The sequence below is a fragment of the Ranitomeya variabilis genome, chromosome 2 (assembly GCF_051348905.1).
Source record: "Ranitomeya variabilis isolate aRanVar5 chromosome 2, aRanVar5.hap1, whole genome shotgun sequence".
Taxonomy (NCBI): domain Eukaryota; kingdom Metazoa; phylum Chordata; class Amphibia; order Anura; family Dendrobatidae; genus Ranitomeya; species Ranitomeya variabilis.
The window spans coordinates 630032646-630176824 of NC_135233.1; positions in this window are offsets into that span (position 1 = coordinate 630032646).

Consider the following 144179-nt stretch of genomic DNA (forward strand, 5'->3'; position numbering starts at 1 on the left):
CCCGCCGAGCGGAATTATGATGTTGGGAATCGGGAGCTTTTGGCCATGAAGTGGGCTTTTGAGGAGTGGCGTCATTGGCTTGAGGGGGCTAGACATCAGGTGGTGGTATTGACTGACCACAAAAATCTAATTTATCTTGAGTCCGCCAGACGCCTGAATCCTAGACAGGCGCGCTGGTTGTTGTTTTTCTCTCGGTTTAATTTTGTGGTGTCCTACCTGCCGGGTTCTAAGAATGTTAAGGCGGATGCCCTTTCTAGGAGTTTTGAGCCTGACTCCCCTGGTAACTCTGAACCTACAGGTATCCTTAAGGATGGAGTGATATTGTCTGCCGTTTCTCCAGACCTGCGGCGGGCCTTGCAGGAGTTTCAGGCGGATAGACCTGATCGTTGCCCACCTGGTAGACTGTTTGTTCCTGATGATTGGACCAGTAGAGTCATTTCTGAGGTTCATTCTTCTGCGTTGACAGGTCATCCTGGAATCTTTGGTACCAGGGATTTGGTGGCAAGGTCCTTCTGGTGGCCTTCCCTGTCTCGAGATGTGCGAGGCTTTGTGCAGTCTTGTGACGTTTGTGCTCGGGCCAAGCCTTGTTGTTCTCGGGCTAGTGGATTGTTGTTGCCCTTGCCTATCCCGAAGAGGCCCTGGACGCACATCTCGATGGATTTTATTTCGGATCTTCCTGTTTCTCAGAAGATGTCTGTCATCTGGGTGGTGTGTGACCGTTTCTCTAAGATGGTCCATTTGGTTCCCCTGCCTAAGTTGCCTTCTTCTTCCGAGTTGGTTCCTCTGTTTTTTCAAAATGTGGTCCGTTTGCATGGTATTCCGGAGAATATCGTTTCTGACAGAGGAACCCAATTCGTGTCTAGATTTTGGCGAGCATTCTGTGCTAGGATGGGCATAGATTTGTCTTTCTCGTCTGCTTTCCATCCTCAGACTAATGGCCAGACCGAGCGGACGAATCAGACCTTGGAGACATATTTGAGGTGTTTTGTGTCTGCAGATCAGGATGATTGGGTTGCTTTTTTGCCTTTAGCGGAGTTTGCCCTCAATAATCGGGCCAGCTCTGCCACCTTGGTGTCTCCTTTTTTCTGTAATTCGGGGTTTCATCCTCGATTTTCTTCTGGTCAGGTGGAATCTTCGGATTGTCCTGGAGTGGATGCTGTGGTGGAGAGGTTGCATCAGATTTGGGGGCAGGTAGTGGACAATTTGAAGTTGTCCCAGGAGAAGACTCAGCTTTTTGCCAACCGCCGGCGTCGGGTTGGTCCTCGGCTTTGTGTTGGGGACTTGGTGTGGTTGTCTTCTCGTTTTGTCCCTATGAGGGTTTCTTCTCCTAAGTTTAAGCCTTGGTTCATCGGCCCGTACAAGATATTGGAGATTCTTAACCCTGTGTCCTTCCGTTTGGACCTCCCTGCATCTTTTTCTATTCATAATGTTTTTCATCGGTCATTGTTGCGCAGGTATGAGGTACCGGTTGTGCCTTCCGTTGAGCCTCCTGCTCCGGTGTTGGTTGAGGGCGAGTTGGAGTACGTTGTGGAAAAAATCTTGGACTCCCGTGTTTCCAGACGGAAACTCCAGTATCTGGTCAAATGGAAGGGATACGGTCAGGAGGATAATTCTTGGGTGACTGCCTCTGATGTTCATGCCTCCGATCTGGTCCGTGCCTTTCATAGGGCTCATCCTGATCGCCCTGGTGGTTCTGGTGAGGGTTCGGTGCCCCCTCCTTGAGGGGGGGTACTGTTGTGAAATTGGATTTTGGGCTCCCCCGGTGGCCACTGGTGGAATTGAACTGGTGTTCATCATCCCCTCTGTTCACCTGTTTCCATCAGGATGTGGGAGTCGCTATTTAACCTTGCTCCTCTGTCACTTCCATGCCGGTCAACATTGTAATCAGAAGCCTTTCTGTGCATGTTCCTGCTGCTAGACAACTCCCAGCTAAGTTGGACTTTAGTCCTCGTTTGTTTTTGCATTTTGTTCCAGTTCACTGCTGTAGTTTCGTTTCTGTGTCTGGAAAGCTCTTGTGATCTGAAATGCCACTCTGATGTTATGAGTTAATACTAGAGTCTTAAAGTAATTTCAGGATGGTATTTTGATAGGGTTTTCAGCTGACCATGAAAGTGCCCTTTCTGTCTTCCTGCTATCTAGTAAGCGGACCTCAATTTTGCTAAACCTATTTTCATACTACGTTTGTCATTTCATCTAAAATCACCGCCAATATATGTGGGGGCCTCTGTCTGCCTATCGGGGAAACTTCTCTAGAGGTGAGCCAGGACTATATTTTCCTCTGCCAGGATTAGTTAGTCCTCCGGCCGGCGCTGGGCGTCTAGGGATAAAAAACGTAGGCAACGCTACCCGGCTACTGTTAGTTGTGCGGCAGGTTTAGTTCATGGTCAGTTTAGTTTCCATCCTTCCAAGAGCTAGTACTTATGTTTGCTGGGCTATGTTCTCTTGCCATTGAGAACCATAACAGCAGGGCTTTCAAGTCAGAAAAAATAGTACATAGTAAATATAGGTAAACTGACTGAACAGCAATCTAGTCTGAACTGGTGCATAACCAAAAAAGTCTTACATAGCAAATAGATCAATGGCTGCACTCAACTGTACTTAAGCAAGGAAATGTGCGATACATGAAATGTGAATAGCTTAATGGCTTGTGAAATCTATGAAAAAACACATGAGATGCTTAGCACAAGATTTGGCCAAAAAATGTGAGCCCATCCACCAAACGTCAAGGTAATCAGATCGGATGGGTACCTGACCTGACTGCCTAGTGTGAACACTTACCTATGGCTAATAACATGGTAAAGCCTGCATTTATAGGAAGGTCAGAACCAACTGTGTTTGGATGTAATTAAAATCACAGCATGGTGAAGGGCGGGGCGTTCAAGTCAGAAAAAATAGTACATAGTAAATATAGGTGAACTGACTGAATAGCAATCTAGTCTGAACTGGTGCATAACCAAAAAAGTCTTACATAGCAAATAGATCAATGGCTGCACTCAACTGTACTTAAGCAAGGAAATGTGCGATACATGAAATGTGAATAGCTTAATGGCTTGTGAAATCTATGAAAAAACACATGAGACGCTTAGCACAAGATTTGGCCAAAAAATGTGAGCCCATCCACCAAACATCAAGGTAATCTCAGATCGGATGGGTACCTGACCTGACTGCCTAGTGTGAACATTTACCTATGGCTAATAACATGGTATAGCCTGCATTTATAGGATAGTCAGAACCAACTGTGTTTGGATGTAATTAAAATCACAGCATGGTGAAGGGCGGGGCGTTCAATTCAGAAAAAATAGTACATAGTAAATATAGGTAAACTGACTGAACAGCAATCTAGTCTGAACTGGTGCATAACCAAAAAAGTCTTACATAGCAAATAGATGTATCGCACATTTCCTTGCTTAAGTACAGTTGAGTGCAGCCATTGATCTATTTGCTATGTAAGACTTTTTTGGTTATGCACCAGTTCAGACTAGATTGCTGTTCAGTCAGTTTACCTATATTTACTATGGTTATTCCTGTTACCAATTTTAAACTGCATTTAGCCTACTTACTTATTTGGGCCTACTCACTGTGTCAGCCACTCCTTACTGTTGTCCTCCGCTGAACAAAGCAATGCCGCCAGTTTAGTCCTGTTACCAATTTTGAACTGCATTTAGCCTACTTACTTATTTGGGCCTACTCACTGTGTCATCCACTCCTTACAGTTGTCCTCCGCTGAACAAAGCAATGCCATCTGTTTAGTCCTGTTACCACATTTGAACTGCATTTAGCCCACTTAATTATTTGGCCCTATATCTGTGTTTCCTCCTCATCCTGCCCATTGCCCAGCCACTGCTAGATGAGTCTGCTGGTACATTGACCCAGACCACTACATTCCCCTTGCACTCTACACAGCCAGAATCTGACCCTGCTGAAAGTCAGGTTCCCCTTCCCGCATACTATACCACCTTACACGGGGACAAAGAGGAAGGTGCAGATGAAAGTGCAGGTTCCTTCATCAGGTGGGGGGGCATACTCGTTGGCGACGTCACTGGCACAGGGCCCCTCATAGTACGCAAAAGTGTCTCTGCCGGTGGGAGGCGTCACCCACCAACAAACACACCGCCGTAGTATGAGGGGCCCTGTGCCAGTGCCAATGCCAATGAGTGGGCCCCCACTGCTTGCTCAGGATCAAAGCACTTGCAAAGTTGAAATACTTACCTCTCCCTGCTCCACCGCCGTGACGTATTCCGCGTTTCCTGGGCCCATGAAAAACTTGAGCCAGCCCTACCCCCCCCCACAACTTTAGCCAAATGACTCCCAGTTTTCAATGCCTAACTATTATTATAAAGTAAATTAAGATTCAGTAATAAGAATTGATGTTTTTGGCATTAAAATGGGCACTGTAGGTGTTTTCCTGTCCTCCACTCACTGCCGACTTTGATTCCCCATTGACTTGCATTGGGTTTCATGTTTCAGTTGGCCCCCGACTTTACGCAATAATCGGCCGATTTCACCCGACCCGACTTTTGACAAAGTCAAACCCGACTCGATCCGAAAAAAGTAAAAGTCGCTCAACTCTAATTGTGAAGTGGTTTTGCATGAACCCATCCAGTATGTGTGTTGAAAGGCTTATTGGGGTGCATATGAATTGGTAGAAGGGCAGGCCTTGCATTAAATGCAACATTTTTTCAGGAGGCCCTCCTGGACATCTTATGAAAGGGGTATTGTGGTGCGTTGTAATTCCTGGCAGCCCATCCACTCACAGCATAGGCTACAACAGTTTATGAGACCCACTGTTTAATAATGGCCCTTTGAGAAGATTAATGCCGCCTGATGCAACATTAAAAATAGGCTCTGTGACTTTAAAAGTCCCTCCTTCATAAATGAAACAAGATGGGTCTGCTTATGTTTCATGCACCACATGGCCAGCTAGGGGTGTTAAATGTTACAATGACATTTCCCAGTGAATGCATTTGTAGTGGTTGAAAGCAATGTTAAAGGTGAAAAATGCTTCAAAAACACTGCGTCTGAACTAAGCCCAAGTGAGGGAGGAACATTTTGGTCTCGGGTTAATAATTTGGCCTTACAAGCAAGTCATTAACCTGCAAAGGATGTACCTTAACATATTTCCCAGCAAAATCAGTTTTTGTTTTGTTTTAGTGTGTTAATTGTTGCATCGGGAAAAATGGCATGAATCTTGGAAAAAAATGTTTACAGCTGTGAACTAGGAGTCAGGAATGTTTCCAGGGGTGATCCCCATGATATCCCTGTGTCATTTGACCAGTGTTTCCATCATTTTCAGACACTTTTAGACCTTAAAAGGACCCTTGGGGGGATCGCGGTAAAAATACTCCCATAAGTCCCATAAGTCTCCCATAGACTTATATTGGGCTTGTTGCTCGGGTCGAGTACTTGAGTATTCCAATCTGCTTGACCCGAGCAACGAGCACACGAGCATTTTAGTGTTCGCTCATCACTAGTCTTTTCTTTAGTTACTTTGTGCTATGGGCCTCTGCTGTTATCTGTATCTTGTATATGTTTTATGTTTAAATTGTTTTTATGTTGTTTTTATTTATTTTTATATTTTCTACATTTTTCTAGGTCAATCCACTCATGTTCTGAGGGTTTTCCTGCTTGACTTACTTGCTGGGGTTCGACTTTGCGGTCAGTGATTAGGTGATGGAGCCTTTTGGACCTGCACTAAGGAAAGATTCATAATGTTTATGATTCTGTATGGACGTATTTAATGGGATATTTGGAAATCCCCATAGATTAAGTGAGTATTTAATTTTATTAAATTGATATCTTAAAATCTTTTTTCAATGTTTGAATTTTCCACACTTATGGCTACTTTTGTATCCAATTTACTTTCACTTATCTTCCAATCATTTTTCCCATATATTAATTTTTATTTTATTTGTATAATTTTTTTCATATAGCATTTCTTTATTATTTTAACATATATCACTCACTGTATTCTCCTTTGTATAATTTTTACTTTATTATACTTCCACACACATCTATTTTTCACATTATACCTCAATATACATATTTAATAGCACATAAATACCACTCCCCTTTAAATAACAATCTAATCCCTTTATATTTATTTTTCACAATACCCCACAATCTATACATATTCTTATGTTGTTCATCCACCTGGCCTCATACCTTGATTGTTCATATATTAATATCCATATATATTGCATATAATTTAATTTCCTTCAATAAAGAAGCTGCGTTGCCCCTCTTCTCAATCCCGTTTTAGTCCTGCTTGGTTTGAGGTGCTCTGGACTAATATATTTATTCTGTTTGATGTATTTAATAAAAAAATATGATTGATTAAAATAATTTGTAACTTTGTTCTGCTTCTTGCACTTATAGAGATAATTTGTGATATTAATTTCAAAGCTGTAAATGCTGGCCCAGACCATGTCTCATGCATGGCCCATACCTGACTGCTGTACCATTATAACATTTCTACTTTTCCAGGTGTCTGCTCCTACTTTTTAGAAATGTTTGGAGTCTCCTTCATGTTTGTTGCCTGAATTTGGCAGGGCTCTCAGAGCACCAGGCCTACACCCGTCACTCATCCACCTGGTACTGATCAAATGTTTAACCCCTCTCTGACCTTAGATGTACTATCCCGCCGAGGTGACCTGGGCCTATCTGACCTTCGACGGGATAGTACATCATAGCAATCGGCCGCGCTCACGGGGGGAGCGCGGCTGATCGAGGCCGGGTGTCAGCTGACTATCACAGCTGACATCCGGCACTATGTGCCAGGAGCGGTCACGGACCGCCCATGACACATTAACCCCAGCACACTGCGATCAAACGTGATCGCAGTGTTCCGGCGGTATAGGGAAGTATCGCACAGGGAGGGGGCTTCCCTGAGACCCTTGGAGGATCGCGTTGCTCCGAGGGTCTCCTACCTTCTTCTCCCTGCAGGCCCCGGATCCAAAATGGCCACAGGGCTGTATCTGGGTCCTGCAGGGACGTGGCTTCCCACTGCCTGCTCAGAGCAGGCGCCGGCAAGCCTGCAGGAGTGCACATCAGATCGCTGATTTGACAAAGTGCACAGCAAAGTGTCAGATCAGCGAAAAAAAAAGCAAAAAAAAAATAATTTAAATGTGTGTAAAAAAAAAAAAAAAAATCCTAATTAAATTGAAAAAATATATATATATTGTTCCAATAAATACATTCCTTTATCTAAAAAAAACAAACAAACAAACAATAAAAGTACACATATTTAGTATCGCCGCGTCCATAACGATCTAACATATAAAACTGTCCCACTAGTTAACCCCTTCAGTGAACACCGTAAAAAAAAAAGGCAAAAAGCAACGCTTTATTATCATACCGGCTTACAAAAAGAGGAATAGCACGCGATCAAAAAGACGGATATAAATAAGCATGGTACCGCTGAAAACGTCGTCTTGTCCCGCAAAAAATGAGCTGCCATACAGTGTCATCAGCAAAAAAATAAAAAAGTTATAGTCCTCAGAATAAAGCGATGCAAAAATAATTATTTTTTCTATAAAATAGTTTTTATCGTATAAAAGCGCCAAAATATAAAACAATGATATAAATGAGGTATCGCTGTAATCGTACTGACCCGAAGAATAAAACTGCTTTATCCATTTTACCAAACACGGAACGGTATAAACGCCCCCCCCCCAAAAGAAATTCATGAATAGCTGTTTTTTGGTCATACTGCCTCACAAAAATCGGAATAAAAAGTGATCAAAAAATGTCACATGCCCGAAAATGTTATCAATAAAAACTTCAACTCATCCCATCAAAAAACAAGACCTCACATGACTCTGTGGACCAAAATATGGAAAAATGATTGCTCTCAAAATGTGGTAATGCAAAAAAATATTTTTTGCAATAAAAAGCGTCTTTTAGTGTGTGACAGCTGCCAATCATAAAAATCCGCTAAAAAACCCGCTATAAAAGTAAATAAAACCCCCTTCATCACCCCCTTAGTTAGGGAAAAATAAAAAAATTAAAAAAATGTATTTATTTCCATTTTCCCATTAGGGTTAGGGCTAGGGTTGGGGCTAGGTTTGGGGCTAGGGTTAGGGTTAGGGTTAGGGCTAGGGTTAGGATTAGGGCTAGGGTTAGGGTTAGGGTTGGGGCTAGGGTTAGGGTCTGGATTACATTTACGGTTGGGATTATGGTTAGGGGTGTGTCAGGGTTAGGGGTGTGGTTAGGGTTATGGTTGGGATTAGGGTTAGGGGTGTGTTGGAGTTAGGGGTGTGGTTAGGGTTGGGGTTAGGGGTATGGTTGGGATTAGGGGTGTGTTTGGGTTAGGGTTTCAGTTAGAATTGGGGGTTTCCACTGTTTAGGCACATCAGGGCTCTCCAAATGCGACATGGCATCCAATCTCAATTCCAGCCAATTCTGCATTGAAAAAGTAAAACAGTGCTCCTTCCCTTCTGAGCTCTCCAGTGCGCCCAAACAGGGTTTTACCCCAACATATGGGGTATCAGCGTACTCAGGACAAATTGGACAACAACGTCTGGGGTCCAATTTCTCTTGTTACCCTTGGGAAAATAAAAATTTGGGGGGCTAAAAAAAATTTTTGTGGGACAAAATTATTTTTGATTTTCACAACTCTGCGTTATAAACTGTAGTGAAATACTTGGGATTTCAAAGTTCTCACAACACATCTAGATAAGTTCCTTGGGGGTCTAGATTCCAATATGTGGTCACTTGTGGGGGGTTTCTACTGTTTAGGAACATCAGGGGCTCTGCAACTGCAATGTCACGCCTGCAGACCATTCCATCTAAGTCTGCATTCCAAATGGCGCTCCTTCCCTTCCGAGCTCTGCCATGCGCCCAAACGGTGGTTCCCCCCAAATATGGGGTATCAGCGTACTCATGACAAATTGGACAGCAAATCTTGAGGATCAATTTCTCCTGTTACCCTTGGGAAAATACAAAACTGGGTGTTAAACATGATTTTTGTGGAAAAAAAAAGGATTTTTTATTTTCACGGCTCTGCCTTATTAACTGCAGTGAAACACTTGGGGGTTCAAAGTTCTCACAACACATCTAGATAAGATCCTTAGGGGGTCTACTTTCCAAAAAGGTGTCACTTGTGGGGGGTTTCAATGTTTAGGCACATCAGGGGCTCTCCAAACGCAACATGGCGTCCCATCTCAATTTAAGCCAATTTTGCATTGAAAAGTCAAACGGTGCTCCTTCCCTTCCGAGCTCTGCCGTGCACCCAAACAGTGGTTTACCCCCACATATGGGGTATCCGGGAACTCAGGACAAATTGTACAACAACTTTTGGGGTCCATTTTCTCCTGTTACCCTTGGTAAAATAAATCAAATTGGAGCTGAATTAAATTTTTTGTGGAAAAAAGTTACATGTTCATTTTTTTTAAACATTCCAAAAATTCCTGTGAAACACCTGAAAGGTTAATAAACTTCTTGAATGTGGTTTTGAGCACCTTTAGGAGTGCAGTATTTAGAATTGTGTCACACTTGGGTATTTTCTATCATATAGACCCCTCAAAATGACTTCAAATGTGATGTGGTCCCTTAAAAAAATGGTGTTGTAAAAATGAGAAATTGCTGGTCAATTTTAACCCTTACAACTCCCTAACAAAAACAAATTTTGGTTCCAAAGTTGTGCTGATGTAAAGTAGACATGTGGGAAATGTTACTTACTAAGTATTTTGTGTGAGATATCTCTGATTTAAGGGCATAACAATTCAAAGTTGGAAAATTGCAAAAGTTTCTAAATTTTCGCCAAATTTCCATTTTTTTCACAAATAAATGAAGGTAATATCAAAGAAATTTTACCACTATCATGAAGTACAATATGTCTCGAGAAAAAAATGTCAGAATCATCGGGATCCGTTGAAGCGTTCCAGAGTTATAACCTCATAAAGGGACAGTGGTCAGAAATGTAAAAATTGGCCCGGTCATTAACGTGCAAACCACCCTTGGGGGTAAAGGGGTTAAGCTAGAAATGCTAGTCCAAGTTTGCTGTGCAATTATACTTTTTGTATGCTTGGTGAATTGATGCCACTTTTCCTGGTGTCTGTCCGTAATTTAAGCTGCTTTGGTAGCTTTTGTGCCCCCCTGAAGTGTTCTCTGTGCCTTTTGGTTTTGCCTCCTATTGAATTTAATGGAGTTCAGATAAGTTCGGCCAACATCGGGAAGTTGACTTAGCTGAGTCGAATCAAACCTTAAAAGGCTTGATCATCTCTAGTTCAAAGTTTTGTTGGTGTACTAAAACTGTACCCAAAATTTACCTTGATCCCGAATCCCTTTGAAAACATTAGGGAGCAGAACATTGCAGCTATAAATTATCTCTCTCTCCTCACGGACTTCCCCCAGAACCCCATACATTGAAATGGACTTTTGGGAGAAATCTATGTTTGAATTTTAGCACCAGACACTAAGGCTGCCGTCACACTAGCAGTATTTGGTCAGCATTTTACATCAGTATTTGTAAGCCAAAACCAGGAGTGGAACAATTATAGGAAAAGTATAATAGAAACATACGCACAACTTCTGCATTTATCACCCACTTCTGGTTTTGGCTTACAAATACTGATGTAAAATACTGACCAAATACTGCTGCTGTGACGGCAGTCTAAGTGTCCACAATGAATCCTGAACATTTAAGTTTGGGTTCAATCATCTCTACTCATGAGCAAAAAAGTTTGAGTTCTACCCTATCATATTTGTGTCCTTCACTGTCCTACACATTACTCATACATTTGATATTTCTTAGATTATTGAGAAATAGCTATCATTTACAATCAAGTTATGATTATAACAATTGTGTGACAAATTGAAAGCTCTTATTCAGCACAATAAGGACAATATTTTCATCAATAACTCATCAAAGAGCAAACATGTTTCAAATTGAATTTGGTAATCTCATAATAAGAATAAAAAGGCAATTCTCAAGCAAGAATCCACATACAACATAACTAATGTGACACGATAATGTAGTAGAAGATTAGTTTGCCTTGTAAACATGCCATTTGTATATAAAGCAAAAATAAAGATTCTTCATTTGTTGCAGATTCTAACAGTAAAAATAAAAACTAATTGAATGTGTATATAGCATTAATAAAGTCTGCATGATGCAATGTAATTTTTATATCTTTACTTTTGACTGGGTTTTTGTACTTAAGTGCTAAATTTCAGAAAGGTAAACTCATTTTTTGAATAACTGCTGGTTTTATTCATGTATTCTGAAAGGGAAATTAAATATGACTGCATAATAGAAGCCATGCTGGTATTATTATTATTAGCAAATTACTGAAATGTAGTTTCTGGCTATAGGTATTTCAATTGTATTCACATGATTTTGCCATTAAATGTATTTGCTGCACTGCTGAGCTTGATACTACATTCATGCCGTGACAAGAGCAAAATTGCAAAAAGTCTGCAATTTTTAAAATGCTGTGGATAATTTTGACATTTGTAGCTGAACTTAATATTTACAGTACATTGTTATTTCTCAGTCTTTTTACTGCTCACTGAAATTACTGAATCTAACAGCTTATGCTATTCTCCACCTTTATTTCCTTTCAATGCATCCACTAAAATTACTGTGTTATTTCCCTTCTCTTTTATTTTATATGAAAGTGGAACTTCAACAGGTAATGTTCTGCTAGGAATAAAAACACTATTCTTTCATGTTTTCTCCTCAGATGCTCTCTACTATTTACATAGTGATTTAGAAATGATAATGTATAAGTTAAGTATGGTAATTATAATAACACTTATTATGTATGCAATTTTAGTTTTTCAAAATAATGCATTTTATATTATCTCATGTAAAATAATTTGAGGACATGGCTAAGAAATGTAACTGATTTATCATTATTTCAGAGGTAGTAAAGTCATGTCTTGTCTTGTGAAAATGTTGCACTCAAAATGAAGAGGTTTTTGCAGGTGCAGATTACAAGCGTGTTTCGTCTATACTACATGTTTAATTAAGTTATTTTTATAAAAATGCTGCAAAAATGCCACAAAACATTTATGGCATTTATGCAGTGATTTTTCACTTTTACAATACTTTCTATGGATGAAAAAATGCTGCAAAAATGCTGAAAGAATCGACATGTTACATTTAAAAAAAAATTCAGAAGTTCTTAAATTCAGTTTGGAAAAATCAAACAGGTGTGTATAAGATTTCTGGTACTGTAAATAGAAGCTTTTACTTTGCTTAAAAAAGCTGCAAAAATACTTCAGAAACGCTGCATGTGAATATAGGCTGAAAAGACCACACGTGACGTTTGAAAAATCTTTAACCCATGAGGGTATGTTTCCACGTTCAGGAAACGCTGCATTTTTGACGCTGCGTTGAGCCGCAGCGTCAAAAACGCAGCGTCCAGATGTTACAGAATAGTGGAGGGGATTTAATGAAATCCCATCTCCACTATGCAGTAAAAGACGCATGCGGCATACCCGCGAAAACGCACATGCGGTGCGTCTTTTAAGAACGCAGCATGTCCTTGCATTGCTGAAACAACGCAAGGACAACGCAGGTGACCTGCCTGTGACCTCAGGTGCAGATTTGGTCAGGATTTTACCTGCATAAAATCCTGACCAAATCCTGAGGCAATCGTGAACATGGACACATTATGGTCTGAGATATTTTTGGCCTTACAGACTTAGGCTAGATACATTAGCATTTATGTGTGCAGCGTATCATCTGCATGCGCAAACACATGCCAAAATGCATGAAAACGCATGTTTATGAAGCATTTTTTATCCGCATTACCTTCCGCATGATGGCAAAAAAAACACTGCATGTGAATGCGTTTTTGCATGCTTTTACGTTGTTTATGCGCATGCGTACGATCTTTCCCAATTGGCGTGGCTAATGGGATTTCTACATATTGACCCTGCACAGATGAAATCCTCTTCTTTTGATGCTGTATCCTGCTGCAAGATGGATCTTAGTGTGGAGAGCCTCAATCTGAATCTGGATTTATCATTGAAATTGGCCTTTGCTGTGGCTTGTGAGGAAGAAAGGAGAAGAGAAAGATGGAGAAAACGTATTTGTCGCTACTGGCAACACCCCATTGTTGAAGTCAGAGAGAGCCGTGGAGCCTAACATTTATTGTACACCAAGCATCGTGAAAACCCACAAACGTTTTTTGAATACATGAGGAGGTCTGATCAGAGCTTCGATGAAGTGCTGCATAGTGTGCGAGGATCCATCACCAGGCAGGACACACAACTACATAGAGCAATTTCTGCTGAGGAACATGTGTTGGTGACCATAAGGTATGTAATTCTGAAAAAGAAACACCTGTAATTAATATTCTTGTTATAAAAGCCATGTACTGTTTTTTTTTTGCCCCAATTTCTTTTCTACAGCTTCCTTGCTACCGGCGAGATTTTAACCCCTTAATCCCATGTGACTTACTATCCCGTCGAGGTGACCTGGGACTTAATTCCCAGTGACTGGATAGTATGTCATATGTAGTGTTGAGCGATACCTTCCGATATCCAAAAGTATCGGTATCGGATTGGATTGGCCGATATTCAAAAAATATCGGATATCGCCGATATCGATACCCAATACCAATGCAAGTCAATGGGACCAAAATATCGGAATTAAAAAAAACCCCTTTCTTTCCTTGTAGGTTCATTCTACATGAAGGAAAACAGCTAAGAATAATGTAGGATGTATTGGGGGAGGTGGAGGAGACATTAAAGGCATAGAGGTTTAGCCCAATCAAATGGAATAGCAGGAATTAAGTTTTTTTTTAAGACGTTCGGCGTTACAAAGATATTGATGTTTCACTAATTCCATGCTCTGGGATTCATGGCCTTGCGCAGTAAATATCTTCGCCTCTCACACATGTCCTTCTGCCTGCTTCAGACTGTGCGGCTTCAGCTGATCCCTAATCACATGCCACGGCCGTGAAGCCGCACAGTCTGAAGAAGGCGGAAGGAGATGAGTGAGAGGCGAAGATATGCACCGCGCATGCCCATGAATCCCAGCCCCACAGTGAGAATAAATAAGACACTGCGGGGCGTCATCTCGGACAGGGCGGCCGCACAGGCGCAGCCAGCCTGACAACAAATGATGTCAGCAGACGGGAAGCGCTAACTGCGCATGGCCAAGGGATAACATAACAGTGCAGGCTCCGGGACAGATTCAAACAACGCTGAGGAGGCGGCACACAGCGCCAAGGGGGTTGCTGCGTGTCATTACGAAGGAAAGTCACAACTCAGGGATGGTTTAACGATATCAGGGGACACATTTTCTATGTGTTTAGTTCTGCGCGTGCAAGGAGAATAACTAAATGAGCCACCTTGTCAAAATGCAGCATTAGTGCTGCACAAGGTGACTCTTCTAGTTACTAACGCCTGGGGGGACAGGTTCCCTTTAATTTGTGTTGTAGTGTCAGCGTGGCGGTCGCAGGACACATTGCCGGATACACAGCTGGGGATCAGCTGACGTTACTGAAACCCAACAACACGACAGCAAGTGTTGACTGTGCAAACAGCACTTCCGGGCAGCAACTGGCGGTGTTGGAGCCCAGGGTCAGCATGAGGAGCAGAGTGTAGGCCGAAGCCTGCACTTGAGGCAGTTTAACATCTGTTGGAGTGTCAGCGTGGCGGTCGCAGGACACATTGCTGGATCCACAGCAGGGGAGCAGATGACGTTACTGAAACCCAATAACAGAGGAGCAACTGTTGGCTGTGCAAACAGCACTTCCAAGCAGCAACTAGCGGTGTTGGAGCCCAGGGTCAGCAGGAGGAGCAGAGTGTAGGCCAAAGCCTGCACTCGAGGCAGTTTAATATCTGTTGTTTGTCAGCATGGCGGTCGCAGGACACATTGCCGGATACACAGCTGGGGATCAGCTGACGTTACTGAAACCCAATAACAGAGGAGCAACTGTTGACTGTGCAGACAGCACTTCCGAGCACCAACTGGCGGTGTTAGAGCCCAGGGAATGCAGGAGGAGCAGATTGTAGGCTAAAGCCGTCATTCCTACCCCCTTGGCGCCATGCGCCGCCTCCTCAGCGTTGCTTGAATCTGTCCCAGAGCCTGCGCTGTTATGTTATCCCTTGGCCATGCGCAGTTAGCACTGCCCGTCTTCTGACATCATTTGTTGTCAGGCTGGATGCGCCTGTGTGGCCGTGCTGCCCGAGATCCCGCCACGCAGTGTCGTCTAATGTAATCACACTGCGGGCCTGGGATCCATGGGCATGCGCAGTGCATATCTTCGCCTCTCACTCACCTCCTTATGGCTTCTTCAGACTGTGCGGCATCATGGCTGTGGCATGCTATTAGGGATCAGCTGACGGAGCACAGTCTGAAGAAGGTGGAGGGAGATGAGTGAGAGCCTGAGGTGAAGATATGCACTGCGCATGCCCATGGATCCCAGGCCCGCAGTATGATTAAATCAGAAGAGACTGCGAGGCGGGATCTCGGGCAGCGCAGCCGCACAGGCGCAGGAAGCCTGACAACAAATGATGTCAGAAGATGGGCAGCGCTAACTGCACATGACCAAGGGATAACATAACAGCGCAGGCTCCGGGACAGATTCAAACAACGCCGAGGAGGTGGCGCCCGGCGCCAAGGGGGCAGGAATGACGGCAGTGTTGCGTCCCATTACGAAGGAAAGTCCCACCTCCGGGACGGTTTCACGGTGTGAGGGGACACATTTTATAAGTGTTAAGTTCAGCGTGTGCAAGGAGCAAAAATAAAAGAGCTACCTTTTCCTTGGGCAGCATTACTGCTGCACAAGGTGGCTCTTTCAGTAATAAACGCCTGGGGGGGACAGGTTCCCTTAAATTTCAGTTGTTGTGTCAGCGTGGCCGTCGCAGGACACATTGCCAGATACACAGCTGGGGATCAGCTGACGTTACTGAAACCCAATAACACTGGGTCATGTGTTTTGACTGTGCAGACGGCACTTCTGAGCATCAACTGGTGGTGTTAGAGCCCAGGGATTACAGTTCAGGTGGTAGAAACATGAACGCAACAGGAGACATGGATACTGTTGCCAACCAATTATTTAATCTGGAAGAGGAGTGGCAAATTCCTGCGAGATCCAGGCCTTGTTAATTTTCAGAAAAGTAAGCCGGTCAACGTTATCGGAGGATAACACAGCACTAAAGACATGCTCCGATAATACACTAGCAGCAGGGCAAGCCAGCACCTCCAATGCATACTGGCTTAGCTCTGGCCATGTATCCAGCTTAGAGACCCAAAACTTGAAAGGGGAAGAGCTGTCTGGGAGCACAGTAAGAGGGCAAGACATGTAGTCTGTCATCATCTGACGGAAACGTTGCCTCCTTCTGACTGGAGCCGCCTGTGATGGTGTAGACATTTGTGGCGGGCACACAAAACTGTGCCACAGTTGGGCCATACTGGTCTTGCCTTGTGCTGAGGCACTGCTTCTGCTCCCTCTTTGTGCAGAGCTTCCTCCACTGCCTCGACGCACTGACCTGCTTTGTAAAGCACTAGCAGCACTGCTCTCAGTTGGACTGGAGAAGATGATGGAATTCACCAGTGTGTCTTGGTACTCCCGCATTTTACGCTCCCGGTTCAATGGTGTTATGAGGCTTTGTAAGTTGTCCTGGTAGCGAGGATCTAGGAGGGTGTACACCCAATAATCAGCCGTGTTGAGAATGTGGGCGATGTGGCGGTCGTTTCTCAGGCACTGCAGCATGTAATCAACTATGTGCTGCTGACTGCCAACTGGCCAAGAAACGCTGTCCTCTGCTTGAGGCGTGATCTCTGCCTGCTCTGCATCACCCCGCCCTTGCTCTACACACTGACTACTGGAGAATTGTGTAACTCCCTCCTCTGGACCGATTTCTTCCTCCTCCATTGACTCATCCTCATCCTCCTCACAAAGTGACCCCTGCCTAGGCCTTTGTGAGGAACCACGTAGCGCTGACTGTCCAGAAGCTGATGGAATTGTTGACTCCTCATCCTCCACCTCTTCCACAACATCATCCCTTAGCGCTTGCAGTGTTTAATGAAGAAGGCAGATAAGGGGGACAGTCATGCTGACAAGTGCATCATCTGCACTCGCCATCCACGTGGAATCATCAAAGGAACGCAAAACGTGGCAGACTTCCTTCATAGTGGCCCACTCTGTGGTTGTGAAGTCTGAACGGCGCGCAGTGCGACTTCTTTGCGCCTGATGCAGCTGGTACTCCATTAATGCTTGCTGCTGCTCACACAACCGCTCCAACATATGTAATGTGAATTTCCACCTGGTGGGTAGGTCACATATGATGCGATGTTCCGGAAGGCGGAATCGGCACTGCAGAGCTGCAATGCGCGATCTTGCCATGCTGGAACGCCGCAGGTGAGCACACTCTAGGCGGACCTTGTGCAGCAGTGCATCAAGATCCGGATAGTCCCTCAAAAAACTCTGCACGACCAAGTTGAGCACATGTGCCAGACATGGGATGTGGGTGAGGTTGCCTAGGGCCAGAGCTGCCACCAGATTTCGGCCATTGCCACACACTACCATGCCTGGCTGGAGATTCGCTGGCACAAACCACACGTCGCTCTCTTGCTTGATGGCATTCCAGAGCTCCTGCGCTGTGTGGCTTTGATTCCCCAAAGAAATTAATTTCAAGACAGCCTGTTGACGTTTGGCCACGGCTGTGCTCATGTCGGTCATAACAGGTAAACGTTCACGGGTCCATGTGGAGGTGGACTGCGACGGCTCCTGCAGCGATGATTCTGAGGAACTTGAGTATGAGGAGGAGTCAATGCGTACAGACTGGATTCCTGCAATCCTTGGAGTTGGCAGAACACGTCCTGCGCCACTCGCACGGTCTGTACCCGGCTCAACGACATTAACCCAATGGGCAGTGAGGGAAAGGTATCGCCCCTGTCCATGTTGACTGGTCCACGCATCGGTGGTGATGTGGACCTTGCTACTGATGGCGTTTAGTAGCGCGTTTTTTATGTGTCCCTCCACATGCTTGTGCAGGGCAGGGACGGCTTGCCTGCTGAAATAAAAGCGGCTGGGCACATTGTATTGTGGGACTGCCAATGCCATTAAGTTACGGAAGCTGTCAGTCTCCACCAGCCTGAATGACAGCATTTCAAGGGACAGTAGTTTTGCAATGCCAGCATTCAGAGCCTGTGCTCGGGGGTGGTTTGCCGAGAATGGCCACCTTTTCTCCCATGCCTGTGCTACCGATGGCTGTAGACTGGGCTGGGAGTGTGAGGATGACTAGGAACGTGGTGCTGTGGGTGGAATTGCACTGGGTCTGTGGACAACAGTGCCAGAGGTTCGTCCATGGCGATCCTGTGAGGAAGCTGAACCAGCTGTGTGTGAGCTGGAGGAAGAGGCAACAACACAAGCTGAAAAGGTGGTAGGTGCCGCTGTTGGTTGGCCTAGGTCTTCAGTGTGTTTTTGTAACTCCACCGCGTGCTTGGTCCACACATGTTTCCACATATTTGTGATATTGAGGTTGCTGACACCTTTCCCTCTTTTGACTTTCTGATGACACGCCTTTCATTTGACAAAGCAAATGTCATCTGCAACTGTGTCAAAAAAGGACCAGGCACTGCAAGTCTTGGGAGCGCCCGTTTTGGCTTTTGGAAGAGGCATGCTCCTAACGGGTGCTGAAGTGGAGCCTACAGGAACCGCAGCCTTCTCCCTCCCTCTCCCTCTTTGGCCCATTCGGGGAATCTCTTCCTCAGAGCTGCTCCCACCACCTTCCTGTACCTCATGCCATGATAGGTCAAGGACCTCATCATCTACACTCCCCTCTTCCACCAACTGCTTCTCCGGGGTAGTCTCGTCAGCACAGTACACACCTGAAAGTGGCACCTGAGTCTCATCATCAGATGCGTACTGAGGTGTGCTGACCGGAGGCACTGGCCCACCCGTTTCTTCAGAGTCAGAGAGACAAAGCTGTTGGGCATCACTGCATACTGCCTCTTCTTCCATTTCTCCAATGCTGCTTGGCTGGCCCCCTCTTTCCAAGCCAAGAGATTCAGAGAACAGAAGTAGAGATGGCTTCTGTCCTGGGCTCTCTGACTGCCTGGGCAATTTGGCAGGTGGTGAAGAGACAGATGGGTGCTCTTCAGTGCTCTGTGCCTAAGAGGATGTGGCACTAATTGAAGTTGATGTGTTAGCTGCCATCCATCCGACAATGGATTCAATTTGTTCGTCCCTCAGCAGCAGGGTACAGTGAGCTCCAACAAAGCTGCGCATGAAGGACTGTTCCCTGCTAAAACTGGGGGATGATGAGTCACTGGTGCCCGCAGCAGGCACAGAATCCCTGCATCCTCTCCCTGCTCCACCTCCACACCCACGCCCATGTGCCTTACTCCCTGCCTTCTTCATCTTGGTAGACTGATAAAGATAGGCAGAAAAGTACTAAGGGCTTAGTGTGCTTATTCCTGAACAGCTGCTAACAGGTATAAGGAACACTAATTTTATCAAGTGTGGACTAGACTTTAATATGAGCTAATGTGGCCTACACAACTCTAAAGTGGAGTGTTTGGTGAACTTTATAAACTCTTTGTTTTTTCCGCAGAACAGACTACAGAGCGAGCTGCACTCACACACAAACTGTGCAGACAGCCGTAAACGACACTGCAAGGGCAAAAAAAGTTCCTCTATGTAATCCTATATAGTGTTTTTCCACAATCTAGCAGGATACGGATGGAAAGCCACTAATAGGATAAATTTGAAAAAAAAGGGCAGCAGGCTGCACTAATTGCAAAAAAGGACAATGGAATGGTATGAGGCAGTGACGCACCCTGAGCTGACTACAACCGGCTGTGGTGGCAGAAAAGACTACAGAGCGAGCTGCACTCACACACAGACCGTACAGACAGCCATAAACGGTGCTGAAAGGCCAAAAAAAGCTCCTCTATGTAATCCTATATAGTGTTTTTCCACAATCTAGCAGGATACGGATGGAAAGCCACTAATAGGATAAATTTGAAAAAAATGTGCAGCAGGCTGCACTAATTGCAAAAAAGGACAATGGATTGAACAGTATGAGGCAGTGACGCACCCTGAGCTGACTACAATCGGCTGTGGCTGCGGACAGACTACAGAGTGAGGTGCACTCACACACACAGAGACCTTGCAGACAGCTGTGAACAGCACTGCAAGGCAAAAGCAAGGTTCTCACACAGCGGTTGCTAAATTAGCCTGGGTAAAGCACAATGAAGCAAATCGCTATCTCTAAACTGGCCCTCAGTCAGAACACAGCATCCTGTCCCTAACTGAATTCACAGCAGAGTGAGCCAAAATGGCGGCGGCGACTTTTATAGTGCATCATGACTTCATTTCAGCAGCCAATCACAGCCATGCCAGTAGTTACATGCCTACCATGCAGAACAGGATGTGGCCACACTTCTAAACATTCCTCATTGGCTGAATTCTGGCTCTGAATTATGGGAACTTCCGATTCCGGTATCCGATATAATGAAAATATCGGAACTCGGTATCGGAATTCCGATACCGCAAATATCGGCCGATACCCGATACTTGCGGTATCGGAATGCTCAACACTAGTCATATGCGATCGGCTGCGCCCACGGGGGGAGTGCGGCCAATCGTGGCCAGGTGTCAGCTGACTATCACAGCTGACATCTGGCACTATGTGCCAAGAGCGGTCACGGACCGCCCTGGCACATTAACCCCCGAAACACTGCAATCAAACATGATCGCTGCATTCTGGCGGTACAGGGAAGCATCGCGCAGGGAGGGGGCTCCCTGCGAGCTTCCCTGAGACCTTCGGTACAAGGCGATGTGCTCACGTTGTACAGAGCGTCTCCTCCCTGCAGGCTCCGGATCCAAAATGGTCCCAGGCCTACATCCGTGTCCTGCAGGGAGGGGGCTTACCTGCGCCTGCTCAGAGCAAGCACTGGGAAGCCTGCAGCCCTGCATGTCAGATCGCTGATCTGACACAGTGCTCTGCAAAGTGTCAGATCAGTGATCTGACCCTATAACATGATGCCCCCTCCTCCCCCCGGGGCAATGTTATAAAGTAAAAAAAAATATTCACATGTGTAAAAAAAAAAAAAATCCTAAATAAAGAAAAAAAAAATATTGCTCCCTTAAATAAATTTCTTTATCTACATAATAAAAAAACAATAAAAGTACACATATTTAGTTCTACCGCGTCCATAACGACCCCACCTATAAAACTGTAACGCTAGTTAAGCCCTTCAGTGAACGCGGTAAAAAAAAACGAGTCAAAAAACAACGCTTTATTATAACACCGCCGAACAAAAAGTGGAATAACACGCGATCAAAAAGACGGATATAAATAAACATGGTACCTCTGAAAACGTCATTTTGTCCAGCAAAAAACGAGCTGCCATACAGCATCATCAGCAAAAAAAATAAAAAAGTTATAGTCCTCAGAATAAAGCGATGCAAAAATAATTATTTTTTCTATAAAATAGTTTTTATCGTATAAAAGCGCCAAAACATAAAAAATATAACTGAGGTATCGCTGTAATCATACTGACCCAAAGAATAAAACTGCTTTATCAATTTTACCAAACGTGGAACAGTTAAATGCCCCCCCAAAAGAAATTCATGAACAGCTGGTTTTTGGTCATTCTGCCACACAAAAATCGGAATAAAAAGTGATCAAAAAATGTCACATACCCGAAAATATTACTAATAAAAACAATAACTCGTCCCGCAAAAAACAAGACCTCACATGACTCTGTGGACCAAAATATGGAAAAAGTATAGCTCTCAAAATGTGGAGACGCAAAAACTATTTTTTGCAATAAAAAGTATCTTTTAGTGTGTGACAGCTCCAAATCATAAAAATCCGATAAAAAAAACGCTATAAATAGTAAATCAAACCCCCCTTCATCACCTCCTTAGTTAGGGAAAAATAATAACATTTAAAAAATGTATTTATTTTCATTTTCTCATTAGGGTTAGGGCTAGGGTTAGGGTTAGGGTTAGGGCTAGGGTTAGGGCTAGGGTTAGGATTAAGGCTAGGGCTAGGGTTAGGTCTAGGGTTAGGGCTAGGGTTAGGGGTAGGGTTAAGCATAGGGTTAGGGCTAGGGTTAGGGTTAGGACTAGGGTTAGGGCTAGGGTTAGGGTTGGGGCTAGGGTTAGGGTTAGGGTTGGGGCTAGGGTTAGGGTTTCAGTTAGGATTGGGGGTTTCCAGTGTTTAGAAACATCAGGGGCTCTCCAAACGCGACATGGCATCCGATCTCAATTCCAGCCAATTCTGCTTTGAAAAAGTAAAACAGTGCTCTTTCCCTTCTGAGCTCTCCCGTGTGCCCAAACAGGGGTTTACCCCTACATATGGGATATCAGCGTACTCAGGACAAATTGGTCAACATGCTTTGGGGTCTAATTTCTCTTGTTACCTTGGGAAAACAAAAATTTGGGGGCTAAAAAACCTTTTTTTGTGGGAAAAAAATTATTTTTATTTTGACGGCTCTGCGTTATAAACTGTAGTGAAACATTTGGGGTTTCAAAGTTCTCACAACACATCTAGATAAGTTCCTTGGGGGGTCTAGCTTCCAATACAGGGTCACTTGTTGGGGGTTTCTACGTTTAGGTACATTAGGGGCTCTGCAAACGCAATGTGATGCCTACAGACTAATCCATCTAAGTCTGCATTCCAAATAGTGCTCCTTCCCATTCGAGCTCTTCCATGCGCCCAAATGGTGGTTCCCCCCACATATGGGGTATCAGCGCACTTAAGACAAATTGGACAACAACTTTTGGGGTCCAATTTCTCTTGTTACCCTACAAAACAGGGGGCTAAAAAGAATTTTTGTGGGAAAAAATAATTTTCATTTTCACGGCTCTGCGTTATAAACTGTAGTGAAACACTTGGGGGTTCAAAGCTCTCACAACACATCTAGATAAGTTTCTTAAGGGGTCTACTTTTCAAAATTGTGTCACTTTGGGGGGGTTTCAATGTTTAGGCACATCAGTGGCTCTCTAAACACAACATGGCATCCCATCTCAATTCCAGTCAATTTTGCATTGAAAAGACAAATGGCGCTCCTTCCATTCTGAGCTCTGTCATGCGCCCAAACAGTGGTTTACCCCCACATATAGGGTATCAGCATACTCAGGACAAATAGAACAACAACTTTCGGGGTCCAATTACTTCTCTTACCCTTGGGAAAATAAAAAATTGGGGGCGAAAAAATCATTTTTGTGAAAAAATATGATTTTTTATTTTTACGGCTCTGCATTATAAACTTCTGTGAAGCACTTGGTGGGTCAAAGTGCTCACCACACATCTAGATAAATTTCTTAGGGGTCTAGTTTCCAAAATGGTGTCACTTGTGGGGGGTTTCAATGTTTAGGCACATCAGGGGCTCTCCAAACGCAACATGGCGTCCCATCTGAATTCCAGTCAATTTTGCGTTGAAAAGTCAAATGGCACTCCTTCACTTCCGAGCTCTGCCATGCACCCAAACAGTGGTTTACCCCCACATATGGGGTAACGGCGTACTCAGGACAAATTGTACAACAACTTTTGGGGTTCATTTTGTCCTGTTGCCCTTGGTAAAATAAAACAAATTGGAGCTGAAATAAATTTTTTGTGTAAAAAAGTTAAATGTTCATTTTTATTTAAACATTCCAAAAATTCCTGTGAAACATCTGAAGGGTTAATAAACTTCTTGAATGTGGTTTTGAGCACCTTGAGGGGTGCAGTTTTTAGAATGGTGTCACACTTGGGTATTTTCTATCATACAGACCCCTCAAAATGACTTCAAATGAGATGTGGTACCTAAAAACAAATGGTGTTGTAAAAATGAGAAATTGCTGGTCAAATTTTAACCCTTATAACTCCCTAACAAAAAAAATTTTGGTTCCAATATTGTGCTGATGTAAAGTAGACATGGGGAAATGTTACTTATTAAGTTTTTTGTGTGACATATCTCTGTGATTTAATTGTATAAAAATTCAAAGTTGGAAAATTGCGAAATTTTCAACATTTTCGCCAAATTTCCATTTTTTCACAAATAAATGCAGGTAATATCAAAGAAATTTTACCACTATCATGAAGTATAATATGTCACGAGAAAACAGTGTCAGAATCACCAGGATCCGTTGAAGCGTTCCAGAGTTATAACCTCATAAACGGACAGTGGTCAGAATTGTAAAAATTGGCCCGGTCATTAACGTGCAAACCACCCTTGGGGGTAAAGGGGTTAATTTTAAAACATCCAGCCATCCTGTTATTTGCATTTTAGTTGACCAATTCAGTAAACAGGCTCATTTTGTTCTGTTATCGGGGTTACCGAATGCTTAAACACTTTCCTGGTTGTTTATCAATTATGCGGTGAAATTGCAAGGAATCCCCTCTGAACATTGTAACTGATAGGGGGGTGAAATTTGTCTCAAAATTCTAGAGAGCATTTTGTAGGAAATTGTTGATTGACTTGTCATTTTCCACTACTTACAACCCTGAAATCAATGGTCGCACAGAAAGGACAAATTAATTATTGGAACAAATTTTAAGGGGTTTTGTTGCTGCTCAGCAAGAGGACTGGACCTCAATTGTACCCCTTGATGACAGTCGGATCAATCAGTCCACTAGAACATCATCTTTTTTTTGCAATTATGGTTTTCATCCCAATTTTGTTGAATATTCTAAGATGAGTTCTGGGTTTCCTGGAGAAGAGGTGGCCATATAGAAACTTGGCGATAATTGGAGGGAAGTTCAAAAGAATATTGTGGCTGCTCAGATTCACCATAAACGGGAAGAAGATAGGAAATGTTTGGAAGGTCCAATCTTTGAAAAAAGGTGAGGTTTTCTTACCTTCCAAAAGTATAAGCTGAAAGTATTATCAGCAAAGTTGGGTCCTAAATTTATTGGACGGTATTAGATTATTGAGGCAGTTAATCAGCTGGCCTTTAGATTAAGACTTCCTCCAACCTTTTGCATCCCAAATGTGTTCCACACACCCTTTTTGAAAGAGTTTGTCCCATCGGTGTTGTCTCCCTCATCTCCACCTTCTCCTGTTTCTGTTGATGGAGATTTGGAGTACAAGGTGCAGAGGATCATGGATTCTCAGAGGTTCTTAAATTCTCTCCAATGTCTCATTGATTGGAGGGGATATGGACCCGAAGTGAGATCCTGGGTTTTGGCTTATTATCAGGGACTTCCATTGTAGGTTTCCTGCGAAACCTTTGGGTCAATTTGCCCCCCATAGAAGAGGAGGTGTTGTCATGAGTCTAATTTTCGGTTTGTCTGTTACCAGTGAGAGATAGTTCAGCTGTCAAAATGCTGAGCTGTCAATTTGTTGAGTGACAGATCAGCCGTTCTATCAGGGCCATTAAGTGAAGGGGAATCCTCCATGTGTCTCCTATTCAAGTGATTACCTGGCTATGTAACTGTTTCTCCACCTCCAATTCATGCCAATTGTAGGTTATCAAGTGATTTGTACTTACTCTGCACTCCATGTTCCTGTACTTCATCTTTGTTGGCCAACCTTGTCAAAGGCAAAGTCCAATCTGTTAGCCTTGCCATTTTGTCTTAATCTGCTTCCTTCTTGGAATTCTGACCTCGGACTGTGACCTTACTACACCGTTGCCTTACCCCTTTGTTCATGATGAGCCTTCCTGGTATTGGATCCCGGACATCTTGACCTCACGGCTTGTCCTTGAGTAGTGACTAGTCTAACAATTTACTCAGAGTTATACATGTTTTCTAATATGTAAATGAGGAGACGCTATCCATAGCCGAGGCTTCAACCTTATCTCACCACAATTAAGAAATCTAACATATGGCAAATTTTGCTCCAACCTGCGGTGAGATCCACCCACACTTATGGGATTTTTTTATCATTATGCTGTCCTACATCTGTCAGCGTACAAATTAAACTATATGGTAAATTGGTGAAAATGTCCGCAATCTAACCACAAGGGAACGCTCATGAATAGTTGATGAGGAAGCATGGTTCCATATTTACATGTGGTTCTATATATTTGCGGGGATGATGATTTTTTTCATTTTCAGTTCTGAAGCCTCACTTATATGCTGCTGCATCTATTGACAGTAAATATGGGGTTTATGATAAGCAAATAATTGATTGATAATTGTTACATGAACTGTGAAGCAAGCCTCCTGATACAATATTAGAGCCTGGAGTCATACAGGCTGTTAGATTCGGTGATTGGATTGCAGGGTAGTGTGTGTACACATGTTGTAACAGATACAGGGCTGCATTTATCATATTAGAGAGGGTATTAGCCCTTATAGAAATTTATCTTGTATGCAACCTTGATCAATAAATTCCTTATACCTGCCCAATCGGGGGCTGTTTCTTCCACTCTGGATCTCTGTAAAGTGGTCTAAAGAGAGACCCTTTTTTACCTCAGTAGAGACTGGCTTTGTCCATCTGATGGTGACATCACTGGTTCAGAGACCAATTAGTGCTGTCAATTGGTTAACGTTGAGTGTTTTTTTTAATTTTTTTGTTAGTCTTCCATTTCTGTGTTGGGTAATAGGGCACTTTTTCTCACTAGGGTTTCCCTTCCCCTTTTTTTGGTATTTTTTCAAGTTTTTAGTACATTTTTAAGGAACTTATTAAAGGTTAAGTTTTACAGAATCCAATTGCTATTTTCAACTTGATTTCTGTTGGATTACTCACCCTGCTTGCTACTAAATTATATATAAAAGAGCACTAAAGACAGGACTCAGATCTGTATGAAAATCTGCCTCCAGAGATTATTTTAAATTAAATAGGGCATTACCCTATGAGACATGTAACTAATATAGAACAGCAGAACTAAACTTTCTTTCATAACAACTTAGAAGCTGCAACTCTCACAGGGCTGCTGTATTGCAACATTGGCTGCCTTTGAGATGGAAACTGATGAATTGAGAGGACACCTGCAGATGCATCAGGTATAATCACAAAATGGTAGAACTCCAGCACTCATGATTGAGAATTTATTAAGAGGAAGATATGATGTGCACACTGTAGAGTTCAGGAAAAGGAGGTGCTGGCTGGACATCCAAGGTCAAATATACAAGAAAAACAGCCGCACACAAGTCTTTGCGTTTGTGTAGAAAGTTTTAGTTGCTTTTATTCATGTGCACAGGCACCACCAAATAATTTTTAAAGAGAAAAAAGGGGGTGATTTGCAGACAACAAGGTAACATTTCGACCAGGCACGGTCTTTTTCAAACCCTCACTTATGTAGGAGGAGTAAATGGGAAAATTAAGAATATAGAAGGAGAGTCCCAGAGAACAGCTCCAAGTAGAGTTCAGGGGTAAGGTGTCCGTCTCATTGGTGATGCAGTCTGCATCTTTGCAGATGAATATTTCATGTGTAAATTATATAGCTTTTTCCCATTTTCTATGGCAGTAATGCATTTTCAATGTTCTAGAGTAGTAATTCTTGGTATATATAGCTGTGCATTAACTTAAGGTCACATTAGTTATTTTTATTATTAAAATATGTATTTAGAATAATTTATAATTGTTAATTTAAGAAGTTATTTTTAAAATGTCCTTTACCGTCACAAATGCTAAATTTAAAAAGTGCTTCCACACTATCTATTAGTAACGGGGTTAAACATAAGCAAAATAAGTCCCTGTCAGTTGCATGACTCTAAGGGATATAGAAAATTAATTTGCAGAGTTTCTATGCAAATTTCACAATTAAACCTTAACTCATTTTCCTTTGGGACTGAAAAGGATTAGTGAGAAATAGAAGCTTTGATGGGATTAAGCAAAAGAAAAAAAAACAGTTAAGCAAATTTTCTCGCAGAATGGCCTTTAGCACTAGCCCAATTCTGCCCTCCCCAGAAAGCACTACTGAAATCAATGGGAATTAGTTCATATAGTTTCAAGACATTTTTTCAGATCAGTATGTACGAGCAAGCATCTTCAAAGCCATTTTACAGCTTCTGTGTGCAATCAAATAATGAATAAAAAAGAGCCTTGAGTGTGCGGATCTAACTTGTTGTCTAAAGTGCTTCATGGCATTAGGTATAGCTTTCAGCTCTTGACAGTCTCTCTCTTGGGCATATTCCAAACAAATTCAGAGTACAAGAACTGAATTACTTTTAGAAAAGGAAATAACTGATACTGTTGCACAGAGATAATTGTAGATTTTACAAGCATAATATACACTCACTGGCCACTTTATTAGGTACACCTGTCCAACTTCTTGTTAACACTTAATTTCTAATCAGCCAATCACATGGCGGCAACTCAGTGCAGTTAGGCATGTAGACATGGTCCAGACAATCTCCTGCAGTTCAAACCGAGTATCAGTATGGGGAAGAAAGGTGATTTGAGTGCCTTTGAACGTGGCATGGTTGTTGGTGCCAGAAGGGCTGGTCTGAGTATTTCAGAAACTGCTGATCTACTGGGATTTTCACACACAACCATCTCTAGGGTTTACAGAGAATGGTCCGAAAAAGAAAAAAAATCCAGTGAGCGGCAGTTCTGTGGGCGGAAATGCCTTGTTGATGCCAGAGGTCAGAGGAGAATGGGCAGACTGGTTCGAGCTGATAGAAAGGCAACAGTGACTCAAATCGCCACCCGTTACAACCAAGGTAGGCCTAAGAGCATCTCTGAACGCACAGTGCGTCGAACTTTGAGGCAGATGGGCTACAGCAGCAGAAGACCACACCGGGTACCACTCCTTTCAGCTAAGAACAGGAAACTGAGGCTACAATTTGTACAAGCTCATCGAAATTGGACAGTAGAAGATTGGAAAAACGTTGCTTGGTCTGATGAGTCTCGATTTCTGCTGCGACATTCGGATGGTAGGGTCAGAATTTGGCGTAAACAACATGAAAGCATGGATCCATCCTGCCTTGTATGGAGCATCTTTGGGATGTGCAGCCGACAAATCTGCGGCAACTGTGTGATGCCATCATGTCAATATGGACCAAAATCTCTGAGGAATGCTTCCAGCACCTTGTTGAATCTATGCCACGAAGAATTGAGGCAGTTCTGAAGGCAAAAGGGGTCCAACCCGTTACTAGCATGGTGTACCTAATAAAGTGGCCGGTGAGTGTACATTAAAATGTATCAACTCTCAATTTAATTTTTTATATTTACTAGCTAGCACAGTATAAAGATGTTTTTCAGGGTCATATTAAAAATCACTTAGAAATATCCAAACCTGTTTTTTTTTATTAGTTTTTACCAAAAGGACATTTTGCGTTCCATCTCAGTGTTAAAACTGTTATAAAATTACCTAAATGGCAGTTCACTAATACAATCCTAATTTCTTAAAATATTGGGATGCTGTATAAAATAAAAAATAAAAAAAGACTGCAATGATTTGGAAATCTCGCAAAGCTAAATTTTATTCACAATAGAAAATAGAACACGTCAGAAGGTGAAATTTAGACGTTAGACATTTTTCCATTTCATTTGAAAAAAAATTACTCATGTAGAAATTGATGTCAGTAACACACCTCAAAAAAGTTGGGACAGGGCCATGCCTACCATTGTGTAGCAGTCAATCTTCCTTTTATAACAGTGTGTAAATGTCTGGGAATGAGACCAATTGCTGAAGTTTTGAGAGAAGAGTGTTCTTCCATTCTTATCTGATATAGGAATCTTGCTGCTTAACAGTCCTGGGTCTTCTTTGCTGGATTTTCATTTTATAATGTACCATAATGTTTTCTGGAATGTGGGCGGCTAGTTCATTAACCAAACTTTTATTTTGCGAAGCCATGCTGCTGCGATAAATTTTGTATGTGGATTAGCATTGTCTTACTGAAATATGCAAAGTCTTGCTGAAACAGACATCTGAATGGAAGCATATGTTGTAAAATCATCTCTATAATTCTTAGCATTGATACTGACTTTAAAGATGGTAAAGCTGTCCACAGAGTCTACCGCAACCTCTTACCATCAGAGATGCAGGCTTTTGAATTGTATGCTGATAATGTGCTCAACGGCACCTCTTCTCTTAAGTCCACAGGACAAGGTGTCCATAGATTCCTAGAATATCAAAGTTTAATTCATCTGATCAAACAGAAGTTTTCCTTTTTTGCTTCAGCCCATTTTAAATGAGCTTTGTCCTAAATAAGATGGCAGCGCTTCTGGATTGTGTTCACACAGTGGATATAAAAGTCTATACACTCTTGTTAAAATGCCAGGATTTTTTCCATGTAAAAAATATCATACCAAGAAGAATTATTTCAGAACTTCTACCTTTAATGTCTCCCATAATCTGCACAAATTCATTGAGAAACAAGCTGAAATTATTTTATGTCATTCTGTATTATAAAATAATTGAAGTCTTCAAAACAGAGGCTGCGCTGTCTGTGATGGTTTAGTGAATCCTGCATTGAACAGGGGGTTGGATACAATGACCCTTGAGGTCCCTTCCAAATCTAACATTCTATGATAAGGAAGAAAAAATAAATAAAGCTAAAAAAAGTGTTTGCATAAGTCTGAAAATTCTCTTATAATTGGGGATGTGGCTATGTTTAGAATTAGCCAATCATATTTAAACTCACATCAAGTAGTATTCAGAACTAGAGATGAGCGAATATTTCAATGTTCGATTCGGATAACGTTTGCCGAATTTGCAATATTCGCCAAATAATTTTTCAAACATTCGCCGAACATAACTGCAACAACCTCTAGGGCCGTGTGGTACTCGGAACTGGGTCAGACGGTTCGTAAAGGGGTGGTCACGGCAAAAGTGACCCAGTCTGTGGCCCTGGGTGTGCAATTAAAAGGGATGGATGATGGTACGGAATAAAGTCTAAATAGGAAAAGGGGATTGTTCATGAAGCCACCTGTGGTATGCGGCCAGGGATGGCCGACGCTGCTTAAAGGGACCGCTGGGGACGATGGTGATGCAGCTGGGATGGTTCTGCTCCCCACAGCTGGAGTGGGGCCCAAGGGCTACCAGTGCTATCAGTTTTCTAGACTACTATTGTCAGAAAAATTTAAGGATCGTAACACGAGTAGTTGAGTACAAGGAAGTAGAGGCCTGATAGCCTCAGAGGCCTACTGCTACAGGCAACACGCATGAAGGAGACCTAACCAGGAGTCTTCGCATTTCCTAAAATTATTGGCAGACACCACCAAAGTGGCATCAATTTCACCACAGTAGAAATAGTCTAATAGGGACCAACAGGTCTACACCCTGTCTACACCCGATCCAGCAGATTGACACCCAGCTTGGAGGGTTCACATTTTAAAAAATGAGGGCCTGACACCACCGAAGTGGAATAACTTTCACAAGAATAGACATAATATAATTTGGACCAACACGTCTTCCACTACAGCTAACACAGCAGATGTAGACCAACCATGACTGTTCACATTTCCACAAATTTGTGTTAACATCAGCAGCAGCAGCCTCAGAAGCCACAGGGAGAGGCAGATTATCCTCTTGATCTGACAGTTGCTCACCCATCATCTCTTCCTCCTCAATTTGTTCCTTGGATCTTGCACGTTCGATAAGTTTGTCTGTTATAATCACCAGCCCCCCTCGATCGCAGTAATCCACCCTCCCTTGGCATCTGCCTGTGTTTGACAACAGTCTTGAACTTCGAGACAATGTTATCCCTTCCGCAGCCTCCTCTGGTTTCTCCTCTTCTTCTGAGACCACCATCTTCTCACGCAGGCTATTCAAAGTCTGCTCCAGCATGTAAATGACCAGAATAGTGATGCTAATGGCGGCTTGTCCACGCTAACCATCTTAGTAGCCATTTCAAAACTGTGCAGAGGACCTTAATCTGTGCCCACTCTGTAAATGTGGTTTGCACCACCTCCGTACTGCAACCTGTTAACTGGCATGGACAAAGACCTCTGTATCGATGGAAGTCAATGAGCAGAGGAGTGCGAATGGCAGAAATGGGCACACAGCTTACGTGCTTTCTGGAGCAGGTCACCTATGCCAGATTAGTGGCTAAGAAAATACTGTACCAACAGGTGGAGGACGTGAGCCATGTAGGGTGTGTGTTTGAGCTTTCCTCACCATAGGGCCGCCACCAGGTTTGCACCATTATTGGACACAACCTTACCTGGATGCAGGTTCAGCGGAGACAGCCATTGATCAAATTCAGCCTGGAGAGGTGTCTACAACTCTTCCGCTGTATGACTGCGATCTCCAAGGCATATCAATTTTAATACTGCCTGATTGTGGTGAGCCCTGGCTGCCCAGTATGGAGGTTGTGTGGGTTCGCTATGCACTGTTGGAAAACATATCTCCTAAAGGCAGAGGTTGAGGTCACAAGTGGATGCCCTAGAGGAGGCACAAGCAGTGGAGGAAGTGTTAAATGTAGAGGTTTGGCCTGTAAGCCTTGGGGATTCCAAGACATATGGAGCAGCACCTGTCTCCACAGCCACCAGAATCACCCAGTGCCCAGTCAGTGAAATGTAACGCCCTTGGCCATGCTTACTCGTACAAGTGCCTGTGGTGAAATGCACTCTGGGAGACAGAGGTTTTGTCAAGGAATGGGTGATGTGGTCTGCTACATGCTGGAGTTGCGCAGTCACAGCTTTCTTAGAAAAGTAATGGTGACTAGGTGATTGGTTCTGCGAAGGCCAACAGCTTTTGGAAACCGTTCGCATCCACCAGGCGGAAAGGCAGCATTTCCGTGGCCAACAAATTGGAGATGGTGGAGTTCAACCTCTTAGCTTTGTCATGCGTAGGAGAAAATAACCTTTTCAGTGACCACAACTGTGAGACCATGGGCTGGCTGCAGTGCTGTGAGATGACTGAGTATGGTGAACCGGACAAACTACTGGACCGTGAGAGGTGCAGGTGGAGATGTTACTGTGGATTGAGAAACTTGTGGTGTGATCGTTCTCTGAGATCGGTCAAAAACAACAGGCATGTCCGCTCCAATTACAGCTGAAGGCGGTCTCTCAGGCATCGTGACTCGATCAGATAAGTAACCCAAGATTCTGCATTCAAAGACCTGCATCTCAATAGCTGGCATGCTAACAGAGGAGGAGGAAGAAGCAGCAAATGCGATTGATGGGGTGGCGGATGATGGTGGTTGTCTGCTGGTCTGCATTTTTGCACAGTGGGATTCCCACACTAAAGCATGTTGATTGCGCATGTGAAGGTTCATACATGTAGTAATCAAATTATTGCACCTTTTACCTCAACTCAGTTTTTTTTTGCAAAGTTGGCAGATTGTGAGTTGGCTCATCTTTTACAGTGTCAAAAAAGGCCCAGGCTAGGCATCCCTTGCCACCCCTGCAAACTGCAAACCCGCGGACAATGCTGCCACAGTTGTGGCTGAGGATGCATTGTTCGCCGTGGCTGCATCACTAAGTGTCTGTGTTGGACGGCACAACGTAACCTCTTAGTCTTCCTCCTCAGATGACCTGCTCAGCTGTGCCTCTAAGTTCACGCTAACTGGGATCTACTACCTCATCATTATCCTTTTTGTTATCACATTCCTCGCTTTTGGAGTCACCCTCCTCCTCTTATTGCCCTGACAGCACAGTACAGTCCATGTGAGCCTCAGATATCTTAGTTTTATCAGGATCACCTTCCCCCAGGAGTTAACATCTGATGACAAGAGTCAGAATGCTGTTTGGACCGTACTTCTTCCTGCCCCGGATCCAAGCTAAAAAAATTTTGGCCATCGGTGCAGATTTCCTCCTCTTGACTCTACGAAGCTTTTGCATACACTTCTGATGTACATGGCCTAGAGCGTGTGAACAGCTCTTTAGACTCACCCATCTGTGGTTCCATACAGACTGTTGAACATTTGGATAGTTGGACACTGGGAAAGCAAGGGGAATTTGGGTGACACATCTGTGGACTGTACTGGGTGTGATGTTGAGGTGGAGGAAGAGGAGGAGAGGCCACTTGAAGCTGCACTTGCCATCCATTCAACTACATTCTCTTTCTGGGCATCATCGACAAGGAATACGGCTGCGTGCCCGCCAAAAAAAAGATTGTGGCGTAGCCTGTCCAGTAATATAAGTCGTCAGTTGTCTTTGTGTAGGACATGACGCTGCTTCACTAGTGCTTTCACAAACATTATCACCTACCCCACTTACACCTTGAACACTAAGCCTAATTCCCCTTCCACCACGGCCTCACTTTTTCCCAGTCATGTTGCTCAGATAGTGCAGTAAGAGCACAGTATTAACAACCAAAAATTAGATTTTAAACTCTGCACCACCTCTGCAAACAGATGAATCTCAGCGACAGTAAATTCAAAGTTGAAATATGTTGTGCTGTATCGTGTTAGTCACAGAAAAAAGGTGTTTTTTTACCAAGAATCAGGCCTCTATAACACACTGGATGCTAGAAACTATTTTTCAAGTCAGGTCCCATACTACATGACATTAATAACAGAAGAATTTGTCTGTGGCCTATGTATCAGGCCTCTACTGCTTAATTTCACCTCAAACAAATGACAAAGTATGAAACAGCAGGTTGTATAACTTTTTGCAACTGAAAAATTGTTTTTTAATGTGCCTTAGGTGTACAGACAGGTTCATATCACCGCCACAAAATGACTACTTGGGATACAGCAGGCTGTTTCACATTTAGCAACAGAAAAAATGGTTAAGGTGCCTAAGGCCAGGGTCACACATAACATATAACAAATGGTCCGTTTTTCTTGGCCGAGAATCGCAGAAATGTTCCCTGAACAGTGATCCGTATGTCATCCGTGTGCAAAGCGAGGATGCGATTTTCTCACATCTAAGCATCCGTGTGATATCTGTATGGCACCCATATGGTGAGATTTTCTCACCAGCTAGCAAAATGGACATATAATGGATCCTGGGCCAGAAAATCATGAATATATAATGTGTAAGCCTATTTATTGGCTCCACAAGTTCCATCCTACAAGTGAAAAAAATTACATGGTCTCCCGAACAATTTTCTTCACCAGAGAGGGAAAGCCAATGACCGAGGCTGATATTTGTAGCCTGGGAAGGGGTTAATACCCATGGATCTTCCCATGCTATGAATATCAGCCCACAGCTGTATATTTAGCATTTACTGGCCTTTCTAATAGGGGGATCCCCTCCAAAAAAATGACGTGGGGTCCCCTATAATTAATAGCTAGAAAGGCTATGCAGACAATATCCATGAATAAAAAGGCTCACAAAATGACAGCATGACAAGTGCCCAGATTTGCTAAATAGAGATTACTATCTGCTGATCATAGTAGTGGACAAAAAATGACGAAAAAGTCGCTAACTAATCAAGGAGCAAAAGTCTAAAAATATGACCATAAAGTCCAATGTATTAAAATGAAAAAAAATTCTTTAATAAATAGAATACATAGAACAGGTGAGGAAAACTGCACCAAAAATAGTACAAACCACTGTATAAATGCACGACTGCACCGAGAGCACACAGAGCAAGGGAACCATGCCAATCACATTAAAATTACACCTGTAGCAAGAGTTTCCGTTCCCATGATAGGGACTAATTAAGGTAGAAGCTAATTATCATATGTGGATATATCTGCAAATCATCATAGTATAGCTGACAGTAGAGGAAAGGTTTGTTCAAACAATATAAGCTGTGGTTTAGGAAAGCTTCCACCACAGAGGGCCTAATAGATGAATGATGAAATGATGAAACAGGTATTACCTTAAATAAGGTGCAGATATGGGGGCTCCCTGGATCCGTGCGCTCACCCCGACACATGTTTCGGAAGCTCTCCTTCATGGATATTGACCCCCCCTGGCTAAAAATACCAGCACCCAGCCGAACCAGGAAAAGCGCATCTATAAGATGTGCCAATTCTGGCACTTAGCCTCTCTCATCCAACTGCCGTGTAGCAGTGGCATATGGGGTAATAAGGGGTTAAAGTCACCTTGGTATTTAAAGGTGACATTAAGCCCGGTTAATAATGGAGAGGTGTCAGTAAGACACCTATCCATTATTAATCCAATAGTATGAAAGGGATGAAAAAATAAACACACATTAAGAATAAAGTCTTTTAATGAAATAATTAAACCACAGGTTTTCCATCTTTATTACACTCCCAAACCAAGCGAAGCCCTCATTCTCCTCTAAAAAAAATCAAAAATAAAAAAGCAACAATATCCCATACCTGTCTGCCAAATAGTTTACAACCGGGAGTGGTGCTAATGCTGCCACCCTGGCTGTAAACGACTGTGTAATGAATGTAAAGCTACCTGCGCAGCCTCCCTGCCTGACCGGACATGAACTCTATAGCATGGGAATGTTTCTAAACTTTTTCCCACACTGCCGAGTTCACCTCAGGTCAGGCTGTGAGTCTGCACATGTTCAGTGACGTCAGCGGTAGTTGTTAAAGCTGCGCAGCAGCCCTGCCTGACCAGAGGTGAACTTGGCAGCCACACTGGACAAAATGGCGGGCGTAACTACTTGATTTGGGTCTCACTGGTGATCTGTCAGCTGACATTGGGTCAGAGCGAAAACAGCTATGACAGTTTGGCGCCCAACGTGGGGCCGTGTAACCAGCCGCCTATTCGGAATCCGTATGTGGGAGCTGTTATGGACCTGGTGGTTAGGAGCACCCGGAATGACCTGATGAGTAAACTCAAAATCGGGACTAGCTCTGGGAAGTGGGAACTCTGCTGACCGCAAACCCTACTCCTATCACACACACTAGAAATAGCCGTGGAGCGTACCTGACTCTCCCTAGACGCCTCTTCACAGCCTAAGATCTAACTACACCTTAAGATAGAAATAGAAGCCTTACCTTGCCGCAAATTCCCCAAAGGTAAAGGCAGACCCCCACATATATTGACTGTGAGTTAAGAGGAAAGACACAAACACAGGAATGAAACAGGTTTTAGCAAAGGAGGCCAGATTTCACTAAATAGTCAGAGGATAGAAAAGGGAACTTATGCGGTCAGCACAAAAGACTACAAAAAACCACGCAGAGTAAGCAAAAAGACTCCTCACACCGACTCACGGTGTGGAGGTGCCACTCTGCACCCCCAGAGCTTCCAGCTAGCAAGGGAATATCATGATAGCAAGCTGGACTAGAAATTAGCAGTACTAAGAAATATATTCAGGAAGCAGTAACAACAAATGAACTAGCAAGACATAGCTTCTGCTGGAGTAGACAAGTCCTCAGAAAAGTCCAAGAGAGATCTGAACCAATACTGAAACATTGACAGCTGGCATGAAGTAACGATCTGAGTGGAGTTAAATAGGGAAGCCAGCATAGCAATAAACGAGAGCAGCTGATAAAGCCAACCTCAGTGACCAGCAGTTCCGCTCAAAGCCACCAGAGGGAGTCCAAGAGCAGAACAAACCAAAGTATCATTCATGACCACAGGAGGAAGTCCGAGAACGGAATTCACAACAGTACCCCCCCCTTGAGGAGGGGTCACCGAACCCTCACCCGGGCCCCCAGGCCGATCAGGACGAGCCAAATGAAAGGCACGAACTAAATCGGCAGCATGGACATCGGAGGCAACAACCCAGGAATTATCCTCCTGACCATAGCCCTTCCACTTATCCAGGTACTGAAGCTTCCGTCTCGAAATACGAGAATCCAAAATTTTTTCCACCACATACTCCAACTCCCCCTCAACCAACACCGGAGCAGGAGGATCAACGGAGGGAACCATAGGCGCCACGTACCTCCGCAACAACGACCTATGGAACACATTATGGATGGCAAAAGAAGCTGGAAGGACCAAACGAAATGACACAGGGTTGAGAATTTCAGAAATCTTATAAGGACCAATGAAACGAGGCTTAAACTTAGGAGAAGAAACCTTCATAGGAACATAACCAGAAGACAACCAAACCAAATCCCCAACACGAAGGCGGGGACCAACACAACGACGGCGGTTAGCGAAACGTTGAGCCTTCTCCTGGGACAACGTCAGATTGTCCACTACGTGAGTCCAAATTTGCTGCAACCTGTCCACCACGGAATCCACACCAGGACAGTCAGAAGGCTCAACCTGCCCCGAAGAAAAACGAGGATAAAAACCAAAATTGCAAAAAAAAGGCGAAACCAAAGTAGCCGAACTAGCCCGATTATTAAGGGCGAACTCAGCCAATGGCAAGAAGGTCACCCAATCATCCTGATCAGCAGAAACAAAGCATCTCAGATAGGTTTCCAAAGTCTGGTTGGTTCGTTCGGTTTGGCCATTTGTTTGAGGATGGAAAGCCGAAGAAAAAGACAAATCAATGCCCATCTTAGCACAAAAGGACCGCCAAAACCTAGAGACAAACTGGGAACCTCTGTCCGACACAATGTTCTCCGGAATGCCATGCAAACGAACCACATGTTGAAAAAATAATGGCACCAAATCAGAGGAGGAAGGTAATTTAGGCAAAGGTACCAAATGGACCATCTTAGAAAAGCGATCACAAACCACCCAGATGACAGACATCCTTTGAGAGACAGGAAGATCTGAAATATAATCCATGGAAACATGCGTCCAAGGCCTTTTCGGGACTGGCAAGGGCAAAAGCAACCCACTGGCACGAGAACAGCAGGGCTTAGCCCGAGCACAAGTCCCACAGGACTGCACAAAAGAACGCACATCCCGTGACAAGGAAGGCCACCAAAAGGACCTAGCCACCAAATCTCTGGTACCAAAAATCCCAGGATGACCAGCCAACACGAGCAATGAACCTCAGAAATAACTCTGCTAGTCCATCTATCAGGGACAAACAGTTTCTCCGCTGGACAACGGTCAGGTCTATCAGCCTGAAACTCCTGCAGCACCCGCCACAAATCAGGGGAGATGGCAGACAGAATTACCCCCTCTTTGAGAATACCAGCCGGCTCAGGGACTCCCGGAGAATAAGGCACAAAACTCCTAGAAAGGGCATCCGCCTTCACATTCTTAGAACCTGGAAGGTATGAGACCACAAAATCGAAACGGGAGAAAAACAGCGACCATCGAGCCTGTCTAGGATTCAACCACTTGGCAGACTCGAGATAAGTCAGATTTTTGTGATCCGTCAAGACCACCACGCGGTGCTTGGCTGCCTCAAGCCAATGTCGCCACTCCTCGAATGCCCACTTCATAGCTAGCAGCTCCCGATTGCCAACATCATAATTACGCTCAGCAGGCGAAAACTTTCTAGAAAAGAAGGCACATGGCTTCATCACAGAGCCATCAGAACTTCTTTGAGACAAAACAGCCCCTGCTCCAATCTCAGAAGCATCAACCTCGACCTGAAAAGGGAGCGAAACATCTGGCTGACGCAACACAGGGGCCGAAGAAAAACAATGTTTCAGCTCCTGAAAAGCCTCAACGGCCGCAGAGGACCAATTCACCACATCAGCACCCTTCTTGGTCAAATCAGTCAACGGTTTAACCACACTAGAAAAATTAGCGATGAAGCGACGGTAAAAATTAGCAAAGCCCAGGAATTTCTGGAGGCTCTTCACAGATGTAGGTTGAGTCCAATCATAAATGGCCTGAACTTTAACAGGATCCATCTCGATAGTAGAAGGGGAAAAAATGAAGCCCAGAAAGGAAACCTTCTGAACTCCGAAGAGACATTTAGACCCCTTCACAAACAAGGAATTAGCACGAAGGACCTGGAATACCATCCTGACCTGTTTCACATGAGACTCCCAATCATCCGAAAAGACCAAAATATCATCCAAATATACAATCATGAATCTATCCAGATACTTTCGGAAGATGTCATGCATAAAGGACTGAAACACAGATGGAGCATTTGAAAGCCCGAATGGCATTACCAGGTACTCAAAATGGCCCTCGGGTGTTGTGAACTCTGTGTTCAGGCTCCCTCTTGTGGTCACTGGTGGTATGGTGTGACTTTTGCTTTGGGCTCCCCCTGGTGGCTTTGCCTGTTATCCTGCTGGTCTCTGGCTCTCAGCTGGTTCGTTATCCTCTGGGAGGTTCCTATATAGCTCTGTTTTACTTCCACTTGTTGCCGGCTGTCGATGTAATCAGTGCTACTCAGATTCCTTCTGACTACCTTGCTCCCAGTCCATCCAGGATAAGCTAAGTTTTGTTTGCTCATTTTTTGATCAGCAGTGTTTATCATGTTTTCTTGTCCAGCTTGCTAAAATGTGATTCCCTCGCTTGCTGGATGCTCTAGTGGACTGAGTTTCTCCCCACACACCATTAGTTGGTGCGTGGGTCCTTGAAATCTCAGGATGGATATTTTGTAAGGGTTTTTTATTGATCGCATAGACCCCTGCTCTATTTTCTGCTTTCTAGTACTAGTGGGCCTCTTTTGCTGAATCTGATTTCATCCCTACGTATGTGCCTTCTTCTTACTTCACCGTTAATATTTGTTGGGGGCTTCTATATCTTTGGGGATTATTTCTCTGGAGGCAAGCGAGGTCTTTCTTTCTCTTTAGGGGTAGCTAGTTCCTCAGGCTGGCTCGAGACGTCTAGGAATTTTTTAGGCACGTTCACCGGCTACCTCTAGTTGTGTTTGATAGGTTCAGATTTGCGATCAGTCCACTTACCATCTCCCTAGAGCTTGTCCTTAGTTTATTCACTTGCTGGTCTATTCGTGATCCTCAGCCACTAAGGATCATAACAGGAATCCCACCATAACATCCTTAAGGGCTTCAGAAAGACCCTTTCAAAAAATTGCTGCCAGGGCACACTCATTCCATTGAGTAAGCACAGACCACTTTCTAAACTTCTGACAATATATCTCCGCTTCATCCTGACCCTGACAAAAGGCTAGCAAGATTTTCTCTGCCTGATCCACTGAATTTGTCATAAAGCAATCCAAGCGCCAGAAAAAACGCATCTACATTAAGCAATGCAGGATCTCCTGGCGCAAGGGAGAATGCCCAGTCTTGAGGGTCGCCACGCAACAAAGAAATAATAATTTTTACTTGCTGAATGGGGTCACCAGAGGAGCGGGGTTTCAAAGCAAGAAACAGTTTACAATTATTTTTGAAATTCAGAAACTTAGATCTATCCCCAGAAAACAAATCAGGAATTGGAATTTTAGGCTCTAACATCGGATTCTGAACTACATAATCTTGAATGCTTTGTACCCTTGCAGTGAGATGATCCACACAAGAGGACAGACCTTGAATATCCATATCTACACCTGAGTCCTGAACCACCCAGAGATTAAGGGGAAAAGAGAGGCAAAACACACTGCAAAGAAAAAAAAATGGGTTCAGAACTTCTCTTATCCCTCTTTTGAGATGCATTAACACTTTTTGGCCAGCTGTACTGTTATGGACCTGGTGGTTAGGAGCACCCGGAATGACCTGATGAGTAAACTCAAAATCGGGACTAGCTCTGGGAAATGGGAACTCTGCTGACCGCAAACCCTTCTCCTATCACACACACTAGAAATAGCCGTGGAGCGTACCTGACTCTCCCTAGACGCCTCTTCACAGCCTAAGATCTAACTACACCTAAAGATAGAAATAGAAGCCTTACCTTGCCTCAGAGAAATTCCCCAAAGGTAAAGGCAGACCCCCACATATATTGACTGTGAGTTAAGAGGAAAGTCACAAACACAGGAATGAAACAGGTTTTAGCAAAGGAGGCCAGATTTCACAAAATAGTCAGAGGATAGAAAAGGGAACTTATGCGGTCAGCACAAAAGACTACAAAAAACCACACAGAGTAAGCAAAAAGACTCCCCACACCGACTCACGGTGTGGAGGTGCCACTCTGCACCCCCAGAGCTTCCAGCTAGCAAGGGAATATCATGATAGCAAGCTGGACTAGAAATTAGCAGTACTAAGAAATATATTCAGGAAGCAGTAACAACAAATGAACTAGCAAGACTTAGCTTCTGCTGGAGTAGACAGGTCCTCAGAGAAGTCCAAGAGAGATCTGAACCAATACTGAAACATTGACAGCTGGCATGAAGTAACGATCTGAGTGGAGTTAAATAGGGAAGCCAGCATAGCAATAAACGAGAGTAGCTGGTAAAGCCAACCTCAGTGACCAGCAGTTCTGCTCGAAGCCACCAGAGGGAGTCCAAGAGCAGAACTAACCAAAGTACCATTCATGACCACATGAGGAAGTCCGAGAAAGGAATTCACAACAGGGAGCTTCCTGAGAGATTGGACATGCAAACAACAGCTGCAGCAAGGTGAGAAATGTTATTCTTACAATCTGGTTTGCACCTGCAATCTCTCTTCTGGATCTGTCCATACCTCTGGGTAAAAGGCTGTGAATACGGTTCAAAGAATCCACATCACCAGTGAGTTTTGTGTTTTTGTCTGTTTATGTCCGTATGAGAGTTGAATAATAGAGTAATAAGTAGTGTTGAGCGATACCGTCCGATACTTGAAAGTATCGGTATCGGAAAGTATCGGCCGATACCGGCAAAGTATCGGATCCAATCCGATACCGATACCCGATACCAATACAAGTCAATGGGACTCAAGTATCGGACGGTATTCCTGATGGTTCCCAGGGTCTGAAGGAGAGGAAACTCTCCTTCAGACCCTGGGATCCATATAAATGTGTAAAATAAAGAATTAAAATAAAAAATATTGCTATACTCACCTGTCCGACGCAGCCTGGACCTCAGCGAGGGAACCGGCAGCGTTGTTTGTTTAAAATTCGCGCTTTTACTTGGTTACGTGAAGTCCCGGCTTGTGATTGGTCAGGGCGGCCGCTTTTTAAAATACGCGCATGTCCAGCCTCCCATGACGTCACGGCTTGTGATTGGTTAATGGCGGCCATGTTGCCGGGACGCGGACCAATCACAGCAAGCCGTGACGTAATTTCGTCACGGCTTGCTGTGATTGGTCCGCGTCCCGGCAACATGGCGCCGTGACCAATCATAAGCCGGGACGTCACTGGAGGCTGGACACGCGCGCTTTTTAAAATACGCGCATGTCCAGCCTCCCGTGACGTCACGGCTTGTGATTGGTTAATGGCGGCCATGTTGCCGGGACGCGGACCAATCACAGCAAGCCGTGATGTAATTTCGTCACGGCTTGCTGTGATTGGTCCGCGTCCCGGCAACATGGCCGCCCTGACCAATCACAAGCCGGGACTTCACGTAACCAAGTAAAAGCGCGAAATTTAAACAAACAACGCTGCCGGTTCCCTCGCTGAGGTCCAGGCTGCGTCGGAGAGGTGAGTATAGCAATATTTTTTATTTTAATTCTCTCTTTTACACATTATTACATTAATGTTGTTGCGATACCCGATACCCGATACCACAAAAGTATCGGATCTCGGTATCGGAAATTCCGATACAGCAAATATCGGCCGATACCCGATACTTGCAGTATCGGAATGCTCAACACTAGTAATAAGATGATAATTGTGATAATTGTTATCTGTATTATTTGTCAATATCCTATTTGGTTGTGTATTTGTTTAGTGTGTGTAATACAGAGCTGGGATAGGCTCTGTGCAGTGTTGTTATTTTGGTTATTTTGGATTGGCAGTACATTATATGAAGCTGTATTTTGTATAAGGCCGTGGTTTTTGTTGTTTTGCCTGAAAGGGTTTTCAGAGTGTCAGTGGACACTGCTGCAGTTTTATTTATATAGAGTAAGTTTCTCTGTCCTTGGTTTAGTACACGCTGAGAGATTTGTGTTTAAAGCAATAAGTACTGTATGAAATTGAAAGTGAAAAGAACTGTGCCTATTTTAGAGGAAACTTGTAAGTGATTGAAAAGATTGGTAAAAGATTCACCTGCTTCAAATTGAGTGATTGATATAGCAAATTGAGGATCAACAGAGGAGGTAGCCAACTGCACGGCTGATGTAGTATAGGTGGTGTAACCTGCTACAGTCAGTCTATGGCATTAGGTGGTGTAACCTTGCCATCCATGGAGCTGTGCTAGCCAGCTGATTTATCGAGTGGTAGGTGGTGTAACCTGCTTGGTAAAATCCTTTAAGTCCACCGAGTGGTAGGTGGTGTAAGCTGCTTGGTGTTGTTGAGCGGATAAGTTGAAGCCATGGGCAACTTATTCTGTGTGCAGTCAGGGCCCCCAATGGGATCCAAAAACCGCTGTATAGATTGGAAAAAGGAAGCAGTGAAAGATGTAAAACCAATATTGAAAAAGGCAAAAATGCCAGTGAGTGGATGTTTGGTTGTTCAAAAAGGCACAGACAAAGGAGGAAAATAGCAAGTGAATAAATGGCGTCTGAGAGTGTGCAGCAGGACGGAAGTAAGGTGTATTATGAATGTTTTGATGCTTAAAAGTCCGACTATGACTGACACATTACTGCTACCGTTATACCTTTGTATAACCAGAGACCCAGACAAGACAGATGGACTTGTATGATCCGTGCTGCAACCCGACCTAAGAGAATTGCACTGAATCCTGTCCAGACAAGATCACATGTAGTGACATAAGAAGCTGACACAGGATTGTGGTTGGTGGATAGTGGGGACATTAACTTTTGGGAGTAGGCTGACAGTAATCCTTTTGGGAAGGAGCTGTAGACCAGCATGTCATGTCACCCCCAACCGGTCATCTAGTCACCCCCCACCACCAGAGAACCAACCACATCAGGTAGGGTAAGACAGATACAGGAGTATTATCCCTGGAGGCCCTCTGACTAGCTAGCTACGCTAAAACAATTGGCTGACCCTGAGAACCAACCTTTCCCATTTTTCAGATAAAGACAATATGATGGACGTATAAGTGCACCTGGGCAGGCCTAGGGAGTTAGTGAGCACAAAAGCAGGTGACGTACTAGGACGCAAATTAAGACTTTTACAGATGTGACAAAAGGAGAGAGTGTAGAGATGTACTTTGGACGATTACAGCTGAAATAGGAAGACATAGGGTACAGTCCAGTAAACCCACTTGATGTTAAAGTATTGGTAAATACATTCATTGACGGTATGACCAAAAGACCTACGAGACGCAAATACAGAGAGCCAGACCTGAATGGAGAAATGTAGATCCAAAAGACCTGAAGGTTCCTAAAGGAGTTGAACAAACTAGGACAATAAGACGACGTGTCATGTATGCTGGAGTACAAGGAAAACAGTAGAGACATAGTGAGGGACCTAAGGACTTAGAAACAGTAAAGTGCTGAAATTGTGGAGAAAATGGACACTCAGACCAATTTACCACCTCCCTCACCTTCAGACTAGGAAACTGACAACCCAGTGACAAATATGTGCCCTGTTCATGTTCCCTCCGGACCTGGTCCTGCCTTGATGACCACCATACCAATGCCGGGAGGGAAAGAGACAGAATTCTTGATTGACACTGGGGCAGCCGGAACTGTGGTACACAAAGACTTGATAACGCCAGACATGATTACTGACGAGACTGTGGAATGCGAGTGTAGAAGGACAAGCGACTGAAGCCCCTATGACTAAACAAATAAGACTAGAATCACGAGACAGCCAAGAGGTGCTTACAAACTTATTGTTAGTGACAATACCCCTATGAATTTGCTGGGAGCAGAGTTGAGTGCTGGCTAGGCCATCATACAGTACTCTCCTGAGGGTATTACAGTCACAAGTCCCCTTTTCATATAAACACTTGGTGCAGAGGGACGTCAGGGTCTTCCACGTGCACATTATACCACAGGTAAATCATGCCCTATTATAGTTACACTTAAGTCCATTCATTTGCCAGTTTAGTAGTTTCCTTTAGGGTTGAGCGAAACGGGTCGATCATTTTCAAAAGTCGCCGACTTTTGGCTAAGTCGGCGTCTCATGAAACCCGATCCGACCCCTGTGCTTGTCGGCCATGCGGTACGCGACTTTCGCGCCAAAGTCGCGTTTCAATGACGCGAAAAGCGCCATTTCTCAGCCAATGAAGGTGAACGCAGAGTGTGGGCAGCGTGATGACATAGATCCTGGTCCCCACCATCTTAGAGAAGGGCATTGCAGTGATTGGCTTGCTGTCTGCGGCGTCACAGGGGCTATAAAGGGGCGTTCCCGCCGACCGCCATCTTACTGCTGCTGATCTGAGCTTAGGGACAGGTTGCTGCCGCTTCGTCAGAAGCAGGGAGAGCGTTAGGCAGGGTCCACTAACCACCAAACCGCTTGTGCTGCAGCGATTTCCACTGTCCAACACCACCTTCGGTGTGCAGGGACTGTGGAAGCTATTTTTTTTTTTTTTTCCCCTCAGCGCTGTAGCTCATTGGGCTGCCCTAGAAGGCTCCGTGATAGCTGTATTGCTGTGTGTACGCCACTGTGGAAACCAACTGCTTTTTTCAAAGCACATATCCTCTTGTTCCTTCCTTTCTGCACAGCTATCTTTTTTGTTTGTCCACACTTTTTATTTAATTTGTGCATCAGTCCACTCCTATTGCTGCCTGCCATACCTGGCTTACATTACTGCAGGGAGATAGTAATTGTAGGACAGTCCCTGTTTTTTTTTTGTTTTTTTTGTGGGAGATTAAGATTGGCATTTCTGCTACAGTGCCATCCCTGTGTGTGCCATCTCTCACTGAGTGGGCCATAGAAAGCCTATTTATTTTTTCCGTGATTTGTGTTCTAAAATCTACCTCAACACAAAAACACTACATCAATCAGTGGGAGAAAAATATTGGCCTCAGTCAGGGCTTGTGTGCCACTGCTGTGTGTGCTATCTCTCATTCAGTGGGCTATAGAAAGCCTATTTATTTATTTATTTTTTTTCTTATTATTTGGTTTCTAAAGTCTCCCTGAAAAAAAAAAAAAATAAATAAAAAAACAGTGGGAGAGTAATATTGCCCTTTCAGCTTGTGTGCCAGTCTTGACTCCTGGGTGTGCCACCTCTCTCCCTCTCATTCAGTGGGCCATAGAAAGCCTTTTTTTTTTTTTTTTAATATTATTGGGTTTCTAAAGTCTCCCTTAAAAAACAAAAAATACATAAAAAAACAGTGGGAGAGTAATATTGCCCTTTCAGCTTGTGTGCCAGTCTTGACTCCTGGGTGTGCCACCTCTCTCTCTCATTCAGTGGGCCATAGAAAGGCTATTTTTTTTGTTGTTTTTTTTAATATTATTTGGTTTCTAAAGTCTCCCTGAAAAAAAAAAAAAAAACATAAAAAAACAGTGGGAGAGTAATATTGCCCTTTCAGCTTGTGTGCCAGTCTTGACTCCTGGGTGTGCGACCTCTCTCTCATTCAGTGGGCCATAGAAAGCATTTTTTTTTTTTTTTCCTTGATTTGTGTTCTAAAATCTACCTCAACACAAAAACACTACATCAATCAGTGGGAGAAAAATATTGGCCTCAGTCAGGGCTTGTGTGCCACTGCTGTGTGTGCTATCTCTCATTCAGTGGGCTATAGAAAGCCTATTTATTTATTTATTTTTTTTCTTATTATTTGGTTTCTAAAGTCTCCCTGAAAAAAAAAAAAAATAAATAAAAAAACAGTGGGAGAGTAATATTGCCCTTTCAGCTTGTGTGCCAGTCTTGACTCCTGGGTGTGCCACCTCTCTCTCATTCAGTGGGCCATAGAAAGCATTTTTTTTTTTTTTTCCTTGATTTGTGTTCTAAAATCTACCTCAACACAAAAACACTACATCAATCAGTGGGAGAAAAATATTGGCCTCAGTCAGGGCTTGTGTGCCACTGCTGTGTGTGCTATCTCTCATTCAGTGGGCTATAGAAAGCCTATTTATTTATTTATTTTTTTTCTTATTATTTGGTTTCTAAAGTCTCCCTGAAAAAAAAAAAAAAAAAAAAAAAAACAGTGGGAGAGTAATATTGCCCTTTCAGCTTGTGTGCCAGTCTTGACTCCTGGGTGTGCCACCTCTCTCTCTCATTCAGTGGGCCATAGAAAGGCTATTTTTTTTTTTTCTTTTTTTTAATATTATTTGGTTTCTAAAGTCTCCCTGAAAAAAAAAAAAAAAACATAAAAAAACAGTGGGAGAGTAATATTGCCCTTTCAGCTTGTGTGCCAGTCTTGACTCCTGGGTGTGCCACCTCTCTCCCTCTCATTCAGTGGGCCATAGAAAGCCTATTTATTTTTTTAAAAAAATATTATTGGGTTTCTAAAGTCTCCCTTAAAAAACAAAAAATACATAAAAAAACAGTGGGAGAGTAATATTGCCCTTTCAGCTTGTGTGCCAGTCTTGACTCCTGGGTGTGCCACCTCTCTCTCATTCAGTGGGCCATAGAAAGCATTTTTTTTTTTTTCCTTGATTTGTGTTCTAAAATCTACCTCAACACAAAAACACTACATCAATCAGTGGGAGAAAAATATTGGCCTCAGTCAGGGCTTGTGTGCCACTGCTGTGTGTGCTATCTCTCATTCAGTGGGCTATAGAAAGCCTATTTATTTATTTATTTATTTTTTTTCTTATTATTTGGTTTCTAAAGTCTCCCTGAAAAAAAAAAAAATAAATAAAAAAACAGTGGGAGAGTAATATTGCCCTTTCAGCTTGTGTGCCAGTCTTGACTCCTGGGTGTGCCACCTCTCTCCCTCTCATTCAGTGGGCCATAGAAAGCCTTTTTTTTTTTTTTTTTTAAATATTATTGGGTTTCTAAAGTCTCCCTTAAAAAACAAAAAATACATAAAAAAACAGTGGGAGAGTAATATTGCCCTTTCAGCTTGTGTGCCAGTCTTGACTCCTGGGTGTGCCACCTCTCTCTCTCATTCAGTGGGCCATAGAAAGGCTATTTTTTTTTTTGTTTTTTTTTAATATTATTTGGTTTCTAAAGTCTCCCTGAAAAAAAAAAAAAAAAAAACATAAAAAAACAGTGGGAGAGTAATATTGCCCTTTCAGCTTGTGTGCCAGTCTTGACTCCTGGGTGTGCCACCTCTCTCTCATTCAGTGGGCCATAGAAAGCATTTTTTTTTTTTTTTCCTTGATTTGTGTTCTAAAATCTACCTCAACACAAAAACACTACATCAATCAGTAGGAGAAAAATATTGGCCTCAGTCAGGGCTTGTGTGCCACTGCTGTGTGTGCTATCTCTCATTCAGTGGGCTATAGAAAGCCTATTTATTTATTTATTTTTTTTCTTATTATTTGGTTTCTAAAGTCTCCCTGAAAAAAAAATAAATAAATAAAAAAACAGTGGGAGAGTAATATTGCCCTTTCAGCTTGTGTGCCAGTCTTGACTCCTGGGTGTGCCACCTCTCTCCCTCTCATTCAGTGGGCCATAGAAAGCCTTTTTTTTTTTTTTTTTTAAATATTATTGGGTTTCTAAAGTCTCCCTTAAAAAACAAAAAATACATAAAAAAACAGTGGGAGAGTAATATTGCCCTTTCAGCTTGTGTGCCAGTCTTGACTCCTGGGTGTGCCACCTCTCTCTCTCATTCAGTGGGCCATAGAAAGGCTATTTTTTTTTTTGGTTTTTTTAATATTATTTGGTTTCTAAAGTCTCCCTGAAAAAAAAAAAAAAAACATAAAAAAACAGTGGGAGAGTAATATTGCCCTTTCAGCTTGTGTGCCAGTCTTGACTCCTGGGTGTGCCACCTCTCTCCCTCTCATTCAGTGGGCCATAGAAAGCCTATTTATTTTTTTTTTTAAATATTATTGGGTTTCTAAAGTCTCCCTTAAAAAACAAAAAATACATAAAAAAACAGTGGGAGAGTAATATTGCCCTTTCAGCTTGTGTGCCAGTCTTGACTCCTGGGTGTGCCACCTCTCTCTCATTCAGTGGGCCATAGAAAGCATTTTTTTTTTTTGGTTTTTTTAATATTATTTGGTTTCTAAAGTCTCCCTGAAAAAAAAAAAAAAAAAAAAACAGTGGGAGAGTAATATTGCCCTTTCAGCTTGTGTGCCAGTCTTGACTCCTGGGTGTGCCACCTCTCTCTCTCATTCAGTGGGCCATAGAAAGGCTATTTTTTTTTTTGGTTTTTTTAATATTATTTGGTTTCTAAAGTCTCCCTGAAATAAAAAAAAACTTAAAAAAACAGTGGGAGAGTAATATTGCCCTTTCAGCTTGTGCGCCAGTCTTGACTCCTGGGTGTGCCACCTCTCTCTCTCTAATTGTGGGCCATAGAAAGCCTTTTTTTTTTTTTTTTTTAATATTATTTGGTTTCTAAAGTCTCCCTGAGAAAAAAAAATAAATAAATTAGGTGGGAGATTAATATTGACATTAGTGCTTGAGTGACAGTCCTGCGTGTGTGTCATCTCTGTGATTTTGTGCCACAGAAAACAGAGTGTGTAACATTGTGCCTGATTTTCCTTGTGGTCTCACCAACCTGTTAAGGGATATTGAAATCATACTGAAGTTATAGCTCACCGTGTAAGTTGTTTGACAGCAACAAATAAAGTTACTTTGGTTAAGATTTTAAAACAATGAGGAAGTCTGGTGCAAGAGGTCGTCGTGGGCGTTCATTGTCAGCTGGTAATGATGGTAGTGGTAGTGGAGCATCAGGTGGTCGTGGGGATAAAAATATTCCACCTAAGTCTGGAGCTGTGGAGCCAGTTTCGTCGTCAGGCTACACAAGGCCTCGAACGCTCTCTTTTCTGGGAGTAGGAAAACCGCTTTTAAAGGCGGAGCAGCAACAGCAAGTTTTGGCTTACATTGCAGACTCAGCCTCTAGCTCTTTTGCCTCCTCTTCAGAAACTGGTAAATGTAAAAGCAGCGCGTCACTTGTGGATGTTCACGGTCAGGGACAAGTCGCTTCCTTGTCCTCCTCAGCAAAAACTACAACAAGAGAGAAGGATGCAGCAGGCGACACAACGGGTCACTCCATGGAGCTCTTTACACATACCGTCCCTGGCTTAGAAAGTGAAACATTTAACAGGCCATGCCCATTACAAGTAGATTCTGACATGGAGTGCACTGATGCACAGCCACAGCCAGAGTACTATGCTGCTCCTTTGACTCAGACCACCACATTGCCCTCTCAGGGTACAGATCCACAATCAGACCCTGATGAGACTATGTTGCCCCGCCACGAACGCTATACCACCGACCGACACAGTGACACAGACGAAGTTGCACACGAGCTCGAAGAGGAGGTAATAGATGACCCAGTTATTGACCCCGATTGGCAGCCATTGGGGGAACAGGGTGCAGGCGGCAGTAGTTCAGAAGCGGAGGTGGAGGAGGGGCCGCAGCAGGCATCAACATCGCAACAGGTTCCATCTGCCGGGTGTTGTGAATTTGGATTCTGGGCTCCCCCGGTGGCTACTGGTGGAATTGAACTTGTGACATCATCTTCCCTGTTCACCTGTTCTGATTAGATCTGGGTGTCGCTATATAACCTGGCTTCTCTGTTAGATGCTTGCCGGTCAACAATGTTATCAGAAGCCTCTCTGTGCTTGTTCCTGCTCCCAGACATCTACTAGATAAGTTGGACATTCGTCCATGTTTTGTTTTTGTATTTTGGTTCCAGTTCACAGCTGCAGTTTCGTTACTGTGTCTGGAAAGCTCTTGTTGATCAGGAATTGCCACTCTGGTATTATGAGTTAATGCCAGAGTCCTAAAGTAATTTCTGGATGTGTTTTGTTAGGGTTTTCTACTGACCATGAAAGTATGCTTTCTGTCTTCTGCTATCTAGAAAGCGGACCTCAAATTTGCTAAAACTATTTTCCTGCTGCGTTTGTTGTTTCATCTCATATCACCGCCAATATATGTGGGGGGCTTCTGTCTCCTTTTTTTGGGCATTTCTCTAGAGGTGAGTCAGGTCTTATATTTCCCTCTGCTAGCATTATTTAGTTCTCCAGCCGGCGCTGGGCATATAGGGATAAAAAGTAGGACATGCTACCTGGCTACTTCTAGATGATGCGGTAGGTTTAGTTCATGGTCAGTATAGTTACATCTTCCAAGAGCTTGTTCCTATAGAGGCTTATGCTAGTTCTCTGGCCATGGAGATCATGACAGTTTGACCGGCCCACTAAAGGGTTAAAATCCTTGGCTGAGAAAGGAGAGAAATAAGAAGTCTGCTGAGAGTTTTTTTTTTTTTTTTTTTTTTTTCTGTGCTCTTAATTGGATCACTTGCCAGTCTGTCTATGCTGCAGTCTTTCTTTTTTTTCTCTCTCCTTATAATCTTTGAATGGCTTTGTGTTCACCTGTTAATAATGGATCTTCAGAGTGTAACTGCAGGTTTGAATAATCTCACCACGAAAGTACAAAATTTGCAAGATTTTATTATTCATGCTCCGGTATCTGAGCCGAGAATTCCTTTGCCGGAATTCTTCTCAGGGAATAGATCTAGCTTTCAGAATTTTAGAAATAATTGTAAGCTATTTTTGTCCCTGAAATCTCGTTCTGCTGGAGACCCTGCACAGCAGGTTGGGATTGTGATTTCCTTGCTCCGCGGCGACCCTCAAGACTGGGCTTTTGCATTGGCACCAGGGGATCCTGCGTTGCGCAATGTGGATGCGTTTTTTTTGGCCTTGGGCTTGCTGTATGAGGAACCTCATTTGGAACTTCAGGCAGAAAAAACTTTGATGTCCCTATCGCAGGGGCAAGATGAAGCTGAAATTTACTGCCAAAGATTCCGTAAATGGTCTGTGCTTACTCAGTGGAATGAGTGTGCCTTGGCGGCTACTTTCAGAGAGGGTCTCTCTGATGCCATTAAGGATGTTATGGTGGGGTTCCCTGTGCCTGCGGGTCTGAATGAGTCCATGACAATGGCCATTCAGATCGATAGGCGTCTGCGGGAGCGCAAACCAGTGCACCATCTGGCGGTGTCCACTGAGAAGACGCCAGAAAGCATGCAGTGTGATAGAATTCTGTCCAGAAGCGAGCGGCAGAATTTTAGACGGAAAAATGGGTTGTGTTTCTATTGTGGGGATTCTACTCATGTTATATCAGCATGCTCTAAACGTACTAAAAAGCTTGATAAATCTGTTTCCATTGGCACTTTACAGTCTAAATTTATTTTGTCTGTGACCCTGATTTGCTCTTTGTCATCTATTACTACTGACGCCTATATCGACTCTGGCGCCGCTTTGAGTCTTATGGATTGGTCCTTTGCCAATCGTTGTGGGTATGATTTAGAGCCTTTGGAAACTCTTATTCCTCTGAAGGGGATTGACTCCACCCCATTGGCTAATAATAAACCACAATACTGGACACAAGTGACTATGTGTATTAATCCGGATCACCAGGAGACTATTCGTTTTCTAGTGCTGTATAATCTACATGAGGATTTGGTGCTGGGATTGCCATGGCTGCAGTCTCACAACCCAGTCCTTGACTGGAGAGCTATGTCTGTGTTGAGCTGGGGATGTAAGGGGACTCATGGGGACGTACCTTTGGTGTCCATTTCATCATCTATCCCCTCTGAAATCCCTGAGTTCCTGTCTGACTATCGTGACGTCTTTGAAGAACCCAAGCTTGGTTCACTACCTCCGCACCGTGAGTGCGATTGTGCTATAGATTTAATTCCGGGTAGTAAATACCCAAAGGGTCGTTTATTTAATCTGTCTGTGCCTGAACATACTGCTATGCGAGAATATATAAAGGAGTCCTTGGAAAAGGGACATATTCGTCCATCGTCATCTCCCTTAGGAGCCGGTTTTTTCTTTGTGTCAAAAAAAGACGGCTCTTTGAGACCATGTATTGATTATCGGCTTTTGAATAAAATCACGGTTAAATATCAATACCCATTGCCGTTGCTGACTGATTTGTTTGCTCGCATAAAGGGGGCCAAGTGGTTCTCTAAGATTGATCTCCGTGGGGCGTATAATTTGGTGCGGATCAGGCAGGGGGATGAGTGGAAAACCGCATTTAATACGCCCGAGGGCCACTTTGAGTATTTGGTGATGCCTTTTGGTCTTTCTAATGCCCCTTCAGTCTTCCAGTCCTTTATGCATGATATTTTCCGCGATTTTTTGGATAAATTTATGATAGTGTATCTGGATGATATTCTGATTTTTTCGGATGACTGGGACTCTCATGTCCGGCAAGTTAAGAGGGTTTTTCAGGTTTTGCGGTCTAATTCTCTGTGTGTCAAGGGTTCTAAGTGCGTTTTTGGGGTTCAGAGAATTTCCTTTTTGGGATATATTTTTTCTCCCTCTTCCATTGAGATGGATCCTGTCAAGGTTCAAGCTATTTGTGATTGGACGCAGCCCTCTTCTCTTAAAAGTCTTCAGAAATTTTTGGGCTTTGCCAACTTTTATCGTCGATTTATTTCTGGTTTTTCGGATGTCGTTAAGCCATTGACCGATTTGACTAGACAGGGTGCTGATGTTGCTAATTGGTCCCCTGATGCTGTGGAGGCCTTTCAGGAGCTTAAGCGCTGTTTTTCTTCTGCCCCTGTGTTGCGCCGTGATGAGGCCTTGTGCCTTCTTTTCCCGTAAATTTTCGCCCGCTGAGCGGAATTATGATGTTGGGAATCGGGAGCTTTTGGCCATGAAGTGGGCGTTTGAGGAGTGGCGCCATTGGCTCGAGGGGGCCAGACATCAGGTGGTGGTATTGACTGACCACAAAAATTTGATTTATCTTGAGACCGCCAGGCGCCTGAATCCTAGACAGGCGCGCTGGTCATTATTTTTTTCTCGGTTTAATTTTGTGGTATCGTACCTACCAGGTTCTAAGAATGTTAAGGCGGATGCCCTTTCTAGGAGTTTTGAGCCTGATTCACCTGGCAACTCTGACCCCACAGGTATTCTTAAGGAGGGAGTTATCTTGTCAGCCGTTTCTCCAGACCTGCGGCGGGCCTTGCAGGAGTTTCAGGCGGATAGACCGGATCGTTGTCCGCCTGATAGGCTGTTTGTTCCTGATGATTGGACCAGTAAAGTCATCTCTGAGGTGCATTCTTCTGCGTTGGCAGGTCATCCTGGAATTTTTGGTACCAGGGATTTGGTGGCAAGATCCTTCTGGTGGCCTTCCCTGTCACGAGATGTGCGAGGCTTTGTGCAGTCTTGTGACGTTTGTGCTCGGGCCAAGCCTTGTTGTTCTCGGGCTAGTGGATTATTGTTGCCCTTGCCTATTCCTAAGAGGCCTTGGACACACATCTCGATGGATTTTATTTCAGATCTGCCTGTTTCTCAGAAGATGTCTGTCATCTGGGTGGTGTGTGACCGTTTTTCTAAGATGGTTCATTTGGTTCCCCTGCCCAAATTGCCTTCTTCTTCCGAGTTGGTGCCCCTGTTTTTTCAAAATGTTGTTCGTTTGCATGGTATTCCTGAGAATATCGTTTCTGACAGAGGAACCCAATTTGTGTCTAGATTTTGGCGGGCATTTTGTGCTAGGATGGGCATAGATTTGTCTTTTTCGTCTGCTTTTCACCCTCAGACTAATGGCCAGACCGAGCGGACTAATCAGACCCTGGAGACATATCTGAGGTGTTTTGTGTCTGCTGACCAGGATGATTGGGTTGCTTTTTTGCCATTGGCGGAGTTCGCCCTCAATAATCGGGCCAGCTCTGCCACCTTGGTTTCCCCGTTTTTCTGTAATTCGGGGTTCCATCCTCGATTTTCCTCCGGTCAGATGGAATCCTCGGATTGTCCTGGAGTGGATGCGGTGGTGGAGAGATTGCATCATATCTGGGGGCAGGTGATGGACAATTTAAAGTTGTCCCAGGAGAAGACTCAGCTTTTTGCCAACCGTCACCGTCGTGTTGGTCCTCGGCTTTGTGTTGGAGATTTGGTGTGGTTGTCTTCTCGTTTTGTCCCTATGAGGGTCTCATCTCCTAAGTTTAAGCCTCGGTTCATCGGTCCGTATAAAATATTGGAGATTCTTAACCCTGTTTCCTTCCGTTTGGACCTCCCTGCATCCTTTTCTATTCATAACGTTTTTCATCGGTCGTTATTGCGCAGGTATGAGGCACCGGTTGTGCCTTCCGTTGAGCCTCCTGCTCCGGTGTTGGTTGAGGGTGAGTTGGAGTACGTTGTGGAAAAAATCCTAGACTCCCGTGTTTCCAGACGGAGACTCCAGTATCTGGTCAAGTGGAAGGGATATGGCCAGGAGGATAATTCTTGGGTCACTGCATCTGATGTTCATGCCTCTGATCTGGTTCGTGCCTTTCATAGGGCCCATCCTGATCGCCCTGGTGGTTCTGGTGAGGGTTCGGTGCCCCCTCCTTGAGGGGGGGGTACTGTTGTGAATTTGGATTCTGGGCTCCCCCGGTGGCTACTGGTGGAATTGAACTTGTGACATCATCTTCCCTGTTCACCTGTTCTGATTAGATCTGGGTGTCGCTATATAACCTGGCTTCTCTGTTAGATGCTTGCCGGTCAACAATGTTATCAGAAGCCTCTCTGTGCTTGTTCCTGCTCCCAGACATCTACTAGATAAGTTGGACATTCGTCCATGTTTTGTTTTTGTATTTTGGTTCCAGTTCACAGCTGCAGTTTCGTTACTGTGTCTGGAAAGCTCTTGTTGATCAGGAATTGCCACTCTGGTATTATGAGTTAATGCCAGAGTCCTAAAGTAATTTCTGGATGTGTTTTGTTAGGGTTTTCTACTGACCATGAAAGTATGCTTTCTGTCTTCTGCTATCTAGAAAGCGGACCTCAAATTTGCTAAAACTATTTTCCTGCTGCGTTTGTTGTTTCATCTCATATCACCGCCAATATATGTGGGGGGCTTCTGTCTCCTTTTTTTGGGCATTTCTCTAGAGGTGAGTCAGGTCTTATATTTCCCTCTGCTAGCATTATTTAGTTCTCCGGCCGGCGCTGGGCATATAGGGATAAAAAGTAGGACATGCTACCTGGCTACTTCTAGATGATGCGGTAGGTTTAGTTCATGGTCAGTATAGTTACATCTTCCAAGAGCTTGTTCCTATAGAGGCTTATGCTAGTTCTCTGGCCATGGAGATCATGACAGCCGGGCCCGTATCTGGCCCAAAACGCGTGTCAAAGCCAAAACCTGTTGGAGCACAGCGTTGCCATCCGGTTAAAGCTCAGTCTGCAATCCCTGAAAAGGGATCCGAGTCTAGGAAGAGTGCAGTCTGGCATTTTTTTAAACAACATCCAACTGATCAGCGCAAAGTCATCTGTCAAAAATGTTCAACTAGCTTAAGCAGAGGTCAGAATCTGAAAAGTCTAAATACTAGTTGCATGCATAGACACTTAACCACCATGCATTTTCAAGCCTGGACTAACTACCAAACGTCCCTCAAGGTTGTAGCACCCTCGGCCAATGAAGCTAGTCAGCAACGCAACATCCCTTCCGTCACTGTAAGGCCACCATTTTCCGCACCACCGGCAGTATCTGTGCAGGTTTCTTTGCCAGCCAAAAGCAGTCAGGGTCAGGGAACCACCAGTTTTGTAGGAGGAAATATTGCATCTAGGGCACCGGCGGAAACAATACCGTCTCCAACCGTCTCTCAGTCTGCCATGTACACCGGCACACCCGAAAGTTCCACGATCTCCAGCTCTCCAGTCCAGCTCACCCTACATGAGACTCTGGTTAGAAAAAGGAAGTACTTATCCTCGCATCCGCGTACACAGTGTTTTAACGCCCACATAGCTAGACTAATCTCGTTAGAGATGATGCCCTACCGGTTAGTTGAAAGCGAAGCTTTCAAAGCCCTGATGGAGTACGCTGAACCACGATACGAGCTACCCAGTCGACACTTTTTTTTCCAGAAAAGCCATCCCAGCCCTGCACCAGCATGTTAAACAGCGCATCGTCCATGCACTCAGGCAATCTGTGAGTACAAAGGTGCACCTGACTACAGATGCATGGACCAGTAGGCATGGCCAGGGACGTTATGTGTCCATCACGGCACACTGGGTGAATGTGGTGGATGCAGGGTCCACAGGCGACATCAATTTAGGGACAGTTGTGCCTAGCCCACGGTCTAGGAAACAGTTGGCTGTAGGCGTTCGCACCCCCTCCTCCTCCTCCTCCTCGTCCTCCTGCAGAAGCTACAGCTCTTCCACAGAACGCAGTCTGCCAACCACTCCATCGGCAGATGACACTGTTGCACACCAGTTGTCCCATTATGGGCCAGCTACTGCCAAGCGTCAGCAGGCTGTATTGGCTATGAAGTGTTTGGGCGACAACAGACACACCGCGGAAGTTCTGTCCGAGTTCTTGCAACAAGAAACGCAGTCGTGGCTGGGCACAGTAGATCTTGAGGCAGGCAAGGTAGTGAGTGATAACGGAAGGAATTTCATGGCTGCCATCTCCCTTTCCCAACTGAAACACATTCCTTGCCTGGCTCACACCTTAAACCTGGTGGTGCAGTGCTTATTGAAAACTTATCCTGGGTTCTCCGACCTGCTCCTCAAAGTGCGTGCACTTTGCTCACATATCCGACGTTCGCCTGTACACGCCAGCCGTATGCAGACCTATCAGCGGTCTTTGAACCTTCCCCAGCATCGCCTAATCATAGACGTTGCAACAAGGTGGAACTCAACACTGCACATGCTTCAGAGACTGTGCGAACAGAGGCGTGCTGTTATTTATTTGTGGGAGGATACACGGGCAGGCAGTAGGATGGCAGACATGGAGTTGTCAGGTGTGCAGTGGTCTAAGATACAAGACATGTGTCAAGTCCTTCAGTGTTTTGAGGAATGCACATGGCTGGTTAGTGCAGACAACGCCGTAATAAGCATGAGCATCCCCCTAATGCGTCTGCTGATGCAAAGTTTGACGCACATAAAGGAGCAGGCGTCTGCACCAGAGGAAGAGGAAAGCCTTGATGACAGTCAGCCATTGTCTGGTCAGGGCAGTGTACAGGACGAGGTAGCGGGCGAAGAGGAGGTGGAGGACGAGGAGGATGATGGGGATGAGTATATTTTTAATGCCGAACCTTTCCCGGGGGCACAGGAAATTGGTTGCGTGTCACGGCCGGGTTCTGGTTTTTTGAGGGACACAAGTGACGTAGATTTGCCTGCAACTGCCCCTCAACTAGTGTTGAGCATTCCGATACCGCAAGTATCGGGTATCGGCCGATACTTGCGGTATCGGAATTCCGATACCGGGATTCCGATACTTGCCGCGTATCGGATACCGGAATCGGAAGTTCTAAGATTCAAAAAGCAGAAATTCAGCCAATGAGATTGATTCCAAGTGTGGGCACATCCTGTTTAGCATGGAGGGCATGAAACTACTGGCAAGGCTGTGATTGGCTGGTGTAATGATGTCATGATGCAGTTTAAAAGTCGCTGGCGCCATTTTGCGATCACTCTGCTGTGAATTCAGTTAGTGACAGGACGCTGTTTGCTGACTGAGGGACAGTTTAGAGATAGCGATTTGCTTCTTTGTGCTTTCCAAAGGCTAATTTAGCAACCGCTGTGTTCACCTACTATTCACCTTGCTTTTGCCTTGTAGCGCTGTTTTCACAGCGATCTGCAGGGTCTGTGTGTGTGTGTGTGTGAGTGCAGCCCAGTCTCCAGTCTGAGTGCAGCCACATAGGCCATCCATAGTTGGTTGTATTCAGTCCACTGAGGGTGGTTCATTGCCTCATACTGTTCCTTTTTTTTTTTTTTTCCCAAGTAGTGTAGTCTGCTGCTAATTTATTCAAAAAAATCCTATTAGTGTCTTTCCACCCGTCTCCAGCTAATTTGTGGAAAAACACTACATAGGATAAAGTAGAGGAGGGTTTTTGGGCCTTGCAGCGCCGTTTACGGCCGTCTGCACGGTCTCCGTGTGACTGCAGCTCGCCCTGTAATCTGTGAGCAGCTGTAGCCTGGTTGTCTCCAGCTCAGGGTTTTTCACTGCGTCATACCGCCAAATCAATTTTCTTTTTTTTCAAAGTAGTGTAGTCTGCTGCTAATTAATTTTAAAAAATCCTATTAGTGTCTTTCCACCCGTCTCCAGCTAATTTGTGGAAAAACACTACATAGGATAAAGTAGAGGAGGGTTTTTGGGCCTTGCAGCGCCGTTTACGGCTGTCTGCACGGTCTCCGTGTGACTGCAGCTCGCCCTGTAATCTGTGAGCAGCTGTAGCCTGGTTGTCTCCAGCTCAGGGTTTTTCACTGCGTCATACCGCCAAATCAATTTTCTTTTTTTTCAAAGTAGTGTAGTCTGCTGCTAATTAATTTAAAAAAATCCTATTAGTGTCTTTCCACCCGTCTCCAGCTAATTTGTGGAAAAACACTACATAGGATAAAGTAGAGGAGGGTTTTTGGGCCTTGCAGCGCCGTTTACGGCTGTCTGCACGGTCTCCGTGTGACTGCAGCTCGCCCTGTAATCTGTGAGCAGCTATAGCCTGGTTGTCTCCAGCTCAGGGTTTTTCACTGCGTCATACTGCCAAATCAATTTTCTTTTTTTTCAAAGTAGTGTAGTCTGCTGCTAATTAATTTAAAAAAATCCTATTAGTGTCTTTCCACCCGTCTCCAGCTAATTTGTGGAAAGACACTACATAGGATAAAGTAGAGGAGGGTTTTTGGGCCTTGCAGCGCCGTTTACGGCTGTCTGCACGGTCTCCGTGTGACTGCAGCTCGCCCTGTAATCTGTGAGCAGCTATAGCCTGGTTGTCTCCAGCTCAGGGTTTTTCACTGCGTCATACCGCCAAATCAATTTTCTTTTTTTTCCAAATAGTGTAGTCTGCTGCTAATTTATTCAAAAAAATCCTATTAGTGTCTTTCCACCCGTCTCCAGCTAATTTGTGGAAAAACACTACATAGGATAAAGTAGAGGAGGGTTTTTGGGCCTTGTAGCGCCGTTTACGTCTGTCTGCACGGTCTCCGTGTGACTGCAGCTCTATCTGTTGTCAGTTCAGCCCCCAAAAAATAAATAAATAATAAAGTTCACCAAACACACCAGTTACACCACTTTACATTTCTGTAGGCCACATTAGCTCATATTAAAGTCTAGTCCACACTTTAGATAATTAGTGCTTCTTATACCTGTTAGGAGGAGTTGCTCAGGAATAAGCACACAAATCCGTTAGTACTTTTCTGCTTATCTTTATCAGTCAACCAAGATGAAGAAGGCAGTGAGTAAGGCACGTGGGCGTGGGCGTGGGCGCGGAGCAGGGAGGGGACGTGGGGATTCTGTGCCTGCTGCGGGCACCGGTGACTCATCAGCACCCACTTTCACCAGGCAACAGTCGTTCATGCGAAGCTTTGTGTCCGAGCGCCGTACACCGCTGCTGCATGAAGAACAAATTGAAGCTGTTGTCGGATGGATGGCAGCTAATGCATCAACTTCCATTAGTGCCACATCCTCTCAGACACAGAGCACTGGAGAGCAGCCATCTGTCTCTTCACCACCTGCCAAATTGCCCAGGCAGACAGAGAGCCCAGGACAGGAGCCGTCTCTACTTCTGTTCTCTGAATCTCTTGGCTTGGAAACAGGGGGCCAGCCAAGCAGCATTGGAGAAATGGAAGAAGAGGCAGGGTGCAGTGATGCCCAACAGCTTTTTCTGTCTTCCTCTGAAGAGGCGGGTGGGCCAGTGGCTCCGGTCACCACATCGCAGGCCGCATCAGCTGATGATGACACTCAGGTGCCACTTACTGGTGCGTGCTCTGCTGCTGAGACTACCCAGGAGGAGCAGTTGGGGGCAGAGGGTAGTGTAGATGATGAGGTCCTCGACCCATCTTGGCGTGAGGGACAGGAAGGTGGTGGGAGCAGCTCTGAGGAAGAGATTCCCCGTACGGCCCAAAGAGGGAGAGGGAGGGGGAAGACTGCGGATCCTGCAGCCTCCGCTTTGGCACCCGTTAGGAGCATGTCTCTTCCAAAAGCCAAAAAGGGCGCTCCCAAGACTTGCAGTGCCTGGTCCTTTTTTGACACAGTTGCAGATGACATTTGCTATGTCAGATGCAACGTGTGTCATCAAAAAGTCAAAAGAGGGAAAAATGTCAGCAACCTCAATACCTCCAACATGTGGAAACATGTGCGCAACAGGCACCCGGCGGAGTTAGAAAAACACACTGAAGAGGTAGGCCAACCAACAGCGGCAGCTACCACCTCTTCAGCTCGTGTTGCCTCTTCCTCTACCTCACACGCAGCTGGTTCGGCGTCCTCCCAGGATCGCCGTGGAAGAACCTCTGCCCCTGTTGTCCAGAGACCCGCTGTAATTCCACCCGCAGCGCCACTTTCCCAGTCATCCACACACTCCCAGCCCAGTCTACAGCCATCGGTAGTACAGGCATGGGAGAAAAGGCGGCCTTTCTCGTCAAACCACCCACGAGCACAGGCTCTGACTGCAGGCATTGCCAAACTTCTGTCACTGGAAATGCTGTCATTCAGGCTGGTGGAGACTGACAGCTTCCGTGACTTGATGTCATTGGCAGTCCCACAGTACAATGTGCCCAGCCGCTTTTACTTCAGCAGGCAAGCCGTCCCTGCCCTGCAGAAGCATGTGGAGGGACACATAAAACACGCGCTACTGAACGCCGTCAGTAGCAAGGTCCACCTCACCACCGATGCGTGGACCAGTCAACATGGACAGGGGCGATACCTTTCCCTCACTGCCCATTGGGTTAATGTCGTTGAGCCGGGTACAGACCGTGCGAGTGGCGCAGGACGTGTCCTGCCCACTCCAAGGATTGCAGGAATCCATTCTGTACGCATTGACTCCTCCTCTTACACCAGTTCCTCAGAATCATCGCTGCAGGAGCCGTCACAGTCCACCTCCACATGGACCCGTGATGAACGTGTACCTGTTACGACCGACATGAGCACAGCCGTGGCCAAACGTCAACAGGCCGTCTTGAAATTAATTTTCTTGGGGAATCGTAGCCACACAGCGCAGGAGCTCTGGAATGCCATCAAGCAGGAGAGCGATGTGTGGTTTGTGCCAGCGAATCTCCAGCCAGGCATGGTAGTGTGTGATAATGGCCGAAATCTGGTGGCAGCTCTGGGCCTCGGCAACCTCACTCACATCCCATGTCTGGCACATGTGCTCAATTTGGTCGTGCAGAGCTTTTTGAGGGACTATCCGGATCTTGATGCACTGCTGCACAAGGTCCGCCTAGAGTGTGCTCACTTGCGGCGTTCCAGCACGGCAAAAGCGCGCATTGCGGCTCTGCAGCGCCGACACCGCCTGCCGGAACATCGCATCATATGTGACCTACCTACCAGGTGGAATTCCACGTTACATATGTTGGAGCGGTTGTGTGAGCAGCAGCAAGCTGTAATGGAGTACCAGCTGCTTCAGGCGCAAAAAAGTCGCAGTCAGCGCCGTACAGACTTCACAACCACAGAGTGGGCCACTATGAATGACGTCTGCCAGGTTTTGCGTCCCTTTGATTATTCCACGCGGATGGCGAGTGCAGATGATGCACTAGTCAGCATGACTGTCCCCCTTATCTGCCTGCTTGAAAAATCACTGCAAGCGCTAAGGGATGATGTTGTGGAAGAGGTGGAGGATGAGGATTCACCATTTCCATCATCTTCTGGACAGTCAGCGCCACGTGGTTCCTCACAAACGCGTAGGCAGGGGACCGTTTGTGAGGAGGATGAGGAGGAGTCAATGGAGGAGGAAGACATCCGTCCAGAGGAGGGAGTTACACAATTGTCCAGTACTCAGTGTGTACAGCGAGGGTGGGGTGATGACGAGCGGGCAGAGATCACGCCTCCAGCAGGGGACAGCGTTTCTTGGGCAGTTGGCAGTCTGCAGCACATGGTGGATTACATGCTGCAGTGCCTGAGAAACGACCGCCGCATCGCCCACATTCTCAACATGTCTGATTATTGGGTGTTCACCCTCCTCGATCCTCGCTACCGGGACAACGTAGAAAGCCTCATCACACCGTTGAACCGGGAGCGAAAAATGCGGGAGTACCAAGACACACTGGTCAATTCCATCATCTTCTCCATTCCAACTGAGAGAAGTGCTGCTAGTGCATTCCAAAGCAGCTCAGTGCGTCCAGGCCGTGGTGGAGGCTCTGCACAAAGAGGGAGCAGAAGCAGTGCCTCTGCCCAAGGCAAGACCAGTATGGCCGAACTGTGGCACAGTTTTCTGTGCCCGCCACAAAAGTCTACACCATCACAGACGGCTCCAGTCAGCAGGAGGCAACGGTTCCGTCAGATGGTGACAGACTACATGTCTTGCCCTCTTGCTGTACTCCCAGACGGCTCTTCCCCTTTCAAGTTTTGGGTCTCAAAGCTGGATACATGGCCAGAGCTAAGCCAGTATGCATTGGAGGTGCTGTCTTGCCCTGCGGCCAGTGTATTATCGGAACGTGTCTTTAGTGCTGCAGGTGGTGTACTAACTGACCGTCGCATGCGACTATCCTCCGATAACGTTGACCGGCTTACTTTCCTGAAAATGAACAAGGCCTGGATCTCGCCGGAATTTGCCACTCCTCCTCCTGATTGAATAATTAGGTCACTGTATACGTTATCCAGGTCTCCTGTTGTGTTCATCTTTCTACCACCTGAACTTAAATTCCTGGGCTCCAACACCGCCAGTTGAGGCTCAGACGTGCCGTCTGCACAGTCAAAACATACGACCCAGTGTTATTGGGTTTCAGTAACGTCAGCTGATCCCCAGCTGTGTAGCCGGCAATGTGTCATGCGACCGCCACGCTGACACAACAACTGAAATGTAAGGGAATCTGTCCCCCCCCCCCCAAGGCGTTTGTTACTGAAAGAGCCACCTTGTGCAGCAGTAATGCTGCCCAAGGAAAAGGTAGCTATTTTTGTTTAGCTCCTTGCACACGCAGAACTTAACACTTATAAAATGTGTCCACTGATACCGTAAAACCGTCCCGGAGGTGGGACTTTCCTTCGTAATGTGACGCAGCCCAGCCGTCATTCCTACCCCCCGGCGCCGCACACCGGCTCCTCAGCGTTGTTTTATTCCGTCCCGGAGCCTGCGCTGTTATGTTATCCCGTGGCCAGGCACACTTAGCGCTGCCCGTCTTCTGGCATCATTTGGTGTCTGGATGGCTGCGCCTGTGCGGCCGCGCTGGCAGAGAGCCCGCCTCGCAGTGTCTTCTGATTTAATCCCAGAAGACGGGCAGCGCTAAGTGTGCCTGGCCACGGGATAACATAACAGCGCAGGCTCCTGGACGGAATAAAACAACGCTGAGGAGCCGGTGCGCGGCGCCGGGGGGGTAGGAATAACGGCTGGGCTGCGTCACATTACGAAGGAAAGTCCCACCTCCGGGACGGTTTTACGGTTGCAGGGGACACATTTTATAAGTGTTTAGTTCTGTGTTTGCAAGGAGCATGATGAAAAGAGCCACCTTTTCCTTTTGCATCTTTTGTGCTGCACAAGCTGGCTCTTTCAGCTACAAACGCCTTGGGGGGGGGTTAAAGGTTCCCTTTCGACTTTCTCAGGCTTCGGCCTACATTGTGTTCCTCTGCTTTTCCACCTGTCCCTGGGCTCCAACACCGCTAGTTGTTGCCTGGTAGTGCTGTACGCACAGTCCCAACAGTTGCTCCTCTGTTATTGGGGTTCAGTAACGTCAGCTGTTCCCCTGCTGTGTGTGTGGCAATCCCTCCTACCTCCTCCAACCTCCTCCTCCTCCACCTGTCCCTGGGCTCCAACACCGCCAGTTGCCGTCCAGAAGTGCTGTACGCACAGTCAACAGTCCCTCCTCTGTTATTGGGGTTCAGTAACGTCAGCTGTTCCCCTGCTGTGTGTGTGGCAATCCCTCCTACCTCCTCCAACCTCCTCCTCCTCCACCTGTCCCTGGGCTCCAACACCGCCAGTTGCCGTCCAGAAGTGCTGTACGCACAGTCAACAGTCCCTCCTCTGTTATTGGGGTTCAGTAACGTCAGCTGTTCCCCTGCTGTGTGTGTGGCAATCCCTCCTACCTCCTCCTACCTCCTCCTCCTCCACCTGTCCCTGGGCTCCAACACCGCCAGTTGCCGTCCAGAAGTGCTGTACGCACAGTCAACAGTCCCTCCTCTGTTATTGGGGTTCAGTAACGTCAGCTGTTCCCCTGCTGTGTGTGTGGCAATCCCTCCTACCTCCTCCTACCTCCTCCAACCTCCTCCTCCTCCACCTGTCCCTGGGCTCCAACACCGCCAGTTGCCGTCCAGAAGTGCTGTACGCACAGTCAACAGTCGCTCCTCTGTTATTGGGGTTCAGTAACGTCAGCTGTTCCCCTGCTGTGTGTGTGGCAATCCCTCCTACCTCCTCCTACCTCCTCCTACCTCCTCCTCCTCCACCTGTCCCTGGGCTCCAACACCGCCAGTTGCCGTCCAGAAGTGCTGTACGCACAGTCAACAGTCCCTCCTCTGTTATTGGGGTTCAGTAACGTCAGCTGTTCCCCTGCTGTGTGTGTGGCAATCCCTCCTACCTCCTCCTACCTCCTCCAACCTCCTCCTCCTCCACCTGTCCCTGGGCTCCAACACCGCCAGTTGCCGTCCAGAAGTGCTGTACGCACAGTCAACAGTCGCTCCTCTGTTATTGGGGTTCAGTAACGTCAGCTGTTCCCCTGCTGTGTGTGTGGCAATCCCTCCTACCTCCTCCAACCTCCTCCTCCTCCACCTGTCCCTGGGCTCCAACACCGCCAGTTGCCGTCCAGAAGTGCTGTACGCACAGTCAACAGTCCCTCCTCTGTTATTGGGGTTCAGTAACGTCAGCTGTTCCCCTGCTGTGTGTGTGGCAATCCCTCCTACCTCCTCCTACCTCCTCCTCCTCCACCTGTCCCTGGGCTCCAACACCGCCAGTTGCCGTCCAGAAGTGCTGTACGCACAGTCAACAGTCCCTCCTCTGTTATTGGGGTTCAGTAACGTCAGCTGTTCCCCTGCTGTGTGTGTGGCAATCCCTCCTACCTCCTCCTACCTCCTCCAACCTCCTCCTCCTCCACCTGTCCCTGGGCTCCAACACCGCCAGTTGCCGTCCAGAAGTGCTGTACGCACAGTCAACAGTCGCTCCTCTGTTATTGGGGTTCAGTAACGTCAGCTGTTCCCCTGCTGTGTGTGTGGCAATCCCTCCTACCTCCTCCAACCTCCTCCTCCTCCACCTGTCCCTGGGCTCCAACACCGCCAGTTGCCGTCCAGAAGTGCTGTACGCACAGTCAACAGTCCCTCCTCTGTTATTGGGGTTCAGTAACGTCAGCTGTTCCCCTGCTGTGTGTGTGGCAATCCCTCCTACCTCCTCCTACCTCCTCCAACCTCCTCCTCCTCCACCTGTCCCTGGGCTCCAACACCGCCAGTTGCCGTCCAGAAGTGCTGTACGCACAGTCAACAGTCGCTCCTCTGTTATTGGGGTTCAGTAACGTCAGCTGTTCCCCTGCTGTGTGTGTGGCAATCCCTCCTACCTCCTCCAACCTCCTCCTCCTCCACCTGTCCCTGGGCTCCAACACCGCCAGTTGCCGTCCAGAAGTGCTGTACGCACAGTCAACAGTCGCTCCTCTGTTATTGGGGTTCAGTAACGTCAGCTGTTCCCCTGCTGTGTGTGTGGCAATCCCTCCTACCTCCTCCAACCTCCTCCTCCTCCACCTGTCCCTGGGCTCCAACACCGCCAGTTGCCGTCCAGAAGTGCTGTACGCACAGTCAACAGTCCCTCCTCTGTTATTGGGGTTCAGTAACGTCAGCTGTTCCCCTGCTGTGTGTGTGGCAATCCCTCCTACCTCCTCCTACCTCCTCCAACCTCCTCCTCCTCCACCTGTCCCTGGGCTCCAACACCGCCAGTTGCCGTCCAGAAGTGCTGTACGCACAGTCAACAGTCGCTCCTCTGTTATTGGGGTTCAGTAACGTCAGCTGTTCCCCTGCTGTGTGTGTGGCAATCCCTCCTACCTCCTCCAACCTCCTCCTCCTCCACCTGTCCCTGGGCTCCAACACCGCCAGTTGCCGTCCAGAAGTGCTGTACGCACAGTCAACAGTCCCTCCTCTGTTATTGGGGTTCAGTAACGTCAGCTGTTCCCCTGCTGTGTGTGTGGCAATCCCTCCTACCTCCTCCTACCTCCTCCAACCTCCTCCTCCTCCACCTGTCCCTGGGCTCCAACACCGCCAGTTGCCGTCCAGAAGTGCTGTACGCACAGTCAACAGTCGCTCCTCTGTTATTGGGGTTCAGTAACGTCAGCTGTTCCCCTGCTGTGTGTGTGGCAATCCCTCCTACCTCCTCCTACCTCCTCCAACCTCCTCCTCCTCCACGTGTCCCTGGGCTCCAACACCGCTAGTTGCCGTCCAGAAGTGCTGTACGCACAGAGCCAAACACCTCGCCAATGTGTTAGTGGGGTTCAGCACCGCCAGCTGTTCCCCTGCTGTGTATACGGCAACGTGTACTGCGACCGCCACGCAGACACAACAAGTTAAATGTAAGGGAACCTGACCCCCCCCCCCCCCAGGCGTTTGTTACTGAAGGAGCCACCTTGTGCAGCAGTAATGATGATGCAAAGGGAAAAAGTGCCTCTTTTCGTGATGCTCCTTGCACATGCTGAACCAAACACTTATGAAATGTGTCCCCACACAGCGTTACACCGTCCGGTAGGTGGAACTTTCCTTTGTCGTGTGACGCAGCACAGCCATCATTTTTACCCCCTTGGCGCCGTGCGCCCCCTCCTCAGCGTTGTTTGAATCTGTCCCGGAGCCTGCGCTGTTAGGTTAGCCCTTGGCCATGCACACATGTTGCGCTGCCCGTCTTCTGACCTCATTTGGTGTCAGGCTGGCTGCGCCTGTGCGGGTGCGCTGGCCGAGATCCCGCCTCGCAGTGTCGTCTAATGTAATCCCACCGCGGGCCTGTGATCCGTGCCCGTGCGCAGTGCATATCCTCTCCTCTCACTCCCCTCCCTACGGCTTCTTCAGACTGTGCGATGTCAGCTGGTCCCTAATAGCATGCCACGGCCGTGACACCGCACAGTCTGAAAAAGCCGTAGGGAGGGGAGTGAGAGGAGAGGATATGCACTGCGCACGGGCACGGATCACAGGCCCGCGGTGGGATTACATGAGACGACACTGCGAGGCGGGATCTCGGCCAGCGCACCCGCACAGGCGCAGCCAGCCTGACACCAAATGAGGTCAGAAGACGGGCAGCGCAACATGTGTGCATAGCCATGGGCTAACCTAACAGCGCAGGCTCCGGGACAGATTCAAACAACGCTGAGGAGGGGGCGAACGGCGACAAGGGGGTAAAAATGATGGCTGTGCTGCGTCACACGACAAAGGAAAGTTCCACCTACCGGACGGTTTAACGCTGTGTGGGGACACATTTCATAAATGTTAGGTTCCGCATGTACAAGGACCATAATTAAAAGAGCTAAGTTTACCTTTTCCAGCATTAGTGCTGTACACAATGGCTCTTTCAGCTACAAACGCCTGGGGGGGGGGGGGTTAAAGGTTTCCTTTCAACTTGCTCGAGTGCAGGCTTCGGCCTACACTCCGCTCCCCCTGCTCCTCCTGCTGACCCTGGGCTCTAACACCGCCAGTTTTTGCCCAGATGTGCTAGCTGCACAGAGAAAAACACCAGCCAATGTGTCAGTGGGGTCCAGCACCGCCAGCTGTTCCCCTGCTGTGTAGCCGGCAACGTGTCCTGCGACCGCCACGCAGACACAAGAACTGAAATTGAAGGGAACCTGTCCCCCCTCCCCCAGGTGTTTCTATGTTTTACAGCTACCTTGAACAGCAGTAATGCTGCATGTGTTCAAGGTGGCTCAGAAACTTATTCTCCTTGCCCATGTTGAAGTGAACACGTCTAAAATGTGTCCTCTGTGACCATTAAAACGTCCCTCAGGTGTGATTTGACTTTGTATTGACACACGCAACAAGCTCCTTGGTAACGCTGCCCGTCTTCTGGCATCATTGTTTGGCTGGCTGCGCTTCTGCGGCCGCCCTGACCCACACAACAGCCCTCGTTGTCTTATTTAATGGGACTGCGAGGGTGTGATTGATGGGCAGGATCAGTGCATCAGTTCGCCTGTCCCTCCTCTCCTTCCGCCTTCTTCGGACTGTGCGGCTTCATGGCCGTGGCATGTGATAAGGGATCAGATGACGCCGCACAGTCTGAAGCGGGTGTAAGGACCCGAGTGTGAGAGGCGAACATATGTGCTGCGCCAGGCCCTGAATCCCAGCCCCGCAGTGTTTTAACAATGTTAAGACACTGCGGGGCTGGGATTCATGGTCATCGCGAACCGCACCGGCCGACATTACATGATGCCAGAAGATGGGCAGCGCTAACGGCGCTAGGCCAGGGGATAACACGACAGCGCAGACTCCTGTACAGCAAATAACAACGCTCGGGAGGCTGCACCCAGCACCAAGGTGGGATTCTTGACACCTGTGCTGCGTCTCATTACAAAGGGAACTCTCGCCTCCATTACACAGTTTGACTGTATAAAGGGCTAAATGTTATACGTGTTCCATTCAGCGTGTGCAAGGAGAAAAATTACAAGAGCAACCTTTGACTTGCGCAGCACTGCTGCTGCATAAGCTGTGGCTCTTCTACTTTGTAACCCCTGAGGGGGGGTTAAAGGTGACTTTTGAAATCGGTTCAATTAGGCTTCGGCCTACACTCTGCTCCACCTGCAGAGCCCGGGCTCCAACAACGCTAGTTGCTGTCCGGAAGTGCTGGCTGCACAGAGCCAAACACCTCGCCAATGTGTCAGTGGGGTCCAGCACCGCCAGCTGTTCCCCTGCTGTGTAGCCGGCAACGTGTCCTGCAAAAGCCACGCAGACACAACACACCCAAAGCTGCCGCCTGTGCAGGCTTCGGCCTACACTCCCCTCCCCCTGCTCCTCCTCCTCCTGCTCCTCCTCCTGCTGTCCCTGGGCTCTAACACACCGCCAGTTTTTGCCCAGATGTGCTAGCTGCACAGAGAAAAACACCAGCCAATGTGTCAGTGGGGTCCAGCACCGCCAGCTGTTCCCCTGCTGTGCAGCCGGCAACGTGTCCTGCAAAAGCCACGCAGACACAAGAACTGAAATTGAAGGGAACCTGTCCCCCCTCCCCCAGGCGTTTTTACGTTATCCAGCCACCTTGTACAGCGGTAATGCTGCATGTGTGCAAGGTGGCTCAGAAACGTATTCTCCTCGCACATGTGGAACTGAAAACACGTCTGCAATGTGTCCTCTGTGTGACCATTTAACCGTCCCGGTGGTGTGACTTTCCTTTGTAATGACACGCTGCAACCCCCTTGGTAGCGCTGCCCGTCTTCTGGCATCATTGTTTGGCTGCCTGCGCCTCTGCGGCCGCCCTGACCCACACAACGCCCCTCGGTGTCTTATTTATTGGGACTGCGAGGGTGTGATTGATGGGCAGGATCAGTGCATCAGTTCGCCTGTCCCTCCTCTCCTTCCGCCTTCTTCGGACTGTGCGGCTTCATGGCCGTGGCATGCGATAAGGGATCAGCTGACGCCACATAGTCTGAAGCAGGTGTAAGAACCCAAGCGAGAGGCGAACATATGTACTGCGCCAGGCCATGAATCCAAGCCCCGCAGTGTTTAAACTATGTCAATACACTGCGGGGCTGTGATTCATGGGCATCGCGAACCGCACCGGCCAACATTAAATGAGGTCAGAAGATGGGCAGCGCTAACAGCGCTAGGCCAGGGGATAACACGACAGTGCAGACTCCTGTACAGCAAATAACAACGCTCGGGAGGCTGCACCCAGCACCAAGGTGGGATTCTTTACACCTGTGCTGCGTCTCATTACAAAGGGAACTCTCGCCTCCATTACACAGTTTGACTGTATAAAGGGCTAAATGTTATACGTGTTCCATTCAGCGTGTGCAAGGAGAAAAATTACAAGAGCAACCTTTGACTTGCGCAGCACTGCTGCTGCATAAGCTGTGGCTCTTCTACTTTGTAACCCCTGAGGGGGGGTTAAAGGTGACTTTTGAAATCGGTTCAATTAGGCTTCGGCCTACACTCTGCTCCACCTGCAGAGCCCGGGCTCCAACAACGCTAGTTGCTGTCCGGAAGTGCTGGCTGCACAGAGCCAAACACCTCGCCAATGTGTCAGTGGGGTCCAGCACCGCCAGCTGTTCCCCTGCTGTGTAGCCGGCAACGTGTCCTGCAAAAGCCACGCAGACACAACACACCCAAAGCTGCCGCCTGTGCAGGCTTCGGCCTACACTCCCCTCCCCCTGCTCCTCCTCCTCCTGCTCCTCCTCCTGCTGTCCCTGGGCTCTAACACACCGCCAGTTTTTGCCCAGATGTGCTAGCTGCACAGAGAAAAACACCAGCCAATGTGTCAGTGGGGTCCAGCACCGCCAGCTGTTCCCCTGCTGTGCAGCCGGCAACGTGTCCTGCAAAAGCCACGCAGACACAAGAACTGAAATTGAAGGGAACCTGTCCCCCCTCCCCCAGGCGTTTTTACGTTATCCAGCCACCTTGTACAGCGGTAATGCTGCATGTGTGCAAGGTGGCTCAGAAACGTATTCTCCTCGCACATGTGGAACTGAAAACACGTCTGCAATGTGTCCTCTGTGTGACCATTTAACCGTCCCGGTGGTGTGACTTTCCTTTGTAATGACACGCTGCAACCCCCTTGGTAGCGCTGCCCGTCTTCTGGCATCATTGTTTGGCTGCCTGCGCCTCTGCGGCCGCCCTGACCCACACAACGCCCCTCGGTGTCTTATTTATTGGGACTGCGAGGGTGTGATTGATGGGCAGGATCAGTGCATCAGTTCGCCTGTCCCTCCTCTCCTTCCGCCTTCTTCGGACTGTGCGGCTTCATGGCCGTGGCATGCGATAAGGGATCAGCTGACGCCACATAGTCTGAAGCAGGTGTAAGAACCCAAGCGAGAGGCGAACATATGTACTGCGCCAGGCCATGAATCCAAGCCCCGCAGTGTTTAAACTATGTCAATACACTGCGGGGCTGTGATTCATGGGCATCGCGAACCGCACCGGCCAACATTAAATGAGGTCAGAAGATGGGCAGCGCTAACAGCGCTAGGCCAGGGGATAACACGACAGCGCAGACTCCTGTACAGCAAATAACAACGCTCGGGAGGCTGCACCCAGCACCAAGGTGGGATTCTTGACACCTGTGCTGCGTCTCATTACAAAGGGAACTCTCGCCTCCATTACACAGTTTGACTGTATAAAGGGCTAAATGTTATACGTGTTCCATTCAGCGTGTGCAAGGAGAAAAATTACAAGAGCAACCTTTGACTTGCGCAGCACTGCTGCTGCATAAGCTGTGGCTCTTCTACTTTGTAACCCCTGAGGGGGGGTTAAAGGTGACTTTTGAAATCGGTTCAATTAGGCTTCGGCCTACACTCTGCTCCACCTGCAGAGCCCGGGCTCCAACAACGCTAGTTGCTGTCCGGAAGTGCTGGCTGCACAGAGCCAAACACCTCGCCAATGTGTCAGTGGGGTCCAGCACCGCCAGCTGTTCCCCTGCTGTGTAGCCGGCAACGTGTCCTGCAAAAGCCACGCAGACACAACACACCCAAAGCTGCCGCCTGTGCAGGCTTCGGCCTACACTCCCCTCCCCCTGCTCCTCCTCCTCCTGCTCCTCCTCCTGCTGTCCCTGGGCTCTAACACACCGCCAGTTTTTGCCCAGATGTGCTAGCTGCACAGAGAAAAACACCAGCCAATGTGTCAGTGGGGTCCAGCACCGCCAGCTGTTCCCCTGCTGTGCAGCCGGCAACGTGTCCTGCAAAAGCCACGCAGACACAAGAACTGAAATTGAAGGGAACCTGTCCCCCCTCCCCCAGGCGTTTTTACGTTATCCAGCCACCTTGTACAGCGGTAATGCTGCATGTGTGCAAGGTGGCTCAGAAACGTATTCTCCTCGCACATGTGGAACTGAAAACACGTCTGCAATGTGTCCTCTGTGTGACCATTTAACCGTCCCGGTGGTGTGACTTTCCTTTGTAATGACACGCTGCAACCCCCTTGGTAGCGCTGCCCGTCTTCTGGCATCATTGTTTGGCTGCCTGCGCCTCTGCGGCCGCCCTGACCCACACAACGCCCCTCGGTGTCTTATTTATTGGGACTGCGAGGGTGTGATTGATGGGCAGGATCAGTGCATCAGTTCGCCTGTCCCTCCTCTCCTTCCGCCTTCTTCGGACTGTGCGGCTTCATGGCCGTGGCATGCGATAAGGGATCAGATGACGCCGCACAGTCTGAAGCGGGTGTAAGGACCCGAGTGTGAGAGGCGAACATATGTGCTGCGCCAGGCCCTGAATCCCAGCCCCGCAGTGTTTTAACAATGTTAAGACACTGCGGGGCTGGGATTCATGGTCATCGCGAACCGCACCGGCCGACATTACATGATGCCAGAAGATGGGCAGCGCTAACGGCGCTAGGCCAGGGGATAACACGACAGCGCAGACTCCTGTACAGCAAATAACAACGCTCGGGAGGCTGCACCCAGCACCAAGGTGGGATTCTTGACACCTGTGCTGCGTCTCATTACAAAGGGAACTCTCGCCTCCATTACACAGTTTGACTGTATAAAGGGCTAAATGTTATACGTGTTTCATTCAGCGTGTGCAAGGAGCGAAATTAAAAGAGCAACCTTTGACTTGTGCAGCACTACTGCTGCATAAGCTGTGGCTCTTCTACTTTCTAACCCCTGAGGGGGGGTTAAAGGTTACCTTTGAAATTGGTTCAAGTAGGCTTCGGCCTACACTCTGCTCCCCCTGCAGAGCCCGGGCTACAACACCGCTCGTTGCTGTCCGGAAGTGCTGGCTGCACAGAGCCAAACACCTCGCCAATGTGTCAGTGGGGTCCAGCACCGCCAGCTGTTCCCCTGCTGTGTAGCCGGCAACGTGTCCTGCAAAAGCCACGCAGACACAACACACCCAAAGCTGCCGCCTGTGCAGGCTTCGGCCTACACTCCCCTCCCCCTGCTCCTCCTCCTCCTGCTCCTCCTCCTGCTGTCCCTGGGCTCTAACACACCGCCAGTTTTTGCCCAGATGTGCTAGCTGCACAGAGAAAAACACCAGCCAATGTGTCAGTGGGGTCCAGCACCGCCAGCTGTTCCCCTGCTGTGCAGCCGGCAACGTGTCCTGCAAAAGCCACGCAGACACAAGAACTGAAATTGAAGGGAACCTGTCCCCCCTCCCCCAGGCGTTTTTACGTTATCCAGCCACCTTGTACAGCGGTAATGCTGCATGTGTGCAAGGTGGCTCAGAAACGTATTCTCCTCGCACATGTGGAACTGAAAACACGTCTGCAATGTGTCCTCTGTGTGACCATTTAACCGTCCCGGTGGTGTGACTTTCCTTTGTAATGACACGCTGCAACCCCCTTGGTAGCGCTGCCCGTCTTCTGGCATCATTGTTTGGCTGCCTGCGCCTCTGCGGCCGCCCTGACCCACACAACGCCCCTCGGTGTCTTATTTATTGGGACTGCGAGGGTGTGATTGATGGGCAGGATCAGTGCATCAGTTCGCCTGTCCCTCCTCTCCTTCCGCCTTCTTCGGACTGTGCGGCTTCATGGCCGTGGCATGCGATAAGGGATCAGATGACGCCGCACAGTCTGAAGCGGGTGTAAGGACCCGAGTGTGAGAGGCGAACATATGTGCTGCGCCAGGCCCTGAATCCCAGCCCCGCAGTGTTTTAACAATGTTAAGACACTGCGGGGCTGGGATTCATGGTCATCGCGAACCGCACCGGCCGACATTACATGATGCCAGAAGATGGGCAGCGCTAACGGCGCTAGGCCAGGGGATAACACGACAGCGCAGACTCCTGTACAGCAAATAACAACGCTCGGGAGGCTGCACCCAGCACCAAGGTGGGATTCTTGACACCTGTGCTGCGTCTCATTACAAAGGGAACTCTCGCCTCCATTACACAGTTTGACTGTATAAAGGGCTAAATGTTATACGTGTTTCATTCAGCGTGTGCAAGGAGCGAAATTAAAAGAGCAACCTTTGACTTGTGCAGCACTACTGCTGCATAAGCTGTGGCTCTTCTACTTTCTAACCCCTGAGGGGGGGTTAAAGGTTACCTTTGAAATTGGTTCAAGTAGGCTTCGGCCTACACTCTGCTCCCCCTGCAGAGCCCGGGCTACAACACCGCTCGTTGCTGTCCGGAAGTGCTGGCTGCACAGAGCCAAACACCTCGCCAATGTGTCAGTGGGGTCCAGCACCGCCAGCTGTTCCCCTGCTGTGCAGCCGGCAACGTGTCCTGCAAAAGCCACGCAGACACTTGCTCTTGTACCTTCTGCTCCACATCCTGGTTCCAGTACCGTCAGCTGGTTCCGGGCAGAGCCTTTGGCTTAGGTGCCTCCCTCTGGGTATCCGAGTTCCACCAACGTCAGGTGGTCCTTGGTAGTGCTTTCAGGCACGGGTACCTCCTGCTTAGTAACCGGGTTCCAGTAACGTCAGCTGGTCCTCGGTAGTTCCATTGGCTCTTGGACCTTCGGCTACCCATCCGGGTTCCAGCACCGTCAGCTGGTTCTCGGCAGTGTCTTTTGCTCTTGTACCTTCTGCTCCCCATCCTGGTTCCAGTACCGTCAGCTGGTTCCGGGCAGAGCCTTTGGCTTAGGTGCCTCCCTCTGGGTATCCGAGTTCCACCAACGTCAGGTGGTCCTTGGTAGTGCTTTCAGGCACGGGTACCTCCTGCTTAGTAACCGGGTTCCAGTAACGTCAGCTGGTCCTCGGTAGTTCCATTGGCTCTTGGACCTTCGGGTAGCCATCCGAGTTCCAGTTCCATCAGCTGGTTCTCGGCATTTTCTCAGCCTTCTTGTACCTTCTGCTACATTTCCAAGTTCAAGAGACTAAACACGATGACCCGGAAGAACACCCCTAAGATGACGACGACACCAGAGACGACAACCACCGTGATGACGACGACCCTGGAGACGATGACCCTGAAGACCACCCCGATGACGACGACCCCGGAGACCACCCCGATGACGACGACCCCGGAGACGACGACCCTGGAGACGACGACGACCTGGAAGACCGAGAAGCAGAAGAACAAGAGGCTGCAGAACAAAGAGCAGAAGGACATTAAGCATAACACAAAATATCAGAGCAAAAAAATATTATGTAAATTATAAGCAGAAGAAGACTAAGCAGTGTATGGGGGTGAGTCCGTTCCTCCTCGTGGTGCCCCTGGATAAAGCCTGATGCTGCAGGCCAAACTGAACGCGGACAAATGTAACTGGTTTGTGACAGGCAGAACGGAAGGTGTAATCTTCAAACTTTTATAGATAACAACTACGGGAATGCCTGTCACAAATAAGAATATGATGAAGAAGTTGAATATGATGAAGATAATAGTAAAATAAAAAGAATATGAACAATGTAACCCAAAAAATAATAGGTAGAAGATGAAGAAGAAGATGAATAAGGTGAAGAAGTTGATGTCAAAGAAGCTGATGATGAGGATAATTAAGAAGAAAGCGTGGGAGAAGTAAAAAAGAAGGTGAAGGGCGTGGAAGTAGTGAAACATCAATATCTGACATAAAAAAAAAAAAAAATAACATAGTCAAATTCTTTCTAACGCCGAACTTCATAAAAAAAAATTAAAAATCCTGCTATTCTATTACATTGGGCTAAACCTCTGTCCCTTTAATATCTCCGCCACGTCCCCCAATACATCCTACATTATTCTTAGTTGTTTTCCTTCATGTAGAATGAACCTACAAGTTTATAAAGGGTTTATTTTAATTCCGATATTTTCGTCCCATTGACTTGCATTGGGATCGGGTATCGGTATCGGATTGGATCCGATATTTTGACGGTATCGGCCGATACTTTCCGATACCGATACTTTCCGATATCGGAAAGTATCGCTCAACACTACCCTCAACCAATCACAACCGGAGATTTGACAACTGGAACTTTGGCCCACATGGCGGATTATGCCTTACGTATCCTAAAAAGGGACACACGCATTACGAAAATGATGAACGATGACGATTACTGGTTGGCCTGCCTCCTTGATCCACGCTATAAAGGCAAATTGCAAAATATTATGCCACATGAGAACTTGGAACTAATATTAGCAACCAAACAATCAACTCTTGTTGACCGTTTGCTTCAGGCATTCCCAGCACACAGCGCACGTGATCGTTCTCACACGAGCTCCAGGGGGCAGCAGACTAGGAGTGTTAGGGGTGCACACATCAGAAGTGGCGTTGGACAGAGGGGTTTTCTGACCAGGTTGTGGAGTGATTTTGCTATGACCGCAGACAGGACAGGTACTGCTGCATCAATTGAAAGTGACAGGAGACAACATTTGTCCAGTATGGTTACTAACTATTTTTCATCCCTTATCGATGTTCTCCCTCAACCGTCATTCCCATTTGATTACTGGGCCTCCAAATTAGACACCTGGCCAGAATTGGCAGAATATGCATTGCAGGAGCTTGCTTGCCCGGCAGCAAGTGTCCTATCAGGAAGAGTATTCAGTGCTGCAGGTTCAATATTAACCGAAAAAAGGACTCGTCTGGCTACCCAAAATGTTGACGATCTAACATTCATTAAAATGAACCACAACTGGATTTCGAAATCTTTTGCCCCACCTTGCCCGGCCGACACCTAGCTTTCCTATGAAAGGCTCTTGCCTGTGAATTACTTTTCTAATGTCTAATTTGCTGCAGCTGATTGTACAGCATACGACATGTTTACACCTCCCTAAATGGCCAAACTCCCCACACGGGGCCGTGGTATCGCGACTTGGCGCAAGCACCCGTGAGACTGCTGTTTGTCTGAAGAGGTGGGTGTGCTCGCTTTTGGTTGACGGCATTGCTACTGGGTCCCTCATAGTACAATGTAGTGTCTCTGGCGGTGGTGGTGCGCACCCAACGTCAGACACACCGTTGTAACATGAGGGGCCCTGGGGCGGTCCCGCCGGCCTCTAGAGAGTTCCCCCCTACCCCAGCTCAAAATGTGCTCTACCACATGCAAAATTATGTCGCACAGCTCCACCAATCTTTAGTCTATTCGCTGACATCATTCAATGTCTGGCACTGACAATACAAATTTGTAGACATCTATGATGCAACTTAAAGTAGTCTGTGTCTGTGTCCTATATTGGCACCATTAAATAGTTACTGCCAAATTACTATGTCAGAAACTCAGCAGATGAGCCCACCCCTGTACCTAAGTATGCCACCTTTTTTTTGTTTTGGTTGTTTTGCGAGACATTAACATCTATTTATATTTTGGGAGTACTGGGACAGACACTCCTTGCACTACTCCTCCACTCACCACCAAGCTGCCCGTGTATCCATGTAACCGCTGTAAAACTGCCATGAGCCTATTGTTTGTTATTTTAGGCCTTTGATAGCCTGTCTGCGGTCCCTACTTTAAATACTCCTCCACTCACCACCAAGCTGCCTGCCCGTGTATCCATGTAACCGCTGTAAAACTGCCATGAGCCTATTGTTTGTTATTTTAGGCCTTTGAAGCCTGTCTGCGGTCCCTCCTTCCACTAGTCCTCCACTGACCAGACCACTGCTGCCCGTGTACCCCTGGAACCAATTATAAAGTGCCTACAGCCAGCCCATTTTTTTATGTTAGGCCTTTGAAGCCTGTCTGCGGTCCCTCCTTCCACTAGTCCTCCACTGGCCAGACCACTGCTGCCCGTGTACCCCTGGAACCAATTATAAAGTGCCTACAGCCAGCCCATTTTTTATGTTAGGCCTTTGAAGCCTGTCTGCGGTCCCTCCTTCCACTAGTCCTCCACTGACCAGACCACTGCTGCCCGTGTACCCCTGGAACCAATTATAAAGTGCCTACAGCCAGCCCATTTTTTTATGTTAGGCCTTTGAAGCCTGTCTGCGGTCCCTCCTTCCACTAGTCCTCCACTGGCCAGACCACTGCTGCCCGTGTACCCCTGGAACCAATTATAAAGTGCCTACAGCCAGCCCATTTTTTTATGTTAGGCCTTTGAAGCCTGTCTGCGGTCCCTCCTTCCACTAGTCCTCCACTGGCCAGACCACTGCTGCCCGTGTACCCCTGGAACCAATTATAAAGTGCCTACAGCCAGCCCATTTTTTTATGTTAGGCCTTTGAAGCCTGTCTGCGGTCCCTCCTTCCACTAGTCCTCCACTGGCCAGACCACTGCTGCCCGTGTACCCCTGGAACCAATTATAAAGTGCCTACAGCCAGCCCATTTTTTTATGTTAGGCCTTTGAAGCCTGTCTGCGGTCCCTCCTTCCACTAGTCCTCCACTGACCAGACCACTGCTGCCCGTGTACCCCTGGAACCAATTATAAAGTGCCTACAGCCAGCCCATTTTTTTATGTTAGGCCTTTGAAGCCTGTCTGCGGTCCCTCCTTCCACTAGTCCTCCACTGGCCAGACCACTGCTGCCCGTGTACCCCTGGAACCAATTATAAAGTGCCTACAGCCAGCCCATTTTTTTATGTTAGGCCTTTGAAGCCTGTCTGCGGTCCCTCCTTCCACTAGTCCTCCACTGACCAGACCACTGCTGCCCGTGTACCCCTGGAACCAATTATAAAGTGCCTACAGCCAGCCCATTTTTTTATGTTAGGCCTTTGAAGCCTGTCTGAGGTCCCTCCTTCCACTAGTCCTCCACTGACCAGACCACTGCTGCCCGTGTACCCCTGGAACCAATTATAAAGTGCCTACAGCCAGCCCATTTTTTTATGTTAGGCCTTTGAAGCCTGTCTGCGGTCCCTCCTTCCACTAGTCCTCCACTGGCCAGACCACTGCTGCCCGTGTACCCCTGGAACCAATTATAAAGTGCCTACAGCCAGCCCATTTTCTTATGTTAGGCCTTTGAAGCCTGTCTGCGGTCCCTACTTTAAATACTCCTCCACTCACCACCAAGCTGCCTGCCCGTGTATCCATGTAACCGCTGTAAAACTGCCATGAGCCTATTGTTTGTTATGTTAGGCCTTTGATAGCCTGTCTGCGGTCCCTACTTTAAATACTCCTCCACTCACCACCAAGCTGCCTGCCCGTCTATCCATGTAACCGCTGTAAAACTGCCATGAGCCTATTGTTTGTTATGTTAGGCCTTTGATAGCCTGTCTGCGGTCCTTACTTTAAATACTCCTCCACTCACCACCTAGCTGCCTGTGTATCCATGTAACCGCTGTAAAACTGCAATGAGCCTATTGTTTGTTATTTTAGGCCTTTGATAGCCTGTCTGCGGCCCCTACTTGCAATACTCCTCCACTGACCACAATGCTGCCTGGAGTGCCTGCCTGTGTATCCATGTAACCGATGTAAAACTGCCATGACTGCCTACTGTTTGTTATTTTAGGCCTTTGATAGCCTGTCTGCAGCCCCTACTTGCAATACTCCTCCACTGACCACAATGCTGCCTGGAGTGCCTGCCTGTGTATCCATGTAACCGATGTAAAACTGCCATGACTGCCTACTGTTCGTTATTTTAGGCCTTTGATAGCCTGTCTGCGGCCCCTACTTGCAATACTCCTCCACTGACCACAATGCTGCCTGCCTGTGTATCCATGTAACCGATGTAAAACTGCCATGACTGCCTACTGTTTGTTATTTTAGGCCTTTGATAGCCTGTCTGCGGCCCCTACTTGCAATACTCCTCCACTGACCACAATGCTGCCTGGAGTGCCTGCCTGTGTATCCATGTAACCGATGTAAAACTGCCATGACTGCCTACTGTTTGTTATTTTAGGCCTTTGATAGCCTGTCTGCAGCCCCTACTTGCAATACTCCTCCACTGACCACACCAATGCTGCCCGTGTACCCCTGGAACCTATTTAAAAGTTCTTAGAGCCTAGTTATATATTTTATTTACTATTAATAAGGCCATGATGGACTACGCTGTACCACGCTACAAGCTAACCAGTCGACACTTCTTTTGCGAGAAAAGCCATCCCAACCCTCCACCAGCATGTAGAAGACCGCATTGTCCATGCACTCTGGCAATCTGTGAGTACAAAGGTGCACCTGACAACAGACGCATGGACCTGTAGGCATGGCCACGGAAGATTACGTGTCCATTACGGCGCAATGGGTTAATGTGTTGGATGCATGGTCCACAGGGGACAGCCTACTAAGTCTGTCTGCAGTCCCTAATTCAAATTGTCCTCCACTGTCTAAATCGGAGCTTCCACCTTCTGGCTTTCGGCCTATAGTATCAGAAATTAAACTGCATTTGGCCTTCAACTTTGGTTAGGGCCTACTAACGGCTTCTGCCCCTCCCTGGTGTTGCCCTCAACTAAATAAAGCTGAGCTTCAACCTTCTGCTCCAAATTACCATTTTAAAAAATGCAATAGGCTTTTCCGGCCTACTAAAGGTGTCTGTCTGTGTGCCCCTGCCTGGTGTTGTCCTCAACTGAATAAAGCTGAGCTTCAACCTTCCGGCTCTCATTAAGTGGTTTTTAAAAAAAAAAATGGTGGTTAGGGCCTACTAACGGCTTCTGCCCCTCCCTGGTGTTGCCCTCAACTAAATAAAGCTGAGCTTCAACCTTCTGCTCCAAATTACCATTTTAAAAAATGCAATAGGCTTTTCCGGCCTACTAAAGGTGTCTGTCTGTGTGCCCCTGCCTGGTGTTGTCCTCAACTGAATAAAGCTGAGCTTCAACCTTCCGGCTCTCATTAAGTGGTTTTTAAAAAACAAAATGGTGGTTAGGGCCTACTAACGGCTTCTGCCCCTCCCTGGTGTTGCCCTCAACTAAATAAAGCTGAGCTTCAACCTTCTGCTCCAAATTACCATTTTAAAAAATGCAATAGGCTTTTCCGGCCTACTAAAGGTGTCTGTCTGTGTGCCCCTGCCTGGTGTTGTCCTTAACTGAATAAAGCTGAGCTTCAACCTTCTGCTCCAAATTACCATTTTAAAAAATGCAATAGGCTTTTCCGGCCTACTAAAGGTGTCTGTCTGTGTGCCCCTGCCTGGTGTTGTCCTCAACTGAATAAAGCTGAGCTTCAACCTTCCGGCTCTCATTAAGTGGTTTTTAAAAAAAAAAATGGTGGTTAGGGCCTACTAACGGCTTCTGCCCCTCCCTGGTGTTGCCCTCAACTAAATAAAGCTGAGCTTCAACCTTCTGCTCCAAATTACCATTTTAAAAAATGCAATAGGCTTTTCCGGCCTACTAAAGGTGTCTGTCTGTGTGCCCCTGCCTGGTGTTGTCCTCAACTGAATAAAGCTGAGCTTCAACCTTCCGGCTCTCATTAAGTGGTTTTTAAAAAAAAAAATGGTGGTTAGGGCCTACTAACGGCTTCTGCCCCTCCCTGGTGTTGCCCTCAACTAAATAAAGCTGAGCTTCAACCTTCTGCTCCAAATTACCATTTTAAAAAATGCAATAGGCTTTTCCGGCCTACTAAAGGTGTCTGTCTGTGTGCCCCTGCCTGGTGTTGTCCTCAACTGAATAAAGCTGAGCTTCAACCTTCCGGCTCTCATTAAGTGGTTTTTAAAAAACAAAATGGTGGTTAGGGCCTACTAACGGCTTCTGCCCCTCCCTGGTGTTGCCCTCAACTAAATAAAGCTGAGCTTCAACCTTCTGCTCCAAATTACCATTTTAAAAAATGCAATAGGCTTTTCCGGCCTACTAAAGGTGTCTGTCTGTGTGCCCCTGCCTGGTGTTGTCCTCAACTGAATAAAGCTGAGCTTCAACCTTCCGGCTCTCATTAAGTGGTTTTTAAAAAACAAAATGGTGGTTAGGGCCTACTAACGGCTTCTGCCCCTCCCTGGTGTTGCCCTCAACTAAATAAAGCTGAGCTTCAACCTTCTGCTCCAAATTACCATTTTAAAAAATGCAATAGGCTTTTCCGGCCTACTAAAGGTGTCTGCCCCTCCCTGGTGTTGTCCTCAACTGAACAAAGCTGAGCTTCCACATTCTGGCTTTCGCCCTATACTATCAGATATTAAACTGCATTTGGCCTACTAGTGTGGTTAGGCCCTTGAAACAGTGTCTGCTGCTCTTGGGTTTGCTACTCCACTGAACAAAGCAATGCCGCCTGTTTAGTCCTGTTACCAATTTTGAACTGCATTTAGCCTACTTTATTCTTTGGCCCTATATCTGTTTCCTCCTCATCCTGCCCATTGCCCAGCCACTGCTAAATGAGTCTGCTGGTACATTGACCTAGACCACTACATTCCCCTTGTACTCTACACAGCCAGAATCTGACCCTGCTGAAAGTAAGGTTCCCCTTCCCGCATGTTATACCACCTTACACAGGGACAAAGAGGAAGGTGCAGATGAAAGTGCAGGTTCCTTCATCAGGTGGGGGGGCATACTCGTTGGCGACGTCACTGGCACAGGGCCCCTCAGAGTACGCAAAAGTGTCGCTGCTGGTGGGAGGCGCCCCCGCCATGCAAACACACCGCCGTACTTTGAGGGGCCCTGTGCCAGTGCCAGTGCCAATGCGAACGAGTGGGCCCCCCCCTGCTTGCTCAGGATCACAGCACTTGCAACGTTTAAATACTTACCTTTCCCTGCAACACCGCCGTGACGTAGTCCGCATTTCCTGGGCCCACGAAAAACTTGAGCCAGCCCTACTCCCCCCACAACTTTCCCCCAATTCCCTATGCCCAACTATTATTATACAGTTAATTAAGATTGGCAAGCTTCAGAAACAAGAATGGATGTTTTTGGCATTAAAATGGGCACTGTAGGTGTTTTCCTGGCCTCCACTCACTGCCGACTATGCTTCCCCATTGACTTGCATTGGGTTTCGTGTTTCGGTCGATCCCCGACTTTTAGCGATAATCGGCCGACTGCACTCGACTCGACTCTGGACAAAATCGGGTTTCCCAAAACCCTACTCGATCTTAAAAAAATGAAAGTCGCTCAACCCTAGTTTCCTTACACAAGGTGGTATAGTTACCATGTATTTCTAGGTTGTCTTCATAGGATATATAGTTTTTAGCCATTCATTATATTGGCTCAAATCATAGTCACTGTTTATTTGTCTTCTCCACTTCCTATACCTTATTGCAAGTAACTGGTATTGATATTTGGTATTTTTCAAATCCCTTCTTTTTATATTTGGAACTGTTAGTTATGGATTTATATAGGGCTGCTACTTCCTTAGAATAAGCTTGTACTTTGCTATGGCCTATGGCATTGTGCTCCCCCATTTTATGACTGAGTATCTTTTGTAATTATATATTTTCATATATATAATTTTCTGTTGGTAACATATTCTGTGAATCAAATTTAGTTTTCTTAAGGGGTACTCTACCCAATCAAATACGGGTATAAATAATATTTAGACATTAATGTGTGACTTATATAAACACTTGTGTAATATTGCAGAATTGGTGTATATGGCAACATCTGACACCAGAATGTCTGAGGACAGTGAAAAGAGTCAGGTACCAGACGCCGTTTGGGCAAGGGGAAAATCTGATGTGGGTCGGCTGCCCATTCCCCCTGTCATGATTAAAATAAAAGAAGGAACCACTACTCTCCGGTTAAAGCAATACCCTCTTAAGTCTAGTCAAATCAATGTCCCTGAGCAGGGATATTAAAGAGTACGTTAAGGCAGGGGTTCTGGTGCAGAGATCTTCCCCCTGCAACACCCATTTGTATCCCATTAAGAAAAAAAAAAAGGACTCAAGGGTTCCCCTGACACAGAATAGTTCAGGACTTACAGGCCATTAATGATGTTACAGTGAGTGTAATCTCATTTGTCCCTAATACACACACCGTACGGTCACAAAATGTTTCACAGTCATTAATTTGGCAAATGCATTCTTCTCTGTACCCCTGCACCCTGACTGACAGCATCTTTTCTCTTTTACTCGCGAAGGTAAACAATACTGTTGGACGGTCCTCCCAAAAGGGGGAAAGAACTCCCCAACCATCTATTCAACAGCGATGGCAGCGATTCTTGAGCAGTGGCAACCACCTCATCCACAGACTGTACTATTGCAGTACGTGGATGAACTCTTGCTCTGCTGCCCGGACCAGACTGCATTTTCCTTGCTGTGTTTTTTTGGCAGAGAAGGGTTGCAAGGTCTCACGTGACAAATTACAGTATTGCAAACAAAAGGTGACATTTTTAGGACATTGTATTGCTGAAGGTACAAGACACCTGACTAAAGACAGGAAACAGGCAATACAAAATCTCCCTTTACCCAGGTCACACCAGCATTTACGTATTTTCCTAGGTTTGGTGACCTACTGTAGGCCTTGGATAAGTTCTGCTTCACAAATGATGCAACCACTCTATGACAGGTTGTCATCAAACCCCTACAATCTCACTCAAGAAGCAATTGATTCCTTCTATTCTCTGAAGCTGCTCATTGTGTCAGCCCCGGCCTTAGGCATTCCAAACTATGATCAGCCATTTTTCTTATTTTGCACAGAGCAGTACTGACACAACAGCATGGAGAGAAACAGAGACCAATAGCTTACTACTCAGCACAATTAGACCCAGTGATTAGAGGGTCTCCTACGTGTGTCCGTGTTGTAAGAGCTGCTGTATTACAGCTAGGCATGTGAGCTCACACTGACTTTTTCGTTTGACAATTTGTTCCCCACATGACATTAATGCCATACTCGTACAAGTTCAACCAAAACATAAACAAAAACACGGAGAAAAAAAGTCCACTTCAACATATTTAGAAAACAATATACAAAAGGTTTATTAAGTAATCAATCATGTACAAATACAAATATGTAAAATACAAAACATGGGTGTATTGTCAATACCGCCATATAGCAGAAGACACATAAAAGAGAAAATGTGGCAATGACCAAGTCAGGGGGGGAGTTCACATATACACCTTTTGGATGGCAGCGTCAACTCAAAATATAAGAAAAAACGTACGACCAAATACAATCACTGTGTCCAACTCACATGATTAAATAGCCCGAAGTACAAGATCATATCTTCATAAGTACATATAGTTGCTGCTTACCCATTATGGATCAGGTGTGTTCTCCCCACCTCACTCGGTCCCCCCGGACGCGCGTTTCGCGTGGCTTTTTCAACAGAGTTCAACCAAAACACCTGTCTATGGATAGACAGATCAAACTTGAATGTGCTCTAATACTAATACTCATCTGCTTGTGGATTAAGAAAAGGGGGAATTGGTGACAGCATTAGAAAATTGGTGACAGCATTAAAAAAAAAAAAGTACATTGGTACGTTGACGCACAAACATGACTGCATAGGAACTGATGAGTCAGGAGACAGTATGTTTTACGTATGTTCATGAAAAACCTGTTCCTAATGCATATTTTGAAGTTTTATTTTTGTAGATGGCTCCAGATACCACCAGGATGGGCGATTCTACACTGGACATGCAGTAGTATCCTCACATGAGGTAATCCGAGTTGAACCACTCCCTCCTCACATGTCGGTGCAGGAGGCAGAGTTGAAGGCACTCACTGAGGCATGTAGAGCTGCTGCAGGTAAAGTCGCTAATATTTACACAGATTCGAATTGTGCATGGGGAATATCCCATGATTATTGCCCTATCTGGAGAAGCAGAACGTTTCTTACATCAGCCGGTAAGCCCATTAAAAATGCAGAGCTGGTGAAACAATTAGTGGAGGCATTGACGTTACCAGTCCAGGTTGGCATCGTCAAGGTAACAGCACACACAGACGGTGACTCTGTGGAGGTAGAGGGAAACAGAAGGGCGGACGAGGCTGCTAAAGTAGCAGCAAGGCGGCCTAGGGAGCAGTGGACGGTGGCGGAGAGTCAGCGTATTCCAGCCACACCGAGCCTAGATGTCCTGAAATCCCTCCAGCTGCCCAAACAGAGAAGGAACACGGGGGAGAATGGGAGCTGAGCTGAACTCAAAAGGAGTTTTGGGAGAATAAGGATAAATTGTATATACCAAAGTCCCTGTTCCTAATAATGGCGCAAGCAACACCTGGCCCCATTCACACCTCAAAATGTCATATGTGTCCATGGTAGATGCCTTCCGGATCACTCCTGGTTTCAGTTACGCAGCAGCAAAGCTCGTACGGTCATGCTTCATCTGTGCACAGCACAACCCTGGTAAAACAGTAAAAATCCCTAAGAAAGCGACACCCAGGCCTCTCTACCCGTTTCAGAGACTGCAGACTGACTACATACAGCTACCCAAGGTAGGAGTGTGTGAAAAATGTCCTAGTATGTGTAGATCTCTTCTCTGGTTGGCTGGAAGCCTATCTGGTAAAATGTGCAAATTCTAAAGCGACTGCAGACAAACTGATGAAAGAACTGATCTGCAGGTATGGTGTCCCAGAAACCATAGAGAGCGATAGGGGCACACACTTGCAGGCCCTGGGAGTACAGCAAGCATTTAATGCACCATATAGATAACAAAGTAGTGGAAAAGTGGAAAGACTAAATGGGACACTTAAACTGAAAATTCAAAGGCCATGGCAGACGCAGAAAAGAGCGGGGTAGAGTGCTTGCCTCTTGCACTCTTGTGAGTCAGACACACTCCAAATAGAAAGACAGGCTTGTCCCCTTTTGAAGTCCTGTTTAGTAGTTTGCCAGAGACTGGTCTGTACTTCCCACAGGTGCTACAAATGCAACACGGTGCTATGACAGCCCATGTCCAGGCCTTGCAGAAAAGACTTAATATGGTGCATAAACATGTGTTTTCATCCATTCCAGATCTTAATGCCAGTGCGGACACACATCTGCTGAATCCAGGTGATTGGGTGGTCATACACAGACACGTGAGAAGGAGCCTATATCCACGGTTTGACGGCCCATTGTAAAGTCCAGTTGACCACATTCACTTGAGGGAACGCCCACCTGGATCCATGCTAGTCACTGCAAAAAGATCTTTTCACTAGCAGAAAGACTGTTGTTCTAATCACCTTGCTGGCAGTGGTAGGATGTTTGCACCTTACAGAGACACTGAATACACTTTTAAATGTCAACAAGGACAAAAACTGCTGGACTGTTGGATCTGTACACACAGCCCAGTATCTGCAAGGACTATGCTGTACTTTGCCATACCCCAGGAGCCAAGGAGGGTATTAACACCACACTGCATACACAATGAGACTTGGACTCAGATTTTCTTGGTTCCTTAGGGTATGTTTCCACGTTCAGGAAACGCTGCGTTTTTGACGCTGCGTTTTTCCGCAGTGTCAAAAACGCAGCGTCCAGATGTTCCAGCATAGTGGATGGGATTTCATGAAATCCAGACTCCACTATGCGTTAAAAAACGCATGCGTTTTTGCCGCGAAAACGCATGCGTGGTGCATTTTTTTGAAACGCAGCATGTTGCTACTATGAGCAAAACACGCAGGTACACCGCAGGTGACCTGCCAGTGACCTCAGGTGCAGTTTTGGTCAGGATTTTACCTGCATAAAATCCTGACCAAAGCCTGAAGCAAAACTGAACGTGGAAACATACCCTTAAAGTTATTAATAAGACTAATACAATATAGAGACTCCTTTTTAAATCCAGCCGATTGGCTTAGCGGCCTAGAGGGAGGGATTATTTTTTACTTGACTTGACAGACTTGTATGCAAATTTTATTGCTTTGCTTATTGTTTTATGTAGCCGTAAAAGCGCTAATATATGTATTATCTAAGGCTGAACCTTCTGTAGTATATCATAGGCCCCGTATGGCCACTGCTGACAGTGGAGGTGAGTGTCCACACTGAGGGTGGATGGGCGAAGCAGGTAGAAAGCCCCCTTGTGGGTACTAGACCCATGAGACAGTAGCTCCTTTGTGGACATCAGCTAACCCCGTAGCAAAGGTTATACCATTTACAAAAGGGGGAAATTGTTATAGAAGGGTTAATAGTTTGCCTTTAAGTGCCTCTTGCCTTTAATTGCTAGAATTACTAGAATCTGTTAACGCAGTAGTCTGATGGTCTCCCCTTCAAGGAGACTACACTTCTTATCATGTATGTTCTCAATAGTCAGTCACAACATGTTTTTGGTACGTTGTGAGGAATAAAGGTCAGTATGACCCTGGGTGATGGTGGGGGCTACATGAGTTACATTGAAATACATTTTGTGTAAATGATATAAAACATTGCTTTGGCTTTTAATATATCAGATAAAAGTGACTTGCTCACAGGATATGTGTGAGGTGTCTTTTGTCTCCAAGCCCTTGTAAAATGGCGGGCGTAACTACTTGATTTGGGTCTCACTGGTGATCTGTCAGCTGACATTGGGTCAGAGCGAAAACAGCTACGACACTAGCTAAAATGTGGGATACAGCAGGCTTTTTAACCTTTACCTACTGAAATAATATCATTTAGAATGCTATACTTGTGCATGCAGCACTATAGAAGCAGAGCACAACAAGCTTGTAAGACATGTGCCCGGCCGGCTTTGTCTGAGAACCTCAGTAATGCCACACAAAAAAAGGTACATTTTACAGCCACATTGGACACTATCTAGCTACACTAACCGCCTAACTAAATAGTTGAAATCTTGCTAGTTAGGCCCCTTTCACACACTAGTTTTTTTTGCTATCAGTTGGAATATGTCAAAATGTGAAAAAAAATAATCCGGCGACTGATGCCGCCGGATCCGTTTTCTTCTCATAGACTTGTATTAGCGACAGATTACGATGGATGGCCTCACATTTTATCCATCGTTTGCCAGATCCGGCCGGAGACAGCGGACAAAGTAATGTTTTTTGTGTATGTTGAAAAAATAGACAGCGACGGATCCGCCGCCATCCGACATTTGCTCGAATGTAAGCCTATGGGTGCCGGATTCGTCAAATGATGGAATCCGGTGACTGATTCTGTTTTTTTTTTTAACTGAGCATGCTCTGATTTATTTAGCCAGATCTGCTAGTCAGATCCATCGAAAAAACAAATCTGTCGCATCAGTTATTCACAATCTGTGACGTCGAGCCAACGGAATGTGACTCATGGCAAAAAACTGAAGTGTGAAAGGGGCCTAACAGTGGCAGCATCAGGAGCAGCCTCTCTGCGCTGTTCCAGTGTCAAAATGGCACTAAAACAACATGTTCACTATTTATATGGAGAGGGACATGTGATTTCAGCAGCCAATGAGACAAGCCATGGTGTCGGGATATTGTGGGTGTTTCATGCGTCCTGATTGGCTAGTCACAATGTGCACACACAAAGTTAGGAAAAGAAAATGACTGCTGTGCTTCCAAGTACGCTGCGCCTCTGAGCTCTGCAATCCCTCTCCCCTCACCAAACAAGTGCCAAACACTCATGATACACCACCACTATCGTTGCTAAAGTGCTGAAAATATTTTTGTGGCGCAAATATTTTCCCGCACTTTTACTGAATAGTTTTAACCCCTTAGTGACGGAGCAAAATTTTTGAAATCTGACCAGTGTCACTTCATGTGGTAATAACTCTGGAACGCTTCAACAAATCCCAGTGATTTTGAGATTGTTTTTTTCATGACACATTATACTTTATGATAATGGTAAATTTAGTTCGATATGTTTTGTTTTTATTTATAAAAAATATCAAATTTTAGAAAAATGTTAAAAAAATAGCAATTGTTTAATTTTGAATGATTATCCCTTTAATCCAGATAGTCATACCACAGCAAAACATTAATAAATTACATTTCCCTCATGTCTGCTTTGCATCAGCATCATTTATAAAATGTTATTTTATTTTGTTAGTATTTTAGGAGGTTTAAAATGTAGCAGTAATTTTTCATTTTTTCAAGGAAATTTACAAAATTTATTTTTTAGGGACCTATTCATGTTTGAAGTGACTTTAGGAGTCCCATACATGGGGAAAACCCCAAAAGTTATACCATTTAAAAAAAAACAGCACCCCTTGACATACTAAAAACTCCAGTCAGGAAGTGTATTAACCCTTCAGGTGATTTTCAGAAAAGAATGCAAAGTGTCATGACAGAAATGAAAATGTGTATTTTTACCACCTAAATGTTGGTAACTTCTGAACAGGTTACAACAGCCGTCAGACTCTAAGGCCATGTGCACACGTTCAGGATTTTTCACGTTTTTTTCGCGTTTTTTCGCTATAAAAACGTGATAAAAACGTGAAAAAAACGCTTACATATGCCTCCTATTATTTACAGGGTATTCCGCATTTTTTGTGCAAATGTTGCATTTTTTTCCGTGAAAAAATTGCATCGCGGAAAAAAAAGCAACATGTTCATTAAAAATGCGGAATTGCGGGGATTCCGCACACCTAGGAGTGCATTGATCTGCTTACTTCCCGCACGGGGCTATGCCCACCATGCGGGAAGTAAGCAGATTATGTGCGGTTGGTAACCAGGGTGGAGGAGAGGAGACTCTCCTCCACGGACTGGGCACCATATAATTGGTAAAAAAAAAGAATTAAAATAAAAAATAGTGATATACTCACCCTCTGATGGCCCCCGAAGTGTTCCCGCCTCTCCGGTGCACGCTGCCGCTTCCGTTCCTATAGATGGTGTGTGTGAAGGACCTGCGATGACTTCGCTGTCTTGTGATTGGTCGCTTGACCGCTCATGTGACTCACGCGACCAATCACAAGCCGCGACGTCATCGAAGGTCCTGAACCACATCGGCATCTATAGGAACGGACGCCGCTGAGGAGATTGGCTGTCTGCAGAGGGTGAGTATAACCATTTTTTTATTTTTTTTATTATTTTTAAACATTCTATCTTTTACTGTAGTAAAAAGTTGGTCACACTTGTCAAACAGTATGTTTGACAAGTGTGACCAACTTGTCAGTCAGTTTTCCAAGCGATGCTACAGATCGCTTGGAAAACTTTAGCATTCTGCAAGCTAATTACGCTTGCAGAATGCTACAAAAAAGCGCGAAAAAAACAGAAAAAAAAAAACCACAAAAAAAAAATACGGATTTCTTGCAGAAAATTTCCGGTTTTCTTCAGGAAATTTCTGCAAGAAATCCGGACGTGTGCACATACCCTAAGGCCGCCATTTGGTTGTGAATTGCCATGGCAAACATCAGGAGCCCACAATCATAATCTGAGGGCACAAATTGGGATAAAGAGGAAACCCCTACACTCTGTTAATCATTTATATGAAGTAGTCACTATTAACAGCAGCATATAAGGGGTTAAACAAATTTGGACGATGCAAACACTAATTGTGGCTGATGCAGCAAGGTGTCAGCTATAGTGTACAGCCGGCAGCTGCTGGATTGTCACCTGAATGGGGGATGCTATTGTCTTATATCTCAGGTCAGTTAAAAGATGTATTTGCGGTCATTAAAGGGAACCTGTCACCTGAATTTGGCGGGACCAGTTTGGGGTCATATGGGTGGGGTTTTCGGGTGTTTGATTCACCCTTGCCTTACCCACTGGCTGCATAATGGCCGCAATATTGGATTGAAGTTCATTCTCTATCATCCGGAGTACACGCTAGTGCAAGGCAATATTGCCTTGCGCAGGCGTGTACTCCGGAGGACAGAGAATGAACTTCAATCCAATATTGCGGCCAGCATGCAGCTAGCGGGTAAGGAAAGGGTGAATCAAACACCCGAAAACCCCGCCCATATGACCCAAAGCTGGTCCTGCCAAATTCAGGTGACAGGTTCCCTTCAAGGGTTAAGGTTGAAGGAAGACTTTAAGTCCATCTAGTTCAACCCATAGCCTAACCTAACATGCCCTAACATGTTGATCCAGAGGAAGGCAAAAAAAAAACCCATGTGGCAAACAGTAAGCTCCACATTGGGGAAAAAAAATCCTTCCCTACTCCACATGGGTCTCATAAACTGTTGTAGCCTACGCTGTGAGTGGATGGGCTGCCAGGAATTATGACGCACCACAATACTCCTTTCATAAGATGTCCAGGAGGGACTCCTGAAAAAGTGTTGCATTGACTTCAAGGCCAGCCCTGCTACCAATTCATATTCACACCATTACACCTTGGAACCCACATACTGAATGGGCCCAGGAAAATCCACTTCACAATATGCATTTTGTTCTCCCGAACTCCTTTGTTTTACACATTGGCAGCAAGGCCAACCCTGCTGCATAGTCAGTCATATGCACCCCATTAGGCCTTGGAACCCACATAGTGGATGGGCCCAGGAAAATCCTCTTCACAATATGCATTTTGTACTCCTGTACTCCTTTGTTTAACACATTGGCGGCAAGGCCAGCCCTGCTGCATAATCATTCATATGCACCCCATTAGGCCTTGGAACTCACATACTGGATGGGCCCATGAAAATCCACTTCACAGTATGCATTTTGTACTCCTGTACTCCTTTGCTTACACAGTGAAAGCAATGTCTGCCCTGCTGCATAGTCATATGCACCACATTACGCCTTGGAACCCACATACTGGATGGGCCCATAAAAATCCACTTCAAAATCTTCATTTTGTACATCCATAAGATGTCAATGATAGACATAAAAGGTCTAACTTAATCTACCCAAGTGATTATTAATGGGGCTTCAGTGCAAGATTTCCAACATATAAAAGTAAATGGCATTTCCACGCCAAAAAAATTAATAACACCTCCATGCAAAGTGTACATTTTCTCCACAGAAACACTTGAAGATCATTATTTTTTTTGCGACTGTTATTATATCAGATAAAGAAAATAATGTTGCTTCCCTGAAATCGTCATCTGATGGAAAAGAAAAGCATTCAATTGTTAAACTGTAGACACAGATCGTACAGTGCAAGATGGTGGACGTTAAACAAGGCATGGTTCCAAAAGTTTTTTTTTTTCATGTGTCATAAAAGTGTGTTCTTCCCCTGCCAAATCCATTTCTCAATGTTCAACTAAAAAATCACATATAAAATCACACAGTTTAGGAGAACTGACTGCAAGGAAAAAAAAGGAAAGGATTTTTTATCTCCTCCATCCAAACTTGCTAACACTTCGGAGTTGTGGCGGATAAAAATATCACCAATCAGTCCAAAAGCGAGTGAAACAGAATACTTTAAATCCTTGCAAGACTATAAAGTTTACTAATGTAACACAAAATGATGTCTGTTTTCAGTTAAGCTTTTGAGAATACCCACAATGCAGTCTGAATGACGTGATTGGAGACAGGAGACTGTTACTTTGAAAAAAAATTGTGTACCATGAAACCTCAAGCTGTCAAACCCTTTCTTGGTTTTCAAATGGTAATGGAATCCCGACAATATGTTGAGAGCAGGATGCACTACATTGAAGGACAATCAACATTTTGTCTTTTTTCATGGTATGATGGTTCCCTCTTTGCAGAATTATTTACAGGAGAATTTGGCAATTTTATTTTGCAAGTTTTTAACACTTAGGTTCAGATACGGCTTTAAAGAAGGCTAATACTTTCAATACAACGCAATTTTATTTCAAAGTGCAAAATTCAAAGGAATAGTATGATTGAATAGTATGAGTGCGTACACTTTTGCATCTGTTAACCTCTTCATGACCCAGCCTATTTTGACCTTAATAACCTGGCCATTTTTTTGCAATTCTGACCAGTGTCCCTTTATGAGGCAATAACTCAGGAATGCTTCAACGGATCCTAGCGATGTTTTTTCGTGACATATTGGGCTTCATGTTAGTGATAAATTTAGGTCGATAATTTTTGCGTTTATTTGTGAAAAAATGGAAGTTGGGCGAAAATTTTAAAAATTCTGCAATTTTTAAATTTTGAATTTTTATTCAAACCAGAGAGTTATGTGACACAAAATAGTTAATAAATAACATTTCCCACATGTCTACTTTACATCAGCACAATTTTGGAAACAAAATTTTTTTTTGCTAAGAAGTTATAAGGGTTAAAATTTGACCAGTGAAATCTCATTTTTACAATAAAATTTACAAAGCCATTTTTTTTAGGGAGCACCTCACATTTGTAGTCAGTTTGAGAGGTCTATATGGCTGAAAATACCCAAAAGTGACACAATTCTAAAAACTGCACCCCTCAAGGTGCTCAAAACCACATTCAAGAAGTTTATTAACCCTTCAGGTGTTTCACAGCAGCAGAAGCAACATGGAAGGAAAAAATGAACATTTAACTTTTTAGTCACAAGAATGATCTTTTAGCCTCAATTTTTTTATTTTCACATGGGAAACAGGATAAAATGGATCCTAAAATTTGTTGGGCAATTTCTCCTGAGTACATCGATATCTCACGTGTGGGGTAAACCACTGTTTGGGCACACGGCAAGGCTCGGAAGGGAAGGAGCGCCATTTGTCTTTTGAATGAAAAATTAGCTCCGTTAGTGGACATCATGTCACATTTGGAGAGCCCCTGTGTGTCTAAACATTGGAGCTCCCCCACAAGTGACCCCATTTTGGAAACTAGACCCCCACAAGGAACTTATCTAGTTGCATAGTGAGCACTTTGAACCATCAGGTGCTTCATAAATTGATCTGTAAAAAGGAAAAATAACTTTTTTCACAAAAAAATTATTTTAGCCTCAATTTTTTTCATTTTTACATGGGCAACAGGATAAAATGGATCCTAAAATTTGTTGGGCAATTTCTCCTGAGTACACGATACCTCACATGTGGGGGTAAACCACTGTTTGGACCCATGGCAGGGCTCGGAAGGAAAGAAGCGCCATTTGACTTTTTGAATGAAAAATTTGCTCCAATCGTTAGCGACACCATGTCGCGTTTGGAGAGCCCCTGTATGCCTAGACATTGGAGCTCCCCCACAATTGACCCTATTTTGGAAATTAGACCTCCTGTAATAATTATAGGGGATAACTCAGGAGACTCTTTGCGTGGAACAAGACAACTACAGGACACAGTTTTTTAAGTGGTAAAGTCTATATTATCACACGGTGATTCAAACAGGTGCAGAGAGAAACTCAAGTCCACAACACTTGGTGTAAATATTAAACGCAGCTTAGCAGTCTATAGGGAACTTCAGAGGAGAATGCAAACACACAGAAAGTCTATGAAGCACAGTTATTCTTGAGGATACTTGACACAAATAAGTCCTTGTCTTAGTCCAAACACAGATAGATATGCTTATAAGGCAGTTCAAATAATATCTTAGCACAACCAGGGAGGCCTGGGTAATAGTCTCAGGTTTTTGCAGAGCAGCAACAGCTTACATGTCCAGCAAATGCAGATGGAAGTAAACACGAGCAGCAAATGAAGGAGGATTACTGGAAACTGGTGTATGAAGCAGGAGAACTCAGAGCAGAGTAGCAGGATCACCACACAGGTTCACAGGAGCAGATATATAGCCTGGGAGTCACCAGAGGTCAGGAGCTGGATGCAAGGCAGAATACTCTAGCACAGACTGAAGGCTGGGGTGGAGTTTTATAGCAGGAAGACACAGTGCACATGAGACCAAAGATGCCATCTTGGAAAAGGGCAGTAATGCACAAAAGGTAATAAAAAATGTTCAGAGTCCTGACACCTCCCAAGGAATTAATCTTGATGTGCGGTGAGCACTTTGAACCCCCAAGTGCTTCACAGAAGTTTATAACGCAGAGCCGTGAAAATAAAAAATAATTTTCCTTTCCTCAAAAATTATTTTTTAGCCCGCAATTTTTTATTTTCACAAGGCTAACAGGAGAAATTGGACCCAAAAAGTTGTTGTCAAGATTGTTCTAAGTATACCGATACCCCATATGTGGGGAGGAACCACTGTTTGGGCATACGTCGGAGCTCGGAAGGGAAGTAGTGACATTTTGGAATGCAGACTTTGATAGAATGGTCTGCGGGCGTCATGTTACGTTTGCAGAGCCCCTGATGTGCCTAAACAGTAGAAAAACACCACAAATGACACCATTTCGAAAACTAGACCCCCAAAGAAACTTATCTAGATGTGTGGTGAGCAGTTTGAACCCCCAAATGCTTTACAGAATTTTATAACGCAGAGCCAAGAAAATAAAAAATCATTTTTTTTCCCACAAAAATAATTTTTTAGCCCCCATTTTTTTATTTTCCCAAGGATAACAGGAGAAATTAGACCCCCAAAGTTATTGTGCAATTTTTCCTGAGGAATGGAGGGAGCACCATTTGACTTTTTGAACGCAAGATTGGCTGGAATCAATGGAGTTGCCATGTCGCGTTTGGAGACCCCTGAAGTGCCTAAACAGTGGAAACCCCTCAATTCAATCTCCAACACTAACCCCAACACACCCCTAACCGTAATCCCAACTCTAACCATAACCCTAATCACAACCATAACCCCAACACACCCCTAACCACAACCCTAACCCCAAAACACCCCTAACCCTAATCCAAACCCTAACCACATCCCAAACCCCATCACACCCCTAACCCTAATCCCAACCATAACCCTAACCACGAGCCTAACCCTAACCCCAACACACCCCTAACCCTAATCTTAACCCTATTTCCAACCCTAACCCTAATTCCAACCCTAACCCTAAGGGTATGTGCCCATGTTGGGGATTCGTGTGTGGATTTTTCCGCACCGTATTTAAAAAATCCGCAGGTAAAATGCACTGCGATTTACCTGCGGATTTACAGCGGATTTCCAGTGTTTATTGTGCTGATTTCACCTGTGGATTCCTATTGAGGTACAGGTATAAAACGCTGAGGAATCCGCACAAAGAATTGACATGCTGGGAAAATACAACACAGCATTTCCGCGCGGTATTTTATGCACCATGGACACAGCGGATTTGGTTTTCCATAGGTTTACATGGTACTTTAATGTGATGGAGAACTGCTACAAGTCCGCAGCGGCCAATCCGCTGCGGATCCGCAGCCAAATCCGCACCATGTGTACATAGCCTAATTCTAACCCTAACTGCAACCCTAACCCTAATTGCAACCCTAACCCTAAATCTAACCCTAACCCTAATTCTACCCCTAATTGCAATCCTAACCCTAACACTAATGCTACCCCTAACTCTAATTGCAACCCTAACCCTAACCCTAATTGCAACCCTGGGACATTACTTACACTGCATGAGTGTCCCCAATTATGCAGGTATGAGCACACTGTACATGTACAGGTACCCCAGTTTTGGCATCTGTCTTAGTCAAGTTTCTCTGGTCTTATACAGTGATTTATGTAGTATCTCTAGTTTTACCCAGGCCTTCAAGTGGCCAGCTTTCAAGGTCGGATGAAACTGAGATATTATGGAGTCATCAGACAAGGGGTCATAAACCCTTAGAATACAAAAGCCACAAGGATTTAGATAAAACCAGCACAGGCAGAAGTTCAGTAAACCTTAATGTTTTACAATGCCAAACAACAGACACATAGAAGCTTAGATATGTTTGTGAAGTGAATAAACAAACATTTCCCAAGATTGTGTCACTATGAGCATTGTCTGTCACATCTGTAAATGTTTTACAAGAAATGCAGCTATGTAATTGTCTGAATGCATTCGGTATATTTCAATCTGGATTCCAAATTGCCATTTGTATATTCACACTACACTATTAACAGCAATCATATCTATGTTCAGCCTTTTGAGTACTCTGGATAATCATGACAATCTTCTTGACCAGTATCTATAGGTAAGTAATATTAAAACTTGCTGCTACTATGTATTCCAGAAATCAAAGTGAGAACTGCAAGAATGTGAAGATGTTCTAAAGAATAACTTTGACCATGCTCAATTTTCCATAAATGTTCAGCTCGGCTGTGTAGTAAATATTGGAAACACAATAGATGATCTGACAGCCTTTCAAATAATTACTTTACAGATAAAAAGAGCATTTATTATTATTCCTGTTTATTATCCTAGAAAGAAAGAAGGAACATGCAGTCTCCCTCATACAAGTTATCTCAGCCAAAACTGATTAAGTCCTCTGCATCTACAAGCATTCACCCATCACTTTTTTGTATTGAACTCTTACCATTTAATGCAACCAAATTTATGGCTCTCAAGGAGAGAAACTAATATAGTGGACAAAAATATTTGTAATGAACTACTGAGCCAAACTAACAACATTGCTTTATCAACTTTATATGAAGTGTATTGTGTCCAATGTGAGCAACAAGGCACCACAAAAAGGAGCTTTTCAAGTGATCTCTTTAAGGTACACAAATGTTTTGAAGTGTTTGTCAACAAGGATGTGGATTCATCAATGGGGGTATTTAAAAAAAAAATATACTATTGCCATCACAGCCCCCCTTGCCCACAATTGACTGGCCTATAACAGTACAGAGCACGTTAACCCTGGTCATCTAGTGGCAGGTAAGGAACAGACATTGCAGGAAACCGAATTAAGAAGTAGGCCCAATGTAGGGGTGTGGGTCTCTGAGACTTGTAATGGAGTGCATGACCTGACAAGCATTTGACGACGGGGGGAAAATTTGTTTAAACATTTATCATGAGGATCATAGACACCCATGACCAAAAATTGGACTGCCTGTAGCAGCACAGAAGATGTTAAGCCAGGTGATCTAGTGGTGGAGAATGAGGAGACATAAAGACAAATCATAATGAAATAAAACAAAAACATAAAAAATGTGAATCCACCAGTGAAAGTAAATAACAAAAGGGAGGGGTGTACACAGGTTCATAGATTTGAAGCCAGAATGTGTCTAACGAGATATGTTTGTCCCTAGCAACAGCTCAGAGACAGGGCTATAAATAAAAATATAATATAAAAGTCTTTGAATGATTTTCTATTGTAGAGGTATACACTACCTCATTAGAGGACTGTCCAGAGATAGGGAAAATGGAAAATATAAGAATAAATGGGGATAATAGACGTACATCTTTTTTATGACATTTCCCCCTGTGGGAGCAGCAATTGTTTTAGTTTACAATTAGGAACGGGCATCATAAAAATACCCTTGCACAAAAAAAATTGTGCCTTTGGCATCATGGAATTCGCTCAACCTGGTATTCTACTGGTTGTGGATGATTAGGATGAGGATAAGGAGGAGGATAACAACAAACAGACCAAATCTGAAAGCGTATACCCATGTGTGGTTGTGAAGAGGTGAACGAGAATACATGTCCCCAAAAAAGAGAATGTGTTAGAGGTTATGTTTCGCTGTTGTGGTGTACAGAAGTCTTTTCCAATCCAGCCCTTGTTCACTTTTATAAGAGTCAGCCTGTCAGCATTTTCAGTTGACAGGCAGATAAGCTTATCTGTTATAACTCCACCAGCAGCACTAAAAACCCGCTGTGACAGAATGCTACCAGCAGGGCAGGCCAGGACCTCCAAGGCATAGAGAGCCAGTTCATGCCACGTTTCCAGCTTGGATACCCAATAATTAAAAGGCACAGAAGAATCACGGAGGATGTTTGTACAATCTGCAAGGTACTCCCACACCATCTTCCCAAACATTGCACTTCTTGTGATAGCACCCTTTGCCTCTGTGCCGTCACGGTGAGAGGGTCTGAGAAAACTGTCTCAGAACTTTGACATTGTTCCCCTGCCTGACCTGGATTGTACTTCTGTCCCTCTAGCTTGGACTCCTTGGTTGTACAACAAACTCTGACGTCTGTGCCAGCGTTCTCACATGGTTGGTACTGCAACATTTTAGTTCACCTCTCTGCCTCTGGTAGAAGAGATTGAAAGTTCACCTTGTAGCGTGGGTCTAGAAGTGTCACCATCCAGTAATGAATGTCACCCAAAATTTTTATAATGCGAGGGTCACGTGAAACTCAGCGCAACATAAAGTCAGCCATGCATGTCAGACTGCTAACAGGAAAGACTTCCGTGTCCTCACCCACAGGATGACTGAACATGCTGTCCTCCTCATCCTCCTCCTCCCTGTCCTCAGGCCATCCCCGCTGAACAGACGGTATGACAGCTGTGTTTGTAGTACCGTCTATAGCGCATGACAGTAGCTCCTGTTCCTCCTCCTCCTGCTCATTGACTACCAATCCACGATGAGAAGAGATGAGGCTGTATGGTTCCTTGCTCCATGTCCTCATGCTCTGCCTGCAATGCATCCTCTTTAATTGTGAGCAGAGAGGTTTTCAGAATGCAGAGAAGCGGGATGGTGACTCCAATTATGGTGTCATCGCTGCTCACCATCTTGGTGCAGTCCTCAAAGTTTTGTAGGATGGTACATATGTCGGACATCCATGTCCACTCCTGAGGTCTTATGTGTGAAGTCTGAGCTGAATATAGATGGCCTTGTTGATGTTGGTAGTGAACAACTGCCCTCTTCTGCTCACAAAGCCTTTCCAACATCAACATATGCAGAGTAGAGTTCCAGCGCATGGGGACATCACACACCAGCCAGTGAGCTGGAAGCTGCAAACGCTTCTGAAACACGGCAAGGGCGGCTGAAGCAGTAGCTGATTTTCTAAAATGGGCAGACAGATGGTGTACTTTCAGTAGCAGATCCGGCAGCTCCTGGTAGCTTTTCAGAAAATGTTGATCCACGAGGTTAAGCACATGGGCCAAGCAAGGTACGTGTGTGAGCTCACCTTGACTCAGAGCCACCACCAGGTTACAGCCATTGTCACACAAGACCATGCCTGGCTGTAGGTTCAGTGGTGGCATCCAAACATCTGACTGCTCTTTCAGCACTGTTCACAACTCTTCTGCATTGTGGGGTTTGTCACCTATGCAGATTAGCTTCAGCACAGCCTGTTGCCGCTTGGCTGAGGCATTGCTACAGTGCTTTCAACTTCTGACTGATGTGTTGATTTCAGAGATGGGAGGATGAAGAGGAGGAGAAGGTGCAGGAGCTGTAGACTGTGGGGGCCAGCTTGATTGACGTGCGGCCAGCAATCCTCGGAATGGGGAGGATGTGTTTCATTCCAAGGTCCGACTGGGTCCCGTGTTTTGAATTCCGCTCTTGGGCTCCCACCGGTGGTTGTAAGTAGCACTTTTGTGAATTCTGCTCTTGGGCTCCCTCCTGTGGTTTTGAGTGGTATAGCTGCTTCTTGGATTTAGCATCAGCAGCTGTTTCCACTGATCGTCTTTCTGGCTCGGCTATTTTAGTCTGGCCTTATCCCTCAATCAATGCCAGTTGTCAATTGTTCCTGCTTGGAGCCACTGCTCTTTTGGATTTCCCTGACACTCTGTCCAGTTCAGCAAAGATAAGTCCTTGCTTGTCCTTTTGCAGTCCTCTTGTTGTGGACTTTATTGTTCAGCACATTCTATGTTTTGCTCATTTGTCCAGCTTATCAGTATGGATCTATTCAGCTAAGCTGGAAGCTCTGGGCTGCAGATTTTGCCCTCCACACCTTTAGTCAGGTGTGGAGATTTTTGCATATCTCTGCGGTGGACTTTTTCTAGTTTTATTACTGACCGCACAGTGTTCTTTCCTGTACTATCTATCTATCTAGAAGTGGCCTCCTTTGCTAAATCTTGTTTCATACTACGTATGTTATTTCCTTCTCCTCTCACAGTCAATATTTGTGGGGGGCTGTCCTATCCTTTGGGGATCTTCTCTGAGGCAAGATAGCTTTCCTATTCCTACCTTTAGGGGTAGCTAGTTCTCCGGCTGTGACGAGGTGTCCAGGGAGTGACAGGAACATCCCACGGCTACTGCTAGTGTTGTGTTAAGATCAGGAACTGCGGTCTGTATAGTTACCACCTGCTCAGAGCTAGTCGCATGTCGCTCCTAAATTACCAGTCCATAACAGTCCCGGCTGCAACTATGTTAACCCAGTGTGCCGTCAGTGAGATGTACCGTCCCTGCCCAGAAGTGCTTGTCCACGTGTCCTTGGTTAGGTGAACTCTCCCTATAACAGCTTTGTTGAGGGCACCAGTAATGTTGTGGGACACATGCTAGTGTAATGCCGGTATGGCACACTGGGAGAAATAGTGGCGACTGGAGACTGATTACCTTGGGACAGCGACCATCAGGTTACGGAAAGCTTCCGTCTCAATGAGCCTAAAAGGCAGTATTTCTAAAACAAGGAGAAGAGGAATATTAGAATTTAGGACTGAGGCCTGTGGGATGTTGGCGGGGTATTTCCGCTTGCGTTCCAAAGACTGGGTTATAGACAACTGAAGGCTGTGCTGGGACAAGGACGTGGATGGGCTTGATGATGTGCTGCTTGACAGTGGGCCAAAACAGGTGCAGGGCTAGAGACATCTTCATATGCACGGTGAACTGGGGATTGGCTTCTCCACAAAACAGTGGAAGAAGCAGTGGTGTGACCAGCAGGCAGTGGTTCTGGAGCCTGGGGTTCGGCCCACAAAGTCGGGTGCTTTGCTGCCATGTGCCTGATCATGCTGGTGGTGGTCAGGCTGGTAGTTTTACTATATATATACTTGGACTGATTGTATGAAAGTAGGAATCTAGAGGACTGGACCATAATATTTCCCTGAGTTGGGGGTGTACATATTACTGTAGATAATTTTTGCAATAAATATCCTCCATATAAAGTATTTTGTCTTCTACCCCTGTAAAATAAGATAAAGTTGATTGATTAATAAATGTGGAATATCCCCTTGAAAGCATTAGAGCGCTTGGAAAGTGTAACCCATAGGTACAAGTTATAAAAGAATATTGTTAATATCTGGGTGAATGAGGTAATAAAGGAGCTGGTTGGAAGTTTATAAGCCTGTAGGTTCTTTTATTTATGTTGGGTACGCTAAGATATATACTGATTATAGCCATCCAGTTTCACCGCAAAAGAGGTCCGTGCGACCTGGAAAGCGCATGCGTCTGCAATGTATTGTTAAACCTAGGATTATTGATGTGGCTTGGTCTTGAATATAAGATATGGCCGCGCGTTCCACACAGACCATGCGCAGTAAGATCTCTATGTGCGTCCCAGCTGGGGTATGCGCAGTGCGATCTGACCCATAAGGCATCGCAATATCCGAACTTCCGGTTGGCGATGCGGAAGTGAAAGGGGAGAAGTGCGGGACTATTTAAATGGAGGTGATTGAAGTATCGTTAAGCATTATATCCAGATTGGAACACATTCTATATATCGGGCCTCCTGATGAGCCAGATGGGCGAAACACGTTGAGGTGGAACTGGTGGGTGGTGTTGCAAGATGAGTACCATCAAGTCTATATGCCATGTTTGAACTTCTGTTTATGACCTTAGTGGGCAGTTAGAACATTGTTGGACTGCAGCAACTAATGTGACTGGCGGTCATGGCTATTAGGTACAATATCATATAAGTGGATAACCATTTATAACTATTTAAAAAGGTTGATCTTCCTGGATGGTTATCTTACTAGCATGGGATCAAAATTATAATCTGAATGCTTATTGTTATTGTGTTCATCATTGTTTTTATTGCACTTTTGCTGGGGACTGTGGTATCCCTAGAAATTAGGAGTGATTATTGTTTAGATATAGAGGTGCCCTTTATTCCTTATCTTGGGAGGGAGCATATGGTTCATTTAAATATTTAGGGCCATTAGGGGCAGCCATCACTGAGCGGGAGCGCCAATATGTATCCCATAGGGTGCCAACCTCCGCTGATAGGAAGGTGCAAGCATAGGTACCATACTAGGGATCCCCAAAAATCCCCAAAGGTTTGTTTTGAAATTATTCTCACGGTGTTTTGATTTTGATGTGTGACCACGTGTTGGTTTTATTAAGAAATAGTAAAATCTGTTTTTATAGGGTAAGTTTATGATTTATGTATTTGACGTATGCCCTAAAGCAATAATTTATTTTGGAATTTACAATTGAGATTTTGGTCTGGGCAGGGCTAGTTTCCTAACAGGTCCAGTTAATCTAGATTTGTGGTTGGAGGACGCAAATCAGGCTTTCAGTGTAGGTGGTACTGGTGAAAAAAGTATCGGCACCTTAACCCTCCAGAATATATTTAATGAGATCTATGCAGGGTATAAGGAATATATAAAGTCGTGGTGGGAGATTAGAACATTGGAGAACTATATGAAAAATAGGATAATTGCTAAGGGGTTAAGAATTGATATCACCCCTTCCCCAAAAACGTCATCTCCTGAGTTATTAAATTTATGGTTATTGACTCATCTCTGAGATTTATGCAGATTTTATTACTTGAAGAAAATAAATTACTGGAAAAAGCAGCAGCCAATTTGAATAAATTGATTGAAAGTGCTTTAAAATTTAAATCAGATCCAGATTTTAATAGGAGGGAGGGTCTTCTACAATCATCAGTAGAAAAATATCAAGCCCTCCTTAAAGAAAGGAAACATTTGCAATTTCAGAAAGTCTTAAAATTTTTTGGAGAAAACCAAGTATATAATTTTCAAAGGGATAGGGTCTCAGAGGCTTCATCCTCAGATATAGAGACCTCAGACTCAGAAAGGACCGATATACCAACTCGAGAAGCACATTTCTTCAGAAGTGCACCTCAACAAAAATGGCAGGGAACAAGGGGGAAATTTGGAAGGAAAGAGAGAGGGAGCTACAAAAATGTGGGGGGAACAGAGAAAAACATCAATAGCCACGCCTTCATTGACGTTGGCATCAGGTCCTCCTCCATCTGGATCCTCTTCCTCCTCTTCCTCTTTTTTAGAGCAGGGTGCAGTGGGATACTTTCTAAAAACCAAGTTCAACTACATAGAGGACAGATTATCAACCTATCCTCATACCCTCTTTCTAGGAATGAAATCAGTATACTACAAAAAGGCTTAAATTTTTGTACCAACACATAATTTTAACTGTTTTGAATGGGTCAAGGATATAAATCTTTTCTGCAGAAAGTTAAAATGGAAAAAATTCTTCAAGCATAATAACCGAGAAGAATGCCACAGGCAGGGTCTTCAGGAAGAGGATATGGAAGGATATCAGGCCTTGCTTGGTCCCCTTGGGGAGAATGCACAGGATTTGGAGAGTGGGAAAGGCCCTTACACATGGTTAAAAAATGAAAGTACAAGAATGGCGCCCCAAGGAGATATGATTAACATTGATATTTTCTTGCAGTTAGTAGAGAGGGATCTACAAAAAATCAAGAGGTCCAATTCAGGTATACAGTGGGGCAAAAAAGTATTTAGTCAGTCAGCAATAGTGCAAGTTCCACCACTTAAAAAGATGAGAGGCGTCTGTAATTTACATCATAGGTATACCTCAACTATGGGAGACAAACTGAGAAAAAAAAATCCAGAAAATCACATTGTCTGTTTTTTTATCATTTTATTTGCATATTATGGTGGAAAATAAGTATTTGGTCAGAAACAAACAATCAAGATTTCTGGCTCTCACAGACCTGTAACTTCTTCTTTAAGAGTCTCCTCTTTCCTCCACTCATTACCTGTAGTAATGGCACCTGTTTAAACTTGTTATCAGTATAAAAAGACACCTGTGCACACCCTCAAACAGTCTGACTCCAAACTCCTCTATGGTGAAGACCAAAGAGCTGTCAAAGGACACCAGAAACAAAATTGTAGCACTGCACCAGGCTGGGAAGACTGAATCTGCAATAGCCAACCAGCTTGGAGTGAAGAAATCAACAGTGGGAGCAATAATTAGAAAATGGAAGACATTCAAGACCACTGATAATCTCCCTCGATCTGGAGCTCCACGCAAAATCCCTCCCCGTGGGGTCAGAATGATCACAAGAACGGTGAGCAAAAATCCCAGAACCACGCGGGGGGACCTAGTGAATGAACTGCAGAGAGCTGGGACCAATGTAACAAGGCCTACCATAAGTAACACACTATGCCACCATGGACTCAGATCCTGCAGTGCCAGACGTGTCCCACTGCTTAAGCCAGTACATGTCCGGGCCCATCTGAAGTTTGCTAGAGAGCATTTGGATGATCCAGAGGAGTTTTGGGAGAATGTCCTATGGTCTGATGAAACCAAACTGGAACTGTTTGGTAGAAACACAACTTGTCGTGTTTGGAGGAAAAAGAATACTGAGTTGCATCCATCAAACACCATACCTACTGTAAAGCATGATGGTGGAAACATCATGCTTTGGGGCTGTTTCTCTGCAAAGGGGCCAGGACGACTGATCCGGGTACATGAAAGAATGAATGGGGCCATGTATCGTGAGATTTTGAGTGCAAACCTCCTTCCATCAGCAAGGGCATTGAAGATGAAACGTGGCTGGGTCTTTCAACATGACAATGATCCAAAGCACACCGCCAGGGCAACGAAGGAGTGGCTTCGTAGGAAGCATTTCAAGGTCCTGGAGTGGCCTAGCCAGTCTCCAGATCTCAACCCTATAGAAAACCTTTGGAGGGAGTTGAAAGTCCGTGTTGCCAAGCGAAAAGCCAAAAACATCACTGCTCTAGAGGAGATCTGCATGGAGGAATGGGCTAACATACCAACAACAGTGTGTGGCAACCTTGTGAAGACTTACAGAAAACGTTTGACCTCTGTCATTGCCAACAAAGGATATATTACAAAGTATTGAGATGAAATTTTGTTTCTGACCAAATACTTATTTTCCACCATAATATGCAAATAAAATGATAAAAAAACAGACAATGTGATTTTCTGGATTTTTTTTTCTCAGTTTGTCTCCCATAGTTGAGGTCTACCTATGATGTAAATTACAGACGCCTCTCAACTTTTTAAGTGGTGGAACTTGCACTATTGCTGACTGACTAAATAATTTTTTGCCCCACTGTAGAATATAACTTGACAGAAAAAGAAAGAGAAGCCTTGGAAACATTGAAGAATGATCAGTTGATCATTAAGTCATCCGAAAAAGGTGGCAATTTGGTGATTATGGATCATTTGGAGTATTGTAGAATGTGTAATACTATTCTTCAAGATAGGAATGTTTATGAAATTTTGAGATCTGATCCAATGGACATATACAAGGCTAATCTTAAATTAATCCTTGATGAAGCATTGGCAGTGGACCTCATCTCAAAATATGAATACGAATATCTATTACCGTCTTTTCCCCTGCTAGCGACGTTTTATATGTTGCCCAAGATACATAAGGGTTTAGACCCTCTAAGAGGATGACCGATTGTTTTGGGGATGGATTCATTAACACAAAGTTGTGGTATATATATAGATGAGATACTCCGCCCCTTTGTAACATCTATCCCCTCTTACCTTAGAGATACGGCGGATCTTTTGCAGAAGCTTGGTGGACTCCACGTCGAAAGAAGAGCATGGTTGGCATCAATAGACGTGGAAGCTTTGTATAGCAATATACCACATGATAAAGGTATTGAGGGAGTTAATCATTTCTTGAAACAAAGGTCGACAGCCTGTAATGAACACAGTAAATTTGTCTTATCTCTCCTGAAATTTACTCTTTCCCATAATGCTTTCACCTTTAATGGGAAGCATTACCACCAGCTCAGGGGCACTGCGATGGGGAGGTCCATGTGCCCCATCGTATGCAAATCTGTTCCTGGGCTGGTGGGAGGAGACAACAGTCTTTGGGGAAGATACAAAATGGTGGCATGAATTTATAGCCATTTGGTATAGATTCATAGATGATGTTTTTGTGGTCTTGACAGGTACCAGTAGACAGTTTGAACAATTCATTGGGTTCTTGAATGTCAATAATGTAGGTATGAGATTTACATTGGAGATCCAAGAGGATGAGATAGCATTCCTGGATGTAAAAATCAAAAAGGAACTTGATGGCAGCCTGTCAACTAATATCTATCGTAAACCAACAAGTACAAACAACCTTTTGAACTGGAATAGTCATCATCCGACCCCCCTGAAAAGAGAAATTCCTAAGGATCAGTTTCTTAGACTCAGGAGTAGTGTTGAGCCTTCCGATACCGCAAGTATCGGGTATCGGCCGATATTTGCTGTATCGGAATTCCGATACCGAGATCCGATATTTTTGTGGTATCGGGTATCGGTATCGAAACAACATTAATGTGTAAAATAAAGAATTAAAATAAAAAATATTGCTATACTCACCTCTCCGACGCAGCCTGGACCTCACCGAGGGAACCGGCAGCGTTGTTTGCTTAAAATTCGCGCGTTTCCTTCCTTACGTGAAGTCCCGGCTTGTGATTGGTCGCGTGCCGCCCATGTGGCCGCGACGCGACCAATCACAGCAAGCCGTGACGTAATTTCAGATCCTTCAGGATTTTAAAATTACGTTCCGGCTTTGTGAGTGGTCGCGTCGCGGTCACATGGGCGACGCGACCAATCACAAGCCGTGACGTCACGGGAGGCTGGACACGCGCGCATTTTAAAATGCGCGCTTGTCCTGCCTCCCGTGACGTCACTGCTTGTGATTGGTCGCGTCGCCCATGTGGCCGCGACGCGACCAATCACAGCAAGCCGTGACGTAATTTTAGGTCCTTCAGGATTTTAAAATTACGTTCCGGCTTTGTGATTGGTCGCGTCGCAGTCACATGGGCGACGCGACCAATCACAAGCCGTGACGTCACGGGAGGCTGGACAAGCGCGCATTTTAAAATGCGCGCATGTCCAGCCTCCCGTGACGTCACGGCTTGTGATTGGTCGCGTCGCCCATGTGACCGCGACGCGACCAATCACAAAGCCGGAACGTAATTTTAAAATCCTGAAGGACCTGAAATTACATAGCAAATAGATAATGGCTGCACTCAAGTTTATTGTGCTAAAGCAAGGAAATGTGCAATACATGAAATGTGAACAGCATAATGGCTTGTGAAATTTATGAAAAAACACATGAGATTTTTAGCACAAAATTTGGCCAAATATTGTGAGCCCATTCACCAAACGTCAAGGTAATCTCAGATCGAATGGGTAACTAACCTGTCTGCCTAGTGTGAACACTTACCTATGGCTAATAAAATGGTAAAGCCTGTATTTATAGAGGAGGTTAGAACCAACTGTGTTTGGATGTAGTTAAAATCACAGCATGGTGAAGGGCGGGGCGTTCAAGTCAGAAAAAGCAATACATAGTAAATATAGAAAAACTGACTGAACAGCCATCTAGTCTGAACTGGTGCATAACCAAAAAGTCTTACATAGCAAATAGATAATGGCTGCACTCAAGTTTATTGTGCTAAAGCAAGGAAATGTGCAATACATGAAATGTGAACAGCATAATGGCTTGTGAAATTTATGAAAAAACACATGAGATTTTTAGCACAAAATTTGGCCAAATATTGTGAGCCCATTCACCAAACGTCAAGGTAATCTCAGATCGAATGGGTAACTAACCTGTCTGCCTAGTGTGAACACTTACCTATGGCTAATAAAATGGTAAAGCCTGTATTTATAGAGGAGGTTAGAACCAACTGTGTTTGGATGTAGTTAAAATCACAGCATGGTGAAGGGCGGGGCGTTCAAGTCAGAAAAAGCAATACATAGTAAATATAGAAAAACTGACTGAACAGCCATCTAGTCTGAACTGGTGCATAACCAAAAAGTCTTACATAGCAAATAGATAATGGCTGCACTCAAGTTTATTGTGCTAAAGCAAGGAAATGTGCAATACATGAAATGTGAACAGCATAATGGCTTGTGAAATTTATGAAAAAACACATGAGATTTTTAGCACAAAATTTGGCCAAATATTGTGAGCCCATTCACCAAACGTCAAGGTAATCTCAGATCGAATGGGTAACTAACCTGTCTGCCTAGTGTGAACACTTACCTATGGCTAATAAAATGGTAAAGCCTGTATTTATAGAGGAGGTTAGAACCAACTGTGTTTGGATGTAGTTAAAATCACAGCATGGTGAAGGGCGGGGCGTTCAAGTCAGAAAAAGCAATACATAGTAAATATAGAAAAACTGACTGAACAGCCATCTAGTCTGAACTGGTGCATAACCAAAAAGTCTTACATAGCAAATAGATAATGGCTGCACTCAAGTTTATTGTGCTAAAGCAAGGAAATGTGCAATACATGAAATGTGAACAGCATAATGGCTTGTGAAATTTATGAAAAAACACATGAGATTTTTAGCACAAAATTTGGCCAAATATTGTGAGCCCATTCACCAAACGTCAAGGTAATCTCAGATCGAATGGGTAACTAACCTGTCTGCCTAGTGTGAACACTTACCTATGGCTAATAAAATGGTAAAGCCTGTATTTATAGAGGAGGTTAGAACCAACTGTGTTTGGATGTAGTTAAAATCACAGCATGGTGAAGGGCGGGGCGTTCAAGTCAGAAAAAGCAATACATAGTAAATATAGAAAAACTGACTGAACAGCCATCTAGTCTGAACTGGTGCATAACCAAAAAGTCTTACATAGCAAATAGATAATGGCTGCACTCAAGTTTATTGTGCTAAAGCAAGGAAATGTGCAATACATGAAATGTGAACAGCATAATGGCTTGTGAAATTTATGAAAAAACACATGAGATTTTTAGCACAAAATTTGGCCAAATATTGTGAGCCCATTCACCAAACGTCAAGGTAATCTCAGATCGAATGGGTAACTAACCTGTCTGCCTAGTGTGAACACTTACCTATGGCTAATAAAATGGTAAAGCCTGTATTTATAGAGGAGGTTAGAACCAACTGTGTTTGGATGTAGTTAAAATCACAGCATGGTGAAGGGCGGGGCGTTCAAGTCAGAAAAAGCAATACATAGTAAATATAGAAAAACTGACTGAACAGCCATCTAGTCTGAACTGGTGCATAACCAAAAAGTCTTACATAGCAAATAGATAATGGCTGCACTCAAGTTTATTGTGCTAAAGCAAGGAAATGTGCAATACATGAAATGTGAACAGCATAATGGCTTGTGAAATTTATGAAAAAACACATGAGATTTTTAGCACAAAATTTGGCCAAATATTGTGAGCCCATTCACCAAACGTCAAGGTAATCTCAGATCGAATGGGTAACTAACCTGTCTGCCTAGTGTGAACACTTACCTATGGCTAATAAAATGGTAAAGCCTGTATTTATAGAGGAGGTTAGAACCAACTGTGTTTGGATGTAGTTAAAATCACAGCATGGTGAAGGGCGGGGCGTTCAAGTCAGAAAAAGCAATACATAGTAAATATAGAAAAACTGACTGAACAGCCATCTAGTCTGAACTGGTGCATAACCAAAAAGTCTTACATAGCAAATAGATAATGGCTGCACTCAAGTTTATTGTGCTAAAGCAAGGAAATGTGCAATACATGAAATGTGAACAGCATAATGGCTTGTGAAATTTATGAAAAAACACATGAGATTTTTAGCACAAAATTTGGCCAAATATTGTGAGCCCATTCACCAAACGTCAAGGTAATCTCAGATCGAATGGGTAACTAACCTGTCTGCCTAGTGTGAACACTTACCTATGGCTAATAAAATGGTAAAGCCTGTATTTATAGAGGAGGTTAGAACCAACTGTGTTTGGATGTAGTTAAAATCACAGCATGGTGAAGGGCGGGGCGTTCAAGTCAGAAAAAGCAATACATAGTAAATATAGAAAAACTGACTGAACAGCCATCTAGTCTGAACTGGTGCATAACCAAAAAGTCTTACATAGCAAATAGATAATGGCTGCACTCAAGTTTATTGTGCTAAAGCAAGGAAATGTGCAATACATGAAATGTGAACAGCATAATGGCTTGTGAAATTTATGAAAAAACACATGAGATTTTTAGCACAAAATTTGGCCAAATATTGTGAGCCCATTCACCAAACGTCAAGGTAATCTCAGATCGAATGGGTAACTAACCTGTCTGCCTAGTGTGAACACTTACCTATGGCTAATAAAATGGTAAAGCCTGTATTTATAGAGGAGGTTAGAACCAACTGTGTTTGGATGTAGTTAAAATCACAGCATGGTGAAGGGCGGGGCGTTCAAGTCAGAAAAAGCAATACATAGTAAATATAGAAAAACTGACTGAACAGCCATCTAGTCTGAACTGGTGCATAACCAAAAAGTCTTACATAGCAAATAGATAATGGCTGCACTCAAGTTTATTGTGCTAAAGCAAGGAAATGTGCAATACATGAAATGTGAACAGCATAATGGCTTGTGAAATTTATGAAAAAACACATGAGATTTTTAGCACAAAATTTGGCCAAATATTGTGAGCCCATTCACCAAACGTCAAGGTAATCTCAGATCGAATGGGTAACTAACCTGTCTGCCTAGTGTGAACACTTACCTATGGCTAATAAAATGGTAAAGCCTGTATTTATAGAGGAGGTTAGAACCAACTACATCCAAACACAGTTGGTTCTAACCTCCTCTATAAATACAGGCTTTACCATTTTATTAGCCATAGGTAAGTGTTCACACTAGGCAGACAGGTTAGTTACCCATTCGATCTGAGATTACCTTGACGTTTGGTGAATGGGCTCACAATATTTGGCCAAATTTTGTGCTAAAAATCTCATGTGTTTTTTCATAAATTTCACAAGCCATTATGCTGTTCACATTTCATGTATTGCACATTTCCTTGCTTTAGCACAATAAACTTGAGTGCAGCCATTATCTATTTGCTATGTAAGACTTTTTGGTTATGCACCAGTTCAGACTAGATGGCTGTTCAGTCAGTTTTTCTATATTTACTATGTATTGCTTTTTCTGACTTGAACGCCCCGCCCTTCACCATGCTGTGATTTTAACTACATCCAAACACAGTTGGTTCTAACCTCCTCTATAAATACAGGCTTTACCATTTTATTAGCCATAGGTAAGTGTTCACACTAGGCAGACAGGTTAGTTACCCATTCGATCTGAGATTACCTTGACGTTTGGTGAATGGGCTCACAATATTTGGCCAAATTTTGTGCTAAAAATCTCATGTGTTTTTTCATAAATTTCACAAGCCATTATGCTGTTCACATTTCATGTATTGCACATTTCCTTGCTTTAGCACAATAAACTTGAGTGCAGCCATTATCTATTTGCTATGTAAGACTTTTTGGTTATGCACCAGTTCAGACTAGATGGCTGTTCAGTCAGTTTTTCTATATTTACTATGTATTGCTTTTTCTGACTTGAACGCCCCGCCCTTCACCATGCTGTGATTTTAACTACATCCAAACACAGTTGGTTCTAACCTCCTCTATAAATACAGGCTTTACCATTTTATTAGCCATAGGTAAGTGTTCACACTAGGCAGACAGGTTAGTTACCCATTCGATCTGAGATTACCTTGACGTTTGGTGAATGGGCTCACAATATTTGGCCAAATTTTGTGCTAAAAATCTCATGTGTTTTTTCATAAATTTCACAAGCCATTATGCTGTTCACATTTCATGTATTGCACATTTCCTTGCTTTAGCACAATAAACTTGAGTGCAGCCATTATCTATTTGCTATGTAAGACTTTTTGGTTATGCACCAGTTCAGACTAGATGGCTGTTCAGTCAGTTTTTCTATATTTACTATGTATTGCTTTTTCTGACTTGAACGCCCCGCCCTTCACCATGCTGTGATTTTAACTACATCCAAACACAGTTGGTTCTAACCTCCTCTATAAATACAGGCTTTACCATTTTATTAGCCATAGGTAAGTGTTCACACTAGGCAGACAGGTTAGTTACCCATTCGATCTGAGATTACCTTGACGTTTGGTGAATGGGCTCACAATATTTGGCCAAATTTTGTGCTAAAAATCTCATGTGTTTTTTCATAAATTTCACAAGCCATTATGCTGTTCACATTTCATGTATTGCACATTTCCTTGCTTTAGCACAATAAACTTGAGTGCAGCCATTATCTATTTGCTATGTAAGACTTTTTGGTTATGCACCAGTTCAGACTAGATGGCTGTTCAGTCAGTTTTTCTATATTTACTATGTATTGCTTTTTCTGACTTGAACGCCCCGCCCTTCACCATGCTGTGATTTTAACTACATCCAAACACAGTTGGTTCTAACCTCCTCTATAAATACAGGCTTTACCATTTTATTAGCCATAGGTAAGTGTTCACACTAGGCAGACAGGTTAGTTACCCATTCGATCTGAGATTACCTTGACGTTTGGTGAATGGGCTCACAATATTTGGCCAAATTTTGTGCTAAAAATCTCATGTGTTTTTTCATAAATTTCACAAGCCATTATGCTGTTCACATTTCATGTATTGCACATTTCCTTGCTTTAGCACAATAAACTTGAGTGCAGCCATTATCTATTTGCTATGTAAGACTTTTTGGTTATGCACCAGTTCAGACTAGATGGCTGTTCAGTCAGTTTTTCTATATTTACTATGTATTGCTTTTTCTGACTTGAACGCCCCGCCCTTCACCATGCTGTGATTTTAACTACATCCAAACACAGTTGGTTCTAACCTCCTCTATAAATACAGGCTTTACCATTTTATTAGCCATAGGTAAGTGTTCACACTAGGCAGACAGGTTAGTTACCCATTCGATCTGAGATTACCTTGACGTTTGGTGAATGGGCTCACAATATTTGGCCAAATTTTGTGCTAAAAATCTCATGTGTTTTTTCATAAATTTCACAAGCCATTATGCTGTTCACATTTCATGTATTGCACATTTCCTTGCTTTAGCACAATAAACTTGAGTGCAGCCATTATCTATTTGCTATGTAAGACTTTTTGGTTATGCACCAGTTCAGACTAGATGGCTGTTCAGTCAGTTTTTCTATATTTACTATGTATTGCTTTTTCTGACTTGAACGCCCCGCCCTTCACCATGCTGTGATTTTAACTACATCCAAACACAGTTGGTTCTAACCTCCTCTATAAATACAGGCTTTACCATTTTATTAGCCATAGGTAAGTGTTCACACTAGGCAGACAGGTTAGTTACCCATTCGATCTGAGATTACCTTGACGTTTGGTGAATGGGCTCACAATATTTGGCCAAATTTTGTGCTAAAAATCTCATGTGTTTTTTCATAAATTTCACAAGCCATTATGCTGTTCACATTTCATGTATTGCACATTTCCTTGCTTTAGCACAATAAACTTGAGTGCAGCCATTATCTATTTGCTATGTAAGACTTTTCGGACCTGAAATTACGTCACGGCTTGCTGTGATTGGTCGCGTCGCGGCCACATGGGCGGCACGCGACCAATCACAAGCCGGGACTTCACGTAAGGAAGGAAACGCACGAATTTTAAGCAAACAACGCTGCCGGTTCCCTCGGTAAGCTCCAGGCTGCGTCGGAGAGGTGAGTATAGCAATATTTTTTATTTTAATTCTTTCTTTTACACATTAATATGGATCCCAGGGCCTGAAGGAGAGTTTCCTCTCCTTCAGACCCTGGGAACCATCAGGAATACCGTCCGATACTTGAGTCCCATTGACTTGTATTGGTATCGGGTATCGGTATCGGATTGGATCCGATACTTTGCCGGTATCGGCCGATACTTTCCGATACCGATACTTTCAAGTATCGGACGGTATCGCTCAACACTACTCAGGAGAAATTGTTCTGATATCAAAATGTTTAAGAGCCAGGCAGAGGATATGTTCAATAAGTTTAAGGAAAAGGCCTATCCGGGACATGTTTTGGATACAGCATATAGGTTCGCTGAAAAAGAGGATAGACAACACCTGTTGCAGAAAAGGGGTGTTCGAAAGAAATTGATAATGACATCACTAGGATCATTGGCACTCTTGATTATCAACATCAAAATGTGAGAGAAGTCATTAACAGACACTGGGACCTACTCAAAATGGATCCAGATCTTAGGGACTTTATAGGAGAACGCCCCAACATTACCTTTAGGAAGGGAAGATCTATTAGAGATTTATTGGTACATAGCCATTATGAAAGGCCAGTGGGGGAGGGGACCTGGCTGGATAGGAATCCATGTGGGTTTTACAAATGTGGTCAATGTCACATGTGTAAATGGATGAAACCCAACAAATCATTCAGGAGCTCCTCTACAGGAAAAATGTTCTACCAGAGGGACTTTTTGAATTGTAAGACCACTGGAGTTGTATATAAGGCCACCTGCCCATGTCCAAAGGACTATATTGGAAAGACAAAGAGTTCCGTAGAAGGGTGGAGGAACACATGGGTGATATAAGGAACAATAAGGGCACCCCCCTGGCCAAACATATGAGACTATATCATGGGAATCAGCTAGACAATATTGGCTTTACAATAATCGAAGTGGTAAAACACAATTGTAGAGGTGGTAATCTGGATAAGTCCATTCTTAAAAGAAGGTGAATGGACATTTAGAATGGATTCACTAGTGCCCAAAAGCATAAATTAACAAATGTCCTTTATGTGTTTTCTGTAGGCCTGTTCTTGCTGCTCCCTCTACCCTTGGTATATATATACTTGGACTGATTGTATGAAAGTAGGAATCTAGAGGACTGGACCATGATATTTCCCCTGAGTTGGGGGTGTACATATTACTGTAGATAATTTTTGCAATAAAAATCCTCCATATAAAGTATTTTGTCCTGCACCCCTGTAAAATAAGATAAAGTTGATTGATTAATAAATGTGGAATATCCCCTTGAAAGCGTTAGAGCACATGGAAAGTGTAACCCATAGGGACAAGTTATAAAAGAAGATTGTTAATATCGGGGTGAATGAGGTCATAAAGGAGCTGGTTGGGAGTACATAAGCCTGTAGGTTCTTTTATTTATGTCGGGTACGCTAAGATATATACTGATTATAGCCATCCAGTTTCACCAGAAAAGAGGTCCGTGCGACCTGGTAAGCGCATGCGCGGTGAAATCCATCTGCAATGTATTGTTAAGCCTAGGATTATCGATGTGGCTTGGTCTTGAATACAAGATATGGCCCCACATTCCACATGGGGCATGCACAGTAAGATTTCTATGTGTGTCCCAGCTGGGGTATGCGCAGTGCGCAGTGCGATCTGACCCATAAGGCATCGCAATAGCCGAACTTCCGGTTGGCGATGAGGAAGTGAAGGGGGATAAGTGCGGGACTATTTAAGTGGAGGTGATTGAAGTATCGTTAAGCATCATATCCAGATCGGAACACATTCTACATATCGGACCTCCTGATGAGCAAGAGGGGCGAAACGTGTTGAGGCGGAACTGGCGGGTGGTATTGCAAGATGAGTACCATCAAGTCTATATGCCATGTTTGAACTTCTGTTTACGACCATAGTGGGCAGTTAGAACATTGTTGGACTGCAGCAACTAATGTGACTAATGGTCATGGCTATTTGGTACCCTATCATATAAGGGGATAACCATTTATAACTATTTAAAGAGGTTGATCTTCCTGGATGGTTACCTTACTAGCATCAGATCAAAATTATAATCTAAATTCTTATTGTTACCACCGAACGCCGATTGTGTTCATCATTGTTTTTATTGCACTTTTGTTGGGGACTAGGGTATCCCTAGAAATTAGGAGTGATTATTGTTTAGATATAGAGGTGCCCATTATTCCTTATCTTGGGAGGGAGCATATGGTTCATTTAAATATTTAGGGCCATTAGGGGCAGCCATTGCTGAGCGGGGGCACCAATACGTATCCCATAGGGTGCCAACCTCCGCTGATAGGAAGGTGCAATGCCAACCTCCGCTGATAGGAAGGTGCAAGCATAGGTACCATACTAGGGATCCTCAAAAAATCCCCAAAGGGTTCAAATTATTCTCACGGTGTTTTGATTTTGATGTGTGACCACGTGTGGGTTTTAATAAGGAATAATAAAATCTGTTATTATAGGGTAAGTTTATGATTTATGTATGTGCCTGATCATGCTGGTGGTGGTCAGGCTGGTTGTTTTGCTACCCCTGCTGATGCGCACATGGCAGGTGCTGCAAATGGCCTGTTTGGGGTTATCGGCAGAGTCTTTAAAAAAAAAACAGGCTCGGGAAGATCTAACAGTTGGAATGGCTACTTCCCTCATGTTGGTGTTACGGGGAACGGATGCAAGCCTTCTGACTGTGGCCACCACACAGCTTCTTCCTGGATGTTGGGGTGATATGCCTCCTTCCCCATGTGTGCTGTTGCCCTCGCTCTGCATGTCCTCCTGCCAGGTTGGGTCAGTCACTGTCATCCACCACCTCATCTTCCACATCTGCACCCTGCTCCTCCTCCTGACTTTCTGGCAATTGTGTCTCATCATCGTCCACCTCCTCTGACACGTTCCCACCATCTCCTTCGTGTGACCGGGGCTGGTCAATGGTCAAAGCTTTGGGCATCTGTACATGCGATCTCATCTGTCCCTACTTCAAGTTGACCGGCCGAGAGTTCTGAATCTTGAAATGGAAAACTGAACAGCTCTTCAGAGTGTCCAAGTGTGGGATCAGTTGTCACAGGGCACTCGACATGGTGGAAGGAAGGAGGATCAGGGCAAGAAATATTCAGGCCACACACACGGCTACTCAGACTTGACCGTGTGGAAGACATGGAGGTGGTGAGGGTGGAGGCTAAGTTACTGGAATCATTATACGCTATCCGACCAACAACCGTTTCACTCTGCTCTGGCTTAAATAGTGGTCCCCTAGAAACTGGGACAGGAAGGTCGAGCGAGAAGATGTGGGTCTTTGTTGTTGCCCACTTTCACCGTGGCAACGGCCTCATCCTCTGAATGCACCATCATCATCACGGCTACTTCCCCGTCCCTTGCCTTGCCCATTTTAAATGGACTACTGCACTATTTAAAATGCTCAACACAAATATATTTATTAGTAGCGAAATAATATCTAATCAGTATGCCTGCAAATCTACGATTTTTCAAACCCAAACACCAGGCAGGCATCAACCTAATATAGCAGACTGTATTAAATTTTTGAGGGCCTTTTTTGTGAAGTTAATTAATGCTAAATATTGCTGTATAGAATTAGAGTATCAGACAGCATAAAAAGGGGTCCACCGGCCCACAATGCCCAAACTTGGAGCACGCAGATATATGAGGGCTGTCACTGAAATACCACACTGGCAAATATGTGGCCTTTTTATTATTTTGGAAGCTAAATAGTGCTGTATAGAATTAGAGTATCAGACAGCAAAAATAGGGGTCCACCGGCCTACAATGCCCAAACTTGGAGCACGCAGATATATAAAGGCTGTCACGGAAATACCACACTGGCAAATATGTGGACTTTTTATAATTTTGGAAGCTAAATAATGCTGTATAGAATTAGAGTATCAGACAGCAAAAATTGGAGTCCACTGGCATACAATGCCCAAAGTTGGAGCACGCAGATATATAAGGCTTTTTTGGTGAATTTAAAACACACAAAAAAAAGTGGCACAAGGCTAGCACACACAACTATGCTACGTATGCCTGACAAACTATGACTTTTCAACAGGCCTCCGTCTGACAGAACAGACTGTATATTTTTTGTTTTTTTGGAGTGAATTTTTGGAAAAAAAATCCAACTAGGTATATAGTAAAGAAGCTACAGCAGCAGACAGTTATGGAGCTTTGGGAGGGATGCAGTGGGAGCAATTGACACACATACAGTGCCTACAGGCCTTGCACTGATGTGGATATGCTTTGCCCTGCTTACCTAGCGCTGCTCTATCGGGACCCACGAATTAGCCCTAAAAAGGACTTTTGGATTCTGAGGAGTTGTGGATTTAAGAGTTGCAGACCTACCCTAACTCTAAAAACCACAATTCTGACCCTATCTCGGCACCAGCTCTCCCTACTCTAGCTGAATCAGGAACAGAACGCAGCGAGCAGGGTGGCGCCAGGTCTCTTAAAGTCAGGATGGTGCTGTGTGGCCAAGCCAATCACTGCACGACCACAACAAAGATGGCTGCGGCATTTCATGGCCTGGCAGACAATCCCTGCACCGTGATTGGGTCTCTAAAGTGTCATGATCTCTGCAGGCAGAGATCATAGCAAGCCTATAGAGGGACAAGCTCTCGGAAGATGGAACTATACTGACCATGAACTAAGCCTGCCGCGCAACTAGAAATAGCCAGGTAGCATTTCCTATTTATCGCTAGATGCCCAGCTCTGGCCTAAGACCTAAATAGCTAGCAGAGGGAAATATAAGACCTGGCTCACCTCTAGAGAAATATTCCAAAGAAGACAGTAGCCCCCCACATATAATGACGGTGAGTTCAGATGAAACAACAAACGCAGCAGGAAAATAGTCTTAGCAAATTTGAGGTCCGCTTACTAGATAGCAGAAGACAGATAGTATACTTTCATGGTCAGCAGAAAAACACTAACAAAACACCATCCAGAGATTACCTTAAACTCTGGCATTAACTCATAACGCCAGAGTAGCAATCCCTGATCAACGAGAGCTTTCCAGACACAGTAACAAAACTTCAGCTGTGAACTGGAACAAATAGGCAAAACAAAACATGGACAAAAGTCCAACTTATCTAGTAGTAGTCTAGAAGCAGGAACAAGCACTGAGAGGCATCAGATAACATTGTTGACCGGCAAGAAACCACCAGAGAAATGAGCTTAAATAGCGACACCCACTACTGATGGAATCAGGTGAAACAGGAAAGAGGATGACAAGTCCAATTCCACAAGCGGCCACCGGGGGAGCCCAGAATCCAAATTCACAACAGTACCCCCCCCTCAAGGAGGGGGCACCGAACCCTCACCAGATCCACCAGGGCGACCAGGATGAGCCCTATGGAAGGCACGAACAAGATCAGAAGCATGAACATCAGATGCATTGACCCAAGAATTATCCTCCTGGCCGTAACCCTTCCAGTTGACCAGATACTGGAGTTTCCGTCTGGAAACACGAGAGTCCAAAATTTTCTCCACAACGTACTCCAACTCACCCTCAACCAACACCGGAGCAGGAGGCTCAACTGAAGGTACAACAGGTACCTCATACCTGCGCAATAACGACCGATGAAAAACGTTATGAATGGAAAAGGACGCAGGGAGGTCCAAACGGAAAGAAACAGGATTAAGAATCTCCAATATTCTATAAGGGCCGATGAACCGAGGTTTAAACTTAGGAGAAGAGACCCTCATAGGGACAAAACGAGAAGACAACCACACTAAATCTCCAACACAAAGCCGAGAACCAACACGACGATGACGGTTGGCAAAACGCTGAGTCTTCTCCTGGGACAACTTCAAATTGTCCATAACCTGCCCCCAAATGTGATGCAATCTCTCTACCACCGCATCCACTCCAGGACAATCCGAGGATTCCACCTGACCGGAGGAAAATCGAGGGTGAAACCCCGAATTACAGAAAAACGGGGACACCAAGGTGGAAGAACTGGCCCGATTATTGAGGGCGAACTCTGCCAATGGCAAAAAAGCAACCCAATCATCCTGGTCAGCAGAGACAAAACACCTCAGATATGTCTCAAGGGTCTGATTAGTCCGCTCGGTCTGGCCATTAGTCTGAGGGTGAAAAGCAGACGAAAAAGACAAATCTATGCCCATCCTAGCACAGAATGCCCGCCAAAATCTAGACACAAATTGGGTACCTCTGTCAGAAACAATATTCTCAGGAATACCGTGCAATCGGACAACATTCTGAAAAAACAGAGGAACCAACTCAGAAGAAGAAGGCAACTTGGGCAGAGGAACCAAATGGACCATTTTAGAGAAACGGTCACAGACCACCCAGATGACAGACATCTTCTGGGAAACAGGCAGATCTGAAATAAAATCCATCGAGATGTGTGTCCAAGGCCTCTTAGGAATAGGCAAGGGCAACAGCAGTCCGCTAGCCCGAGAACTACAAGACTTGGCCCGAGCACAAACGTCACATGACTGCACAAAGACTCGCACATCTCGTGACAGAGAAGGCCACCAGAAGGATCTTGCCACCAAATCCCTGGTACCAAAAATTCCGGGATGACCTGCCAATGCAGAAGAATGTACCTCAGAGATGACTCTGCTGGTCCAATCATCCGGAACAAACAGTCTATCAGGCGGACAACGATCCGGTCTATCCGCCTGAAACTCTTGCAAGGACCGCCGCAGATCAGGAGAAACGGCCGACAAAATTACTCCCTCCCTAAGGATACCTGTGGGTTCAGAATTACCAGGAGAGTCCGGGTCAAAACTCCTAGAAAGGGCATCTGCCTTAACATTCTTAGAACCCGGTAGGTATGACACCACAAAATTAAAGCGAGAAAAAAATAAAGACCAGCGCGCCTGTCTAGGATTCAGGCGTCTGGCAGTCTCAAGATAAATCAAATTTTTGTGGTCAGTCAATACCACCACCTGATGTCTAGCCCCCTCGAGCCAATGGCGCCACTCCTCAAACGCCCACTTCATGGCCAAAAGCTCCCGATTCCCAACATCATAATTCCGCTCTGCGGGCGAAAATTTGCGAGAAAAGAAGGCACAAGGCCTAATGACGGAGCAGTCGGAACCTTTCTGCGACAACACTGCCCCAGCTCCGATCTCCGAAGCGTCAACCTCAACCTGAAAAGGCAGATTCACATCAGGCTGACGCAACACAGGGGCAGAGGCAAAACGGCGCTTAAGCTCCTGAAAGGCCTCTACAGCATGAGGGGACCAATTAGCAACATCAGCGCCTTGTCTGGTCAAATCAGTCAGTGGTTTAACGACATCCGAAAAACCAGCAATAAATCGGCGGTAAAAGTTGGCAAAGCCCAAAAATCTCTGAAGACCCTTAAGAGAGGAGGGCTGAGTCCAGTCACAAATAGCTTGCACCTTGACGGGATCCATCTCAATGGAAGAGGGAGAAAAAATATACCCCAAAAAGGAAATTTTCTGGACCCCAAAAACGCACTTAGACCCCTTCACACATAAAGAATTAGACCGCAGAACCTGAAAAACTCTCCTGACCTGCTGGACATGAGAGTCCCAGTCATCAGAAAAAATCAGAATATCATCCAGATATATTATCATAAATTTATCCAGAAAATCGCGGAAAATATCATGCATAAAAGACTGGAAAACTGAAGGGGCATTAGAAAGACCAAAAGGCATGACCAAATACTCAAAGTGGCCCTCGGGCGTATTAAATGCGGTCTTCCACTCATCCCCCTGCCTGATCCGCACCAAATTATACGCCCCACGAAGATCAATTTTAGAGAACCACTTAGCACCCTCTATACGAGCAAACAAATCAGTAAGCAATGGCAATGGGTATTGATACTTAACAGTGATCTTATTCAGAAGCCGATAATCAATACATGGTCTCAAAGAGCCGTCTTTTTTTGAGACAAAGAAAAACCCAGCTCCCAAGGGAGAAGAAGATGGACGAATATGTCCCTTTTCCAAAGACTCCTTTATATATTCCCGCATAGCAGCATGTTCCGGCACAGACAAATTAAACAAACGACCCTTTGGATATTTACAACCCGGTATCAAATCTATGGCACAATCGCACTCACGGTGCGGAGGTAACGACCCAAGCTTGGGTTCGTCAAAGACGTCTTGATAATCAGAGAGGAACTCAGGGACTTCAGAGGGAATGGACGACGAAATAGAAACCAAAGGTACGTCCCCATGAATACCCTTACATCCCCAGCTCAACACAGACATTGCTCTCCAGTCCAAGACTGGGTTGTGAGACTGCAACCATGGCAATCCCAGTACCAAATCGTCATGTAAATTATACAGCACCAGGAAACGAATAATCTCCTGGTGATCCGGATTGATACGCATGGTTACTTGTGTCCAGTATTGTGGTTTATTATTAGCCAATGGGGTGGAGTCAATCCCCTTCAGAGGAATAAGAGTCTCACCCAAGCTTCGTCTTGCCCCTGAGATAGTGCCATCAAAGTTTTTTCTGCCTGAAGTTCCAAATGAGGTTCCTCATAAAGCAAGCCCAAGGCCAGAAAAAACGCATCCACATCGCGTAACGCAGGATCCCCTGCTGGCAATGAGAAGGCCCAATCTTGAGGGTCACCCCTGAGCAAGGAAATCACAATCCTAACCTGCTGAGCAGGGTCTCCAGCTGAACGAGACTTCAGGGACAAATAAAGCTTACAATTATTTCGGAAATTCTGGAAGCTAGCTCTATTCCCTGTGAAGAACTCCGGCAAAGGAATTCTCGGCTCAGATACCGGAGCATGTACCACAAAATCTTGTAAATTTTGTACTTTCGTGATGAGATTATTCAAACCCGCAGTTACACTCTGGAGATCCATTATTGTCAGGTGCACACAGAGCATACAGAGATTAGGAGGAGAGAGAGAGAAAAGACTGCAGCAAGGCAGACTGGAGGGAAAAAAAAAAAAAAAAAAATTTCAGCAGACTTCTTATAACTCTCCTTTCTCAACCTGGGTCTTTAACACTTTATGGGCCGGTCAAACTGTCATGATCTCTGCAGGCAGAGATCATAGCAAGCCTATAGAGGGACAAGCTCTCGGAAGATGGAACTATACTGACCATGAACTAAGCCTGCCGCGCAACTAGAAATAGCCAGGTAGCATTTCCTATTTATCGCTAGATGCCCAGCTCTGGCCTAAGACCTAAATAGCTAGCAGAGGGAAATATAAGACCTGGCTCACCTCTAGAGAAATATTCCAAAGAAGACAGTAGCCCCCCACATATAATGACGGTGAGTTCAGATGAAACAACAAACGCAGCAGGAAAATAGTCTTAGCAAATTTGAGGTCCGCTTACTAGATAGCAGAAGACAGATAGTATACTTTCATGGTCAGCAGAAAAACACTAACAAAACACCATCCAGAGATTACCTTAAACTCTGGCATTAACTCATAACGCCAGAGTAGCAATCCCTGATCAACGAGAGCTTTCCAGACACAGTAACAAAACTTCAGCTGTGAACTGGAACAAATAGGCAAAACAAAACATGGACAAAAGTCCAACTTATCTAGTAGTAGTCTAGAAGCAGGAACAAGCACTGAGAGGCATCAGATAACATTGTTGACCGGCAAGAAACCACCAGAGAAATGAGCTTAAATAGCGACACCCACTACTGATGGAATCAGGTGAAACAGGAAAGAGGATGACAAGTCCAATTCCACAAGCGGCCACCGGGGGAGCCCAGAATCCAAATTCACAACACTAAAGTCTGCCAAAAACGCTGGGCAGAGACACCAGTTACCGCCAAATAATCCTGGAAATGCTCACCGAGTACACCGAGCATAGTGATACTCGGGCAAGCACATTCACTCATCAATATCTACAACATAAGACAGTCTCTATCGGATAACTTTTGTTGGGTCAATCATGACCTCGGCTTCACTTGTTTGTAACACTGGAGTAGAAAGTTCAAGTCTCTTTTAACTCAGATCCGACTGACCCCAGTCCCCTTGCTTCAGGGATTCAGACACATAACAGTGTCGCACAACAACCATTCAGGCCCATGGGCCAGTCTTTTCCCGCTCCGGGTAGCCAAACAAGGAAAGTCTGTCAGACAGAGCCAATTTGGTACTTAATGACCGAGCCAATTTTTACAATTCTGACCACTGTCACTTAATGAGGTTATAACTCTGGAACGCTTTAACAGATCCCGCTGATTCTGAGATTTTTTTTCGAGACATATTGTACTTCATGTTAGTGGTAACACTTCTTCGATATTACTTGCGATTATTTATGAAAAAAACTGAAATATGGCAAAAAAATAAAAATTTTTGCCATTTTCAAAATTTGAATTTTTATGCCCTTAAATCAGAAAAATAACTCACACAAAATAGTTAATAAATAACATTTCACACATGTCTACTTTACATCAGCACAATTTTGGAACCAAAATTTTTTTTTGTTAGGAAGTTATAAGGGTTAAAATTTGACCAGCGATTTCTCATTTTTACAACAAAATTTACAAAACCATTTTTTTTAGGGACCATCTCATGTTTAAAGTCACTTTGAGGGGTGTATATGACAGAAAATAACCAAACTTGACACCATTTTAAAAACTGCACCCCTCAAGGTGCTCAAAAACACATTCAAGAAGTTTATTAACCCTTTATGTGCTTCACAGGAACTGAAACAATGTGCAAGGAAAAAATTTACATTTAACTATTTTTTGCAAACATTTTACTTCAGAACCAATTTTTTTTATTTTCACAAGTGTAAAAAGAGAAAATGAACCACAAAATTTGTTGCGCAGTTTCTCCTGAATGCGCCGATACCCCATATGTGGGGGTAAACCATTGTTTGGATGCACAGCAGGGCTTGGAAGAGAAGGAGCACAATTTGACTTTTTCAATGCAGAATTGACTGGAATTGAGATCGGACGCCATGTTGCGTTTGGAGAGCCCCTGATGTGCCTAAACAGTGGAAACTCCCCACAAGTGACACCATTTTGGAAACTAGACCCCTTCACAGAACTGTGAAAATAAAAAAATCGCATTTTTTCTACAAAAATTATCTTTTCACCCCCAAATTTTTATTTTCACAAGGGTAACAGGAGAAATTAGACCATGAAATTGTTGTGCAAATTTGTCCTGAGTATGTCGATACCCCATATGTGGGGGTAAACCACAGTTTTGGCGCATGGCAGAGCTTGGAAGAGAAGGAGTTCCGTTTGACTTTTTCAATGCAGAATTGGCTGGAATTGAGATTGGATGCCATGTCGCGTTTGGAGAGCCCCTGATGTGCCTAAACAGTGAAAAAACCCACAAGTGACCCCATTTTGGAAACTAGACCCATTAAGGAACTTATCTAGATGTTTGGTGAGCACTTTGAACCCCCAAGTGCTTCACAGAAATTTATAACGTAGAGCCGTGAAAATAAAAAATCCTTTTTTTTTCTCAAAAATGATTTCTTAGCTCGCATTTTTTATTTTCTTCAGGGTAACATGAGAAATTTGACCCCAAAATGTGTTGTCCAGTTTGTCCTGAGTACGCTGATACCCCATATATGGGGGAGGTCTACTGTTTGGGCACACATCGGGGCTTGGAAGGGAAGTAGTGATGTTTTAAAATGCAGACTTTGATGGAATGGTCTGTGGGCGTCATGTTGCATTTGCAGAGCTCCTGATGTACCTAAACAGTAGAAACGCCTCACAAGTGACCCCATTTTGAAACTAGACCCCCAAAGAGCTTATCTAGATGTGTGGTGAGCACTATGAACCCCCAACTGCTTCACAGAAGTTTATAATATAGAGCCATGAAAATAAAAAATCATATTTTTTCCACAAAAATGATCTTTTCACCCCCAAAGTTGTACTTTCACAAGGGTAACAGGAGAAATTGGACCCCAAAGTTTATTGTGCAATTTATGCTGATACTTCATATGTGGGGGGGACCACTGTTTGGGCACATGGCAGAGCTCGGAAGGGAAGGAGCGCCGTTTTGGAATGCAGACTTTGATAGAACAGTCTGCGGGCGTTATGTTGCGTTTGCAGAGCCCCTGATGAACCTAAACAGTAGAAACCCCCACAAGTGACTCTATTTTGGAAACTATACCCCTCAGATAACTTATCTAGATGTGTGGTGAGAACTTTGAACCCCCCAAGTGCTTTACAGAAGTTTGTAATGCAGAGTCGTGAAAATAAAAAATATTTTTTTTCCACAAAAATGATTTTTTTTTAGCCCCCAATTTTTTATTTTCCCAAGGGTAACAGGAGAAATTGGACCCCAAAAGTTGTAGTCCAATTTGTCCTGAGTACGCTAATACCCCATGTGTGGGGGAAATCACTGTTTGGGCACACATCGGGGCTCGGAAGGAAGGAGACCAGTTTGGAATGCAGACTTAGATTGATTGGTCTGTAGGCGTCACATTGCATTTGCAGAGCCCCTGATGTACCTAAACAGTAGAAACCCCCCACGCGTGACCCCATATTGGAAATTAGAACCCCCAAGGAACTTATCTAGATGTGTGGTGAGAACTTTGAACCCCAAGTGTTTCACTACAGTTTATAATGCAGAGCCGTGAAAATCTAAAATCATTTTTTTCCCCCAAAAATGATTTTTTTTAGCCCCCCATTTTTTTATTTTAGCAAGGGTAACAGGTGAAACTGGACCCAAAAAAGTTGTTGTCCAACTTGTTCTGAATACGCTGATACCCCATGTGTGGGGGGGGGGACCACTGTTTGGGCACACATCGGGGCTCGGAAGGAAAGGAGCGCTGTTTGGAATGTAGACTTAGATTGATTGGTCTGCAGGCGTCACGTTGCATTTGCAGAGCCCCTGATGAACCTAAACAGTAGAAACCCCGCACAATTGACCCCATATTGGAAAATAGACCCCCTAAGGAACTTATCTAGATGTGTGGTGAGATCTTTGAACCCCCAAGTGTTTCACTACAGTTTATAATGCAGAGCCGTGAAAATAAAAAATCATTTTTTTTCCACAAAAATGATTTTTTAGCCCCCAATTTATTTTTATTTTAGCAAGGGTAACAGGAGAAACTGGACCCCAAAGGTTGTTGGCCAACTAGTACTTAGTATGCTGATGCCCCATATGTGGGGGTAAACCACTGTTTGGGCGCACAGCAGAGCTCAGAAGGGAGGGAGCATAATTTGACTTTTTGGCTGTCTCGTTTGGAGGCCCCCTGATGTACCTAAACAGTTGGAACCCGCCAATCTAACTCCAACCCTAACCCCAACACACCCCTAACCCTAATCGCAACCCGATCCATAATCCTAATCACAACCCTAACCCCCAAAACACCCCTAACCCTAATCCCAACCCTAACCATAACCCTAATCAAAACCCTAAACTCAACACACCCCTAATCCTAATCTCAACCCTAACCTTAACCCTAATCCCAAACCTAACCCTAATGCCAACCCTAATCCAAACCCTAATCCAAACCCTAATCCCAACTCTAACCCTAACTTTAGCCCAAACCCTAGCCCTAAGCCTAACTTTAGCCCCAACCCTAACCCTAATCCTAGCTCTAACCCTAGCCCTAACCCTAATCCTAGCTCTAACCCTTGCCCTAACCCCAACCCTAGCTCTAACCCAAATCCTAGCTCTAACCCTAACCCTAGCCCTAACCCTAACCCTAATTGGAAAATAGAAATACATACTTTTTTTAATTTTATTATTTTTTCCTAACTAAGGGGGTGATAAAGGGGGGGTTATTTACAACTTTTTTTTATTTTGATCACTGTAAAAAGAACTCACAGTGACCAAAATAAAACAAGAGGAAAAATCTTGCTCTGCCGGCCGGCAGATCACCGCGGGCGCACTGCGCATGCGCCCGCCATTTTCTTACCGGAGCAAGAAGCCGGCGGCCAGGAGAGGAAGCAGGAGGACCCAGGGACACTGGTAAGTATAACAGGGTCCCCGATCCCCCTATTTATCTGTCCTCTGATGTGCGATCACATCAGAGAACAGAGAATGACATCGCTTTTTTTTTTGCGGCTGCCGATAAACGGTTAATTACCGGCGATCGCAAAACAGGGGTCGGTAAAAACCAACCCCGATCATGTTCTTTGGGGTCTCGGCTACCCCCAGAGATCGTCCGGGTTCCGGCCGGCAGGCACACTGCGCATGCTCCCGCCATTTTTTTTCCGGAACAAGATGGCGGCGCCCATCGGGAGCCACGAGGAGCACCGGGGGAGACAGGTGAGTATCGGGGGGCGATCGGGGACCCCATTTGCCAAATTAAATGGCAAATCGCGTTTTGTTTTTTTTCGTCGCGACCACTGGTAAACGGTTAATTTCCAGCGGTCGCAACTCGGGGGTCGGTAAAAACCCCCTGAATCATGTTCTCTGGGGTCTTGGCTACCCCCGGCAACCAAGACCCTAGAGAAAATCTGACTCTGGGGGGCGCTATTCACTTTTTCCACAGCGCCGTTAATTAATGCGACATGCGACTAGCTCTGAGCAGGTGGTAACTATACCGACCGCAGTTCCTGATCTTAACACAGACACTAGCAGTAGCCGTGGGATGTTCCTGTCACTCCCTGGACACCTCGTCACAGCCGGAGATCTAGCTACCCCTAAAGGTAGAAGCAGGAAAGCTATCTTGCCTCAGAGAAAATCCCCAAAGGATAGGACAGCCCCCCACAAATAATGACTGTGAGAGGAGAAGGAAATGACATACGTAGTATGAAACAAGTTTTAGCAAAGGAGGCCACTACTAGCTAGAAAGAATTAGTACAGGACAGAACACTGTGCGGTCAGTAATAAAAACTAGAAAAAGTCCACCGCAGAGAAATGCAAAAATCTCCACACCTGACTAAAGGTGTGGAGGGCAAACTCTGCTGCCCAGAGCTTCCAGCTTAGCTGACTAGATACATACTGATAAGCTGGACAAATGAGCAAAACATAGAAAGTGCTAAACAACAAAGTCCACAACAAGTGAACAGCAAAAAGACAAGCAAGGACTTAGCTTTGCTGAAATGGTCAGAGTGACAGGGAAATCCTCAGAGAGCCATGACTCCAAGCTCAACAATTGGCAACTGGCATTGAATTAGGGAAAAGGCCAGACTAATATAGCAGAGCCAGAAAGACGATCAGTGAAAACAGCTGCTGATGCTAAATCCAAGAAGCAGCCATACCACTCAAAACCACAGGAGGGAGCCCAAGAGCAGAACTCACAAAAATGCTCCTTATAACCACCGGAGGGAGCCCAAGAGTGGAATTCACAACACGTATCGGTGGTCATTAAGGGGTTAAACACATATCAAGTCAATTTAATCCTGACCCAGCTCACTCCTCGGGTCCTCCTGCACAGGTTTTTTCCCCCTCCCTCCTTTTAGAAGATCACGGGCCCTTAAACACACATGGACGGTTTTATCAAGGAACAGTTCAAGAATAAGACAGGTAAAATTCAGTGCAAAGGCAGTGATGGGGAAATCAGGGACCACCTTAACATATTCCTTAATTCAAATATATATTTCTAGTTGTAACAAGACATATTCAAACATGTCCTGCTTTCCTGTGTGATTCTGACCTTTCATTAGAACTGCTGACATGACTACACCTAAAAGTTATATTAATATGCAGAAGCTAATGACGGGTGGTGATACCCATTATCCAGATAACGGGTTATAAATTGTATTAGGGTGAGGCTAATTACATTGATTTTGGGACCTTATGATATTAATCACCTGTTCACAGTTCACTTCTAATGGAAAATCACCTGATCAATTAATGATGATCTCATTTGTAATAAACAGCTGATGTGCGCATGACCAGAATGTATTCGCCCACTCAAAAAGAGTATAAAGGCAGATGTGATCCAATAAAGTTTATGGCTTTGGAAACAGATCATACTGTCTCTGTCCCACCATTGGTCGAGCATACTCATATCTGGCAACCATCCAATACCCCTGATGGTCTGATATCTACATTTTATCTGCTGTTAGGTTGGTCTGCAAGATAAGATACATAAGATGTAGGGTTGAAACATCAGTCCTTAAAGCAACCGTAAACACAGTCCATGGTAATTAACCCTTTTCATGGTTCCAGTCCCATAATTCAGCTGGGGATGCACAAATGTGCACAAATGAAACTTGGAAAGGGGAAAACAAAAGCAACAGTCTTTTATCCGTGACCATTCGGGTCACCCAAGACACTCAGTCCCATTGTCGTCTAGGGCTTCGATTTGTCAAATGCAACCGACATAACAAAAATTTTCCTTGTAAATAGGGCCACATTATTTAAGGCAAGGCATCTAAGCAGCATAGTTTGCCGGATTCTGGCCTTACACCACTATGTACGTGTGGCCTGAAGATCTACTGGAGGAGGATCCCTGCTGCTCTTCCTACTCCTATTTTCCTCCAGCGGCAGATCCAGAATGAACGGAACCCTAACTCCTGCAATCCAATCGAGGGCCTGGCATCCACTGCCTCCTGGCTAAACACAGGAGCTGCTTCCTCCCGTCGAGCTGCAGGAGCTGCAGCTATTGCAGTCAGGTGCACATCATACTGGGCAGCACGCGCCTGCCCCTCCTCTGGACTGAAGACCATCCTAGCAGCCACAACATATGGCCCCGAGGTCCCTGTTCTTTAATAAAGGTTACGCTGTCCCATTTCTGGACAGACCCCATAAAATCAGTGGACACAGCATTGACATACAGTTTTTCTCAAGTCCTGGCTTCCTGTATGAGCCCATATCCTCTCATGAAATTAAAATATTTAATGAGGCTGTGAGTTATCTGGCTGGACACAGCTCCCCCGCTGGGGCATTTCAGTTCCTGCAAAATTCGGCTCTCTCGCAGCTTCTTTTCGCCGATCACTCCTTTAATCCACCAGGCCTCCTCCACATTGGGCACACGGGGTTCCTCCAGGCACATGCCACCGGTGGCGGATGGGGCTGGCCACAGAAGGTGACAGTACCAAAGAAGATGGTGGAGTCAGAAGACGTGACTGAGGAGAAGGGGGTGACAGCAATGGAGTTTGAACGGCCACTGGGACGAGCATGAAATCCTTCTCCTGCCATCCAAAGGGGAACCATTCATCCAGGTCCCTCTGCTGCCAGCTTCCTGGATGCGAACCCGTCTCTGCCCAAGTGGCCCACTCCTCCTCTCTAGGACATACTTCTTCTCTGCATGCTATCAGGTAATGACGTCTCCTCTCCAGACACACTGGCTCATTCGTCTGGGCCCCATCCATTCATGAGTGGAGCCTCTTCTGACTGCCGTACCCCTTCACCTAGATTCTGATGTGGGGGTCAGGGCCTTCTCTTCTTTTGTGCCCATTTTGGGTGGGCACCCATCACAATGGGTCATTGCCACATCTCAGACCACTGTATCTGCCATTTTCATGACATTTTCTTCTTAGTACGTCCACGAAGGGCAGCACCACCCCCACTTTTCGTGCCACTGACTGTCTTCTTGTCAGGGTTCGGAGCCATTTTAAAGTCACTATTAGCCGCCTTCTTTACACTGTGTGCAGAATTATTAGGCAAGTTGTATTTTAGAGGATTATGTTTATTATTAATCAACAACTATGTTCCCAATCAACCCAAAAGACTCATAAATATCAAACTTAATATTTTTGTAAGTTCAAGTGTTTTTTTTTTTTTTTTTTAGATTTGGCTATCTTAGGAGGATATCTGTTTGTGCACGTAACTAGTACAGTGCAGAATTAGTAGGCAACTTTATAAAAACCAAATATATTCCCATCTCACTTGTTTATTTTCACCAGGTAAACCAATATAACTGCACAAAATTTAGAAATAAACATTTCTGACATGCAAAAACAACCCCCCACCAAAATTAGTGACCAGTATAGCCACCTTTCTTTATGATGACACTCAACAGCCTTCCATCCATAGATTCTGTCAGTTGCTTGGTCTGTTTATGATCAACATTGTATGCAGCAGCCACCACAGCCTCCCAGACACTGTTCCGAGAGGTGTACTGTTTTCCCTCCCTGTAGATCTCACATTTTATAACCACAGGTTCTCTATGGGGTTCAGATCAGGTGAACAAGGGGGCCAAGTCATTATTTTTTCTTCTGTGAGACCTTTACTGGCCAGCCACGCTGTGGAGTAGTTGGAGGCATGTGATGGAACATTGTTCTGCATGAAAATCATGTTTTTCTTGAACGATACCGACTTCTTCTTGTACCACTGCTTGAAGAAGTTGTGTCCTACCCTCACTCCCCGCACCCTCTTACGTACCAACCGCCTCTCCTTGTAAAGTTCGTCATGTGGTGAAACTTCAATAAAGGACAATTTCTTGCACAGCATTTCCTGGTGAGTGCCACTTTTTTCTTTTATTCATTCCACTGCTTGAAGAAGTTGTCTTCCAGAAACTGGCAGTAGGTCTGGGAGTTGAGCTTCACTCCATCCTCAACCCGAAAAGGTCCCACAAGTTCATCTTTGATGATACCAGCCCATACCAGTACCCCACCTCCACCTTGCTGGCGTCTGAGTGGGAGAGGAGCTCTCTGCCCTTTACTGATCCAGCCTCTGGCCCATCCATCTGGCCCATCAAGAGTCACTCTCATTTCCTCAGTCCATAAAACCTTTGAAAAGTCAGTCTTAAGATATTTCTTGGCCCAGTCTTGACGTTTTATCTTATCTTTCTTGTTCAAATGTGGTCGTTTTTCAGCTTTCCTTACCTTGGCCATGTCCCTGAGTATTGCACACCTTGTGCTTTTTGCTACTCCAGTAACATTGCAGCTCTGAAATATGGTAAAACTGGTGGCAAACGGCATCTTGGCAGCTTCACGCTTGATTTTCCTCAATTCATGGGCAGTTATTTTGCGCCTTTTGTGCCCAACAAGCTTCTTGCGACCCTTTTGGCTATTTGTCATGAAATGATTGATTGTTCGGTGATCACGCTTCAAAAGTTTGGCAATTTCAAGACTGCTGCATCCCTCTGCAAGACATCTCACAATTTTGGACTTTTCAGAGCCCGTCAAATCTCTCTTCTGACCCATTTTGCCAAAAGAAAGGAAGTTGCCTAATAATTAAGCACACCTTATATAGGGTTTTGATGTCATTAGACTGCACGCCTCCTCATTACAGAGATGCACATCACCTGATTTACTTAATTGGTAGTTGACTCTCAAGCCTGAACAGCTTGGAGTAGGACAACATCTATAAAAAGTATCATGTGATCAAAATACAACCTGCCTAATAATTCTGCACACAGTGTAATTTCCTCACAGCTGTCATTTTCATCATGCTTACTACGCCAATTCAGTAGGTCGGCCAGGGTGGTAGTTGTGGCAACAGGCTATAGTGTCCTCACACCCTGGCACCCTACAGATTAAATACAAAGTCTTTTCTGCAGTGTGTATGATGCGTGCAGCAGAGTACTCATTTCAATTGCTGGAGTTCCCTTGGTCTCGCCAGCCTCTGACTTCTAGGTTCCAGGAAATACCAGAGAGTTACAGTTCTTTTCCAACAGTTCAACTTTACTAATAGCATGCACACACAGCACTTTGGCAGCACAATTCTCACAGACTCTCGCATCCTGCACTTTCCCTGTCATCCAGACAGATCATTTTCCTTCCAGCAGCTCCCACTGCCCAGCAATCCTGGCTGTATCATCTGGTTCAAATAAGGAAAGGTGCCGGAACACCATCTCAGCTGCTCCCGCCCTGGTCTTAGACCTCCGAATCTTTCCTAGGGATGATCCCGCTGAGCTGGTGCCCATTTTCACTGTTCTTCAGCCTGGGGCCCGTTATCTGCAAACTTATCCCCTGGCTTGCCACTGTCTAATGCATACATCCTGCCCTTGGGCAAATTGCTCTGGCTTCTGTTTCTAATCAGGAAGTATCCTGATTATACTTCCCCTCTTGCTCTGTTCTAACTCCTCCCCACTGAATAACCCCCTGCTGCCTGTGCCTCAACTAACACTCCTATCTATCCTATTCTCTAATGTGCCCACTCTATTCTAATCCCCTATAGTCCTGCACTACTTCCTAATCTATCCCTAAACCTTGGCGCAATGCATGACAAATACATTTACATTACAGTTCACACAATAGTAACACATTAATATTAAAACATCAGGTAGACACAGGTGAACAGAGTTAAGAAGAGAGATCATACATGAGGGTCCCCAACACCTCCTTACACAAACACAGTGCTGCAGGGCTGTCTCTTTATAAGTTCTATTCACATGTGGCGCATCAAGATCGGCATACTATATTCAAGCAGTCAGAGCATGGAAAATCCCATTTGAATGCTGGTTCCTGGAGTAGAGGCAGAATAAGATAATATCGTACAACAAATAGATTTTAAATTATTTGCAAAATAAAATTAAACATTAACCCCTTTCTGACCTCGGACAGGATAGTACATCCAAGGTCAGATCCCCTGCTTTGATGTGGGCAACGGCGGTGAGCCCACATCAAAGCTGCGACATGTCAGCTGTTTTGAACAGCTGACATGTGAGTGCAGTAGCATCGAGTGGAATTGCAATCCATCCGCTGCTATTAACTAGTTAAATGCCGCTGTCAAACGTTGACATCGGCATTTAACTAGTGCTTCCGGTCGAGCGGCCAGAAATGCACTCATCGCCGACCCCGTCACATGATCGGGGGTCAGCGATGTGTCAGCATAGTAACCAGAGGTCTCCTTGAGGACCACCCTGTGGTCGGCGCTCATAGCAAGCCTGTAATTCAGCTACATGGGAGCAGTCTCAGGATCGCTGCTATGTAGCAGAGCCGATCGTGCTATGCCAGCTTCTAGCCTCCCATGGAGGATATTGAAGCATGGCAAAAGTAAAAAAAAATGTTTAAAAAAATATGAAAAAAAAATAAATAAATAAATGTTTAAATCACCCCCTTTTTCGCCCCGTTCAAAATAAAACAATAAAAATAAAATCAAATATACACATATTTGGTATCGCCGCATTCAAAATTGCCCGATCTATCAATTAAAAAAAGGATTAACCTTATCGCTAAACGGCGTAGCGAGAAAAGAATTTGAAACGCCCGACATTGGTCGCCACGACATTGCATTAAAATGCAATAACGGGCGATCAAAGGAAAGTATCTGCATTAAAATGGTATCACTAAAAATGTCAGCTCGGCGTGCAAAAAATAAGCCCTCATCTGACCCCAGATCACAAAAAATGGAGGCGCTACGGGTATCAGAAAATGGGGCAATTGTTTTTTTTTGTTTTTTGTTTTTTTTTAGCAAAGTTTGTATTTTTTTTTCACCACTTAGATAAAAAATAACCTAGACATGTTTGGTGTCAATGAACTTGTAATGACCTGGAGAATCATAATAGTAGGTCAGTTTTAGCATTTAGTGAGCCTAGCAAAAAAAAAAGCCAAACAAAAAACAAGCATGGGAGTGCACTTTTTTTGCAATTTCACCGCACTTGGAATTTTTTTCCATTTTCTAGTACATGACATGGTAAAACCAATGATGTTGTTCAAAAGTACAACTCGTCCCGCAAAAAATAAGCTCTCACATGGCCATATTGACGGAAAAATAAAAAAGTTATGGCTCTGGGAAGGAGGGGAGCGAAAAACAAACATGGGGAAAAATGGAAAATCCCAAGGTCATTAAGAGGTTTATGAAAGAAAAATGTCATGACTGGGATAGTATGGTATACTCTTTTTTTGGCCTACCTAGTATAACAACACACCGATCATCTCTCCTATCAAAACCTACATTTTCACTACATGGTAGTCTGAATTTGAACCGTATTAACCATTTCATAGTTTCATAGTGTTGAAGGTAGACTTAATTCCATCAAGTTCAACCTATAGCATAACATTTAAAGATACATAAACAAATAATACAAGGCCATAATGACTTTAAACTTCCTTAGATCCCTAGGGAACTTCTAAGAATTGTGAAATATTTTACCCTTTTTCTGCTGTCTAAAATTTGAATGCATTCTATGGTCTGATAAATGCAGTTTATAAATAATCATCAAAGCATACTTAGCATAGTAAACTGTATTTAAAACAATTCAGGTCAATGTTTAGGTGACTAGATAACACTGGCCAATACAATTTTTCTGGCAAAAGGTTTTAAAACATATTTTAAGTCAATTTTGGCTGCTGATTACGAATATGAACTCCGTTTTTGGCTATCACATCAGGATTTCGAGATTTTCAATTTTTGATGAAAATTACTCCTATCTAATGTTTTATGATAAAAACACATGATTTTCGATACTATTGTATATTTTTAATCAAGGAATAACAAAGATTACAAAGTCTATGTACAGCAAATCAAATATACTTACAGAATTAAACTACAAAATATAAAAGCACATATATGGCACACAGATGAATGGCAAATGGCAGTTATTTGAACTTTCTTTTCTTGGCTGATCTGTGATGTACAGCTTCTGGGCTGTCTCTCATCAAGCTCCAGCAATAGTCAGCCATCATATGTGAGTCCAACCGGCCTTGATACCGTTCTTCCATTGTTTTAATGTCCTGATGAAAATGCTCCCCTTGTTCCTCGCTCACATCCCCAAGGTTCTCTGGAAAAAAGTCCAAATGGCTGTGTAAATAGTGAATCTTGATACTCATTCTACATCCAAGATTTCACAGACTCATTAGAAGCTCTTCCACAATCTCTTCATAGTTGTCTGCTTTCTTATTCCCTAGAAAATTCTGCACCACATTACAAAATGCATTCCAAGCTCTTTCTTCTGTTTCATTCATTGATGTGATAAAATTTGGGTCTGTCATAAGTGTTCTTATTTGAGGTCCATCAAATATTCCAGCCTTTTTCTTCTCTTCACTAAGACCAGGAAAAGTTGAACATATATAGTTAAAGCATTCTCCACTGTGATTGAGAGCTTTGACGAGCTGCTTCATCAATCCAAGTTTTATGTGTAAGGGAGGAAAGACAATGTTCTTCCTATCCACTAGAAGATCATGGATGACTTTCTTATCGCCGGATGCCAAACTCTGTCGCTGAGGCCATTCAGTTTTCACCCAATGCTCTGCTGTAGCTCTACTATCCCAGTAGCACAGAAAACAAGGGTGTTATCATAACAAATGGGAATTATGCATGTTCAAAGAAAACAAAGATATTCTCACATTTATTGGGAGACTAAATGAAAACTAAATTTACCTTAGTGAACTGTATAAACTGGCACCTTTCATACACTACTTATATTTATCATGGAACTCATGAAAATGGGCTATATACCTATAGCACAAAATCGTGATGTGATAGAGAAATTATAAGATCAGATTTGAATTCAGCACCCTCAAATTAGACTAAAACTGTTCTTAAAGTCCATGCCAGAATTTTTTATTTTTTTTTGTAGACCAGTGTAATTAATACTCATAAAATGAAAATATGTTTCTACATTGTGAAGGTCACTTATTGAAGAAATTTAAAAAAAAAATGCTAGATCTTTTTCGAAAACTTTGCAGTTGCTCAAAATTTACCCATTTTTCTTACTTTGTGTTTAAACGCAGTGAATTTGATGTAGTAGAAAGCTCATTAAATACGACACCTAATTATTTTTTACTTTATTCCTGAACACTTATATCCTACAAAAGAGTCAATTGAGCATGAAGGGAAGTCAGCATTCAATGGTGTTTGAAAACATATCTTTAACTATTTTCCTGTTGATTTTACAAATAAATACACCAGCATAAAAGAAACTTGTTACTATATTTCTAATTACTATATTTAAAAAGAGATCTACTTCATCTGCTAAAAAGGATCGCTCAATAAAAAAAAAAGTCACTTTTTGGTTTAGAAATGAGCAATATTTAAAATTTATAATATACGGTACTTAGCAATAAACTTTATGGTTCATACTATTTTAGTATCTTTATCTCTTCCTCTCTTTCTCCTCCCCCCAAACCCACTGTGCTTGGTTTGCCTTGGGTTGGCTGGTTGGTTCAGTTCTTTAACTGACCCAGTTCCACTCTTGGTTGCTTCAGACAAAAAAAGTGGGACTTCCAGAACCTTGAGGGTGGGCCTTTAAGAGTAGCTATCACTTGTTTGAGGCTGACAGTTTAGTTGAAAAAAAACAGTGTGAAACTGCAGATTGGTGATTTACCGTAACTTAATTACATTTTTAGAAAATACTGCACACTTGTTCCCCCAAATGCCTAAAGGACACAATTTTTCTAGCCAAACTTGGTTTCAACTTCAGGGTTGTGAGGTACTGGCATGCAACCTGCTCACCCCCCTTTCATTGGAAAAACTCAATACCTCATGTGTTATTGTAATATGCCAGTCTTATAATTAAAATAGTGCTGCTGAATTATGTACACATCAGTTTGCAATTGTTAACATCATAATAGCAATTACCGATCAGTAACTACTGAGTCCATTATATGACAGCTCTGTTATGATAACTGGGATCTGAGGCTTCTTTTCTATTTACTATACTTGCTGTTTAACCCCTTCATGACCGATGATGTATAGGTACAGTACATCATAGGTCATGGCACATGACAGTTGTTTTACCCCCGCCCATTGGTGTCCCTGTCACATGATCACAGGGAGCCGATGGGTTGGCATGACAGCCAGGAGCCTGCAGGCAGAAATCCCCCATGCTTGTCAATGTAGACATACCCCTCTGGCTTGTGGCTTGCATTCATAGGAAATCATGATTTTTGCTACAAATAGCAGGGCTGAAACCCTGATTTGTGTAGCACAAGCGATCGGATGAGGGGACTATCGAAGCAACTAAAAAGTAGAAAAATGTTTTATGAAATATTTAAAACATTTAAAAAATAAAGTTCAAATCATTCCCCTTTTACCCCATTCAAAGTAAAACAATTAAACAAATACACACATTTGGTATCGCTGAGTTCATAAATGCCCAATGTATCAAAATATAAACTAAATTAATTTTATTGGTAGGCAGTATAGCGAAAAAAAAAATCAAAAAGCCAAAATTACGGTTACATAGTTAGATAGGTTGAAAAAGCACCTAGGTCCATCAAGTTCAACCGTTCTCCACCAATTATACATTTTGTCACTAAATTAACTATAATCTGCAATGTTATGTGTATTGAGGAAATCATCCAGCTCCTTTTTAATACCTGTTATAGTGTCTGCCATTACTACCTCTTGTGGTAGGGCATTCCACAGTACGACTGCTCTAAATGTAAAGAACTATTTCTTATTTAGCTGCCTTTGTCGATTTCTTCCATCCATAAGTGCACCCTGGTCTTTAGTATAGTCCTTAGAAGAAAAAAGTAATGCGCCAGTCCTTTATACTGACTACACATATATCATGCTGCTGCAGTACAGTACAGCACAACCTCCACCAGGGGGAGCTTGAGAAGGAAGTGAGGCTGCACACACAGAGTAACAGAACAGACGCCACCAAGAGGTGAGAGAGTGGTTAGACAAGCTGAGTCAATGCACGAGATAGCATGACAGTACAAAAGAATTAGACAGAACGGATAGTCAGGACGTAGCAAGAGATCAGTAAACCAGATCTGGCAATATACGGTACAATAGGGACAAACAGTAACAGAGTGAAAAGCCAAGCCAGGAGGTCACAACCGGAGAAACAAGCAGATAAACAGAGAAATGATGGGAAAAGGGCAGGCAGAGGGAGTAAACAGACATGTGACAAGTCAGGGATCAAAGCAGGACAAATCAAGATTTACCAGAGTCAAGTTCACATGCCAAAGACAGAACTATAGCTGACATCACTAGCAGGATACCTGGGAGCTAAATAGCAAACCTGAGCCCAGAATGAGGCAGAGCAAAGTTAACCCTTAATATGATCTGCCCGGAAAAAAGAGCAGACAGGACTAAGCTCTGGAACGGATCATGACAGTACCCTCCTCTCAAGGGGGGCCACCGGATCCCCAGGTTTTCCAGGATAATGTGCATGAAATGCCCGGACCAGTTGGTCAGCATGGACAGATCACGCCGGGACCCAAGATCGATCCTCAGGACCATAACCCCTCCAATGGACCAAATACTGAAGTAAACTATGGACCGTGTGAGAATCACCAGTCCATTCCACTTCAAACTCGGTCTGACCATCCACAGAGACAGGAGGTGGAGGGGATGGAGGCCCAGCAGAGGATGGTACAAATGACTTAAGAAGGGACTTATGGAACACATTGCGGATCTGAAGCGACGGAGGAAGCCGTAAGCAAAAGGCAACTGGATTGACCACTTCAATGATCTTGTAAGGACCAATAAACCTGGGACCCAGCTTAGCAGAAGGAACCTTAAGACAAATGTTCCTGTTAGACAACCACACTTTATCTCCTACCAGGAATATAGGTCCTACAGACCGTCGCTTATCCACAAAAAGTTTGTTTGCCCTGAGCCTCCCCAATGTTCTACTGGACCTCCCTCAATACCTCGCCCAATTGTTGCACTTCTGTATGAGCCCCTGGACATCCTGAATCCAGCCTAGAAAATTTGCCAAAATGGGGGTGAAAACCATAGTTACAGAAGAATGGAGAGGTGCCCGTGGATTGTTTAATCGGATTGTTAAATGCAAACTCAGCCACGGGCAATGAAGAACACCAATCATCCTGCTGAGGCATAGCAAGACACCTCAAAATCTGTTCAAGAGACTGATTGGTCCTCTCCTTCTGACCGTTGGTCTCAGGCTGGTAAGCAGAGGAGAAGGTCAAACACCCAATCTTTTAAAAAATGCCCTACAAAATTTGGACACAAATTTTACCCCTCTATCAGAAACAACATTCAAAGGCACGCAATGCAGCAGTACAACGTGCTCAATAAACAGCTAAGATAGTGTTTCAGCATTAGGCAATCCCGCCAGAGGTACAAAATGTGCTTGTTTACTGAATCTGTCAACAACTACCCAGATTACAGTTTTGCCATTAGAAGGGGGGAGGTAAGTGATAAAATCCATGGACAAATGAGTCCAAGGTCTATCCGGAATTGGCAATGGCACCAAATCCCCGGCCAGCCGGTTATGGGAGCTCTTAGCACGGGCACAGGTATCACAAGCAGACACAAACACAGTGATATCAGAGGTAATAGAGGGCCACAAAAACAGCTTAGCAATGGCTTTTCGGGTGGCAGAGATCCCCGGGAGACCACTGAGAGCAGAATCGTGGAACTCTCGGAGAACCCTCAACCATTATTGAACCGGGACAAAGAGCTTATTGTCAGGCAAAGAGGGAGGAGCAAGAGTCTGAGCCTTCTTAATCGCCTGCTCCAATACAGAGGATACCCCCGCAACAACTATCCAGTGCTGAAGAATGGAGGAGGGAGGTCCAGGGAGTGATATCGGCTCAAAACTGCGAGATAAGGCATCCGCTTTGACATTCTTGGAACCAGTCCAAAAAGTGATTGAAAAATGAAAACAAGAAAAAAAAGTGACCACCTAGACTGTCTAGGAGTTAACCATTTATCAGATTCAATATATGAAAAGTTCTTGTGGTCCATAATCACTGTGATCCCATGAACCGCCCTCTCCAAAAAATTCCTACATTCTTCAAAAGCCAATTTTATGACCAATAACTCCCGATTACCAACATCATAGTTCCTCTCTGCAGAGGAAACGTTCCTGGAGAAAAAGGCACATGGTCTTAAATTGGTCAAAGTAACGGGTCCTTGAGAGAACACCGCCCCCACTCCCACATCTGATGCATCCACCTCTACAATGAACGGTTCAGATGGATTGGGCTGAACCAATACAGGAGCAGACATAAAACACTTTTTTAATGTAACAAATGCTTCAACCGCCAGGGGTGACCAAACCTTGAGATCAGCCCACTTGCGAATGAGATTGGTGAGTAGTGTTGAGCATTCCGATACCGCAAGTATCGGGTATCGGCTGATACTTGCAGTATCGGAATTCCGATACCGAGATCCGATACTTACCGCATATCGGATACCGGAATCGGAAGTTCCCATAATTCAAACAGCACAAATTCAGCCAATGAGGAATGATTACAAGTGTGGGCACATCCTGTTCAGCATGGTGGGCATGTAACTACTGGCAAGGCTGTGATTGGCTGCTGAAATGATGTCATGATGCACTGCCGCCCTTTCTGGCTCACTCTGCTGTGAATTCAGGTAGGCATAGGACGCTGTGTTCTGACTGAGGGCCAGTTGAGATAGCGATTTGCTTCTTTGTGCTTTTCCCAGGCTAATTTAGCAATCGCTGTGTGTTCACCTTGCTTTTGCCTTGCAGCGCTGTTTTCACAGCGATCTGCAAGGTCTCTGTGTGTGTGTGTGTGAGTGCAGCCCACTCTTTAGTCTGTGTGCAGCCATAGCTGGTTGTATTCAGCTCAGGGTGGTTCAC